Source organism: Macaca fascicularis, chromosome 8 (genome assembly GCF_037993035.2).
Source record: "Macaca fascicularis isolate 582-1 chromosome 8, T2T-MFA8v1.1".
NCBI lineage: Eukaryota > Metazoa > Chordata > Mammalia > Primates > Cercopithecidae > Macaca > Macaca fascicularis.
The window spans coordinates 107,267,397-107,411,575 of NC_088382.1; the positions used below are offsets into that span (position 1 = coordinate 107,267,397).

A 144,179-nucleotide genomic window follows, 5' to 3' on the forward strand; every position below is an offset into this window, starting at 1 on the left:
CTTCCCTCCCATTTATCCCACTTCTTACTGCCACTACTTATTGCCATTCATTGTCAGCCTTTCTCTTCATTACCACCAGCACTGCATGAATTTAGGTACTTGGGGTACCTCACATCTTAGACCACTGAGATAGCCTTCTTTGCACCCACTTTCCAATGCCACATTCACTAATTCATTCATTCAATACATATTTACATGAATAGGCACTGCAGTAAGTGCTATGAGTACCATGTTATACAAGTCAGACACCCTTCCTGCCCCAGTGGAGCATATGATCTAGCAAGGGATGCTGGCAAACTAGTTTTATTACATACTTGTCCTCAAAGACTATAGAATAGTCCTGAATCTTATCCTATGTTATTAACTGAAGTGTATCCTCCCATCCACAAATTCATACTTTGAAGTCCTAACCCCACAATGTGACCGTATTTAGAGATACAGAGTCTTTAAGCTTAAATGAGTTCATAAGGGTGGGTCACTAATCTGACACCACTGATGTCCTCACAGGAAAAGGAAGAGACCCCAGGGAACTCTCTGTCTCTCTTTCTCTCCAAGGACACACAGAGGAAAGGCCACGTGAGGACATGGCAAGAAGGCAGCCATCTGCAAGCCAAGGAGACAGGCTAGGAGAAACTAATCCTGGAGGCATCTTGATCTTGGACTTCCAGCCTCCAAAACTGTGAGAAAATCAGTGTCTGCTGTTTAAGCCAAACAGTCTGTGGTATTGCAGGTTATGGCGGCCCAAGTTAATACATCCTGTTACTTTTGTTCACACCAGACTTAGGTACTATTCTCTATTACCATCCCTCAGCTCCTGTTAAGTAAAATTCTCCAAAGGCTTTTTCTTCTTTCTTCTTCCCCTTCTCCCTCTTCTTCTTCCTCTTTTTTTTTTTTTTTTTTTTTTTTTGAGACAGGGTCTGGCTCTGTCACCCAGGCTGGAGTGCAGTGGCACAATCTTGGCTCACTGCTGCCTTGACCTCCCAGACTAAAGCAATTCTACCACCTAAGCTTCCCAAGTAAGCTGGGACCACAGGTGCATGCCACTACCACGCCCAACTAAATTTTTTATTTGTTGTAGAGGCGGGGTTTCGCACATGTTGCCTAGGCTGGTCTCGAACTCCTGGGCTTAAGTGATCCTCCCGCCTCAGCCTCCCAAATATGCTGGGATTCCAGGCATGAGCCACTGTATCAACCTTTTTTTTTTTTTTTTTTTTTTTTTTTTTGAGACAGGGCCTCACTCCATAGCCTAGGCTGGAGTGCAGTGGTGCGATCTCAGCTCACTGTAGCCTTGATTTCCCAGGGGCTCAGGTGATCCTCCCACCTCTACCTCCCCAGTAGCTAGGACTACAGGTGCACACCACCACGCCTGGCTAATTTTTTGTATTTTTTGTAAAGACAGAGTCTCCCTATGTTGCCCAGGCTGGTCTCGAACTTCCGGATTCAAGTGATCTGCCCTCCTTGGCCTCCCAAAGTGTTGGGATTACAGGTGTGAGCCACCGCATCCAGTCAAGAGGGAGTGTTCTCATTTTAGTTGTAGACAAAGTACACACTCCCTGCACTTTGGGAAGCTGAGGAGGGAGAATTGCTGGAGGCCAGGCATTTGAGACCAGCCTGGGAAACATAGCAAGACTTCGTTTCTACAAAAAATGTTAAAAACTAGCCAGTCGTCGTGGTGCACACCTATAGTCCCAGCTACTCAGGAGGCTACACCAGAAGGATCACTGGAGCCCAGGAGGTCAAGGCTGCAGTGAGCTGTGATGGGCACCATTGCACTCCAGCCTAGGTAAGACCCAGAGTGAGATCCTGTCTCTAAAAAAATAGAAAAAGGTGGGAAATGTGAGGTATAAAGGCCGTGGTCCACAGCAATTCTGAAATGCAACACAGCAAATATTGGAAGTTCTTTGATTAGATTTCAATGTGTGGAAAAATTTTCTGTGGATCTTGGCTCCACCCTCTATGCTCCTGGTTCTGCCTTCTAAGTTTCCCTTCCTTTTTCATGAAAGGTGAAAAGTTTGATGCTCAGTGGTTTTCTTAGGCTGCTTCCTGCTAATAGAACTTTGGAAGTCCAATGACTTCATCTGCTACTCTTTCTGTCCCTTTCAGTCCAAACTGGCAGTGTTTTTGGTGATACAATTTTCTTAAAAATTTTGTAGGCCTTCTGTGAATTTCATTGGCGTTCACTCCATTGAATAAAAGCTACATCCAAAAATCTCATCTAGGTAAGATCTTTTTCTACCTTGGGCTCCTGTTGATTTTGCTGAGGAACAATGTCCTTAAACTTCCTAGAAGACCTATGGTTTCACTGAAAAGTTCCTTGAGTAACACTCTTAGTCTCTTTCAAGGGCCTTTTATGTAACTGAATACTGATTCGTTCAGTTTTCTGAGATTTTAACAAAAGGCTACATAGTCACACCTCCAACATTTCCTCTGCCATTTATTTTTCTTTTTCTTTTTTTCCTTTTTTTTTTTTCAGGGTCTCGCTCTGTTGCCCAGGCTGGAGGGCAGTGGTGAAATCATAGCTCATCATAGTAATCTCAAACTCCTGAGACTGAAATCAAGAGATCCTCCTGCCTTAGCCTCTCAAGTAACTGGGATTACAGATGCTCACTACCACACCCAGCTAATTTTTATTTTTTGTAGAGATGGAGCCTTGCTGTGTTGCCCAGGTTAGTCTAAAAACTTCTGGGCTCAAGCAATCCTCCCACCTCAGTCTCCCAAAATGCTGGGATTACAGGCATGAGTCACCATGCCCAGCCTCTCTGCCATTTTTCTTGACAGTGCTTGGAAGCCAATTCTTGTTCTAGCATATTCTCCTCTCTGAAGAGACTGAGAATTTTCAAAATCATCAAGTCCTAACTCCTTTTGTTTCATAGTTCTTTCCATTTATTTCTCTCCTCTCACATTTTACTATAAATATTAAGAAGAAATCCAGTGGGGCCTTCAACACTTTGCTTTGAAATATCCATTCCTACATAACCAAACCCATGACTTACACGTTCTGCATTCCACATAATTGCAGGAAACATTTGACTACATTTTCCACCATTATATAACAAAGATATATCCCTTTCTCCAGTTTCTAAAAACGTGCTCCTCATTTCCTTTTGAACTTGGGAGTATTTTTAAAATCCATAAAGTCCTTTAGAGTCTTTTTTTTTTTTTGAGATGGAGTCTCGCTCTATCGCCCAGGCTGGAGTGCAGTGGCACGATCTTGGCTCACTGCAAGCTCTGCCTCCTGGGTTCACGCCATTCTCCTGCCTCAGCCTCCCGAGTAGCTGGGACTACAAGCACCCCTTTAAAGTCTTTAAAGTTTCTACTAACAGTATATTCAAGCAATTTGGATTTTACCATGCTCCTCAAAATTATTCCAGCTTCTTACTATTCCTTGGTTTCAAAGCTACTTCCACGTATTTTGGTATTTTTTATAGCAGCATGGCACTCCCAGGTACCACAATACCAAAATCGGTTCTCTCTCACTAGGTAACAATGTTATCACAAATTTAGTGGCTTAAAACAAATACACATTTATTATCTCATAGTTTTTGTGGGTCAGGAATATGGGAACAGCTGTGCCTGCTCCTTTGTTTTCAGGTCTCTCAAAAAGAGTTAGCCAGGACTCGGGAGTCATTTGATGACCAACCAGGGAGTGATCCGTTTCCAAACGCATGAGGTTGCCAGCGGGGTTCAGTTCTTTCTGGGTCAGTAGGCTGAGGGTCTTGCTTCCTTGCTGGCTGCTGGTAGGAGGTCACCCTCAGTTCTTGCTATATGGGCTTCTTCTGATGGATATTTACTTCACCAAAGCCAGCAAGGGAAAGAGAAAATAGTCTACTAACAAGATAGGAGCACCAATTTTATGTAACATAATGATGCAAGTGACATCCCATCTCATTTTGCCATATTTTATTGGTTACAGCAAACCACAGGTTCCTCACATATGCATGGGGACAAGATTACACACATTATTCACGTTAACATTAATCATCAATATAAACTATTCTTTCAAATATATTTTGAGCACCTACCAGGTGCTAGGCATTATGCTAAGTATAGGATATGGTACGAAGGCGAGCAAAAACAGACACAGTTCCTGTTCTCATGAAAATTCTAGTCAGAAGGAGAGAGAAAATAATTACATGAATAAATGTGAAATTATGATTTTGACAAATACTATGAAAGTTTATGGTACTATGAAAATCCGTAAGATGAGGAAATGACCTGATGTAGTGGTTGGGCACAGCTTCTGGGAGAAAATGACATTTCATTTGAGATATAAAAAAATGAGCCAGAACTAACTAGAAAAAGCAAGGAAATAAATACCATGCATTCAGAAGATCATGTAGGTACTGCAAGGGGCAGTACCTATAGAGAGCATCAAATTATTGAGGGATGAAAAGCTGGAGCAAGGAAACCAAGAGGTACCCCCAACTCTGATTACCACTTTGGGGTCTGCACCCATATATCCACCTGCTTATTTGTCCTTCTCAAAATCAATGTGTAGAAAACCAACCTTGGCTTGAAAAGTTAGTTCTTTCCCAACATTCCCTACTTCAGTGAATGGCACCAACATTTGTAAAACTGGAAGTGAGAAACCTAGGAGTCATTCTTGAGAGTTCCCTCTTCTTCACTCCCTCACCAAATACTATGTGCTTTACTACTAGTTACACGACCGGTGTCTCATAATCCAGACATACCATGTTCTCTCCTGTCCCCAGGCCTTTGCTTTTGCTGGTCCCGTGCTTGGAAATCCCTCTCCATCCTCACCCCCTTCTCTTCTTAGCAATATCCTAATTCATCCTTCAAGACGTAACCCAAACATTTAGTGTTCTACTACATCTATGCGTAAATAATAACCTCTCTCCTCAGTGATATAAAACACTTTTCAAATACCTCATCACCCCTGTTACAGGTTGGTTGTCTGGGAAGCAGACTTTCAGGCAGATCGGCAAGCAGGAAAACATTAGGCAGTGCTCCTGGAACCAATGCCAGTAGAAGGAGAAGGAAGTAGGACTGGGCAGAGGGAGAGCTGAGTTGAGATGTACCAAGAGTCCTCAGCCAAACAGTGCTCTGGGCTGGGATGGTCCTTGGATCTTTCCAAATTGAGTCAAGAAGGCCAGGACTTTAAATCCTCCTTCCCAGGATGATCAGTCCATTGGATGTGGGTTATCCCTGGAAAGAGGCATGACTTTGGCTGAAGAAGTTTTCTTCAGTAATCTACCCTAAAGTATGACAGCTTAGGAATGTCTTCTAGATGTTTCTTAGAGTTGGAGAATAAGTCCTTCATTCCCGAAGAGGGATCCAGGAGATGCACTGCAGCATCCACTACAATCCCCAGGCTCAAATCAATTTACTAGAAACACACTCCCTTGTATTAAGGAAGGCTCCATTGTCCTCACTAGGTATTTTTTCGGTGTGTGTGTGTGTGTGTTTTTGTTTTGTTTTGTCTTGTTGTTTTTTTGTTTTTCTGTTTTTGAGACTAGATCTCGCTGTGTTGCCTGGGCTATTCACAGTGGCTATTCATAGGTGCGATCATAGCATATTATGACCTTGAACTCCTGGACTCAACCATTCCTCCTGCCTCAACTTCCCAAAGAAGCCTAATTAGTTTTTGAGATTTTTGCTTCCTTAAAGCAAAGAGTTGGGATTTAATAGAAATCTGGTAAAGGAATTACAGAATAAATGACCCAAGGAGACTGATTAACCAAAAACACAGGACCTTACTTGAAAAAAAAAAGAGTAAACCTGGCACAGGGGCTCATACCCGTAATCCCAGCACTTTGGGAGGCCAAGGCAGGTGGATCTCTTGAGACCAGGAGTTGGAGACCAGCCTGGCCGACATGGTGAAACCCCATCTCCACTAAAAATACAAAAATTAGCTGGGTGTCATGGCTCATGCCTATAATCCCAGCTACTCAGGAGGCTGAAGCAGGAGAATTGCTTGAACCCGGAGATGGAGGCTGCAGTGAACTGAGATTGTGCCATTGCACTCCAGCCTGGGCAAGAGTGAGACTCCATTGAAAGAAAGAAAGAAAGAGAGAGAGAAAGAGAGAGAGAGGAAGGAAGGAAGGAAGGAAGGAAGGAAGGAAGGAAGGAAGGAAGGAAGGAAGGAAGGAAGGAAGGAAGGAAGGAAGGAAGGAAGGAAAGGAGGGAGGGAGGGAGGGAGGGGAAAGAAAAAGGAAAGAAAGAAAGAAAGAAAGAAAGGAGGGAGGGAGGGAAGAAAGAAAGAGAGAGAAGAAAAAGAAAAAGCAGTGCAAAACAGAGTGCAAATATCCTTTTTTTTTTCTCCGCAGACCAGGTCTCACTCTGTCTCCTAGGCTGGAGTGCAGTGGCAAGATCTCAGTTCACTGCACCCTCAACTTCCCTGGGCTCAGGTGATCCTCCCACCTCAGCCTCCCAAGCAGCTGGGACAACAGGAGTGTGCCACCATGCCCAGCTAATTTTTCTATTTTTTATAGAGACTGGGTTTTGCCATGTTCAGGCTGGCCTTGAACTCCTCCGCTCAAGCAATCTGCCTGCCTCAGCCTCCCAAAGTGCTGGGATTACAGGCTTGAGCCACCACACCCACCTGTCATTTAATTTTTGTCACTTAAATTTAATTACAAAGTATTTTAGGCATACAAAAAGTAGAGATAAGGAGTACCCGTGTTTTCATAACTCTTAACCTAGTTTAAGAGCTACAGCATTATATATTTGTAGCTCCCTTGTATAGTTTTCACTTATCCCATTTCTCTCCCACTCTTCCTAGAAATAATCACTATCTCAAACTTTGTGCTCATTATTCCCATGCACGGTTTTATATTCTTACCACACATGTATTCTACTGAATGAGTGTACCATTCAGCAGTGATAACTTTCACTTTTGTTATCACTTTCACAGCCTCCATGCTTCCCCCAGCCCCCACCCTGATGTTCCCTTGAGGTACAGTTGATAAAATCTAGTTTTCAGTTCCATACAGATTCTTAGCTTATCTTCTGATCTCTTAAAGGAAACATCTTGGCCCTTGCAGCAACACAAACTAGCTTAGGATTCTGAGCATACTTCTGCAGGCAGTTTAATTATTTACTAATTCTTCCTTTATTCTGAGAATAACCCTTTCCGGACTGTGTCTTAAAATTCTTGGCACATTTAACTATAGTTCCATGCTTTACCATAAAATCATACTCCTAGGTGTGTAACTCTGTGATCCGGTAGTTTATAATGGCAAGAATCTACATTTTGAAGACCCAAGCCATTATTTTTCTTTCACCAGCCATCACAAAAGCTATTTCTGCAACCAGGAAGAGGGATCTCACCAGAACCCAACCAGGCTGCCACGTAACTTGAGACTACCAGCTCCAGAACTGTGAGGAAAAAAAACTTCTCTTGTTTAAGTCACCCAGTATGTGGTATTTTGTCATGGCAGCCCTAGCAAACTAACATGCACACTAATCCCAATAATTGACTGCACAGTATACTGAAAAAGAAGAGTGATCAAAGGTCAAGAGCAGTGGGAGGTCTGAGCTCCTGTTTGGGCTCTGTCACTCAGCACTCAGACTCTAGGGTATAACACTTGACCCTTTGAAGCTCCCTTTTCCTCATCTATAAAATGAAGGGCATTAGGTAGCACTTCATGTCCCTTAAAATTTTCAAACTGAAAGTATTTAATTCACAAATTGTGAGCTATGGCTCAGGCAATTATAGCACCACTGCTGCATCTCAGGAAGTAATCATGGATATTCACCGAGATTTAGTTACAAACATATTCATGACAGAACTGCATTTAATGGCAAAAAACAAAAAATCCTGTCAATAACCTAACTATACAATATAGTATGTTAAATCAGAGACAGACAGTATCTTGCCATTATAAATGATACTTTAAGTGAACATTGTACAAACCCATTAAAAAACGTTTTTGTGGCCGGGCACAGTGGCTCATGCCTGTAATCCCAGCACTCTGAGAGGCCCAGGCGAGCGGATCACCTGAAGTCAGAAGTTCAAGACCAGCCTGGTCATGGTGAAACCCCGTCTCTACTAAAAATACAAAAAAAATCAGCCGGGTACGGTGGTGCGCATCTGTAATCCCAGCTACTCAGGAGGCTGAGGCAGGAGAATAGCTTGAACCTGGGAGGCGGAGGTTGCAGTTAGCCAAGATTGTGCCATTGTGTTCCAGCCTGGGTAACAAGAGCAAAACTCCATTTCAAAAAAAAAAAAGTTTTTGTTAATGACCATCAAGGATATAGTGTTGAGAAACTTGTTCTTTAAAATCATAGTTTGGCAAAAACTTTGAAATCTCAGCAGTGAAAATGGAACATCTCACTCTTGTAGGATCTGAGCTCTATGAGTCATTTTATTTTTTAATTTTTGGGGCTACATAGTAGATGTATATATTATAGAGTACATGAGACATTTTGATATAGGCATACAATTCATAATAGTCACATCAAGGTAAACGGAGTATCCATCACTTCAGCATTTATCCTTTGTGTTACAACCCAATTATATTTTTATTTTTAAATGTACAATAAATTATTGCTGACTATAGACACGCTGTTGTGCTATCAAATACTAAATCTTCACTCTAACTATATGTGACTTTTTAAAATCTTTTTTGAACTGCTTTATTCAAGTATAATAGACACGAATTAAACAATACTTTATATATTCGATAAATTTTGAAATATATACCTGTAAAACCATTACCACAATCAAAATAACGCACGTATCCATCACACCCAAGGGTTTCCTGGTACCGCTTGGTAATCCCTCCCTCTCTCCCATTTCTCCTTCCTCCCACCACCCTCCACCCCCATACCCAAGAAATCACTGATTTGCTTTGTCACTACAGATTAGTTTGCATTTTCAAGTTTTATGCCAACGGAATCATACACCATGTACTCTTTTATCTGGCTTCTTTCACTCAGCATAATCCATGTTGTTACATGTATTCATAGTTCATTCCTTTTTATTTCTGAGCGGTATTCCACTGTATGGGTCACTCCCAGAAAAGGCAGTCCTTATTTCCAACCAGGTGCAGAGCTTCAGGTAAAGGGTTTCAGACACAACAGCTTAACTTTGTCATTTACAAGGAATTAGAATTCTCACTCTATTTAGGCCAGACTTGATATTAACTTCTTTACATACTGCATCACTTTGATTTGAGGGGTTTTGTTTTGTTTTGTTTTTGAGACAGAATCTCCTTCTGTCGCCCAGGCTGGAGTGCAGTGGCACGATCTCAGCTCACTGCAGCCCCCGCCTTCCGGGTTCAAGTGATTTTCATGCCTCAGCCACCTGAGTAGCTGGGATTACAGGCGTGTGCCACCACGCCCAGCATTTTTTGCATTTTTACAAGAGACAGAGTTTTGCCATGTTGCCCAGACTGGTCTCGAACTCCTGGCCTCAGGTGATCCACCTACCTTGGCCTTCCAAAGTGCTGGGATTACAGGTGTGAGCCACCATGCTCGGCCTGCTTTGAGTCTTTCAAGGCATTGCTTCATTTAAATTTTACCCAAACTCCAACCTATTGCAAATGAATAAACCTAACATTTTGGGACTACAGGTATGTTCCTGGTGGGCTTTATCACTTCCAATAAATACTCATGGCTACCTTAAGTGCAAAAAAGTGAAAATATATGACCTTATTTTTGCTTTTAAAATATATATTTTTGTTTGTTTTCTATTGTTAAGATTAAAGGACAGAAAAAAAGGTGATTGATTTTACTGAATCAATACTCGGTAGGCTGCCAAAGGGACTGACGAACCCCACTACTATTATTGTTTTATATTTATATATATACACACACACACACACACACGCACATATATATATATATATTTTTTTTTTTTTTTTTTTTTTTGGAGACAGATTCTCCCTGTCACCCAGGTTGGAGTGCAGTGGCGCGATCTTGGCTCACTGCAACCTCCACCTCCCAGGTTCAAGCGATTCTCCTGCCTCAGCCTCCCAAGTAGCTGGGATAACAGGCAGGTGTGACCACGCCTGCCTAATTTTTGTATTTTTTTGTAGAGACAGGATTTTGCTATGTTGGTCAGGCTGGTCTCAGACTCTGAGCTCAAGCAATCCGTCTGCCTCGGCCTCCCAAAGTGCTGGGATTACAGGCGTGAGCCACCGCCCCTGCCATTATTGTAATAGTTTAATTCGAAAATTCACAGGTGGACCGGGAGCAGTGGCTCAAGCCTGTAATCCCAGCACTTCGGGAGGCCGACGCACGCGGATCACAAGGTCAGGGCGACTGCAGCCTGGGCCACAGAGCGAGACTCCGTCTAAAAAAAAAAAATTAAAATTCACAGATGTTCATCTAGAATGGGCAGAATTGTCAGTGGAACTTCCTAGGAAAATCATGACCCTTCACATCTCTAGAACCAAAACACATGTAGAATTATAAATCTTATTTCACAAATATAAATAGAATTTGGAAACTTCTACAGTTAAAGCAGATCCCAATAACATTTTCTAAGTTTTTGGCCTCCTAATTTAATTTAGTCTTTAATTATAAGTCTTGGCAGGTGTAGTATACTTTTATTATTTATTATTTACAAAACTCCCACACATGAATCACAATATGCATTACTACACTGTTGCAAAATAGGTGAAGACATATTTTTGGTATTCGGTGGTTATTAATATTACCCGTTGTATTCCTTGAGAAAGCCTGTACTTAGTTCACTTAAGACAGTTGCTTACACGCTAATTATCATTTACCGATGAAATACAGAGTTTCCTTATAGCAAAATATAATCTTAAAACTCTAAGGCAGCCTTCAAACATTCTCCTTATAATTAAAATCTGAAGGCCGGGTATGGTGGCTCACGCCTGTAATCCCAGCACTTTGGGAGGCCGAGGAGGGCAGATCACCAGGTCAGGAGATCGACACCATCCTGGCTAACACGGTGAAACCCCGTCGCTACTAAAAATACAAAAAATTAGCCTGGCGTGGTGGCGGGCGCCTGTAGTCCCAGCTACTCAGGAGGCTGAGGCAGGAGGATGGCGTGAACCCGGGAGGCGGAGCTTGCAGTAAGCGAACTTAGTGCCATTGCACTCCAGCCTGGGCGACAAAGCGAGACTCCCGTCTCAAAACAAAAAAAGGCAGTTCCTTTCCTTCCATAGCTGCATCCCAGAGATGGTCAACATAGCATATAAAAATGGAATTTTTGGAAATTCCTTTTGCAGTATTGTAGAAAAGCTTAAAATAAAACGTAACGGGAAAGCTCCCTCCATAAGTAAATACAATCTAATGTGCTTCCTCTTATGTGTTATTAAAGCTCCAAATTAGTAGGAAAAGAATAGTGCCGCCCACTGGCGTTCCAACTTTTGAATTCTGGGGACTAACAACACTGAGAGCAAGAGTGAATGAGCCAAACGACGCAAACGTGCCCTCGCCAGGCTGGCAACTGGCAGGCATGCAGTGTATTAGTTGCCCTGGGGAGAAACACTCTGGAGAGAAATACCCAATTTGTGAATTAAACCTAGGTCCCGGAAGAAGAGTGTTCGGCGTCAGACTCCACCGAGCTCATTCTGGAAGGATCCAGCTGACTGGCGCCCCAGGGAGAAAATGCGATTCCACCTCAACAACACTCCAGAAAAAGGCATGAAGAGCCCTACACCTGCCAGGGCGACATTGACCTAGACCCGGTGACCCCGTTCCTAGCGCTGCAACCCTCCCCCCTCCCCCTTCTTCACGAAGCCCCTCCCCTGTACTCATTCGTCGCGCCACGTCTCCTAACAGCGCCACCAGCCACCCCGCGGAGGCGTCCGCTAATTAACCCCTCCCAGCCTCTGGTCGATAGTCACGGGTCCTCAACGCCGCGTCTTAACCAGGCCCGAACCCACCACAGCCAACCTTCCGGGCCGCGCCTTTGCCCCACCCGACCCCGCCCGCCCCCACGTGACGCCCACGCCCCGCCCACTGGCGCCACGTGACCCACGGTAGGCCCCGCGCGCGGCGTGGATCGCGGCCCAAGCCGCCATTGTTCCGCCGAGGGAGGACAGCGGGGCCTGGCGCTGGCGCCTAGACGCCGCTTAGCGGCCGCCACTGGAGACACTCCCTCCCGCCTCCCGGGTCTCCTGGCGGCGGCGGAGTGAGGCTGACCGCGGGGAACCTGGGAGACCCCTCCGCCCTCCCCGCGGTGGCAGCGGCCGATCCCCGGCTCCAGCGCGAGGGACGGCCGCGATGCGCTCGGCCTGAGGCTACCCGGCCCGGCCCTTCCTCGCTTCCCTTGACTATTCCACGGCGTCTCCGCGCCCCGGCGTCATCCTGCGAGTCCCTCTGACGGGAGGGAAGATGGCTGCACGGAGCTGGCAGGACGAGCTGGCCCAGCAGGCCGAGGAGGGCTCGGCCCGGCTGCGGGAAATGCTCTCGGTCGGCCTAGGCTTTCTGCGCACCGAGCTGGGCCTCGACCTGGGGCTGGAGCCGAAACGGTACCCTGGCTGGGTGATCCTGGTGGGCACGGGCGCGCTCGGGCTGCTGCTGCTGTTTCTGCTGGGCTACGGCTGGGCCGCGGCTTGCGCCGGCGCCCGCAAAAAGCGGAGGAGCCCGCCCCGCAAGCGGGAGGAGGCGGCGGCTGCGCCGGCTGCGGCCCCCGACGACCTGGCCTTGCTGAAGAATCTCCGGAGCGAGGAACAGAAGAAGAAAAACCGGAAGAAACTGTCCGAGAAGCCCAAAGTGAGTATGGGATGAGCGGCGGTAGAGAACGGGCGAAGGGCGGGCGCGGAGACCCTCGAGCTGGGGGGAGGCCGCGCCCCAGCCGTGAAGGGAAAAGAGTGCTTAGTCCAAAGCCGAGAGGCAGCTCTCCCAAGTGGAGCAGGCGGTGATTAGGGGGTCATGTTATTTGGGGAGTGGGGGAAACTCAGGAAGTATAGGATGGGTGGGGAAGCCCAGTTTCGAGGAAAGAAGTTAGGAGGTCTGAGGGGTCCATTCAGATAGGCGCCCAGAGGTCAAGCCATCTTTGGGAACCTTGACTGCTAGAATAGCACAGCATCCTTCCTTGAGGCCTGCAGAGGAGGCTGCATGTGGAGCGTCATGGGACCTTAAGGTGGTGTTGGGAAGTTGTGGAAAGCCTGCGCTCGGAAGACAGATGTCTGTCTCAAGTCACATTGAGACAGTAGCCAGTGGAGGAAGTACGGTGACCTAGAAATTCTGAGGCTTACACAGGATTAAAGGTGTCCAGGTCTAGACGCGCTTCCATTTTAGTTGGGACTGTTAAAGGGAAATGGTTGCCCACTCTTGTTCTGGCACATGTGGCCAACAGAGGCCGGAACGGGAGCAAGGCAAGAAGGGGTCGGTTACCTAATACGCTTTGAGGTGTATGGTCCTATGAGAAAGAGCTAAGGCGAGTTCAACGAACGAGTCTGTTGCACACTCTGTGGTGTGGTAGATTTGTGAAACAGAGTAAAGGGAGATGACAGGGCAGAATGGTGAAAGCCGAGAGAGGAATTCAGGCACCGATTTGCTGGGCCACGTGTGGAAGTCGCAGAGGGCATCACATCTGTCTTAGGCCTTCGTGTTGTAAGTTTACATTCTTTATTGCCATTCCCATGGTTCTCCCATTATATCTTTAATAGTTTTATGTATTTTTAAAAATATTTTACATTTGAGCAAATTGAAACTATGAGAGTATGCAGTTAGAAACAGCACCTAACCTATTTTTATATCCACCGAATTAAGTTCTTCGCCTTTTCAGTACAGTTCAGTACGCCAGTACGGAGGCCCTACTATGTGAAATTTGCACTCTGGTGTTTGGAGGGCAGTGCAAGGTATACACATAGAGTCAATCTGGGAGACATATTCATAGCTAATTAGAATTTTGCATAGACTGATAGGTGTTAAAGAGGTTTGAACTGAGTGTTAGGTTTGGAGGGTAGGAGACATTTCACTGGAGGGCTTGAGGAAAGTTGTTGGAGGAAATGGGGTTTGAGTTCAAACTAACAAGAGTTTTGTTGGTAACAAACTCTAATCTCTAGATTATAGATGTGACAGGTCACAGTTAGTGCATTATGAGGCCTGGATAAGCCTTCACGTTTTGCCTACTGATTGAGAAAGATGCAAGATACATATGAAACCTGGAAAAGGCACAACTTTGTCAATGTAAATACTACCATACGTTAGGAGAGGAGAAAATAGAACTGGTTTGGAACATAAATAATTTAAACATTTGTGGAGACTATCAAGAATTACCAATTATCAAAGTAATGTTATGGTGAAAATAGAGAACCTTGCTCCAAGGTAAGGAAAGGTGATCTTGAAAGAAACACATTGAACACAAACCCATGTGGATGAAGCGCATTGTGAAAATTTCAAAACCCTATTTGGGACATCTAGAATTTCAGATAAACTTGAGTTGAGAGAGATGGGTGCTCCAAGAACCCATCCGAAGTGCATTATAACACTCAAATGACTCATCTGAAGGAATACAGACTCCAGTGAATGCTTATACAGTACTGTGAAGAATGCTCGGTAGACTTAGGACTTACCCCTTCCTTTTCATTCGAGTTAAGGAAGTGGGGAGTAAATAAGTAAACCTAGCGTTAGCTTTGAGGAGTGGAGAATGGGAAGACTGTATGGCTGAATGTTAATTGGGTGAGAAAATATCCTTATTTACCAAATACTGAAGATGTATTCGAGAAGTTTAACATTTACAAAATTGGGACTTCAAGCTTTTGTGACTGAAACCCACAGTAAGAAATACATTTTACATTACATACATAAAACTGTTCTGTTTTTCTTTAATGTTCATGACCCACTAAATTCATTTCACATTTGACTGTGAGGCATGACCCACAGTTAGAAAAATGGCAGCTTTACAGGGCAAAGAAGTACAAGCTGCCATTTATTTAGGACTCTTTAGATACCTTTAACTGAGCTAAGTATTGAAGAAAAGCAAGATACTACTTACAAATTGAAGGTGGTAAAAAGGAATACAATATTGGCATATCTCTCTGTGGCGGGGATACAAATGTAAAAGCTCGGTTTCTCCCCAGGGAGCTTTTTGTTTCAGTTGTGGAAAAATATATACTTAAGTTAATGATACAACTAGATGTGAACCCAGGTGGGCATGAAAGGCCTTATCACAGAAGCTGACTTTGAAAGTGGGTAGAAGTGCCCAGGAATTCGAGAACGACCTGGGCAATATAGTGAGACCTCATCTCTACAAAAAATTTTAAAAATTATCCCAGTGCGGTGGTGCGCACATGTAGTCCCAGCTATTCTGGAGGCTGAGGTTGGAGGATTGCTTGAGCCAGGAGGTGGAGGCTGCAGTGAGCCAATTTGAGGCCCTGTCTAAAAACGGGGGGAAGGGAAGGCAGTAAGAGCAAGATAATGTGAGAGGCCTGAGAAACAATAAAAGCTCAGGATTGAAAGAAGACAACTCTGTCAGCCTGACAGGAATGGGAAACTCTAAAATTGAGTAAGGCATTTCACCTTGCTCTATTCAGTGTATCTTGTTTACAAATTGAAAATCTTAGTTGAGTTAAAACACTGCAGGATTCTTCAAAGTGTTATCCTTGGCTACTTGGATTGAGAGTCACCTTGAATGCTTGTGGAAATGCTTGGGCCAGGCGCAGTGGCTTATGCTTGTAATCCCAGCACTTTGGGAGGCACTGGTGGGAGGATCACTTGAGCCCAGGAGTTTGATGCTGTAGTGAGCTATGATCAGGTGACTGCACTCCATCCTGGGGAACACAGCAAGACTCTGTCTTTTAAAAGAAAAAAAAAAAAAAGCTTGTAGATTCCTGATCTCTGATCTTTTCATTCCATTATTTTTAGGTTTTTCTTAAATCATTCCAAATTTTGCTGCTCCTGTTTTCAAATTTTTCATTTGTAAAGTAAATAGTGGCTAAATCTGTATTTACCTCAACCTGTTTATAAGCAATTTCTGAAATTATTTTATCAATTTGTTTTTTATCCCCTAATAAAATCATGCCATAGATCTTTTAGGGTATGAATTACAGTTTGTTCCCTAATTGAAAGTGGGGGAGGGGGGCACTTTTTACTTGCCTCAGTTCTTGGCATTTTTTCTTTTCCGCCCTACCCCATTCTTGGCATGTTTGGAAATAATTATATGTATTTTTCATGACATCTACCTCAAAGTCTGTATTGAATGGACACTCAATAAGTATTTTTTCACTTGATTTTTAATCTGAGTAATGACTTAGATTGAAGTGAAGTCTGCGAAAACTGGTCTGTAACAATTGGCTTTGAATTCCGGAAGCACATAATTAGGATTAATATCAAAGAAAATTGTCTCTTTTTTTTTTTTTTTTTTGAGACGGTCTTGCTCTATTGCCCATGCTGGAGTGCAGTGGTGGTTATAGCTCTCATAGCTCACTACAGCCTCAAACTCCTGGCCTCAAGCCATCCTCCCCTTGGCCTCCCAAAATGTTGGGATTACAGGCATGAACAACCAGCTCAAAAATTTATTTTAGGGAACAAGTTATTTGCATATTAGTGTAGGAATGTTCATAAAGATTTGCTATAGTGTAATTTCCATATCTCTAAGCTCAATGAATAAAATAATAATTCCTTTTGTTTGCTACCAGATAGCCTTGCACAATGCTTGGGACTAAAAAAAAAAAAATTGTTGAATGCATAATATAGTAAGATATCCAACAAAAGTATTTATACATCGTATTCCTATTTTTCATGACTGGTAAGTACCTATGTGAGCCCCTTTTTCTCTTTAAAGTGGAAAATGGCTGTTTGCCTCATCTGGCTATAATTTTGTGAGGTGAAGGACTGCCTATTTGATGACCCCATAAGATTATAATATTGTATTTTTACTATACCTTTTCTGTGTTTAGATACACAAACACCATTGTGTTACAGTTGCGACAGTATTCAGTACAGCAACATGCTGTACAGGTTTATAGCCTAGGTTTGTGTCAGTATACTGTGTGATGTTTGCACAAAGATGCATTTATCAGAATGTATTCTCCTCATTAAGCAATGTATGACTGTATTCTAATAGTATGCAGTGGTTTTTGTAGTCATTACTTCTGTTCCAGTTTCACTGCCACTGCCCTACTTTAGGACTTTATTACCTTTTGCTTAGACTATTCTAACATCTGGTTTTCCTGCTTCCAGTTTCTTTTTTGCCGATCTTTTCTACCCACTCATGCGAGTTGAGTCTTTTGAAGCCTAACCCTGATCATGTGACTTTGATGTTCACATCGTTTCAGTAGTTTCCCCATCACCTGCTGAACAAAATCCAAAATTCATGACATGGCACTCAAGTCTCTTCATGATCTAACCCTACCTTAGGCTTGTCTCTCACCGTTACTCCTAAGACGAAATAATTCTGCTTGGCTAGATTTCTGTGTCTCTTTATTATTATTTTCATTTTTGTTGTTGTTGTTTTTATTGTTGTTGTTTTTGGAGACAAGAGTCTTCACTTTGTCCCAGGCTGGAGTGCAGTGGTGTGAACACAGCTCACTGCAGCCTCCACTTCCCGGGCTCAAGCAGTCCTCCCGCCTCACCCCCTCAAGTAGTTGGGATTACAGATGCACGATACCACACCTGGTTATTTTTGTATTTTTTGTAGGGATGGAGTTTCACCATGTTGCCCAGGCATGGTCTCAAACTCCTGAGCTCAGGCAGTCCACCTGCCTTAGCCTCCCAAAGTACTGGGATTACAGGCATGAGCCATGGCCCCTGGACATTGTTTTTATCTATTAAAAGGCCCTTCTTTCTATCTGTCTACCAATTTTTTTTTTTTTCTTTTTTTTGAGATGCAGTCTCACTGTGTCACCCAGGCTGGAGTGCAGTGGTGCGATCTTGGCTCACTGCAAACTCCGCCTCCCAGGTTCTCACCATTCTCTTGCTTCAGCCTCCTGAGTAGCTGGGACTACAGGTGCCCGCCACCACACACCCAACTAATTTTTTGTATTTTTAGTGTAGATAGGGTTTCACCATGTTAGCCAGGATGGTCTCGATTTCCTGACCTCGTGATTTACCCACCTCGGCCTCCCAAAGTGCTGGGATTACAGGCATGAGCCACTGCGCCTGGCCAATTTCTTTTCTTATTTTTGTTTTTAAATTTCTTTTCAAGACAGCGTCTGGCTGTGTCAACCAGGCTGGAGTGCAGTGGCATAATCTTGGCTCACTGCAACCTCACCCTCCCAGGTTCAGGTTGACTCTCCCACTTCAGCCTCCTGAGCAGCTGGGACTAGACGCACACCACCATGCCCAGCTAATTTTTTTATTTTTTGTAGAGATGGGGTTTTGCCATGTTGCCTAGACTGGTCTTGAACTGCTGAGCTCAAGTACTCCGCCTGCCTAGGCCTCCCAAAGTGCTGGGATTGCAAGCGTTAGCCGCTGTGCCCAGCCTGTCTCTACCAATTTCCACCTGTTCTTCAAGGCCCAGCTGTAGTGCTGGTTCAACTGTAAAGCCTTCCCTAGCTCCTCAGCTAGAGTTATATATTGTAACACCTAGCATAATGTTTCGTGTTTAGTGGAAACTATGGAATTGCCTTTTTAAAAAAAATTTTTTTTTTTTATTTTTTGAGCTTGGGTCTCACTCTGTCACCCAGGCTGGAGTGCAGTGGCATGATCTTGGCTCACTGCAACCTCTGCCTTGCAGGCTCAAGTAATCCTTCCTCCTCAGCCTCCGGAGTAGCTGGGATCACAGGCACGCACCACCACACCTGGCTATGCCATATTTTTTGGATTCGAATGGTCTAATATCGCCATTTCATGTGGTTCTGTCTAATAATCATTCTGCAAGTATCTGAGTGTCTGCCCATTACCCATATTAGGAGCACAAAACGCATTACTAGTGGTCACACACATAAAAGGTATGTTGTAAATAGTACTGGAACAGATCAGTGTAGTTGATTTTCTTTATCTGCAGAAATTCTGTAAAGTTCCCACTGAATTAGCAAGTACTAAACTAGTGCTTCTAGGGAAAATGCAAAATTAGGTCCAAGCCTCTGGTCACAATATTTTCACCAATAGCATATACAATACATAGTCTTGTTTTATATGTGTTTCTGTCTACAGACATTTAATTTAGTTGATTCACATAATTGAACTCATGGCCAACAGCACTAGAACTCATGCCTGAACAAAGCTTATCTAATTCATTATTTTCTTTGTAAGGTATATCACAGCCTTCTTATGCTTAAGAATGCTAGGCAGCACTTCAGCACTACAGTTGGGGACCATTTTAAACACCAAAATCACTAACGAAAAGCACCAAAAAAATGCAAAATATGTGGCACTAAATAGTCCTCAGAAAGGATCCTTATTTACAGTGATGAGAGCTGAAATAAGAAGGTGGAATCTTGACCTCAGCTGGGAAGGTGCCTGCAGAGTGACTTTGCAGCTCTGTGCATGTGCATGTCCACAGATGACCGTGAAAGTACCTCAAGCATTGATTTTGGAGTTACAAATAAATTTTAGTGAAAGGGTAAATTCACTAATACAGAATCCATTAATAATGGGGAACAACTGTATATTAGTCTCTATCTATATCTACACTGTTCTGTCATCTCCAGAACCTCATGTCTACATGTATGCTTGATTTCTCTGATTGGGAGTCTGATATGTATCTCAAACTTTTTAAAAATTATCTCAAACTTTTAACATCTCCAAAACAGAACCTGTTATTTCTTGCCTTCTCCCAGTCTCCCCCATTTCTGTAAGTGGTAAAATACTCTACCATCCATTCAGTTATTCAAGCCAAAAATAGAAGAATCATCCTTGATTCTAATCTTTTTCTCACCTCGTATCTTCCTCACCTTATATCTAACCCATCAGCAAAGTACCATAAATTTTATCTCTAAAATATATATTCAATCTGACTACTTTTTCTAGTGTCACCTTAGCTCCCCTAACCTGCAGCGGTAGCCTTCTTTTTACTGCATCCAGTCCTTTCTCAATGCACTAGTAATGAGATTTTTCAAAGCAAATCACCATGCTGCCTAAAACCAGCACTTAGTAACTTTTGCGTTTAAAATCCAAACCTCTTTCCATGGCCTGTATGGCCCAGCACCTGCTTGTCTTTTTAAGCTGAATTTGAGTGAGTTTCCTGTCATTTGCTATTCGGTTCTTCAGACTCTTTCACAACCCAGCGTCTTTACATGAGCTATTATTAACACTTTTGTAACAATCTTTCCCTCAGCCTTTAGTTTTCACCTTAAAAGTCACCTTCCACGAAAATCTTTTCCTGATCACCCTATTTGAAATTTAGACATCCCTTTCTATTTTCTGTCTCAACCCCTTAGATGTTTCCTTCATAGTGGTTATCACAGTTTGTACATTATTTGTTTACTTACCCATTTACTTTTTTGGGTTCTCTCCCTCCCCAGATTGTAAACCAGTGGCAAACTGCTTGGCATGTAAGTGCCTTTGGTAATTATCTGTTGAACTGAAAGCTGAATGAAGTGGCTAAAATAACGTCTCAGTTAATTGGATAATCTGTCATTGAGCTAAATAAATTTGTCTCTTAATATATTCCCAATAGAATTGTGTTTTTTTATTCTTAGGTAATGGTTTTGCTGGTAATAATAAAAACAAATTGTATCACTTGCCACCTATAGAGTTTTCTTTTTTCCTTTAAGTCACTCTTTGTCAGTTTTAATTCTTAATAGAATAATCAGCCAGACACGGTGGCTTACACCTGTAATCCCGGCACTTTGGGAGGCCGAGGCAGGCGGATCACCAGGTCAGGAGATTGAGACCATCCTGGCCAACATGGTGAAACCCCATCTCTACTAAAATCTACTAAAAATACAAAACTTAGCCAGGCGTGGTGGTGTGCACCTATAGTCCCAGCTACTCAGGAGGCTGAGGCACGGGAATCACTTGAACCCGGGAGGCGGAGGTTGCAGTGAGCCAAGATCGCGCCACTGTACTCTAGCCTAGCGACAGAGTGAGACTCCATCTCAAAAAAGAAAAAAAAAAGAAAAAAAGAATAATCATTTGCTCAAAAAATTCCAAATGATAGGTAAAACAAATATTCATGATTTTACAGAAGAGAAATCTTGAGATTCAGAAAAATTAACTGACTTATTCAAGGTCATAGAGCAAAGGAGTTTCAAAGGCAAAACAGTATCCTAATTTCTAGTCTAAGAACTTTGTTATTTCCACTATACCTCTCTGGTTTCGATGGCATGTTCCAGGATATTAAATTGTGTTCAGAGAACAAATTCAATTTTCCCAGTGAGTTATAGCTTTATTGCTTTTAAAATTTCAAGTCAGAAGTTTCTGCTGAAAATTATTATGACCTTACAAAAGCTCCAGAATTTTGGCTCCATTTGTTTGCTTATGTGACAGGATTTTTTCATCTTTTCTTTTCATTCTGCCAGAGGCCTAACAGAAAAGACCTTTTACAGTTCTGACAGAAAAGACCTTTAGTAGTTGTGCCCATCTTAGATACCAAGAACAACAGTAAACCCTATGAACATTAATTTTAGTTGTGCTTTGGCGTTATTGGTTAGTGTACTATTCGCAAGGCTGTAAAAGCCTTGAGAGTATTTTTAAATCATTATTCAAGCAAAATTCAGAGACGTAAGTGAGGAATTGGTGTTATTTCATCAGTTTAAAAATGCACTTTTTTTTCTCTCCAGCTATATTAGTAGTTTTCAAACTGTTCCATGGAATGCCAGGCTTCCCAGAAGGCATCCATCAGAATCTCTTAGACGTCTTTCTTCTAAGAAAGAATTATACAGACGTGTATTTAGTGTTTCACTTGTAGTCCTTATCATACCCATCAGATGTAAAATATTGAAAACCAATGCTTGTATTTAGTTTTTCAGAAATCATCTTTGGCATGTCTTGACCATGTGATAGTTATTATCATCTCTCCATCATCTCATAAAGGTAACCCTGAGCATCCCTGCTTCAGTCAACAAGGAGACAGTTTGGAATCCTGAGTTGAAATTTTGGCTGTTTAGAAAGCACAAGGATCTTTACCACTAAAGGAAATATTTCAGTATATAGTGAGGTTTTGCAAATTTGAACCATAGGTTATATTTGTAAGATTGTTCTCTCAGTTATTAAGAGTTTGAAATTGGGATTGAACTGTGTCTAAAGCTATGGTTTATGTGTATGTTTAGTTTATGTAGTTGATATGTGCATAACATTTGGCAGGGGAAAAAGTTTTTACTTTCAAACAAACTGACAAGAAATTGTTCCATCTTGAATTGTGTAAGAATATTTCACAACTAAAACAAACTTACCAAAACTAGGTCTTGTCCATTAAATGAGATAATACATGTAATGTGTCTAGGAAGTACTTGGAAATTATTATTGTTAGACTATCTTATATTCTAACCTATCAGCTACAATGATGCCTCTGCTGAATTTCCTAATTTCTTGCCTTTTATCTTTTTTTTTAAATTATACTTTAAGTTCTGGGATACATGTGCAGAATGTGCAGGTTTGTTACATAGGTATACGTGTGCCATGGTGATTTGCTGCACCCGTCAACCTGTCATCTAGGTTTTAAGCCCCACATGCATTAGGTATTTGTCTTAATGCTCTCTTGCCTCTTATCTTTTTTATGATGAGGATGATATATATATACTATGCCTCCTGTATGCTCAGTATCACTTTTAGCCAGTAAAATTGAGATTCTGGCCACGCACAGTTGCTCACACCTGTAATCTCAGCATTTTAGGAGGCCAAGGCAGGCAGATTGCTTGAGCTCAGGAGTTTGACACTAGCCTGGGCAACATGGCAAAACCCTGTCTCTACAAAAAATTAACTGGGCATGGTAGTGTGCTCCTATAGTCCCAGCCACTTGGGAGGCTGAGGTGGGAAGATGGCTTGAGCCTGGGAAGCGGAGGTCGCAGTGAGCCCAGCCGAGATCACGTACCACTGCACTCCAGCCTGGGTAACGGAGCCAGATCCTGTCTCAAAAAAAAAAAAAAAAAAAAAAAATGACTTTCCAGTGTTTGTCCAGGGTGAAACACATTTGGGATCTCTATCCTGGTCTCTCAGCTTGCTTTCAAAACCCGTACTCTTGAGAGTGTGAGGAAGAGTATACCTTTTGTTTTGTACTTTACTGTGTGTTATTGTATACCTCTCTTCCTTTACTAGGTTCTAAGCTTGAGCGCAGGCATTGAGCCTTACTTGTCTTTGTTTCAAGGTGCTAGGGTTCTACTCTCACTCTACTGAGTGAGTATTATATAATTTTCTTAGAAAACAGCAGCTTTTTAAAAAGAAAGATAGCATTACAATGCTTCTAGAGCAAGCCTGGACTATTTTAAACCTCTGAGATAATATATTTGCTTATTATTTTTAATCCATTAACTTCCCAAAAGAATTTGCATCTGGAGCATTGGACTTGATGGATGCCTGTCCAGGCCCTTTTGACCACCAGGACTTAACATTTATCTGAGCTTGTTAATATAAAATATGGCCCAAATGCTTGAATGTGGGAATAAAGGACATAGGCCATCATAGCTTTGGAGAGAAAAGGATATTAGAACAGAAGATGGGCCAGGTGCAGTGGCTTATATCTGTAATCCTAGCACTTGGGGAGGCCAAAGTGGGAGGATTGCTTGAGCCCAGGAGTTCAAGACCAGCCTGGGCAATATAGCAAGACCTCATCTCTACCAAAAATTTAAGAAAAATTTTAAAAAGAAGGGAAAAACTGTTTCTGGAGAAGTATGCTTTCCCATGCTCTGTCATTTGGTGTAATTCTAACAAGAAATTTGTAAGACAAAATACATATTTTTCTCATATTTACAAATGATGAAATCAAGGGTTAAGTGAAGGAAAATGCGTAAAATCACAGTAATTAAATATGGAAGCCTTAATCCCAGGTTTGTCAGACTCCAAAGCCCATGGTCTTCTCATATTCCATTTTTTGGAGGAAGTTGGTAGACTGCCCTTCTAGTTTCTAAACCTAAGAAGTGTCTAGGTCATTTGAATAATGATCTTTACATGTTGTGGCTAGAAATATAGTTTACATAACTAAGGGTTCTATGTGATTTCATTTTAGCAGTCAATGTACCTTATATATGCTTACCTCAGATACAGGTTCTTTTGCAAGTTGGAATCAGTTTTAACAAGTGAAGAGTGCTGAAATGAAATCTGTTATTAAGCATACTTTTTTTTTTTTTTTTTTTTTGAGACAGAGACTCATTCTGTCGCCAGGCTGGAGTGTAGTGGCACGATCTCGGCTCACTGCAGCCTTAGCGTCCCAGGTTCAAGTGATTCTCCTGCCTCAGCCTTCTGAGTCTGGGACTACAGGCGTGTGCCACCACGCCCAGCTAATTTTTGTCTTTTTAGTAGAGACGGGGTTTCACCATGTTGGCCAGGGTGGTCTCAATCTCTTGACCTCGTGATCCGCCCGCCTTGGCCTCCCAAAGTGCTGGGATTACAGGCGTGAGCCACCGCACCCGGCCTGTTAAGCATACTTCTTATTCAGAACTTTAAAACTCCTTGAGGCAGAAACTCTTTTCATATGTCCTTGTTCCTACAGTCCTTAGCCTAATGCCTGGTACTTGAGTACCAGGAATTGAGGTCAGGTGCGGTGCCTCACACCTGTAATCCCAGCACTTTGGGAGGCTGGGACAGGCGGGTCACTTGAGGCCAGGAGTTCTAGACCAGCCTGGGCAGCATGGCGGAATCTGCTCTCTACCAGAAATACAAAAATTAGCCAAGCATGATGGCATGTGCCTAATGCTGAGACATGGGAATCACTTGAACCCAGGAGGTAGAGGCTGCAGTGAGCCAAGGTCATGCCACTACACTCCAGCCTGGGCGACAGAGCAAGACTGTGTCTCAAAAAAAAAAAAAAAATTATGGAATTGTATAAAATTAATAAATTGAAGATTAACTAGCATGAACAATTTTATATCCTTGAAATCAAGAATCATGAAATAAGTTCCTTCTCTTCTGCTATGTGGCCCCCTCTTCCACTCCATTTTCCTGTTATATATAGATAGCCTCATTCCGATTTACTACCACCCCTGCCAGCACATACTGGCTCTTTCATGTATGAAACTGTTCTTTCATGCATGCGTTTTGAAAAAAGATCCAGGTGTGGGGGGTCAAAGAAAATTATAACAATAAGATAAACATGGTGATGTCTACAAGGAGTTTATCCATCTAAAAAAATGATTCTATCATTTTTCTGTTACTGGTTGATTTTCAACAAGTTTGAAAGACATCTTTAGTCTAATTTAAGACATAGATTGTAAGCTATATATGAAATTAACTTTGATTGGCTCTGGTGGGGAAGACCTTAAAGTTCTTGAGAGAACTTTAAACTGGGTTACAATGAGAGGCTCATGTAATTGCTAATCTGTAGAAAGCCACCATATAAAAGTTCCATGATCAGAGAAAACTACTTTTTTTTGTTTTTTATTTTTTTTCTTTTGTTGAGACAGGGTCTCACTTTGTTGCCCAGGCTAGAGTGCCATGGTTCAGTCACAGCTCACTGCAGCCTTGACCTGCCAGGCTGAAGTGATCCTCCTATCTCAGTCCCCCGAGTAGCTGGGACTACGGGGGCATGCCACCACACCTGGCTAATTTTTTCAATTATTTTTTGTAGAGAAAGAGTCTCTGTGTTACCCAGGCTGGTCTCGAACTTCTGAGCTCTTGCTAATCCTCTTGCCTTGGCCTCCAGAAGTGCGAGAATTACAGCCATGAGCCACTGTACCTGACCAACAGTACTTTTATATAAAACCCATATTGACAATCACAAGGGTAGAAACATTGGATTTGAAGTTTTGGTTTGTAATTAGTTACTATTCATGTAAGTAGAGGTATATAATATGCTCCCATTTAGGGATTTGCTAATTTAAATATGATTAGTGATTTTCCAGGGCAAGGCCTTCTCAACCAGCTGTTGGCAAAATAAAAGGACACACTGGCTCTGCTGTATGAAGGAGAACCACCTTAGTGTATTCTTTTTTCCAGCAACCCAAGAATTACATTGACTTTACTTTTGGGATAGGAGGCTTATTGTTTCATGGCATCAGGCATGTGTGAGAAGTTGCTGATGACTTCTGGAATCCCAGTAATGATGAAAGCTATATAAATTCTAAGAGTTTAGTAGAAAATTGGGAGATCTACACAGGTCAGAGAGAACAGCTGCAGTTAGAGCTATTATGTAGGTTGATGTTGCAAAGAAGGAACTAAAATTGGCACAGATAGGAATGTGTGAGCACCTTTGGCTTGCTGATCATTTCAGAGCCTATGGAAATGGGAACTGAGTGTTCCTGAATCTATGGGAATGCAGTTGGTCACTTTCAGACTTTGTGGTGTTTGAAAGAAAAGAATGTTTCATATTTCATTTGGGAGGCTACATCAATATCGTTTGCAATTGGTCTCAAATAAATGGCATTGAACTTGTTGGTGAGTTTTTAAGACAGTTTTTGACCGCATAATTTCTTATCTTCCTAGTATTTAGTAAATAAATCCCAATGACTCAGTGTCATTTAAATGAGTGAAATGGAGGTGGTATATGGCAGTATATAAGTGATTATGATGGAGAGTTTCCTGAAGGGATTAGTTAAATGAAGTTTAGCCGATGTAAGTTTTGTGAGTTGCCAGTTGAAGAGATGGGAGACTATGGAATTGAAGCTGCAAGATTGTTCAGTTGGTATAAGTCTTACATGGAAAAGTGTGGCCACAGGAAAGTCAGAAAAGGCAAGTTTGGCCAGAGAAGATAGTGTGAACTAAAAGTAGCGTATAAGAATAAGACGATGATATTAGAAAGTAAAATTAAACGAAGTTTTGTATTCCTAATGTAGATACGGCCCTAAGTCCGCATTTCATTCTGAGGTTTCTTACCTTTGCGCACATATACATAAATACACAGAAGAGAGATTAGAAGAGGCAACATTAGAAGTGGCAAGACAGCATAGAAGAAAGCAAGCCAAATCAAGGGTGAGAAAACCTGGTTTTAGCATTAACTGTCTGACTTTAACAAGTTGATTCAGACCCAGCAGATTAAATTTGGGTTAATTAGGAATTTAACCAGCTAAAAGACAGCTTTTGTTTTGATTTTCTGCCACAGATCTTTGTAAAGCCTACAAATTGGATTTGAGAATATGAATGGTCTCCTTTTCCAACTTTGTAGCCCTGATCATTGTTAACAATTGCATGTTAAGTCATATTATAGAAATTTTGAACACTTTGTATTGTTTTCTTGAGTATAGCTCTGCCGTAATGAGTAGGTAGCTGGTAAAAGTGTGTTCTGCAAAAACTGAAAATAAAGCCATTGAAACAAGTATATTGACTGACTTACGTGTTGAATTTGAGGGGCCTGCACAAGTGAAAAAATGTAGGATCCAGAAAGACAGTTAGAGTACAGATACCTCGGCCCCATTCTCCCAACTTCTCAGTCTGGTGATGGGGCTCAGAAATTATTATTTAAAAAGTAAAAAAAGAGGCTGGGCACGGTGGCTCACGCCTGTAATCCCATCACTCTGAGAGGCCGAGGCGGGTGGATCACCTGAGGTCAGGAGTTCAAGAACGACCAGCCTGACCAACATGGTGAAACCCCGTCTCTACTAAAAATACAAAAATTAGCCGGACGTGGTGGCTTGCGCCTGTAATCCCAGCTACTTGGGAGGCTGAGGTAGGAGAATCGCTTGAACCTGGGAGGCAGAGGTTGCAGTGAGCCGAGATTGCACCTTTGCACTCCAGCCTGGGCAACAAGAGCGAAACTCCGTCTCAAAAAAAAAAGTAAAAAAAGAATGATTCTGGTTAAAAGCCAGATTTGGAAATCACAGACTTGAGTCTACTCATGAGCATCTCTAAGTGCTATCTGTCATTTTATTTTAGGAATGTTAGGAAAGCTTCTGTATCCTTTTTTAGGCTGTGGTAATGGGTTGGAAAGCTTCTTACTCCCAGAACAGTAGAGCCATGAAATTACTGAATTAGAGGTTCCGTTAGAGATTGCCTAACATTCATTTGTTTATGTATCATCTATGGCTGCTTTTATGCTACAATGGAGGAATTATGTAGTTGCAACAAAGACATATGGGCCAAAAAAATAAAAATAAAGAACAAAGGCATATGGCCCTTAAAACCTAAAATAGTTGCTATTTTGTTTTGTTTTTGCTGAGGACTGTTGATGACAATCAGTAAAATATTTTTTTTTCTGAACTTTATTTTGCCATACAGCCTGATTATGTTTGTAAATAAAATATTTTCTATTTGGCTGTTTACAGAACAAGTTTGCTGACTTTCGAGTAGATCATACCTGTCACTTTATAAGCCTCAGAGACGAGTGAAATATTCCGAGATTACACAGTTAATTGGTGGTCAAATTGCAAACAGTTTCATTCTCCTTTTAACTGTCTCCATTCCATTATTTTTGTTACAGGGACCGATACCTTGGTGAGATAAGAAAATTTGTGGTACAGAATTTTGCTTACGAATGTTACATATATATATGTGAAAACATTAGGGACAATAATCTACCAACTCTTAGATAACATTGGTGTACAAAAACTTTTTAAATTTAGGTACAGAGGTAGGATTTGATTGTAGTATATATGGTTTCCTGCATATAAATCTTTGCATCGATCTGCTAAGCAGTTGGATAATATGATACTTTTTGTTGCCTGTGCAGCCAAATGGGCGGACTGTTGAATTGGCTGAGGGTGAAGCTGTTCGAACACCTCAAAGTGTAACAGCAAAGCAGCCACCAGAGATTGACAAGAAAAATGAAAAGGTAAGTTTGGGAGCATATGAAATTATATGCAAGGCTCTTAATAGAATGACATAAAAGGATGATGCTTTTCTGTTTCATAAGATTGTATGTATACCCCTCATTTAAAGAAAACTCTGAAAAGCTGAATTAACCATAGTGGATGGGTGGTAAAAGTTTAACTGAGTTGTTTTTGTTTTTTTAAAGGAAAGTTGTATCACCAAATATTTTAAACATTGCTCTGGCAATACTAAATATTCATTATGTCAAAAACAATTCATTCACAACTTGAACATCTTGTGTAAGTTTCCAGATACATAACATATGTATCCTTTATTCAAAAACAGAACTGTGGAATTGTGTTACCTTTGTTAATAGGGCACATCTAGCATGAAAACCTTAGCACAATTGTTCAGTGGTGTTTAGTGTTGAAATAGATTTCTGTTGTGTTGGAAACATAATTGCTTACTAGACATAGATTAACTTCATTTAACAAAAGAAAATGTGGGCCTGGTGCTATATCTCATGCTTGTAATCCTAGCACTTTGGTAGGCCGAAGCGGGTAGATTGCTTGAGCCCGTGAGTTTGAGACCAGCCTGGGCAACATGGCGAAACTTTGTCATTACAGAAAATATGAAAATTAGCCAGGCATGGTGGTACATACCTGTAGTCCTAGCTACTCAGCAGGCTGAGGTGGGAGGATCAGTTTCAGAGAGCCAAGATTGTGCTAATCCACTCCAGCCTGGGCACCCGAGACCCTGTCTCAAAAAGAAAAAAGATGTAGCTATAGATTTCATTTGGATGTGAAATTTTCCAAGTAAGGCAATCTATCATACCACGTAAATGGTACATTCCTGGGATTTTATTAATTTTCCAGTTGCTTGGTGTCAGAACTGACTCATTTTTACTTAATCTAGCTTGGAAGTAGGCAAAATGAATAAGAAGTTCTTAACAGTAGTTCCTTCTACTGTGAGAAAAAGACTTTTCATTCAGTTCCCTTTTGTACATTGAATTACCCTCCCTTTCCTTTTTTTTTTTTTTTTAAATGTAGAGACAGGGGTCTCACTGTGTTGCCCACACAACATAGTCTTGAACTGCTAAGCTCAAGTGATCCTTCTGCCTCGGCCTCCCAAAATGCTGGGATTACAGGCATGAGGCACCACATCCAGCGCCCCTCCCTCCTTTTTAAAAAAATCCTGTCTATGCATAGCTCCTTTTCAGGAAAAAAAAAAAAAAAAAAATGAGACAGTCACCAATAGGTAAGCGGTTTCTAGGAACCACAGTGCAGCAACTGTAGCTTCTTGGAATAGTGGTATGAAATGGTTACTACCGGCTGGGTGCAGTGGCTCACGCCTGTAATCCCAGCACTTTGGGAGCCCGAGGTGGGCGGATCACCTGAGGTCCGGAGTTTGAGACCAGCCTAGCCAACATGATGAAACCCCGTCTCTGCAAAAACAACAAAAATTAGCTGGGTGTGGTGGCACATGCCTGTAATCCCAGCTACTCGGGATGCTGAGGTAGGGGAATGGCTTGAATCCGAGAGATGGAGCTTGCAATGAGCAGGGATTGTGCCACTGCACACCAGCCAGGGCGACAGAGCGAGACTCTGTCCCCAAAAAAAAAAGAAAAAGAAAGACATGGTTGCTACAGTTTATTAATGCTTCCGATTTCAAAATGTCTTTGAAGAAGTGGTTTAGCCACCAAGACAACTGCCGGCAGAATGGCTTAAAATGAAGGATAGTTTTGGGAAATAATTAAATTTATGTCTGACTTTGTGTTTGGCAGAAAAGTAATGACTTGTGTTAACAAGTAAGCATGTAACGTAAGGAGTGTGAGTTTATAGAGTGACTAGCTGATATGCCCAATATAGATTTACACATCTCTGACCTAGTGTTTTCTTTTTTCTGGGCTTTCTCTCTATTAGTGAATAATGTATACTGAAAATTTTGTAGTTGCAATAATTAAGAAACTACCATTAACTTCTTAGTGATTAATTTATATAAATTGAATGTGACAGGGTATAAAATCACAGCTTAAAGTTTATAATCATTACTTTGAAATGTCTTGTGGTGGGAAATAATTATAATAGTTGACATTTACTTACTTAAGTATAATCTGGCAGGCACCATGCAAGGTGAGGTATGTTTGTATGTATAAATATATTTACATATCTAGTAGGGACAGCTTTTTGAGTACTTACTAGATATACTTTTAAGACTTTATAGTTGTTAAAAAATAATCTATAGATATTTCCTTATTTTCACAAGGGCTCTGAGGTGATGGTACTATATCCATCTTACAAATGAGAAACCTGAGGCTTATGTTATCTGAGCTATTGAAAGTATAGTCAGTTCTAACCCAGATCTATCTGACTTCAAAGTCTTTACTTTTTACTGCCTTATATTATTTCTAATGCTCTCAGAAACTCTGCCAGGCAGATAGTTATAGCCCCATTTTACAGATAAGGGCTCAAGTGCCTAGAGAAATTTTGTGATTTAATTAATTTGATACAGTTGGCCGGGCACAATGGCTCAAGCCTGTAATCCCAGCATTTTGGGAGGCTGAGTCGGGCAGATCACCTGAGGTCAGGAGTTTGAGACCAGCCTGGTCAACATGGTGAAGCCCTGTCTCTGTTGAAAATACAAAAATTAGCCAGGCATGGTGGCATGTGCCTCTAGTCCCAACTACTCAGGGGGCTGAGGCAGAAGAATCACTTGAACACAGGAGGTGGAGGTTGTAGGGAGCTGAGATCATGCCATTGCACTCCAGCCTGGGCGAGAGAGTAAGATTCCGTCTCAAAAAAAAAAAAAAAAAAAAAAATGGATGCAATTTCTGGACGAGGATCTGAACCCAGCTTATTCTGATTCCAAAAAGTTCTTTTTGTCATTTAGCAGTGCCACCTCAGTTGCTGTTGCTTTTTCAGTACAAAGTTTCTACCTTTGGTTTCTTGCCTATGCTATTTAACTTTTCAAATAATAATAAATGCTACAGCTCATGGCTGGTGTTCTGTTTTTGCCATCCAGTTTTGCATTTCGAATTTGTGCTTTTTAACTTGGTTAGGTCTAGGTAACTCAGTTGATTTTTTATGGTATTGCCCTATGTGTGTATTGCACTTTGTGTTTTAAATAGGTGGTGTTTTTTAGACTTATTTTCTTTCTTCCTTTCCTTTCCTTTCCTTTCCTTTCCTTTCCTTTCTTTTCCTGCCTTTCTTCCTTTCCTTTCTTTCTTTTTTTTCTTTCCTTTCTTTGTTCTGTCATTCTTGTTGCCCAGGCTGGAGTGCAGTGGCACAATCTCAGCTCACTGCAACCTCTGCCTCCCAGCTCAAGCAATTCTCCTGCCTCAGCCTCCTGAGCAGCTGGGATTACAGGCACGCACCACCACGCCCAGCTATTTTTTGTATTTTTAGTAGACACGGGGTTTCACCACGTTGACCAGGCTGGTCACAAACTCCTGACCTCAGGTGATCCGCCCACCTCGGCCTCCCAAAGTGCTAGGATTACAGGCATGAGCCATTGCACCCGGCCTACCTTTCCTTACAAAGAAATACATCTTAGATCTTATACACCTTAATATATATTATCATATTTTTGTTTTTGCTCTCTGAGCCATATCTTGGGCACTTTGAGAAGTACAATTTTTGTCTGTAGAGTAGTTGTACTCTTAAGCTGTGATATTGATTACCTTGCCGTATCACTTGAGTAAGCCTTGTAGATAAAAGTTTGCCTAGAAACTGTATATGACAAGATCTTAGGTCTGTAAAGCAGGTTAAACTGCCATAGTTTTCTAGGTCTTTATTTGGGTTTGAAGGTCAGTGTTTCATTAGAACTAGTCTCTAGTAGAGTACACGTAGGACCATTAGCCAGACTGAATGCATTGTGCTAATAGATGCTAAAGGTAATAAAAATGTAAGATGTACTTACCCTCAGATTACAGTCTAGTTAAGGAAAGGCAAGCAAAGAGAAGATATCTAGTAATACAAGGCATTAAGTGCTGCGTGTTCAGGGGAGAAAGGTTATCCTACTTGGGTAGCCAGAGAAGATTGACTTAATTAATCTCTGTAAGTATAGGAATGATATTTCAGTAAGTAGGCATGGGGAGACAAGTTTTAGAAGGGAAGAGAAACAAATGAACACAACCTGACATTATTTAGATTAAACAAATGGACATATTCAGACATAAGGGGAAGCCTTAGTCAAGTTTGACTGGTCAAGATAGGGTAGGCATATGATAAAAACTTAGAAATATTCAACTGGCAGCAACATTGATGATTAATGAATCAGTTTTGCGTCTCTGATTGTAAAAAAGTCTTAATGTAGAAATGTAAAGATTGCTAGTGAGAGAAACAACGGAAACAAAATGTGTGAACTTTCGTCACCACCAAATTGTTAGGATGAAGTCAGTGATATCCACTGAACCCTGATATCATTTGTTACAAGTATTAATAAGGTCTTACATTTTTATGATGCTACACAATATACAAAATATTTGTACAAAACATTTTCACATCTCTTAATCCTGATGAACAACTCTGAGGACATTATCATTTCTTTTACGTAGCTCAATAAAGAGTTTTGTGAATTGTCCAGGATCACATAGCTGATAAGTAACACTCCTTCAATTTCTCTAAGGCAGCAATTTTTGAAGCATGGTCAATGAACCCCTAGAAAGGGGCCCTAGGGGCAAAACTATTTTCATAATAATTAAGACATTATTTGCCTTTTTAACTATGTTGATGCTTGCACTGATGGTACAAAAGCAATAATGGGTAAAACTGCTGGCTCCTTATCATGAACCAAGACAGTGGCACCAAACTTCCACTTATTGTATTCTTGTTTTGGTTTGTTTTTGAGACAGCACTCTGTCGCCCAGATTGGAGTGCAGTGGCACGATCTCACTCACTGCAGCCTCCGCCTCCCAGGTTCAAGCAATTCTCCTGCCACAGTTTCCTGAGTAGCTGGAATTACAGGTGCCCGCCACTACCCCCGGCTAATTCTTGTATTTTTAGTAGAGACGGGGTTTCACCATATTGGTCTTGAACCCCTGACCTCAGGTGATCCATCTGCCTCTGCCTCCCAAAGTGCTGGGATTATAGGTGTGAGCCACCACGCCCTGCCATTTTGTTTTGTTTGAAGAGACTCTCACTCTGTTACCCAGCCTGGAGTGCAGTGGCACAGTCATGCTCACTGCAGCCTCAACCTCCCAGGCTTAAGCAATCCTTCTGTCTCATCTTCCCAAGTAGCTGGGACTGCAGATGCACACTACCATGTGCCCAGCGAATTTTTTGTAGAGACAGCATGCCTCCCAGGTTCAAGCAATTCTCCTGACTCAGCCTCCCGAGTAGCTGGGATTACAGGCGCCCACCATCACGCCCACCTAATTTTTGTATTTTTAGTAGAGATGGGATTTCACCATGTTGGCCAGGCTGGTCTCGAACTCCTGACCTCAAAAGGTCTGCCTGCCTCAGCCTCCCAAAGTGCTAGGATTACAGGCATGAGCCACCACGCCTGGCCGTAGATCTTCCAAAATGTTAAAACATTCCATTAAACAACATATATTTTTTAAAATTACATTTGTTAATATACCAACTAACGTCACCAGAAATTCCTTACGTACCGGTAGGTTGTCAAGCTCATGGTAGCAGACACAAATTTTCCAAATTTCATTTTTTTTTTCTTTAATATAGAGACAGGATCTCGCTATGTTGCCCAGGCTGGTCTTGAACTTATGGGCTCAAGCAATCCTTTTGCCTTGGCCTCCCAAAGTGATGGAATTACAGGTGTGAGCTACTGCACCAGCAAATTTTTCAGATTTCTAATTTTCACTTGCCAACAAAGTCATGTTATCATTTGCAACGAGTACTGTCCGCTTCCTTTAAGTGACAAGATAGCCTTGTTCATTTTTGAGAAAATGTCTGCAAATACACAAGTCTGAATAATCACGGCTTGTCTATCAGTCATTCTTTCAAGCCAAAAAGGAATATTATGAGTAAGTGGCTAATTTGGCACACAAGCCATTGCATAAGTGTTTTTCCTCAAGACAATCATCAATCTTCATTTTGCAGCATACTTTATGCATATATTCCATTTCATCACACAGAATAATTAAAAAGCCTGTGTTTAAGAATTGAGATTTAATGAAGTTAATAATAATTTTTGCTGCTTCATTAAGGACACGCAAGTGCAACTAGCATTTTTTTTTTTAAACTGTTGAGTAGATGGCAGTAAAGAATACAATGATATGCCTGTGATCCAGCACTCTGGGAGGCCAAGGCAGGTGGATTGCTTTGAGCTCGGGAGTTCAAGAGCAGCCTGGGCAACATAGTGACAGAGTGAGACTCTGTCTCAAAAAAATAAAAATAAAAATAAAAATAAATGCCTGAAACTGGATAATTTATAAAGAAAAGAGGGTTCAATTGTCTCACGGTACCACAGGCTATACAGGAAGCATAGCAGCATCTGCTTCTCAGGAGGCCTCTAGGAGCAACCCATGGTAGAAGGCAAAGCATGAGCTCTCTCTGTTGCCCAGGCTGGAGTGCAGTGGTGCGATCTCAGCTCACTGCAACCTCCACCGCCTGGGTTCAAGCGATTCTCCTGCCTCAGCCTCCCGAGTAGCTGGGATTACAGGTGCCCACCACCACGCCTGGCTAATTTTTTTATGTTTCTAGTAGAGACAGGGTTTCACCATGTTGGCCAGGCTGGTCTTGAGCTCCTGACTTCAGGTGATCCTCGTGTCTCGGCCTCCCGAAGTGTTGGGATTACAGGCGTGAGCCATAGCGCCCAGTGGGGGATAACATTTCAATATGAGATTTGGGTGGGGACACAGATCCAAACCATATTGTGCCTCAGTCAAAATAATGTGTCACAGTAAATTGAATACAAACACAGATATGTGAATCCAGCTGTCTTAAGGTAGACATTAAAGATATTTGCAAAATATAAAATCTGCCACTCTTCTCGCAGAAATGTTTTGTTTTGAAAAAGATATAGGTATCATTACATAACGTATAATTTATGATTATTTTGTTATAAATTAATATATCTAAACAATTTATTAAATTTGTGTGATAAATATAACCCACGTAAACAAAGGCTCTTGGCCAGGCACAGTGGCTCAGACCTGTAATCCCAGCACTTTAGGAGGCGAAGGTAGGAATTCAAGACTAGCCTGGCCAACATGGAGAAACCCCGTCTCTACTAAAAATACAAAAACTAGCTGGGCCTGGTGGTACGTGCCTGTAGTCCCAACTACTTGGGCGGCTGAGGCACGAGAATCACTTGAACCCAGGAGGCAGAGGTTGCAGTGAGCCAAGATCATGCCGCTGCCCTCCAGCCTGGGTGGTAGAGCAAGACCCCATCTCAAATAATGATAATAATAATAATGGCTCTTTGACATCCTTAATACATTTTAAGAATCTAAAAGAGTATCATGTGACCCAGAGGTTTAAGAATTGCTCTGGGAGAGATCAGTGTCTAGAAAGTAAAATACAAAATAATTTTGAGGCAACATGCGTTTAAACAAGTATAGGCTAGAACAGCTCTTAGCAAAACAGAATTATCTGCATGCCCAGAGAGTTTATATACATGTGTATTTTCCTTCCATAATGCATCTTAGAAACTATAGTTTAAAACCATAGGTTGGCAAACCATGGCCAAATCTAGTGCTCTGCCTGTTTTTGTAAATAAAGTTTTATGGGAACACAGCCACACTTACTTATTTATCATTAGCAGTTTTTTACTATAGCAGTGGAGTTGGATAATTTCAACAGAGCGGCCTTATGATCTGCAAAGCCTAAAATATTTACTGTCTGGCTCTTTTTTTCCCCCTTCCTGAACCTATTAAACTCCCATTGTAGTCCTTTGGAGTCTTTAAATGTTTTATATGAGTGCTTTGATATGTTCTCTGAGCCTTGGACTATTAACCTTTTGGGTTCTCTTGTGCCACAGAATTTATAGCTTCATCATTTCTTGGGTTCCCACCCAAGGAATTAGTTTTCAAGGTTCCCTTTAAGGTAAACAAAACTGTTTTTCTGTAAAAGAGAATACCATACCAGGAAAACCATATTTATCCCTCTAGACTTTTATGTCTAAACTACAAATAGCAGAACAGAGACCAGAACCAGGATTTCTGCCCCAGTCAGTCATTTTCCCACTATACCATGGCTTTACCTCACACAGGAAGTGGCAAGAGAGGATTGAAAAACAGTGAAATGGCAAATTTGGTTTTAAACATGCTTAGATTGAGGCGAGAGTGGGATCCTCATACTGGAATTAATTTGTTTGTCGGGAATGTAAGAACTGTATCTGGGGAAAAGTTCAAAGCTAGATAAAAGGAGTTCTTAAGAGAGGTTTCTTGTAAATGTCTTAAGATTGTGAGTTTAGCCATGCTGCTTGTGCCATGTACCATGTCTTAAGAGCCCACACCAGACATATTTAAATAATTTAATGACTTGGATGGTGGATCATGTATACAAAGATAATAGCTCAGAGGTTTTAATTGAGTGGAGGAACCGAGTAAGAGTTAGGTAGACAGGGCTATATGTAATTCAGTCTAATTTTAGGCTCTTTCATTGGTTACTCATAAATTAACTGAATATCTTCTATGTGCAAGGTACTACTATAGGCGTTAGAAATACAACAGTTGATAAAACAAGAGCCACTACTCTCGTGAAACTTAGTCGGGAAAACAACTAAAAATATAAGCATATTCTCTACTATCTGGTAATAAGTGCTATGAAAGAAAACAATTAGGTCAGGCATGGTGGCTCACATCTATAATCCCAGCACTTCAGGAGGCCAAGGAGGGAGGATCTCTTGAGGCCAGGAGTTCAAGACAGAGCCTGGGCAACATAGTGAGACCCCACCTGAACAAAAATTTTTTTTAAATTTAGGCCGGGCACGTTGGTTCACACCTGTAATCCCAGCACTTTACGAGGCCAAGGTGGGTGGATCACCTGACGTCAGGAGTTCGAGACCAGCCTGGCCAACATGCTGAAACTCCGTCTCTACTAAAAATATAGAAAATTAGTGGGGCGTGGTGACTGGCACCTGTAATCCCAGCTACTTGGGAGGCTGAGGCAGGGGAATCATTTCAACCCAGGAGGCGGAGGTTGCAGTGAGCTGAGATCGCGCCATTGCACTCCAGCCTGGGCAACAAGAGCAAAACTCTGTCTCAGGGTGGGGGGAGAAATTGGCCAGGTGCAGTGGCTCACACCTGTAATGCCAGCACCCTGGAAGGCCGTGGCAGGCAGATAGCTTGAACTCAGGAGTTCAAGACCAGCTTGGGCAACATGGCAAAACCCCAGATCTACAAAAAAATGTAAAAATTAGCCAGGCATGGTGGTGCATACCTGTATTCCCAGCTACTTGGGAGGCTGAGGTGGGAGCATTGCTTGAGCCGAAGAGATGGAGGTTGCAGTGAACCAAGATCACACCATGGCACTCCAGCCTGGTCGACAGAGTGAAACCCTATCTCAAAAATCAGTTAATTAAAAAAAATTTTTAATTAGCGAGGCATGGTGGCATGCCCCTGTAGTCCTAGCTACCCCAGGAGGCTGAGGTGGGAGGATCACTTGAGCCCCAGAGTTTGGGACTGTAGCAAGCTGTAATCAAGTCACTGCACTCCAGCCTGAAAAACAGAGACCCTGTCTCTGAAAAGAACAAAAATGAGGGAAAAAAAAAAAAAACAGGGTAAGGAGATAGAGATAAAGTGCAAGTTGTGGGCACTTCCCTGCACCTGCAGTTCTCCTACTACTTCCATTTAGGAAAATAGCAGTAGTACCAAGTGGAATAACCTTGAATCTCCTTTAAGTTAAACCCCACCAAAAGAGGGGAATCAATTACAGACTTTTCTATTTTTTTTTTTTTTTTTTTTTTTGAGACGGAGTCTCGCTGTGTCGCCCAGGCTGGAGTGCAGTGGCCGCATCTCAGCTCACTGCAAGCTCCGCCTCCCGGGTCTATGCCATTCTCCTGCCTCAGCCTCCCGAGTAGCTGGGACTACAGGCGCCCGCCACCTCACCCGGCTAGTTTTTTGTATTTTTTAGTAGAGACGGGGTTTCACCGTATTTAGCCAGGCTAGTCTCGATCTCCTGACCTTGTGATCCGCCCGTCTCGGCCTCCCAAAGTGCTGGGATTACAGGCTTGAGCCACCGCGCCCGGCCGACTTTTCTACTTTTAAGGAGATTTGTGACAGTTTTCACACTCTCATCCTGATATTGTGTGACAAGGTTATTAAGATGGAGAACTACTGGTATAGGCAAAATAGCGAAATATAACTAGTATGCTTCTTGGATAATCCATGTTTTCCCATTTAACCATACCCAATTTGTATATATATTTGGGACAAGTGAGAAAAATAATAACAAAATGTGAAGCAATATAAAATAGGAACTTGCCATATTTGGCCAGAAAGTGGATGAAATTGACTCTAAAGCAATTTTAATTTCATCAAGTACATTTTTAAAAACATTGTTACAATTACAAAAATGAAAGAATATTGACACAATGGAAGCAGAAAAAACAAAAATCTCAAAAAATAGAACACTTTTTTCCTTGAGTTAATTAAAAACCTTATACACCAGTCAGTAGTCTGCAGACCAAAACATCACAGTAAAAAATACTCAGCATTCTTTTTTTTTTTTTTTTTTTTTTTAAAGACAGAGTCTTGCTGTGTCACCCAGGCTGAAGTGCAGTGGCATGACCAAGGTTCACTGCAACCTTGCCCACCCGGGCTCAAGTGATTCTCCAACCTCAGCTTCCCAAGTAGCTGGGACTACAGGCATGCACCACCACGCCCAACTAATTTTTTATTTTTTGTAGAGATGGGGTCTCACCGTGTTGCCCAGGCTGGTCTAGAGCTCCTGGGCTCAAGTGATCCACCCACCTCAGCCCTCCCAAATTGTTGAGATTACAGGTGTGAGCTGTTGTGCCCAGCCAGCATTCCCGTTTATTCATGCTTTTGTTCCTTTATCACTTCTGGCGTTACCACCAAAATCTTTAGATGTTTATAGGGCTATAAATATTAAAGATGTCAGTTCGCCAAATTTTTAGGGACCAGTACTTCCAGAATAGAGAATTAATAAATTGAATAAGAATTACACTCAGGGCTGGGCACAGTGGCTCATGCCTGTAATCCCAGCACTTTGGGAGGCTGAGGCAGGTGGATCACCTGAGGTCAGGAGTTTGAGACCAGCCTGACCAACATGGCGAAACCCAGTCTCTACTGAAAATACAAATATTAGCTGAGTGTGGTGGCGTGCACCTGTAGTCTCAGGTACTCAGGAGGCTGAGGCACAAGAATCGCTTGAACCTAGGAGGTGGAGGTTGCAGTGAGCCTAGATCGTGCCACTACACTCCAGCCTGGGTGACACAGCAAGACACTGTCTCAAAAAAAAAAAAAAAATTACATTCAGGGCCAGGCAAAGGTGGCTCATGTCTGTAATACCAGCACTTGGGAGGCTGAGGTGGGCAAATTGCTTGAGCTCAGGATTTCGAAACCAGCCTGGACAACATGGCAAAGCCCTGTCTCTTCAAAAAGTACAAAAATTAGCCTGTTGTATTAGCATATGCCTATAGTCCCAGCTCCTTGGCAGGTTGAGGTGGGAGGATGCTTAAGCCCAGGAGGTGGAGGTTGCAACGAGCTGAGATCATGCCACTGCACTCCAGCCTGGGTAACAGAGCCAGACCCTGTCTACAAAAAAAACAGAATTACATTTAGAACCTGGCTACATATCTTGTATAAATGGCTAATTGCAATTGCAAACAGGTTATCTTTTTTTTTTTTTTTTTGAGAGACAGAGTCTCACTCTGTTGCCCAGGCTAAGTGCAGTGGTGCAATCATGGCTTACAGCATTCTCAGTCTTACGGGCTCAGATATCCTCCCACCTCAGCCACCCAAATAGCTGGGACTACAGGCATGCACCACCATGCCTGGTTAATTTTTGTATTTTTTGTAAAGACAGGGTCTCACTGTATTGCCCAGGCTGTTCTTGAACTCCTGGATGCATGTGTTCCTCCCACCTGTCTCCCAAAGTGCTGGGATTACTGTCTTGAGCCACTGCACCTAGCTACAGAAAGTGGTTTTTTTTTATTTATTTATTTTTACCGTTATGGTTTGTCTCTGGCATGCAAAAAGTATCTTAGTGATAAGGATGGTGTCACTTAAAATTTGTACAGTAGCCGCCTTGTGATAGTTTTCATACTGCGCAAATAATAAATTACACTCTTAAATTGGTCTTTTTGGCATGAATTGTATGCTATGCCATTCTTTGTACTTTGCAATTCTCCGTCAAAATCTGCTAAGGGGGCAGTTAGCCGTTTGAATAGATCTACTCTTACTGTCAGCATGTACTTTTTGCCACTCTAATAAGTGATATCACTTATTGTTTGGGTATTGGCTAATATTAGAAATACTCAGCTGGGTGTGGTGGCTCACATCCCAGCACTTTAGGGGAGGCCAAAGCGGGTGGATTGCTTGAGCCTAGGAGTTTGAGACCAGCCTGGGCAACATGGTGAAACCTTGTCTCTACAAAAAATACAAAAATTGGCCAGGTGCAGTGACTCACACCTGTAATCCCAGCGCTTTGGGAGGCCAAGGTGGACAGATCACAAGGTCAGGAGATCGAGACCATCCTGGCTAACATGGTGAAATCCTGTCTCTACTAAAAAATACATAAAATTAGCTGGGCTTGGTGGCACATGCCTATAGTCCCAGCTACTCAGGAGGCTGAGACAGGAGTATCGCTTGAACCTGTGAGGTGGAGGTTGCAATGAGCTGAGATTGCGCCATTGCACTCCAACCTGGGTGACAGAGTGAGACTCCGTCTCAAAAAAAAAAAAAAAGAAAAGAAAAGAAAATATAAAAATTAGCCAGGTGTGATGGGACATGCCTGTAGTCCCAGCTACATGGGAAGCTGATGTAGGAGGATCACTTGAGCCCAGGAGGTCTAGGCTGCAGTGAGCCTTGATCACACCGCTGCACTCCAGCCCGGGCGACAACGAAAGCCTGTCTCAAAAAAACAAAAAAAGAAAGTGGACACTGTTATTTCTAGTAAGAACTCTATCAGCCACATCACCGTTAAGTTATGATGATTTCATCGGATGTTGTATAAGTTGGTCCAAATAGCGAAATCATCAAGAAGGGGTTTTGAAATAAAAGTATATTTCTACTTTTGGTACTTAAAATAAAAACTTTGCCTAATTATACCATGCCTTGAAATTTAAGCTAATGATATTCTGAAACTATTTTAATTTAGCAAGATATCTAAGCATTCAGAATGTAAAAACTGGCATTTCTAGTTTTTTTTAAGATGTTTATGCATTCTTCTGTATGACAAAATTTTACTGAATTTAATTATAAATGACTGGATGCATTTCTTGGGGGTTTCTTATTTAAATAGAGAAAGAAGTACTATGGGGAAACACTTGTTCCTTCTGATGTGGTAATTAGCAAAAAACAGTATTACAACCAACCAAAATGCATTCATTCCTTAGCATATACTGTTTGATGCCACATAAAAACGTTGCTAATGATACTAAATAAATTAGTACCGGAGCAAATTACTCAGCCTGGTAGGGATAATGTACAGATGTTTCTAACATTAAAGCTTGGGGGAACTTGCTAGATTCTATTTCAGTAATGAAACACATGAAGGACCACTTTTGTGAGCAACTGAAGAGAGATCCGCAAAGATATATTCTCAACAGTAAATCACTTATTTAACTTTTTTAAATGTTTGTGGAAAAACTAAACAGAAACCACTGATGGAGGGATGGCTTTGACTGGAATTAAACAGAGGGATGGCTTTGACTCGAATTAAACAAAAAAATAAATGGGGAGTTAGGAAGAGATAACACCATGTGTGAAATTTATTTACTACGTTATTTCTCGGAAACTATGACGACAAAAGAGATTAATGCCAGATTGCAAATTGGAGGACCTTCAAATTACAGTAAGGGTGAAGGTGATAATCATCTTTAATGATGCAAAGATTTTACAAAGAGGATTCATTGACTCTATTTTTTTTTTTTTTTTTGAGATGGAGTCTCGCTCTGTCACCCAGGCTGGAGTGCAGTGGCCGGATCTCAGCTCACTGCAAGCTCCGCCTCCCGGGTTCACGCCATTCTCCTGCCTCAGCCTCTGGAGTAGCTGGGACTACAGGCGCCCGCCACCTCGCCCGGCTAGTTTTTTTGTATTTTTTAGTAGAGACGGGGTTTCACCAGGTTAGCCAGGATGGTCTCGATCTCCTGACCTTGTGATCCGCCCATCTCGGCCTCCCAAAGTGCTGGGATTACAGGCGTGAGCCACCGCGCCCGGCCTCATTGACTCTATTCTAGCAAAATACTTTGATAAAGCTGAGCAACTTTTAAAAATGAGTCATACATTTTTCTCCTTTCTTCCTCTTTCTTTCTTTCTCTTTTCTTTCCTTTCTTTGACATAGGTTTTCACTCTGTTGCCCAGGCTAGAGTGCAGTGGCGCAGTCATGTCTCACTGCAGCCTGGAACTTCTGAGCTCAAGAGATCCTTTCCCCTTAGCCTCCTGAGTAGCTCCCCCACACCATTTTTTTTTTTTCTTTTTCTTTCTTTTTTTTTCTTTTTTTTTTTTGTTTTGGAGAGACAGAATTGCTTAGTCACCCAGGCTGGTCTCAAACTCCTGGCCTCAAACAATCCTCCCACCTTGGCCTCCCAATATTTTGGGATTACAGGCATGAGCAACCTTGACTGGCCTATTTTTCTTTTATGAAAAATGAAGTGTTCCAAGTCTGTTGAATCTTTTCTATAAAGACAAATGGTTGTCTGCTTACCAGATACTTTTACAAAGAATTTATACTGAATCTGCCCCTTCACGGTTAAGGAAAGCTTGCTTAACAAGATGTCAGAAAATAGCCAATTTTTGGAAGAAGCTCATGCAGTGAAGAGTGTATGCTGACAAATTTACATCATTGCGTGATTTTGTTATTAAAGAGCATTTGTATGTTAGATGTGAAAATCCTCATATCTGCCCAGCTTGGAAGCAATTTTCTAACAGAAAAATAGCCAACAGCCCAGATTCTAGAGTACGAGTACATGAGATCCAATTCCAGTTCTGACACTTGACTAATGATGTGATTTGGGGGTTGGTTAGTAATCACTTGTGCCTCTGTTTTCTCATCTACAAAATGGAGAGAATAACATTTACCTAGGGTTACTTTGAGAATTTAAATGGAACTATGTAAGTGATAACTATAAACCAGATGTAAAATTTTGTCTTTTTAGTGAATTCACTTGTTAAAAATAAAAAAAAAAAATTATCTCACCCTTGGTAATAACAAGAACAAATGATAATAATAATAATAATAATAATAATAATAAAGTAGAAAAGTACCAAAAAATGTAGAACTTTCTGATTCAAGTAGAAACAATGTATTGATGTTAAAGATTAAAATTTACTGGCTGAATTTTCACAAAAACCTTTGCATACTTGGAGAATTAGATGGAAAAATTAGTGTCATATTTCAGTAAGCATGGCCAATCGTGTCTTCCATTTTGATCTTCTTACTTTTTCAGATATAACAATATTTAATACCAAATATGAAAATGAATGGATTTAGATGATATTCAGAAGAATAAAGCATGTTCATTCATATTGCTATAACTAAAAATAGTTATGTTTTACAACTGTATACACTATCAGTGTAGTAGAATGTGTATAAAATTTATAAATAAACATTTTGGGGTATATGCTCTATTTTTTCCCATAGAAGTATAAGAATAACAAGCTTATTTAACCCACTGTTACAAGAGTGATAGCAGACGCCTTTATCTGGCATATTTAGGTATTTAAGCGAGTTACCATATATTCCATATATTGATTAGCAATTGGGTATTGGCACTGCTTATTTGAATATTTTGAGTAACTCCTGATAAGATCTTAGAATTTTTGGAACTTACTTATCATAATTTCCTAAGGAATTGTCAATCTATCTTATTTAGTATATATCTTTAGCAGTTTTAGAAAATTGTAATGGTGGATCTAATGATTATTTATCAAAGCTTTTTCATCATCTAGATTTGTTTGTTTGAGACAAGGTCTTGCTCTGTCGCCCAGGCTGGAGTGCAGTGGTGCAACCCTGGCTCACTGCAACCTCGACATCCTGGGCTCAAGTGATCCTCCCACCTCAGTCTTCCAAGTAGCTAGGACTGCAGGTGTGTACCACCATGCCCAGCTAATTTTTTATTTTTTGTAGAGACAAGAATTTTGCCGTGTTGCCCAGGCTGGTCTCAAACTCCTGGCCTCAAGCAGTCGGCCCACCTCAGCCCCTCCAAAGTGCTGGAATTACAAGCACATACCATCACACCCAGCTCATCATCTAGATTTAAAAGAATGAAGCCATTTACTGTTCCAGGTGCAAATATTGTTTGTAGTCCCAATGGATATGTATTCATTGTCATTTAACTCATTCCTCCTTTAGGAGTGTTATGGTGTGTGTATGTATACATGCACATACATGTGCATACATGCGTATACATGTACTTAACATATAACATAGACCAAGATATTTATCCAATGGGGCTGTGTTATAGCCCACTTTGTTGTTAACATCTGTATTATACATATGAGATAGAAAGAAGAATAATATGAAATTTTAATGAAAGCTAATAGGAAAATTTACATACAGATTTTTTGAGATGACTCCTGATACATTGAATGATGTCTGTTTTGAATAATTTTGTAGGTTTTGGGTTAAAGGTCGTTTGCTTCACACAGCATCTGAGCCCCTACTAATTTCAGGTGCTAGGCAGGCTTCCTCAGAAGCGTATTTCAATCAGTGCCGAGCATGCAGCATTCAAATAAAGGGAAGTAGGGATTCTGTTGAGAATATAATATATCTCTTATTCTCTTGCTTTTAAGAAGCTTGTATTATTATTGGAAAACTGGGAACACTTGAACACATGGAAAGGTATAGCCATATTGGAAATGTCCCAAGGAAGTTTGTGACAAATGGCCAAATCTTTGTCAGTTTTAAATGTTTTGAAATGCAAGATTATGTGTACTTAGGGGAAAGGAAAAGGGGGACAGTGGTAGAGATAAAGCAAATGGAGTGGAACTTGAGCTGGATAAAAAAAAAAAAATGAGTACAGGCCATTTCAGGCATTGAACATCAGTAGGGGAGCAGATGTTTCAGGTGCAAAGAAAATTATCCCAGCACTCTGTCTGTAGCGCTTTGTTCTGAGAAAAAATCCACAGTCAATCCAGCTTGGTCAAAAACAGGAGTGTTCAAAAAGATACCAGTCTTGGAATCAAATGCTCATGTGTATGAATAAAGGAATACAAGGTTGAGATCAATTTGTGGAAGACGTCATATGTCATATAAGAAAGTTAGACATTATAAAAGGTAGGAAATATCTGTAGTGTGCGTTTTTTTTTTAAGAATGAAAACTAATTGGATTGATAAGATACATTGGGAAGGAAACTCTTGAAGATAAGAATTTTTTCTTTTTCCTTTTTTTTTTTTTTTTTTTTGAGATGGAGTCTCTCACTCTGTCACCCAGATTGGAGTGCAGTGGTGCAATCTTGGTTCACTGCAACCTCCGCCTCCCGGGTTCAAGTGATTGTTCTGCCTCAGCCTCCTGAGTAGCTGTGATTACAGGCATGCGACACCACGCCCAGATAATTTTTGTAAAATAACAAAAGGAACTAAGATGTTTGCTTCATTAGTATGGCCAGGTCAAATAGCAGTATATATCACATATTTATTTTAAAGCTTTTCATAGGATATTATTTTATTTAATCTTATCAGGACAGGTGTTATTGTTAATTACTTTTTTTTTTTTTTTTTTTTTGAGATGGAGTCTTGCCTTGTCGCCCAGTCTGGAGTGCAGTGGCGCCATCTTGGCTCACTGCAACCTCTGCCTCCCGGGTTCAAGCGATTCTCCTGCCTCAGCCTCCTGAGTAGCTGGGATTACAGGCACCTGCCACCCACCATGCCCAGCTAATTTTTGTATTTTTAGTAGAGACGAGGTTTCACCATGTTGGCCAGGCTGGTCTTGAATTCCTGACCTCCCGTGATCTGCCCACCTCGGCCTCCCAAAGTGCTGGGATTACAGACGTGAGCCACTGCACCCGGCCTATTGTTAATTACTTTTAGAGGCAATAGTAAAATCAAATAATATTTAAGCCTAATCTACGATAATCTTTTTTCTACAGATTTTTAGTTACAAATCCCCAGATATTTCTGTGTAAACATAATCTCTGTGATTTCTTCAAAGTCTCCCTTCTTTAAAAAAAATGTATTTATATATACTACTTTGTAGTTAACAGAGTCTTTTCACTTTTTGTTTTAATTCTTAAAATAACCTTATGTGAGGTTAGTAGGAATTTTTGTCCATATTTACAGTTGGGGAAAAGGGTTTGGAATGATTTAGCCCAAAGCCGCATAGCTAATGTATGATTAAATTTGTATTTAGAGTTAAATGTAGGGAGACTAAATAAGAGGTTATTTGTGAGGGTAAACTGGATCAGAACTGGACTTCAGTCCTAGTTTCACTGCTTTACCGTGTAATGCTCTTAGACACTTTTTTTTTTTTTTTTTTGAGATGGAGTCTCTGTCACCCAGGCTAGAGTGCAGTGGCACAATCTCAGCTCACTGCAATCTCCACCTCCTGGGTTCCAGTGATTCTCATGCCTCAGCCTCCCTAGTAGCTGGGACTACAGGCGCCTGCCACCACATCTGGCTAATTTTTGTATTTTTAGTAGAGACGGGATTTCACCATGTTAGCCAGGATGGTCTCGATGTCCTGACCTCATTATCTGCCCGCCTCAGCCTCCCGAAGTGCTGGGGTTACAGGTGTGAGCCACCGCGCCCAGCCTCTTAGACACTCTTCTTTGTCTTTTGTTTGTTTGTTTTTTGGGGTTTTTTTGAGACAGGATCTCACCTTGTTACCCAAGCTAGAATACAGTGACATGATCACAGCTCACTGCAGCCTCAACCTCCCAGGCTTGAGTGATCCTCCCACCTCAGCCTCCCAAGTAGCTGGAACCACAGGTGCATGCCACCACCCCCACTGATTTTTTTAACAGATAGAATCTCCCTGTGTGTTGCCCTGGCTGGTCTCATACTCCTGAGCTCAAGTGGTCCTCCCACCTCAACCTTCCAAATTGCTGGGATTACAGGTGTGAGCCACCACACTCAGCAATATTAAACACTTTTTATGGCGTCATTTTCTATCTGTAAAATGGGAATACCTACTTCAGTTCCTGTGGACCTGCACTGTCCAATATGGTAGCCACTTGCCACATGTCGATATTGAGCATTTAAAATGTGACTAGTCTGGCTGGGCGCGGTGGCTCACACCTGTAATCTCAGCCCTTTGGGAGGCCAAGGCAGGTGGATCACCTGAGGTCGGGAGTTTGAGACCACTCTGACCAACGTGGAAAAACCCTGTCTCTACTAAAAATACAAAATTAGCCGGGCAGGGTAGCGCATGCCCTGTAATCCCAACTTTTCAGGAGGCTGAGGCAGGAGAATTGCTTCAACCCAGGAGGCAGAGGTTGCAGTGAACTGAGATCGTGCCATTGCACTCCAGCCTGGGCAACAAGAGTGAAACTCTGTCTCAAAAAATAATAATAATAAAAAGCAACTAGTCCAAATTGAGATAGCCGTTAAATGTAAAATACATACCAGATTTCGAAGACTTACTTTGTTTTCTTTTACATACTGTCTTATTGTGTTTCTTTTTTAATATGAGTTCCATGTTGAAATGACAGTATTATAGATGCGTTGTGTTAAATATTAAAATTGTCACCTATTTTAACTTAAAAATGTGTCTACTAGAAATTTTTAAAAATATATATGTGGTTTGCATTATGCTTCTGTTGGCCAGCACTGCTCTAGACCAAGGATAGCAAACTCTGACACCCCAAATCCAGCCAGATGCCTGTTTTTGTAAATAGAATTTTATTGGAACATAGTCACACCCATTTGTTTATAAATTGTATGTGGCTACTTTCATGCTATATGAGCAGAGTTGTGTGGTTGCTCCAAAACTCTATTACGGCCTGCAAAGCCTAACATATTTACTGTTTGGTCCTTTGCAGAAAAAGTTTGCTGCCTCTGCTCAACTGTAATTGACAGACGTTCAATATGTTATCTTTACTTAAGAGTGGCTATGGTAAAGACAAAGACGGAAGGTAGAATCATGGTTGCCAGTGAGAAAAGAGAAGCTGGGAGTAAACACTAATCATTACAGAGTTTCTTTTTTGGGATTAAATAAAAATTTTGAGGCTGGGAGCAGTGGCTCACGCCTATAATCCCAACACTTTGGGAGGCCAAGGGAGATAACTGAAGGTCAGGAGTTCGAGACCAGCCTGACCGACATGGTGAAAGCCTGTCTGTATTAAAAATACAAAAATTAGCTAGGTGTGATGGTGGGCACCTGTAATCCCAGCTATTCGGGAGGCTGAGGCAGGAGAATTGTTTGAACCTGGGAGGCAGAGGTTGCAGTGAGCTGAGATCACGGCACTGCAGTACAGCCTGGGTGACAGAGCGAGACTCCATCTCAAAAAAAATAAATAATTTTGATAGTTGTGCAACTTCAGATATACTAAAAACCACTGAATTGTGCACCTTTAAAAGGGTGAATATTACGGTATGTGGATGATATCTCCACATATCTTTTTTTCTTAAGTAGATGTGAGTCTAGTTTGGTACATGTAATAAAGCAGTATATTAAATATACATACTGTAATAAAACAGTATATTAAACATACATGTTAATGATGAGAACATGCAATGAAACGAACAAACGCAAATCAATTATGAGGTCAGTAAAAAAAATTAGTTTTTTAATGTAATCTTTTGTCAAAGACAATTTTTAATCACTTTCAAGAGATCATGTCACTTGAGAATATATGCAGGTTTTTTATTGGTAGGAAAAGCAATTTTCTGTCATTGCTTACTCACTTGCTCAAATTCATTTACTGCCTCTTAAGATAGTGTGCAGTACTTTGGGAGGCCAAGGCGGGCAGAGCACAAGGTTAGGAGTTCGAGACCAGCCTGGCCAACATGGTGAAGCCCTGTCTCTACTAAAAATACAAAAATTAGCCAGGTGTGGTGGCGGGCACCTGTAATCCCAGCTACTCCAGAGACTGAGGCAGGAGAATTGCTTGAACCCGGGAGGCGGAGGTTACGGTGAGCTGAGATCGCACCACTGCACTCCAACCTAGGTGATAGAGCAAGACTCCGTCTCGGGGGGAAAAAAAAAAAAAAGAGCGTGCAGTAATACATAAACATAGCTGATGTCAATAAATAGCTAAATAAGTGAATACAAAGTATAAAAATACTATTGTATAAACATTAATTCTCTTTTGGAAGCACTTATCTAAATACAGAAATTATGGCTTATTTCGTTTTTAGCAAGCTTTTGAAAGGATAAAACAATATTAGCAGAAGGGAATTGGAAGATCATTCGAAAACAGCCATAGCTTGTCTGTGTATAGGTATTTTATCTATTATTAAACATCTATATACAAATCCTAGGTATTTTAACATTGCTTTGAAACTGACAAAATAGTACCTGCTATGTACAATTGACCCATTAATTTGTTATACATAGGATATAGCAACAATCTGCTTTATGCAATCCAAAAACAATAATCATCACATAATTTTTCATCTGAACATGTTGCAATAGGTTTTAATTTTATTGCTTCGATATTCGACACCATATTACAGTACCTTATTTATGATGTAACTTACATTAGCATGATGTGGAAGGGCACAGACTTTGGAGCCAGACAGACCTAGTTCCTATTATGACTTAGTTTACTAACATTGTGATGTGGTACAATTTAGTTAATATTTAACATCTCTGAGTTTTCATTTCCTCATCTCTAAAATGGGGCTAATACCTTCTCCAGCAAGTTTCTTTTAAGGAATACATAAGGAAATGAGTACAGAATACTTAACACATAGTAACCACTCACTCAATGGTAACCTCATATGATTATTATTGCCACTTAATATGTTAAGTTTTTTAAATCGAACATTAAATTTTTTTTAGTTGTCAGCATCATACATTTCATTATGTATTTTACTGACTCCTTATCAAAAACATAATGAAATATTAAGTAACATTCTATTTTACTTTCAGTCAAAGAAAAATAAGAAGAAATCAAAGTCAGATGCTAAAGCAGTGCAAAACAGTTCACGCCATGATGGAAAGGAAGTTGATGAAGGTACTTGAGCAAGGGAAAGGACTGTAGAAAATTTTTTAATCCTTTTTTTATCAAAGTGTATTATATAAAAACTGCATTTGTTTTACTTTATTTTGTATTTAGCTCTTTTTTTATTACTGTAGACCTTAATATATAGAGCTGTGACACTGTTAGGAAACACTTTTGTTAAGGATCCAGTAGTGCTTTTTCTGAAGAGAACTGCCTTGAAATTTAAAGTCAAGCTCAGTATTTTGAGCAATTAAAAAGTCATTCATCTTGTCTTTGTCTACTGGAATTATGGTTTCTTTGTTTGTTTTCTCCCCATGGTTCTTAAATATACCATTCCTGAAAGACTTTGTACAAAATTCGCTAGAAGTCATTTATTATCATCACCTAATAAACCCATGTATTAGTGATTATATATAATACTCTCCTATCACTTCTACCTAGCAAGATAAAAAAAGATAGACAAGATGACTTATATATATCACTTTTTCTAAACCATAGATGACAGATTTGATAAAAATTACCAGAATAAATAATAGCAGTTGCCTAAAACAACATAATGAAATTAGAACACATTCTTAGGATGAGTTAATATAATCAACACTCTTGGTTTTAGCTTAACATCTAAATTTATCATGATATTTTATGTGCTCCACCCCATTTTCTCCCCCAAAACTACAACTTTTTTGTCTTCCCCTTACTGAATAACATTTTTTTTCTGGGGCTGTGTCAGGAGCCTGGGAAACTAAAATTAGTCACAGAGAGAAACGACAGCAACGTAAACGTGATAAGGTGCTGACTGATTCTGGTTCATTGGATTCAACTATCCCTGGGATAGAAAATACCATCACAGTTACCACCGAGCAACTTACAACCGCATCATTTCCTGTTGGTTCCAAGAAGAATAAAGGTATATTAGTGGAACATAAGACAGTGGTACATCAAATCAAACTCCTTTTATTCGGATGTACAAAATATCATTATGTCAAAATCTGACTATTTTGAATGCTAACATCATTGTGCTGATATACCCTTCTTCATGAGAGTATTGTGAACCGTGTATCGGTTTACCGAATACCAGCAGTGTTACTTGTTACATATTGCCTAATGAATGGCCTATTAAATTAAAATTTGCCTTTCTGCCTTGAGTCATATGAGAAAATGATGTTGCCACTTTTCTAGTGTGTATCACTTTGCCCCAACTCTCTTGCATCTCCGTTCCTTAGAGTGGATAAGACATTTATTAAATGAAATGATTTATCACCATTTTGCATGTTGAGAGCTTTCATTCCAAGATGAATCATGCATGTTCTGGTTAGTACAGGTTGTGTCTGGATTTCTTATCACCCCAGCTTTTTGAGAATATCATAGATGTTTGATAGAGCTAGACCACAGCTTCAAAGATTGAGCTAATGTTCTTTCTCTCAAGTATTAATATTTCATATGTTCATACTATCCAATACTGGTGGCTTCTTGGTAGCCCGCTCTTTACATTACCATCATTTTTACCCTGGAGACACCAGCCTGCAAAGTGATACTGTTCAATTTGCTTGGAAGCATTGGCGTATCTTCCTTGTCTTTTTGTTAATGACCTTCCCACCTCCCCACACCTCAGTTGTTTCCAGACCATTTTCTTAGCCTTGTTACCTTTTATTTTTTGCTTGATAACTTGGTGGAATTTATTGCCATGGTACAGCAATGACTTCTACTTACCCATTTTCACTGTTACATATTAGCTATGCTTTAGTATTTTTGTTGATTCTTTTTCACTGTCTTGTGCATGCCATCCTTGCTAGCACAATCCTATGTCATGCTGGTTTTTTTAAACATTGTGATCATTATGCTTTTTAGTGTCAAAGAAATAGTATTTTTGTGTTATAATGTGTATTCTCACCTCTTGCCATATTTCCTAAGTCCTGGTCCCAAATACTGGCAAAATTCTTCATAAGTTGATGTGTTTGCTTCCAGGATTGTTGAAAAGGCAGCTGGTGTTGTTGAGAGGTGGCAAAGTTGAATCCAATTACAGAGCCCAATACTCCAGTTCCTACTTAAAATAATCTTGATAACCGTTATAGAATAGCAAACTCTGTCTGTCCATAAGCAGTTTTCCAGGTTCTTTATTGGCATTTTAGTTGACTAAGAATATGGTAACCAGAAAACTCAATTCCTTACCAACAGGGAACTTGACTTTTTTCCAGTGGAAGAATTTAGCACTTGAAGGAGCAATTTATAATAGATAATAAGTAAAAATTAATTTTTGTGTTACTCCTAATTTAATGTGCATAGTGGCCTATTTAGTATTAAATAAATTTTATTTCTATTTTAACCAGGTGATTCTCATCTAAATGTTCAAGTTAGCAACTTTAAATCTGGAAAAGGAGATTCTACACTTCAGGGTGAGAGAAATTACATATAACTTAAATTGAAGGCCCGTCAAAATAGAAATTTATATACATACCTCTTTCCTCACATGAATGACACAGAAGGAAAGAAAAAAGTCTTAAAATGATTTTTAATTAATAAAGTAACATAATCACAGTCCAGAGATTTTGGAAAATAAATAAAAAGAAAAATCACTCCCACTTCTAACAATCTTTGGTATGTTCTAGTCTTTTTTCCCCCATATATAAAAACATTCTGTAGTCGCTTATATGCAATTTTGAATCTTGTTTATATCACTACTAAGTCAGTAGAGAAGAAAGATTTTTGTTGGGCTTGGGTTTAATATAGCATGTATCGGATAAAATACTTGATGCTTGTATGTTTAAAAAAGAAAAAAAGCCTTAGTTCCTATAATGTTTTAACTGCTTCCTTGACAGTTCAAATATTTCACAATGAATGGACTATAGCCTAAAGTTTTTCATTGTTTTATAAATAGAAAATGTTTTATTTACTCATTTATGATAAAGATTGAATTAAGTAGAGTATTACGCCTGACCTGAAAACAAAAGTGTTGTAGTAAAATAAATTTGGAAATGAAAAAAGCACCTTCTCATTTCAGGCTTTTTTTTTTTTTTTGGAGATGGAATTTTGCCCTTGTTTCCCGGGCTGGAGTGTAATGGCATGGTCTTGGCTCACTGCAGTCTCCACCTCCCGGGTGCAAGCGATTCTCTTGCCTCAACCTCCTGAGTAGCTGGGATTGCAGGCACCAGCCACCATACCTGGCTAATTTTTGTATTTTTTAGGAGAGATGGAGTTTCACCATGTTGGCCAGGCTGGTCTCGAACTCCTGACCTCAGGCAGTCCACACACCTCAGCCTCCCAATGTGCTGGGATTATAGGCATCAGGCTTTTTTTTTTTTTTTTTTTTTGGAGACAGAATTTTGCTTGTTGCCCAGGCTGGAGTGCAGAGGCACTATCTCAGCTCACTGCAACCTCCGCCTCCTGGATTCAAACAATTCTGCCTCAGCCTCGTGAGTAGCTGGGATTACAGGCACTTGCCACCACGCCTGGCTAATTTTTGTGTTTTTAGTACAGGCAGGGTTTCACCACGTTGGCCAGGCTAGTCTCAAACTCCTGACCTCAGGTCATCCGCCTGCCCCCAGCCTCCCAAAGTGCTGGGATTACAGGCATGAGCCACCGCGCCCAGCCTCATTTCAGGCTTTTCAGTGCTTGTTCTTAGCACTGTCAGCTTCCTTCCTGCTCATGGTTCTCAACCCTGGCTACACATTAGTTATCCAGGAAGCTTTAAAAAACAACGCGTACACACATATATGTAAAAAGAAACATGTACTTACCTGTACACACACTTATGTGTATTCGTGTATGTGTACATACCTACACTATACATACATAATGATATGTGGGCTCCACCACAAAGATTCTGATTTTAATTGGTCTGGGCTGAGGCTCCAGAGTCTATTGTTAATTAATTTTTCGGTTAATATTAATGTGCAGCCAGGTTTTAGAATCATTGCTTGATACATAATGTAATATACATAAATAATTAAGGAAAGAACATGTAACTAAGGAGATGTCTTCATATTCTTAGTGGGTGAGTATTCAGAATATGTGTCATTTTCCTGTTTGCTCTGTTGTACTTCCTTCGAGCAAGTCATTCTGCTGTTGACAACTTTGTTAGTATATATGTTATGTTCAAGCCTCCTGTTTTTAAATTAAAAAGGCAATCCTTGGTGATCAAAGGATACTAGGGGAAGTGAGTGATAAATATAAGTCAAGCAATCATAGAAATGTGAAAATATCCCAGTTTTAAGAAGTCATGTACCTGTTTTTTAATCTTCATTCTCTTTTCTTTAAGTTTCTTCAGGATTGAATGAAAACCTCACTGTCAATGGAGGAGGCTGGAATGAAAAGTCTGTAAAACTCTCCTCACAGATCAGTGCAGGTGAGGAGAAGTGGAACTCCGTTCCACCTGCTTCTGCAGGAAAGAGGAAAACTGAGCCATCTGCCTGGAGTCAAGACACTGGAGATGCTAATGCAAACGGAAAAGACTGGGGAAGGAGTTGGAGTGACCGTTCAATATTTTCTGGCATTGGTAAGAAGTGTTAGAAAAATTTAAGTTTATTTAAAATTACTAATCTTGTACATTGTTAATTTTTCAGAAATAGGAAAAAATCCTATGAATAGAAAAATAAGTACTGCTCTGCAGAAATAATAGTAATAATTAACTCATCTCACATCCTTTTTGTAGAGGAAGGTGGGAACTAAATAAGTAAATAACATTTATCATTTACTCTTTGCATAGTGCTTTCACATACTTTATCACATTTGATTATCAACGTAGCTAACTGGTGTAATTATATATTCTTAGTGATGGGATACATGTAATGTGTGAGTAGACTTTTTGATTAATTTCAGCAATTCTGTTGAGTCTAAATAAAAATAGTAAATGGAAATATAGTTGATAACATCCACTTACAGAGTATTTTACAGTCTGCAAAGTGCCCATTGATAATTAAATTTTCCTCTGGATTTTAATATAAAGACCAATAGTTGAGAAGCTTATTTCTGTTGAGAGCCATTAAGTTAAAAGCAAGTTAATTTTCGTGTGTGTGTGTGTGTGTGTGTCTGTCTGTGTGTGTATTATAGAAAAGAAATCTACATTACACGTGGGAAACTGCAAAATGATAAGGAAGATCCCACAGTTATCACTGTGCCACCTAGTGACAACCACTGTTGTTTATATTCCTTCTCCCTCCCTTTCTCCTGTCCGCAACTGTGTATAGTGTTTTTTGCTGTTGCTGTTTTTTGTTTGTTTGTTTTTTTAATGGAGTCTCGCTCCGTCTCCCAGGCTGGAGTGCAGTCGTGCGATCTCAGCTCACTGCAACCTCCACCTCCCGGGTTCAAGCGATTCTACTACCTCAGCCATGGGATTACAGACATGCATCACCATACCTGACTAATTTTTCTATTTCTAGTAGGGACGGGGTTTTGCCATGTTGGCCAGGCTGATCTTGAACTCCTGACCTCAGGCGATCTGCCAGCCTCAGCCTCCCAAAGTGCTGGGATTACAGGCGTGAGCCATTGCGCCCGGCCTATAGTTTTGCTTTAGTATTTTTGTTTTTGATGTAACTCAAATTGAATGTGCGTGTTTATGTCTCCCCTAGTCCCCACTTAACATTGTAACATGAACATTTTCCTTACTTTTTGTAAGTATATTTAATGGCCCTATAATGTTAGCATAATTTACTTAACTATTCCCATATTATTCAAGAAGTATTTTATTTTTTTTTATTTGAGATGGAGTCTCACTTTGTCGCTGCCACACTAGAGTGCAATGGCGTGATCTTGGCTCACACCACCCTCTGCCTCCTGGGTTCAAGCAATTCTGCTGCCTCAGCCTCCCAAGTAACTGGGATTACAGGCATACGCCACCACACCAAGATAATTTTTTTTTGTATTTTTAGTAGAGATGGGGTTTCACCATGTTGCCCAGGCTGGTTTCAAACTCCTGACCTCAAGTGATCCGCCCACCTCGCCTCCTAAAGTGTTAGGATTATAGGCGTGAGCCACCACGCCCAGCCAATTTTCCTTTTTTTAACCCGTTGTAGATAATGTTTTACTGAACATATGTGTTTGGGATTTTTTTGTTGTTGTTTTTAAGATGGAGTCTCACTCTGTTACCTAGGCTGGAGTGCAGTGGCATGATTTCAGCTCACTACAACCTCTGCCTCCTGAGTTTCAGCATTTGCATTTCTCGTGCCTCAGCCACCCGAGTCTCTGCCTCCTGAGTTTCAGCATTTGCATTTCTCGTGCCTCAGCCACCCAAGTAGCTGGGATTACAGGCGCACACCACCACATCCGGCTAATTTTTGTGTTTTTTTTTTTAGTGGAGATGGGGTTTCACCATGTTGGCCAGACTGGTCTCCAACTCTTGACCTCAAGTTATCTTCCTGCCCCAGCCTCCCAAAGTGTTGGGATTATAGGTGTGAGCCACCATACCTGGCCATGTTTGGCAGTTATTTCTTAAGGACAGAGTCTTGTGAGTGATACTGGATTAAAGGGAATATGAATGTTTGTGATGCTCTACTACATAGTGCCTAAGTATTTTCTAAGAGAGTTGTTCTAATTTATACTCAAAGCATCAGTGTAAGTGCCCATTTATCATATACTTACCAAGGTTGGGGATTTTTTTTTTTTTTTTTGGCCTTTTCTAATTTGATAAGCAAAAAGTACATAAATTATTTTGGTTAACTTTTTAGAATCACTAATGAGATTGAAATTTTTCCATAACTTTCTTGGTCATTTATTTTTTTGTTTGTTTTTTTGTTTGAAACCGAGTCTTACTCTGTCGCCCAGGCTGGAGTGCAGCACAATCTCAGCTCACTGCAACCTCCATCTCTCAGGTTCAAGTGGTTCTCCTGCCTCAGCGTCCTGAGTAGCCGGGATTACAGAGGCCTGTCACCACAACCGGCTAATTTTTGTACTTTTGGTAGAGACAGGGCTTCACCATGTTGGCCAGGCTGTTCTCGAACTCCTGACCTCATGATCCGCCCATCTTGGCCTCCCGAAGTGCTGGGATGACAGGCGTGAGCCACCATGCCCGGCCCTTTCTTGGTCATCTTTCTTTCTTTTATGAATTGTCTGTTCGTGTCATTTTCCCATTTGTCTAATGAACTCTTTGTGTTTTTTTTGTTTTGTTTTGTTTTTAATTTTTTGAGACAGGGTCTCACTCTGTTGTCCAGGCTGGAGTGCAGTGGTGTGATTATTGCTCACTGCAGCCTCGACTTCCAGGGCTCAAATGATCTTGCCGCCTCAGCCTCCTTAGTAGCTGGGACCACAGGTATGTGCCACCACACCTGGCTAATTTTGGTATTTTTTGTAGAGATGCAGTTTTGCCATATTGCCCTGGCCGGTCTCAAACTCTTGGGCTCAAGTGATCCACCTGCCTTGGCTTCTCAAAGTGCTGGGATTACAGATGTGGGCCACCACATCTGCCTACTGTTTTATTTTTTAAATCTAGTTATACTTTCTTGTACATTAAACATACAATTTTTTCTCTCGTGCTTATTGCAGATATTTTTATCCCTTCCAATTTGAGGGAGCAATAGACACTAGAAACTTTTTAGTATGTAAGTAGAAAAATATTTCTTTTTTTTTTTTTTTGGAGATGGAGTTTCGCTCTTGTTGCCTAGGCTGGAGTGCAATGGCGCAATCTTGACTCACCGCAACCTCTGCCTTCCAGGTTCAAGCAATTCTCCTGCCTCAGCCTCCTGAGTAGCTGGGATTACAGGCATGCTTCACCACGCCTGGCTACTTTTGTATTTTTAGAAGAGACGAGGTTTCTCCATGTTGGTCAGGCTAGTCTCAAACTCCTAGCCCCAGGTAATCAACCTGCCTCGGCCTCCCAAAGTGTTGGGATTACAGGCGTGAGCCGCCAACCCCAGCCCCTCTCTTTTAAAGCTAATACCCTTAAAAATCAAACTCTAGATCATTTAATTACATTGTTTATAAGTTTGCTCTCCCTTCCTCCCCATTATATTGAAAAATTGTGTAGAAGTATCAAAACTTGTTTGAAAGAGATATTCCCTTGCCTGGGTGTGGTGGCTCATGTCTGTAATCCTGGCACTTTGCAGGGCTGAGGCGGGGAGATCACCTGAGCCCAGGAGTTCAAGACCAGCCTGGGGGGCATGGTGAAACTTTATCTCTACTAGAATACAAAAAATTTGCTGGGCATGGTGGCACGTGCCTGTAATCCCACCTACTCGGGAGGCTGAGACAGGACAGTTGCTTAAACCCGGGAGGCGGAGGTTGCAGTGAGCCAAGGTCTTGCCACTGCACTCCAGCCTGGGCAACAGAGTAAGACTCCATCTCAAAAAGAAAAAAAAAGAGACCTTCCCAAAATTCCCACTCTCATTTTCAGCAAAGAAGAAAGCATTAATTTCTATGCTGTGAAGCATCCTTTCATATTTGGTAAAAGAAATGGTTGAATTTTATGGAGTAATGTTAGGAACTATGTGACCTTTTGGGATATTTACAATCTGCAATTTTTTTTTTCTTTTAGATAGAGGCTTGCTCTGTCACCCAGTCTGGAGTGCACGATCTTGGCACGATCTTGGCTCACTGCAACCTCCGCCTCAGTAACTGGGATTACAGGCATGTGCCACCATGCCCAGCTAATTTTTGTATTTTTAGTAGAGAGGGGGTCTCACCATGTTGGCCAGGCTGGTCTTGAACTCCTGACCTCGTAATGGGCCCACCTCGGCCCCAGAAAATGCTGGGATTACAGGCGTGAGCCACTCCGCCCAGCCTACAATTTACTTATAAAAACTATATAGCATTTCATAATTAGGACATAAATTAGATGGTATTTGCTTAATGTTGTTACAGATAATATTAAAAAGCAAATTAAGAGTTCCTTCCTAGATAGACTAGGACCTTTATTGAAATTGAAAGGGAACTATATTCAATTAGGTTTGTAATGGGTCACTGAAAAGAGACAGATGTGACTCATCTCATGGAGGTTTACGTTCTTCAAAATAAGAAAGAAATGTCTTGAAAATATTGAGGCTAGTTATTTAACCTGTATGAACCTCATACTTATGTAATTGTGAGGATTTGTTGTAATGAAAGTCAAGTACCAAGTTCAGTGCTATCCCAAAGTAGCTGCTTAATTATGATAGATAATAATGCAGCTTGGTACAGTGGAAAAGAGCATAGGCTTTGGGAATTGACTTCAGTTGCATTCGTGGCTCCTCTGTTTTCTAGCTATCAACAAGTCACATAATTGCTCCAAAACTCCCTAGCAAAGTTGCTGTAAGGATTAGAAGTGGTTGGTGTAAGGAGCCCAGCTACATAATAAATATTCAGTAAATAGTAGCTATTGCTATATTAAGTGATTCTCATTTCTAAGGTTATCTTTAAATATTCTCATAGTTTTAAATCTTTACATATCTTTCAAATCTGATTGCAAATTGAAGGTTCCAAGTGATGTTTTTTATTTTAACAGCTGCTTGGTCTAGTGTGGATAGGGGAATGAATACCTCTGAACAGAATTCTGCTTCTTTTGCATCTCTCACACTTAACTCTGCTGTTTCTGGTATGTGAAAACAGTCTTTTGTTCAGCTAACAAAAACATTTGTTTAATTTTAGTGCTTGTTATTTGAAGAGCTAATCAACATCAAGTACTGCTATCAGTATAAACAGCAGGTATTATAAAGTGGCAGAGGCCTTTACAACAAGAAGAGAAGACCTAAAGTCTTATGTGCAAATGGCTTAATTCCTCTCTCTAGGGGAGTAAGGATTCTGTAGCTTGAGATCACTGACAGTGCATTGGCACACAGACAACACATGCAAGGCCTTCCCTTCAGGTTCATATTCTTCTCTTGCTAAGGTAGCGCTACCATACTTTTAGTTAAAATTTGACATTTTACTTCTGTTCACTGTTACTCATCATGAGTTTAAAACTAACCCTTTCAGGTTATAGATTCCCACATAATAACTCTTAAGTATCTGTTGATTTATAAAATACATGATTACTAATAAACTACTGTTAATTCTGCATTACTTAAATGGATATATGTTTTGTTAATCATATAGAAGCTATATGTATTTAACAAGTATTACATAAATATGGGAGGCCAGGTGTGGTGGCTCACATCTGTAATCCCAGCACATAGGGAGGCTAAGGTGGGAAGATAACTTGAGCCTAGGAGTTCAAGACCAGCCTGGGCAACTACATCACTACATAATTTTTTTAAAAAAATTAGCCAGGCATGATGGTGTTTGCCTGTCGTCCCAGCTACTCAGGAGGCTGTGGTGGGAGGATCGCATCGGTCCGGGAGGTTGAAGCTACATTGAGCAATGAGTCGTGAGTGCTCCATTGCACTTCAGACTGGGTGACAGACTCTGTCTTAAAACATATATGTGTGTGTGTGTGTGTGTGTGTGTGTGTGTGTGTGTGTGTGTGTGTGTATAAAAGTTATGGGAGACATTGTTTAGTTTGGAATTCGTGGACCCAGTTTACTAATTTTGTAGTTCCACAGTGTCTGGAATCACTAACCTAGAAAGGGGATCAGCAAACTTTTTGTATGAAGGGACAGATGGTAAACATTTTAGGCATTGTGGGCCATGCAGCCTCTGTTGCAGTTACTCAACCCTGCCGTTGTAACAGGAAAGCAACCTGAGACAGTAAGCAAATGACTGTCTGGTTCTAAAATATTATTCTTTTGAATTATTATTATTATTGTTTTTTCTTTTGAGACGGAGTCTCGCTCTGTCGCCAGGCTGGAGTGCAGTGGCGCAATCTCAGCTCACTGCAACCTCCGCCTCCCTGGTTCAAACAATTCTCCTGCCTCAGCCTCCCAAGTATCTGGTACTACAGGCACATACCACCATACCCAGCTAATTTTTTGTATTTTTAGTAGAGACAGGGTTTTAACGTGTTAGCCAGGATGGTCTCCATCTCTTGTCCTCATGATCTGCCTACCTCAGCCTCCCAAAGTGCTGGGATTACAGACATGAGCCACCGCGCCTGGCCTGATTTTTTTTTTCATCATTTAAAAATGTAAGAACTATTCTTGGCTCATGGGCCATATTAAAAACCTGATGGTTGGATTTGGTCTGTGGGTCATAGTTTGCTAAACTCTGATCTCATAGACCACATTTCAGTTCCAGAGGTACAAGTTTATTGCTTCCTCATTTGATGACTCTGTACAACACACATGCTATTCCCTTCATATATGCAGAGAAAGCAATGTGGGCTGCTAAAGGAATAGCACCAGTGTTACAGTACTGCTTCTAAGCAGATAATATATTTATTACATGTGAATTTTATAGGGTTACTCTGTTGGTTAAAGTTTACATTAAAATATACATGTTAAACATATATATAGAGAGAGAGTATATATCAAGCGGATAATATATTAGTGGAATGCTGCTGGTAAGATCATCTGTAACCAAGAAGAAATTTATAAATTAGTAAGGACTGTGGTAGGAGGACGTGATTGTGTGTAACACTTTTATACTAATCAAGTATCTTTTCTTCCTAACCCTTTCTTTATATAGTGGCTCTGAATCCAAAATACATATCAGAGTCATCTAAGGACTCCAGTACACAAGTAAATTCCGATTCAAAAGGGGGGGGTGTGTGTGTGTGTACGCGCGTGCACGTGCGCACCTAATGGAGAACTACTGCTTTACATTTACATCCTAAAATGAATTTATATCTATAAAGCAAGGGATTTGACCTGGCATCAGTGGACTCATATGTCCCCAAAACTACATGCAAAATTTTGTGTTAAGCTCTGGACAGTAGACTACCACAGCTTTCATCAGGTCCTAAAAGACTGTGTGAACCCACTCTCACCCAACCTACTCCCCTCACCTGAGAAAAAACAAAAACAGACAAAACTTATGAAATAATATTTTGTTTTCTTTAAATGCACTTGAACTTAGTCTCTAGACCTCCTGCAACTCTTCTTGTCTCTTTGGCTTCTCTCTGCCTCACCTCTCTAGATAACCACCTATTTTTTTAATGTTTCTTAGCCAAAACATTCTAGCTAACGCAGACGTTTTCTAGTTCCCTCTTTCAGGGTTCTAAGGATACATAGCCCTGAAACATCCAGGACTAAAATGATCAATGGCAGAGATTTCTATTGTGTTTTATTTTCCATTAAGAAGAAGGAAAAAACAACTTTTTTTGACTTCTTGAAATTTGTAGGCAGGGCACAGTGGCTCATGCCTGTAATCCCAGCACTTTGGGAGGCCGAAGAGGATCCCTGGAGGCCAGGAGTTCAGGACCAGCCTGGGCAACACGGGGAGACCCTATCTCTACAAAAAAAAATTAAAAAATAAGCCAGGAAACCAGGCATGGTGGCTTATGCCTATATTCCCAGCACTTTGGGAGGCCAAGGCAGGAGGATCACTTAAGCCTAGGAGTTCAAGACCAGCCTAGGCAATGTGGTAAAACCCCATCTCTACAAAAAATACAAAAATTAGCTGGGTATGGTAATGTGTGCCTGTAGTCACAGCTACTTGGGAGGCTGAGGTAGGTGGATTGCTTGAGCTGAGGAGGCAGAGATTGCAGTGAGCCAAGACTGTGCCACTACACTCCAGCCTGGGCAACAAAGCGGGACTCTGTCTCAAAAAAAGAAAAAATTAAAAAAGCCCAGCATGGTGGTACAAGCCTGTGGTTGCAGCTGCCTGGGATGCTGAAGTAGGAGGATCTCTTGAGCCTGCGAGGTTGAGGCTGCAGTGAGCCATGATCATGCCACTGCACTTCAGCCTGAGTGACAGAGTAAGATCCTGTCTTAAAAAAAAAAAAAAGAAAGAAAATTGTAGGTAACGAGTTGATGTGTAATACAAAACACAAAATCTAATGGATTGGTGCTAGGGAAAACATAAATTTCTGATCATTGAATTTGATCAAGTGATTATCATAGTTAATCTAAAATTACCCTCAATTCTACTTTTCCTTTTAACTTAACTCTTTTTCTAATGTCTGAATTTTTCCTTTTAGGAGAAATTTTTAAAATAAAGTCTCCGTGTCAAAGTATAGAACTATTGTTATGAAACACCATTAGGAAATTCCATTTTTAATTTTATTGCATTCGTTTTTCATTTAAGGGTCTACTGCTGAGCCAGTTTCTCAGTCTACCACTTCTGATTATCAGTGGGATGTTAGCCGTAATCAACCCTATATCGATGATGAATGGTCTGGGTTAAGTATGTCCTTTTAAAAATTATCAGTTATTTTTTTCAGAATTTTCTTTCTAGCACCCTGAATTCATGCTTTATGTTTTAATTTTAATTCTAATTTCTCACCTTTAAAGGTCATAATATAATTTAATACCAAATGTACTACTTGAAACCTGATTATTGAATACCTGTAGAATTAAAACTGAATTTTCATAATTGAGGCAATATTTAAACCTAAAGTTTTCTTCTGGTTGCTCTGTAATATTTCTAGTTTTTAAATTTTTTGTTTTAAATGAATGTCTGTTTCTCCTCCTAGGTAGTATAATAGACTGACTTCAATATACAGGAATGGCTTTGTATTTGTGAAGTGTACACACATTTTTGTGCTGGTGGAAAACTACTTTCCTAACCCAGTTGCCAACAGAAGTTTAGTTAAAGGAAAACTCATTTTAGAAAGGAAGAATATGGTTTGTATGTTCAGAAAGTTCATGCCGTCTTCATTTAAAAAAAACAAAAATACGAGGTTTTTCCCTCACAAACCTAAATCTCAAAATTTACTTTCTCTGAATTTTTATTTCACATCCTTTTTTACTATTTACTGTTTTCTACTGTTAGCACTTATATGTTCCCTGTGGGGTTTTCCACCATTTTTAAGCATATGTTTTGCTTCTCCAAGTAGAGTTAAGAACCCTCTGAAAATAGGGACTAGTACTGTTATATACACTCAGGACCTAGTGAAAGCCTTTATACATAGGTGCTCGGTAGTAATAAGAATGACAATAAAAACACTGTACTGTGTGCCAGGCACTGGTTTTAGTCTTTTGGATTTTATCATCTCATTTAATGCTTAAAACATTTCTGTGTGGTAGGTTTTATTTGTTTCCACACTTTCCAGATGAAAAAAACTGTGACAAGGGAAAGTTTAGCTTTCCCCAGGCCACACAGTTAGTTAAATGGAGGAAGGTGGTATTCATACCTTGCTAGTCTGGCTCCAGAGTTCATGTTCTTAACCACTCTCTGGTACAACCTTGGTGATGATAGTAATCATCAAGGTAAGCTTGCGACACGTGGTTAAAGCACAGTTTTTACAGATTAAGGGAGATGAGGGGAGAAAGATCAGGGAGGACCATATTGTAAAGTGCCATGCCTTGAATTGCTGGCTAAAGATTAGGGAGCTGGGAGTTTTCAGTACTAGCTTAGACAGTAGATATGAATTTTAGTCCTGACTCTAAAATGTAGTACCTCATATGGTTTGGGCTTTGTCACTTATCTGGGAGCTGTAAAATCGAGCACATAACGTGTCATATCTGTTTTCATAGGTTGTTATGAGGTTTTAATGAGGTAATGGGTGAACATGAAAGCTCTGTAAATTACAGTCATCTCTCACTATCCATGGGGGGTTGATTCCAGGACCCCCCTCAGGTTCCAAAATCCCCAGATGCTGAAGTCTCCTATGATAAAATGGCATAGTATTTGCATATAACCTACATATATCTTCCCATATATTTTAAATTATCTCTTGATTACTTGTAGTACCTAATATGGTGTAAATAGTTGTTATACTGTATAGTTTAGGGAATAATGACAAGAAAAGAAAGTCTGTACATATTCAGTACAGGCACAGTTCATTCTTTTTTTTCCTGTGGATACGCAGGGCTGACTGTGTATGAAGTATTTAAATCCAAGGTTTTACAAGGATGTGAAAGCACTATTTTTGGGAGAAAAAAAAAAACGTGTATTTGTGCTTTGGAAGAATTATCAGCTACATGCAGAATAGAATTGAGGAGTGGTTATAACAATGATAGGAGTGACTATAGAAAAAGCAGAAAGGTATCTTGGGCTGCTGTGGGTTGAGGCAGAGGAAAATTGAGTGGACAGGTCTCCAGGCTTTCCTGTCTGGACAGAATAGACCCACTTTTTATTTTATCCATATTAAGATACTTTGAATATGAAAAACATGATTGGCTGCTAAAATAAAAGATTTTTAAAACATGTATCCACAGGATTCTGTACTTAATCAAAGTAATATGTATCAGAAACACCATCTTCCTCAAGTTTGTTATGCTGTATTGGCAGTCTTTTTAAGTCCAGAGTTTTTCTTCAACGTTTTCTCTGTAAACTTTATTTTCTGTGTCACCATCTTTAATTCTGCTCTATTATTGGTGCTCAGTGAATTTAATTATTACTTCTGAATTTCCAAAATGAATGATTTAGTATTTGAGATTACTAATCCACAAAGTATATTATGTTAGATTTACATTTACAGTATGATACAATTAATATATTGACCCTCCAGTTTGAAGACATACATTAATCCATTACTATCTTAACCATAAAGGAACAGCATTATTGTAACCCATGTAAAAAGTCAGATGTTGAATAGAACTTTTTCTTGGCACACAGGAGTGAATGAATTCACTGCAGCATAATGGAGTGGTTGAGAGCATGAGCTTTCAGGACAGACTACCTGGGTTTCAATCTTAACTTCCTTGCCTTTGCCCTTACGCAGGTTACGTGATTATTCTATGCCTCAATTTCCTCATCTGTAAAAATAGTAATTCCTCCCCAACAGTACGGCTGAGAAGATTAAATGAGTTAATACATATAAAGCACTTAGAACACTGCCTCACATATAATAAATATAATAAATATCCAGTAAGTGCTGCTGTTTCTGCTGTTGGTGTCCTTCTGGTGGCAAAATAAGTCTACCCAATGTGGTTAACTAACCCAATGAGGTTAACACTGGAGAATGTCTTTCTAACATGATTGTTTTCTTTTATTAAAAAGTTATTAAAGTTTACGTTGAATTAAGTTCTGACAAGAAACAGCTGACAACCAAATAAAGACCAGCAATGAGATGCTTAAACCTAAAACATTATTCCATAAGCGAATTAAATGGAGAGACAAATTCCTTACCCTTTTGAAAAAAAAAACCAGTATGGCTCTTTGAAAAGACATTGGCAGACTAATGGGAAACTTTAGAGATGAGAGATTATAATTGAAGCAAACTATACTGTGAATCATTTTTAAGGGAACTATGTCTAAGAAGTTTTTTAGTATATTAGGCCTATGAATCTTAAGAATTAGTTACTCAGGCCGGTGCCATGGCTCACACTTGTAATCCCAGCACTTTGGGAAGCCAAGGTGCAAGGATGTCTTGCGTCCATGCATTCAAGGCAACATAGTGAGACCCCATCTCTACAAAAAAAAATTAGCTGGGCGTGGTTCACATGCCTGTAGTCCCAGCTACTCAGGAGTCTGAAGTGGGAGGATCACTTGAGCCTGAGAAGTCTAGGCTACAGTGTGCCATGATCTTGCCACTGCACTCCAGCCTGGGCAATAGAGCGAGACCCTGTCAAAAAAATACTTTTACTAAGCATTTTACTTGATTTTTATTTTTCACCTCCGCCTCCCACCACATGTATTAAGAAGATGGGTGAAATGTTGGTATATTGCCCACTCAGTTGCCTAAACTTTTTTCTACTTAATAGTTTCTTTTCTGGCAAGAAGTCTTAGAGACATGGCTTATGGACAGCAGTTTTCAAAATCTGGGTTTCTTATCTGTGAGAGTTAAGCAAAACCAATGATAGCTTTGGTATGTGAACCTCCTAAATGTATTATTAATGAATGCTTAGTATAAGATGAGTAGCTGGTTCTAGACATCTACTAGATTGAATTGAAGTTTATCTTACATATGAAGTATGTCTTACTGAGAGGTTCATCAGAATTGTGAGAAATAAATTTTTAGCTGTACATGCCTTATAGATTAGAAACTGGTTTTAATATCATCAGTGGTAATAAAAACAATAGCTACCACTTATTGAGTGCTCACTGCATTGCCATGAATTGCTTTACATGTATCTCATATAATCCTCTCAGCGATCCTATGAAGTTGATAATAGAGCCCATTAAGAAACTTAACCAAAATCATCTTGTTATTAAGTGGTAGAACAATATTCAAATGTACATTTGTTTGATGTGAAGGCCCATGCTCTTCGCCTCTGTGTTACTATGTAATACTCCAGATACTTGCTCATGGTGGTGAATTTAGAAATACAGGAAGGAACTTCCTTTTTTGTAACACATTTCACACTTGTAATCACCTGTTCCATGTTTTTCGTCCACTAGACTATAAATTCTTATGTTGTCTCTCCCTGTCCTCCACTAGCTTAGCTCTTCTCTGTTTCCACAGCCCTCATGGCAGAATCTATCACTCTGTATTTAATTGTTTGTTAAGCTTACCTATCTTCACCCCTGAATAGACAGACTACAAGCTGCATGTGCAGAGGGATTCTATTTTACTTATTTTTATATCTCTAATACCTACCTAGCTCAAGTTCAAGCACATAGTAAGTGCTTAATAAGGATTGAATAGATGTAATTTCACTATTAAAATATATTTATTATTCCAACCTGGGCAATATAGTGACACCCCATCTCTACAAAAAATTTAAAAATTAGCCAGGCATGGTGGCACACGGCTATGGTCCCAGCTGCTCAGGAGGCTGAGGCAGGGGGATCACTTGAGCCCCAGGAGGTTAAGGCTGCAGTGAACTATGATTATACCACTCCAGTCCAGCCTGGGTGACAGAATAAGACCCTGTCTCTTAAACTAAGACAATATATATATATAATATATATAATGTTTTATTTTCTTCTGTCTCTTCCTCATATAAATTTGAGATCATACTGTGTAGACAGTTTTGTCTATGGTTTTTTTTTTTCTGTGAGCATTTTCCCAGATTGTTATATATTCTTCCAAAACGTGGGTTTTAAAACCTTCATAAGAATGTATTATACCTCCCTGTTAAAAACAATAATAGAGTTCACCTGGAAAAATAAGAATAGCAAAAAGTAAATAAGAGTACTAAATAAAAGTAATGCAAACAAATTTGTCCTTCTAGATACAAAAATATATTGCAGAGTTATGTATAGCACTGTCCCAGGAATAGATCAGTGGAATAGAATAGAAATTCTAGAAACAGACTGAAATGCATATAAAAGAATTGAGTAAGGTCGGGCACGGTGGCTCATGCCTGTAATCCCCAGCAGTTTGGGAGGCCGAGGCAGGTGGATCATGAGGTTAGGAGTTCGAGACCAGCCTGACCAACATGGTGAAACCCTGTTTCTACTAAAAATACAAAAATTAGCAGGGTGTGGTGATGCACACCTGTAATCCCAGCTACTCAGGAGGCTGAGGCAGGAGAATTGCTTGAACCCAGGAGGCAGAGGTTGCAGTGAGCCAAGATTGTGACACTGCACTCCAGCCTGGGTGGCAGAGTGAGACTCCATCTCAAAAAAAAAAAAAAAAAAGAAAAGAATTGAGCATTGCTGGGTGCGGTGGTTCACGCCCATAATCCCAGCACTTTGGGAGGCAAGTCGGGCAGATCACGAGGTCAAGAGTTCGAGAGTTCGAGACCAGCCTGGCCAACATTGTGAAACCCTGTTTCTACTAAGAATACGAAAATTAGCCCGGGTGTGGTGGCGCATGCCTGTAATCCCAGATACTTGGGAGGCTGAGGCAGGAGAATCGCTTGAACCTGGGAGGTGGAGGTTCCAGTGAGCCGAGATCATGCCACTGCACTCCAGCCTGGGCGACAGAGCAAGACTCCATCTCGGGGAAAAAAGAAAGAAAGAATTGAGTATTTAATAAAAGTAGCATTAGGTATTAGTGGGAAGTGACTGGATTTTTCAGTTAAGCATTGTTGGGACAACTTGTTAACCACTTAGAAATAAAGCTTAACCTTTGTCATCTTAAACCATTGTAAATGAAACCTGACTATAAGTAGATTTACAGGAACATATATAGGAGTATATAATGTGCAGAGAGAGAAGGGAAGAATTAACTTTGAAAGCTACTTATTTAACCTGGGTAAAAGCAAAGACTGGTTTTTCCTTTTAGAATAAGTCATTGATAGCTTCCTCAAGGAGTTAAAAATTTAGTGCCTCCTATAGTGAAAGAAAGGGATCTAGAAGTCTAGAATAAAATTTATTTTTGATAATAAATGATGAGTGAAGCCCTGAAAGTTACTCAAATGCTTTTGAAATAATTGGATAAAAAACATATTGAATGATCTGAAAAATATAAGAAAGTATAGGTTAAGTATTAAAAGGAGGAGGGAAAAATAAGAGATTGAATATTGTCATGACTTGGTGAATTTGAAGAACCTAATTTTGAAAAGCTCATAAGGATAGGAGAGGTGTAGTATAAAATGACAGGTAGGGATTATAACTTTGGTACTACTGTTAAGAATTAATTCCACGGCCGGGCGCGGTGGCTCAAGCCTGTAATCCCAGCACTTTGGGAGGCCGAGACGGGCGGATCACGAGGTCAGGAGATCGAGACCATCCTGGCTAACACGGTGAAACCCCGTCTCTACTAAAAAATACAAAAAACTAGCCGGGCGAGGTGGCGGGCGCCTGTAGTCCCAGCTACTGGGGAGGCTGAGGCAGGAGAATGGCGGAAACCCGGGAGGCGGAGCTTGCAGTGAGCTGAGATCCGGCCACTGCACTCCAGCCCGGGCGACAGAGCGAGACCCCGTCTCAAAAAAAAAAAAAAAAAAAAAAAAAGAATTAATTCCAAACCCTAGAAAATAAATCAATTACAAAAATGTTGTAATAATCAGGGGAGAAAACAACCAGGTCCTAGACCAAGTTAAAAATGGATAGAGAAAAGAAATTCAGGAGACTGATGATAAAGGAATCAGAGAGAGTGGAATCAAATGGCTAATAAATTTTCTGGAATTTCTTAGAAATTCCATTTAACCATATGATATGCTTAGCAAAAATTGAATAAAGATTGTTACCATCATGTTACTTTTTTTTTCTGGCTCTTAAAATGTGTTTGGAAGACAGAACAATAACTTAAAATTACAGCTTAGTTGAACATAAGGAATTTTTAGTTTTTGCCTTTTAACTTATGGCAAAAATGATAGACACCTAATTCACACTGTTAAATTTTAGATGGTCTGTCTTCTGCTGATCCCAACTCTGATTGGAATGCACCAGCAGAAGAGTGGGGCAATTGGGTAGACGAAGAAAGAGCTTCACTTCTAAAGTCCCAGGAACCAATTCCTGATGATCAAAAGGTGAGTATAAGAGATTCCTGGGTGTTTATTTGTTAATGGAAGAGACAGGCTGGGCATGGTGGCTCACACTTACAATCCCAGCACTTTGGGAGGTGCTGTGGGAGGATTGCTTGAGCCTGGGAGTTCAAGGCCAACCTGGGCAACATAGTGAGACCCCATCTCTATTTATAAAATAAAGCAACCGAAGGAGAATTCTGGGTCACAGAGGCTGACACAGTTGAGAGGGTCAGGGAAGCAATAATCAACAGCATCAGAAACAGCAAACCCAAGTTTGGATAGGAATGGAGGAGAGATAGTGGATAATAGCAACATGTGGTATCAGGAATGGTTTTGCTGGGATTGGGGGGGTTGTATTTTAAGATAGGGGAGATTTTGGTATAGGATCAGCAGGGTTTTTTTGTTTTTTGTTTTTTTTGAGACAGAGTTTCGCTCTTGTTACCCAGGCTGGGGTGCAATGGCATGATCTAGGCTCACTGCAACCTCCGCCTCCTGGGTTCAAGCAATTCTCCTGCCTCAGCCTCCCAAGCAGCTGGGATTACAGGCGCCTGCCACCACGCCCAGCTAATTTTTGTATTTTTAGTAGAGATGGGGTTTCTACATGTATGTCAGGCTGGTCTCGAACTCCTCACCTCAGGTGTTCCACCCACCTCGGCCTCCCAAAGTGCTGGGATTACAGGTGTGAGCCACCGCGCCCAGCCAGCAGTCTTTTTTCTTTCTTTTTTTCTTTCTTTTTTTTTGAGACATTCTCATTCTGCCGCCCAGGCTGGAGTGCAGTGGCATGATCTCAGCTCACTGCAACCTCTGCGTCCCATATTCAAACAGTTTTCCTACCTCAGCCTCCTGAGTAGTTGGGATTACAAATTAGCCTGCCACTATGCCTGGCTAATTTTTGTATATTTAGTAGAGCCACCATGCCAGGCCTTTTTTTTTTTTTTTTTTTTTTTTTTTTTTTTTGGAGATGGAGTTTCGCCCTGTCTCCCGGGCTAGAGTGCAGTGGCACGATCTCGGCTCGCTGCAACCTCCACCTCCCAGGTTCAAGTGATTCTCCCTCCTCAGCCTCCTGAGTGGCCGGGATTGCAGGCATGCATCACTACGCCCAGCTAATTTTTGTATTTTTAGTAGAGACAGGTTTTTGCCATGTTAGCCAGGCTGGTCTCAAACTCCTGACCTCAAGTGATCCGCCACCTCGGCCTCCCAAAGTGCTGGGATTTACAGGCATGAGCCACTGCACCCAGCCAGGATTGGTCTTTAAAACAGGATATAGGCCGGGCATGGTGGCTCCCACTTTGGGAGGCCAAGGTGGGTGGATCACAAGGTCAGGAGTATAAGACCAGCCTGGCCAAGATGGTGAAACCCCGTCTCTACTAAAAATACAAAAATTAGCTGGGCATGGTGGCGGGCACCTGTAATCCCCTCTATTCATGAGGCTGAGGCAAAGAATTGCTTAAACCCGGGAGGCAGAGGTTGCATTGAGCCAAGGTTGCGCCACTGCACTCCAGCCTGGACGACAGAGCGAGACTCCATTTCAAAAAAAACAGATATAATACTAATGGTAGAAGGAGGGGTAAATAAATGTAGAGGGGGACAGGTAACAGGCAATATGAAAGTCAACAGCGGAGAAAGGGGTTTTAGATTGGACCTACAAAATGACTTCTTAGTACAATATCTTAATGTATAGTACCTTAATACATAGTAATCATTCAGATGTTTGTTGAACATTTAACACAATAGAACCCATGAATGGAGTAAAGACTTTATCATACATCATAGGAATTCTTTTTCTGAATATATTCAGAAATTACCTTTTACATTTCTAAGCAAAAGTGAGCTGTCATCAAAATGTTCATCAGTTGGGGAATGGAAAGATGTGATATGTTTATACAATGGCATATTAGAAGTTAAAAATGAGGCCAGGCACAGTGGCTAATGCCTATAATCCCTACACTTTGGGAGGCCAAGGTGGGCGGATCACGAGGTCAGGAGATCGAGACCATCCTGGCTAACACAGTGAAACCCCGTCTCTACTAAAAACACAAAAAATTAGCCAGTTGTGGTGGCAGGCGCCTGTAGTCCCAGCTACTCTGGAGGCTGAGGCGGGAGAATGGTGTGAACCCGGGAGGTAGAGCTTGCAGTGAGCCGAGATTGCGCCACTGTACTCCAGCCTGGGCGACAGAGACAGACTCCGTCTCAAAAAAAAAAAAAAAAAAGTTAAAAATGAACTAAAGCTACATTATTAGCATTACGAATGGAATTTCAACATACTGAATGATGAGCAAGTTATTAAAAGATAGAATATGTCATTTATAAATTTTTATATGTGGATACAAATAAATTTATAGAAAAATTGATTGGATAGACACAGAAATTGTTCACAATTTTGGTTACCACTGGGAAGGGAGTGTGAAAATGGGATTGGGAAGTGGTATAAAGGAATTTGAAATTTATCAGTAATGTCCTTTTTATTTAAAGATTTAAAATACATTTATCAAAATCTCAACTCTTTCATGGGACTTAAAAGATGTAGAGCTGATTTCAGCATCTTCCCATTAACAAAAATAGTATTTTGCCATGGGGAACTACATTTCTTTCATGGTTGGATTATAACGAAGTGGTAAGCTGACTGAAGAAAGTTCTTGTGACCTGAGTATCATTCATGGCATGGATCTGTTCATATGGCATTTTAATCATTACAAGACCTTGAAACAGCTTGTGGTGAAAACTTCTAGGGACATTTCTGCACAACTGGTAGCCAGCCAGCCTAGACTGAAAATCTCTTAGCTAAGTTTATGCCAGATTTTGTTTTGTTTTTCCATCTGCTTGTAATTTCTGTAAGCTATTTGGTAGTTTGTGAGACCACCAAAATCATTATAGTGACTATAGTGCTGAGCAGAGAAATGGCAGCTACTTAGAATCATCTCTTCCTGTAAAGATAGTCTAGGAATCTAGGTTGTCATTTGTGAGAATAAACAAACAGCATTTTTCCGTAGAAAGTTAAACTACAGTGCTTACTTCAGCAGCACATACACTAAAATTGAGGCCAGGTGCAGTGGCTCACACCTGTAATCCCAGTACTTTGGGAGGCCAAAGTGGGCAGATCACCCGAGGTCAGGAGTTTGAGACCAGCCTGGCTAACATGGTGAAACCCTGTCTCTACTAAAAATACAAAAAAAAATTAGCTGGACATGGCGGTGTGCACCTGTAATCCCAGCTACTCAGGAGACTGAGGCACAAGACTCACTTGAACTGGGAGGCAGAGGTTGCAGTGAGCCACTTCACTCCAGCCTGAGCAACAGAGTGAGACTATCTCAAAAAATAAAAAATAAAAGAATAAGGCCGGGCACAGTGTCTCATGCCTGTAATCCCAGCACTTTAGGAGGCCAAGGTGGGTGGATCACCTGAGGTCAGGAGTTCAAGACCAGCCTGACCAACAAGGTGAAACCCTGCCTCTACTAAAAATAGAAAAATTAGCTGGGCATGGTGGTGTGCACCTGTAATCCCAGCTACTTGGGAGACTGAGGCAGGGGAATTGCTTGAACCCGGGAGGTGGAGGTTGCAGTGAGCCAAGATGGCACCATTGCACTCCATCCTGGGCAACAGAGCAAGACTCCATCTCCAAAAAATAAATAGAAAGATAAGATACAAAGAAGATTGGCATGGCCTCTGCATCATTATGAATATTAACATAACAGTGCTAACTTGATAGGTATTTTTTTGTCCTGCAGAATGCTATTTTCAATGACATGACTTCTCAAATTCAGTTATTTAAATTAAACCTTTTATTTTGAGATAATTGTAGATTCAAATGCAGTTACAAGAAATAATACAAGCCGGGCGCGGTGGCTCAAGCCTGTAATCCCAGCACTTTGGGAGGCCGAGACGGGCAGATCACGAGGTCAGGAGATCGAGACCATCCTGGCTAACCCGGTGAAACCCCGTCTCTACTAAAATATACAAAAAAAACTGGCCGGGCGAGGTGGCGGGTGCCTGTAGCCCCAGCTACTCGGGAGGCCGAGGCAGGAGAATGGCGTAAACCTGGGAGGCGGAGCTTGCAGTGAGCGGAGATCTGGCCACTGCACTCCAGTCTGGGTGACAGAGCGAGACTCCGTCTCAAAAAAAAAAAGAAAGAAAGAAAGAATACAGGCCAGGCACGGTGGCTCACGCCTGTAATCCCAGCACTTCGGAAGACCAAGCTAGGAGGATCACTTGAGCCCACATGTTTGAGACTAGCCTGTACAACATAGCAAGACCCTATCTCTAATATTTAAAAAAAAAAAAAAAAAAACAGAAAAATCAGCCTATAGTCCCAGCTCCTCAAGTGGCTAAGGCAAGAGGATCAGGAGGTCAAGGCTGTGCAGTGAGCCTTGATTGCACCACTGTACTCCAGCCTGGGCAACGGAGCAAGACGCTGTCTTGAAAAAAAAAAAAACCAAACCAGACAGGAATGAAACAGAGTGATCCCCTGTACCCCTTCTATCCAGTTTTCTCCAGTAGTAACATGTTAAAAAACCATAATACTGTACAGTCATGCAGTAGCCATCCCCACCGCTCCCCACCTCCACTTATACACAGGGGATACATTCCAAGACTCCCAGTGGATGCCTGAAACCAGTGTCAAACCCTACGTATACTATGCTTTTTCCTATACATACCTCTGATAAAGTTTAATTTGTAAATTAGTAAAAGATTAACAACAGTAATCATAAAATAAAACAGTTATAAAATTTACTGTAATAGATGTTTGTGAATGTGGTCTCTCTCACTTTCTGTCTCTTTCAAAGTACTTTAATATCAGACTGAGGTTGACCTCAGGTAACTGAAACTGCAGAAAGAAAAACTGCGAATAAGAGGGAACTGCCTTTTCACAAGTGGCATGTTTACATTGATGCAATCAAGATACAGAACATTTATCATTTCAAGAATGTTTTATTAATGGAATTATATATTATATAGAGAGAGAGAGGGAGACACACACACACACACACACACACACACACACACACACACACACGTATGTATATATCCTTTTGCTATGGTTTTTTGTTTGTTGGTTTGATTGAGATGGAGTCTTGCTCTGTTACCCAGGCTGGAGTGCAGTGAAATGATCTCGGCTCACTGCAGCCTCCGCCTCCTGGGTTCAAGCAGTTCTCCCATCTCAGCCTCCCGAGTAGCTGGGATTACAGGTGCATGCCATCAGGCCCAGCTAATTTTTTTATTTTTAGTAGAGACAGGGTTTCACCATAGCGGTCAGGCTGCTCTTGAACTCCTGACCTCAGGGGATCCACCCACCCTGGCCTCCCAAAGTGCTGGGATTACAGGCTTCAGCCACTGCTCCTGGCCTTTGTATGTTTTTTTGTTTGTTTGTTTTGTTTTCACTCAACATAATTCTCTGGAGATTCATCCAGGTTGTTGTATGTATCGGTAGTTGTACCTTTTTACTGCTGAGTGATATTCCATGGTCTGGATGTACCTCAGTTTCTTTAACCATTTACCTATTGAAGGACATATGGGTCCTTTCCAGTTTGAGACTATTATGAATAAAGCTGCTAAATATGTAGGCTTTCAGAAGTCTCTGTCTAAACATAAGTTTTCATTTCTCTAGGATGAATGCCCAAGAGTACAATCTCTGGGTATTATGATAGTTGCATATTTTAGTATTTTAAGAAACTGGTTTTTCTGTATCCTCACCTAAATTTGCAGTTGTCACTGTTTTTTATTTTAGCAGTTCTAATAGGTGTATAGTGATAACTCATTGTGGTTTTAATATGCATTTGCCTAATAGCAAATGGAGTTGAACTTTTTTCCATGTGTTTTTTTGCCATCTGTATATGGTCTTGGGTGAAAGAACATTTGTCTGTTCATGTCTTTTGCTTATTTTCTAAGGGGATTTTTTTTTTTTAATTTGAGTGTTCCTTATATTGTATGGATACTAGTTCCATGGGTGGAACTATATGGCTTGCAAATATATTCCCCCATTGTGTAGCTTGTTATTTCATTCTCTTAACAGGGTCAGATAAATTTTAATGCAAATTGCACTACATTTGAACTTCAAAATAGAATTACCTATTCAGTGAGTTTTTAAAACACTAAAGTTTACACAGCTCTCTATGTTGCAGTGAGTGATGGGTGACATAGACACACTGAGAGAATGAGGTTCCATGTATTTTGTTATTTTTTAAGTAGGTAGTTCTTGATCCATTTTATTACTTATTACTAGTTTTTATTTAGATTTTGGGAAACGAAGACTGTACCTAATGAATGAAATTATTTCATAATAATTTTCTAAATAATGGAAATATAACCATTTGGTTCTCTTTAATATTTTTGCTTTTAACCTAAGGTCTCAGATGATGATAAAGAAAAGGGAGAGGGAGCTCTTCCAACTGGGAAATCCAAAAAGAAAAAAAAGAAAAAGAAGAAGCAAGGTGAAGATAACTCTCACGCACAGGTAAAATGTCAAAACAACAAGGATTCATTAAGCGCCTCCTGCTTAAAATGTGAAAAGATGAGGTACAGATGCTAAGAATATATAGAGATAAAAGACAGTATGAGACATCATGTTTATTTGGAAAGTCATGGAATGTTTTACATATTCAATTCATCTTATTGTAATAAATGTTATTGCTCAAAAAATTCATGTTAAAGGTGTTGCTAAAGTCAAAAATAATTAAAATTCCAAATTATTCATGCATTTTTTAATTATATAATGGTGAAATGGGAAAAGATATACAGTATTTTACACATGCAAAAATTCCTTTTGAGTAACCGGAAAGTAACATTTAGCACACATAGAAAAACCATGTGTATAACAAGTGGAGTCTTTCACTTGACTTTGAGTTTGCTGGTTATTTCACTTAGTAGTATCCTTTCCTTCTTTTTTGACAGCTATCCAACAGACATTTTCTCTTTCCATCACTCATACATTTTCTTTTTTTTCTTTTTCTTTGATCTCTCCTATCTGGGGGGAAAAAAGTAAATTATACTAAAAATGAAGTCAGAGATGAAATTTTAACCGGGCACAATGGCTGACACCTGTAATCCCAGCACATTGGAAGGCCAAGGTGGGAGGTTTGCTTCAGTCCAGGAGTTTGAGACCAGCCTGGGCAACATGGCAAAACCCTGTCTCTACAAAAATTAGCCAGGCATGGTGGCATACGCTTGTAGCCCCAACTACTCAGGAAGCTGAGGTGAGAGGATCACTTGCGCCCGGGAGGCAGAACTTGCAGTGAGCCAAAATCACACTATTGTACTCCAGCCTGGGTCACAGAGCAAGACCCTGTCTCAAAAAAAAAAAGTATTTAATTTCAAATGTATCAGATTATTAGAAACATATTAGTTTTTTTTAAAGCACTAATACTGTTACATTATAACTTCTTAAAATATTTGTAGGCCGGGCGCGGTGGCTCAAGCCTGTAATCCCAGCACTTTGGGAGGCCGAGATGGGCGGATCACGAGGTCAGGAGTTCGAGACCATCCTGGCTAACACGGTGAAACCCCGTCTCTACTAAAAAATACAAAAAAATAGCCGGGCGAGGTGGCGGGCGCCTGTAGTCCCGGCTACTCGGGAGGCTGAGGCAGGAGAATGGCGTAAAAACCCGGGAGGCAGAGCTTGCAGTGAGCTGAGATCCGGCCACTGCACTCCAGCCTGGGCGACACAGCGAGACTCCGTCTCAAAAAAAAAAAAAATTTGTATTCCTTACTATAACTGTAATTAATTGTTCAAATGTAGGAGACAGGGAGCCGCAATTTCTAGGGATAGACCACATAGTAGTTTTTCCTACTTACTGTTCTATTTGTTTATCTTTTTTTTTTTTTTTAATTTATTTTTTGAGACAGAGTCTGGTTCTGTTGCCCAGGCTGGAGTACAGTAGTGCGATCTCAGCTCACTGCAGCCTCTGCCTCCCGGGTTCAAGCGATTCTCTTGCCTCAGCTTCCCAAGTAGCTAGGATTACAGGCACATGCCACCACGCCTGACTAATTTTTGTATTTTTAGTAGAGACAGGCTTTCGCCATGTTAGCCAGGCTGGTCTCAGGTGATCTGGCCTCAAGTGATCCGCTCAACTCGGCCTCCCAAAGTGCTGGAATTATAGGCATGAACCACCGCGCCCAGCCTTATTTATTTTTGAGACAGAGTCTCACTGTGTCGCCCCAGCTGGAGTGCAGTGGCACAGTATCACCTCACTGTAACCTCCGCCTCCCAGGTTCAAGTGATTCTCCTGCCTCAGCCTTCCAAGTAGCTGGGATTACAGGCATGAGCCACCACACCCAGCTAATTTTTGTATTTTTAGTAGAGAGGGGATTTCACCATGTTGGCCAAGCTGGTCTGGTCTCAAGTGATATGGCTTCAAGTGATCTTCCCACCTCAGCCTCCCAAAGTGCTGGGATTACAGGTGTGAGCCACCAAGCCCAGCCACTTACTGTTTTTGGAAGAAGTTTCTACATGGCTTTTTAAAGAAATATGTATTCAGTTATTTTTTATTGTGGGAAATACAAGCCCTCATAAATGATACAAGCTTATTATCAACACTTACTTTTTCAGTAGTAAAAATGGATGGGCATTAAAGTTGTAACATAGCTAAGATCAATGGATATGAACAAACTAAAACTATATGATAGGTATGCGGTTCTTGTTAGCTGGAGCTGGGAGATGAGAAATGTTACATCTATCCTTTGTTAGTAGTACTACCTGAAAACCATTTTAGCCAAGTTCTTCTTGAGTTTCTTTGACTTAGAGTATTTACTAATGATAATTTTGTGGATTGTGGATTAGTTGAGTTCCTTTTAAAAGAAATTTTGTAGGATGTATTCTGAAATGTTTCATGTATTGGCAAAGGTCATTAACATGAACGTTTCTTTGGTATTCTGATTATCCTTTTTAAAATGTTGGCTGTGTTTTTAAAAATATAATGAATGAGTATTCTAGGTTTAGAATCAGATCTATATTCTGAATCTTGTTCTGTCATTCTTTTTTACCTTGCACAAGTTACATAACTGCATAAGTTGTTTGGAGAATTAGATATCCATGAAGTTCTATGCTGAGTACATAGCACATATATCCTACTAATAAAAGGTTATGACTGGGTGCAGTGGCTCATGCCTATAACCCCAGCACTTTGGGAGGCCGAGGCGGGCAGATCACCTGAGGTCAGGAATTCAATACCAGCCTGACCAACATGGAGAAACCCCGCCTCTACTACAAATACAGAATTAACCGGGGGTGGTTGCATGCGCCTGTAGTCCCAGCTACTCGGGGGGCTGAGGCAGGTGAATCACTTGAACCCAGGAGGCAGAGGTTGCAGTGAGCCAAGATTGCGCCATTGCACTCCAGCCTGGGCAACAAGAGTGAAACTCCATCTTAAAAAAAAAAAGACTGGGTGCCGTGGCTCACGCCTGTAATCCCAGCACTTTGGGAGGCCAGGGCAAGTGGATCACAGGGTCAGGAGTTCGAGACCATCCTGGCCAACATGGTGAAACCCCATCTCTACTAAAAATACAAAAATTAGCCATGTGTGGTAGCTGGCGCCTGTAGTCCCAGCTACTTGTGAAGCTGAGGCAGGAGAATCGCAGGTTGCAGTGAGCTGAGATTGTGCCACTACACTCCAGCCTGGGCAACAGAGTGAGACTCTGTCTCAAAAAAAAAAAAAAAAAAAAGTTATATTGTTGTTTCTTTTTGTTTTGTTTTGTTTGTTTTTTGAGACATTCCATTCTGTTGCCAGGCTGGAATACAGTGACTTCATCACAGCTCACTGCAGCCTCGACCTCCTGGACTCAAGGGACCCTCTTGCTTTCTTGCTTCAACCTCCCAAGTAACTAGGACTACAGGCAGGCACCACCATGCCCAGCTAATTTTTTTTTTATTTTGTTGTAGAGACAGCATTTCCCTGTGTTACACAGGCTATCCCAGACTCCTGGGCTCAAACAGTCCTCCTGCCTTGGCTCCTTGACAAAGTGCTGGGATTGCAGATGCAAGCTACCACACCAGACCCAAAGTCCTTTTTGGTGTTCATGCGTGGCTGATGGGGTCTTTCACTGTTGAATTCAACTTAGGATGGAAATAAATTGATGTCTTCTGACTTTGTAAGACTGCAAAACTTTGAAAAACTTTGTGAGATTACAGACTTCACACACATACTTCCAAAGCTATCTGCTCAGCCTAAATATATAGAAAATTTTGACTATCTAAACCCACTACTATACTGAATAAATATCATAGAATAGAATATTAGTGTTAGAAGAACATTAAGATCATCTTAGCCATTTGTTAAAAAGAACTTCCATTTTATATGGATGCATTTGCCAAAGAAAAATACAGGAGTGTTTCTATTAAATATATTCTAGTTCATGTTTACTTTACATACCTAAGCATATAATGTGCTCTAGAATTATTTTGCTGAAACTTCGTGAAAGTTTGAAAATCTAAGAATGGAAATCTTGCTGCCTTGATGTCTTGTGGTGTTTGGCATGTGCCCTCCCGTCTCCTGATTAATCAGAGTGGCATGAGGCCCACGCCACCCAAACCTTTCACTTTCCAAAGGGCTAGCCGTCCTCCACCCTGTACCATAGTGTCTTGGCCTGTCTGCATTTGTTAGTGGTGATATTCTTTATGTATAATAAATTTTTATACCCCTCAAAAAATGGAAATCTTAAAGCTTATATGAGTTTTTAGATAGGGTAAATTTTACCTTACAGTTGAGGAAACTGAGGTTTGGGGAAACTAAGTGACTTGTCCCTGAGATGTTTGTTTGTTTTTGAGACAAGATCTCTCACTCTGTCACCCAGGCTGGAGTGCAGTGGCGCGATCTTGGCTCACTGCAACCTTCACCTCCCAGGTTCAATCTATTATCTTGCATCAGCCTCCCAAGTAGCTGGGATTACAGGCATGTACCACCATTACTGGATAATTTTTGTATTTTTAGTAGAAACAGGGTTTCACCACGTTGGCCAGGCTGGTCTTCAACTCCTGACCTCAAGTGATCCGCCCACCTTGGCCTCCCAAAGTGCTGGGATTACAGGCATGAGCCACCACGCCCAGCCTAATTTTTGTATTTTTAGTAGAGATAGAGTTTTACCATGTTGCCCAGGCTGGAGTGCAGTGACGAGATCTTGTCTCACTGCAACCTCCGCCTCCCAGGTTCAAGCAGTTCTCATGCCTCAGCCTCCCAAATAGCTGGGATTACAGACATGCGCCACCACACCCAGCTAATTTTTGTATTTTTAGTAGAGACAGGGTTTCACCATGTTGGCCAGGCTGGTCTTGAACTCCTGACCTCAGGTGATCTGCCTGCCTCAGCCTCCCAAAGTGCTGGGATTACAGGCGTGAGCCACTGCGCCCAGCTGTCCCCGAGATTTTGTAGCTAGATTGTGGCATGGCCAAAATAGGAATTTCCTGTCTATGCCCTTTCTACTGTGTAAGCTTAATTTATCTTGAAAATTAACTTATGTATAAACATTTTATTCCTTGAAATTGTTAAGTGAAGTGTTTTTGTGGTTTTTTTTGGGACGGAGTTTCCCCCTGTTGACCAGGCTGGAATGCAGTGGTGCGATCTCGGCTCACTGCAACCTTCACTTCCCGGGCTCGAGCAATTCTTGTGCCTCTTCCTAAGTATCTGGGATTAAAGGAATGCACCACCATGCTTGGCTAATTTTTGTGTTTTTGTAGTTTTGGGGGGTTTTTTGTGTTTTTTTGAGACAGAGTCACCCAGCCTGGAGTACAGTGGTGTGATCACAGTTCACTGCAGCCTCGATCTCTCAGGCTCAAGTAGTCCTCCCTCCTCAGCCTCCTAAGTAACTGGGACTACATGTGCACACCACCACATGTGACTAATTTTTGTATTTTTGTAGAAATGGTTTCACCATGTTGCCCAGGCTGGTCTTGAATTCCTGAGCTCAAGCAATTCACCCACCTCCGCCTCCCAAAGTGCTGGGATTACAGCCATACACCACCATAGATTTTAATTAATGAAGAATGAATGATTTATATAATCTAATAGATTGTTTTTCTCTATAGGACACAGAAGAATTAGAAAAAGAGATTAGAGAAGAGCTTCCAGTGAATACCTCTAAAACCCGTCCAAAACAGGAGAAAGCTTTTTCCTTGAAGACCATAAGCACTAGTGATCCAGCCGAAGTACTCATCAAAAATAGCCAGGTAATTTTTAAGAATAATAAAGTTGCCGGGCACAGTGGCTCACACCTGTAATCCCAGCACTTTGAGAGGCCAAGGCAGGCAGATCATGAGGTCAGGAGTTCGAGACCAGCCTGGCCAACATAGCAAAACCCTGTCTCTACTAAAAATACAAAAAATTAGCTGGGCGTGGTGGCGGGAGCCTGTAATCCCAGTTACTTGGGAGGCTGAGGCAGGAGAATCGCTTGAACTCAGGAGGTGAAAGTTGCTGTGAGCCGAGATCGTGCCATTGCACTACAGCCTGGGCAACAGTGCAAGACTCCATCTTTTAAAAAAAAAAAAAAAAAGTAACAAAGTTTTGGCCGGGCACAGTGGCTCATGCCTGTAATCCCAGCACTTTGGGAGGCCGAGGTGGTCAGATCACCTGAGGTCAGGAGTTCGAGACCAGCCTGACTAACATGGTGAAACCCCGTGTCTACTAAAAACACAAAAATTAACCAGGTGTGGTGGCGGGTGCCTGTAACCCCAGCTACTTAGGAGGCTGAGGCAGGAGAATCGCTTGAACCTGAGAGGCAGAGGTTGCAGTGAACCAAGATCATGCCACTGCACTCTGGCTTGGGCAACAGAGCGAGACACTGTCTCAAAATAAATAAATAAATAAAGCATAATAAAGTTTTGTTGACTCAAGTATTTTATCATAAATAATGTTTTAAGCACTGTGCTAACCATTTAAAATATAATGACTAATTTAGTCTTCGAAACAATCCCAAGAGAAAGGTAAGATGCATTTTATAAATGAAGCTAGAGAAGTTGAATAACTTGCCCAGAGTCACATAACTATCAGTAGTGAAATCAAGAACCACTGTACTGTATTTTCTCCTGCTAAATATCTAGGCATACAAGGGATAGATAGCTTAGAGAAAATACGATTGGTTTCATTTTCCCCCAATATATGTATATAATACCACTATGATTCAGCCTCCCAAAATGGAACATTTGTTTAAAACTTGGTCATAGGCTTTTGAAAGATGTGCCTTCTATGGAAGCTATCTGTATGGTAGAAGGGACCATTTTATAAAAGGCCTATGTTGGCGACACAAAATCTGATTTCTAATTGGGTAAATTAATTACACCATATTAAAATAAATTTAGGGCTGGGTACAGTGGCTTACGCCTGTAATCCCAGCACTTTGGGAGGCCAAGGTGGGTGGATCACAAGGTCAGGAGTTCGAGACCAGCCTGGCCAATATGGTGAAACCCCGTCTCTACTAAAAATACAAAAATTGGCTGGGCGTGGTGGCAGGCACTTGTAGTCCCAGCTACCTGAGAGGCTGAGGCAGGAGAACTCCTTGAACCCGGGAGGCGGAGGTTACAGTGAGCCAAGATCGCGCCACCGCACTCCAGCCTGGGCAACAGAGTGAGACGCCATCTCAAAAATATATATATATATTAAATTCTACTAGAGTTGCCTGGTTTATTTGCGCTTTTTTTTTTTTTTTTTTTTTTTCACCTTTTTGTGGAGAACAGGGTCTCGCTATATTGCCTAGGCAGGTCTTGAGCTCCTGGGCTCAAGCTGTCCTCCCACCTCTGCCTCCCTAAGAGCTGGGGTTACAGGCATGAGCCACCGTGCCCGGCACCTGGTTTATTATTCAGAAAAAATGTATTGAGAACCTACTGCGTACCATACTCTATTTGAAGTGCGGGGATACAGCAGATAACAAAACAGACCAAAAACCACCTGCCCTTGGGAGCTTACATATTTAGTGGAACAGCTTTAGACAAGAAACTTGAGTTACTGCTAGAAAAGTGAATTTGTAGCCGGGCGCGGTGGCTCAAGCCTGTAATCCCAGCACTTTGGGAGGCCGAGACGGGCGGATCACGAGGTCAGGAGATCGAGACCATCCTGGGTAACACAGTGAAACCCTGTCTCTACTAAAAATACAAAAACTTAGCCGGGCGAGGTGGCAGGCGCCTGTAGTCCCAGCTACTCAGGAGGCTGTGGCAGGAGAATGGCGTGAACCCGGGAGGCGGAGCTTGCAGTGAGCTGAGATCCGGCCACTGCACTCCAGCCTGGGTGACAGAGCGAGACTCCGTCTCAAAAAAAAAAAAAAAAAAAAAAAGAAAAGTGAATTTGTAACTGTCTTGTACTAAAACAGTTTTAATAATACTCCTTATTTAGAGTTGATGCTTTTATTTCCCTATGCGTATTTTGAGATAAAACGATGCAGTCTTGGGAGATTTGTTTGTTTGTTTGTTTGTTTGTTTGTTGTTTTTTCTAACAGAGTCTTGCTCTGTCACCCAGGCTAGAGTACAGTGGCACAGTTTTAGCTCACTGCAGCCTCTACCTCCCAGGTTCAAGTGATCCGCCTGTCTCAGCCTCCCGAGTAGCTGGGACTACAGGTGCACACCACCACACCCAGCTAATTTTTGTATTTTTTATAGAGACAGGGTCTCACCATGTTTCTCAGGCTGATCTGAAACTCCTGGACTCAAGCAGTCCTCCCACCTCAGCCTCCCAAAGTGCTGGGATTACAGGTGTGAGCCACCACACCTGGGCTACAGTCTCAATATAATAAATGGCAAAGGCCGGGCGTGGTGGCTCATGCCTGTAATCCCAGCACTTTGGGAGGCTGAGGCAGGCGGATCATGAGATTAGGAGTTTGAGACCAGCCTGACAGATACGTGAAACCCTGTCTCTACTGAAAATACAAAAAGTAGCCAGGTGTGGTGGCACACACCTGTAATCCCAGCTACTCAGGAGGCTGAGGCAGGACAATCGCTTGAACCTGGGAGGCGGAGGTTGCAGTGAGCCAAGATCACGCCACTATACTCTAGCCTGGGTGACAAAGAGACTCCATCTCATGAATAAATAAGGAACTAGGTGCAGTGGCTCACGCCTGTAATCCCAACACTTTGGGAGGCCAAGGCAGGAGGATTGCTTGAGTCCAGGAGTTAGAGACCAGCCTGGGCAACATGGCTAGACTCAGTATTTACAGAAAGCACAAAAATTAGCTGGTTGTCATGGTGTGTGCTTGTAATCCCAGCTACTCAGGAGACTGAGTGGGAAGACCACTTGAGCCCAGGAAGTTGAGGCTGCAATAAGCTGTAATTGCGCCACTGCACTCCAGCCTGGGTGACAAAGTGAGGCCTTGTAAATATATATGTATATATATTTGTGTGTGTGTGTGTAATAAATAGCAAAGGGTCTATTTGACTTTTTTTTTTTTTTTTTTTTTTTTGGAGACAGAGTCTTGCTCTATTGCCCAGGCTGGATTACAGTGACGCACTCCGCAATCTCGGCGCACTGCAACCTCTACCTCCCAGGTTCAGGCGATTTTCCTGCCTCAGCCTCATGAGTAGCTGGGATTACAGGCGCACGCCACCACCCCTGGCTAATTTTTGTATTTTCAGTAGAGACGGGTTTTCACCATGTTGGCCAGGCTGGTCTCGAACTCCTGACCTCAAGTGATCAGCCTGCCTCAGCCTCCCAAAGTGCTGGGATTACAGGCATGAACCAGCGCACCTGGCCTCTGTTCAACATTTTTATATTAAATCATTTTCAGAAGCCATTTTATGAAGAATATTTGATCCGTTCTGTGACTTAATGTAGATAAGTGAGAATAGAGGGGAAAAGGAGATTAAAAATAAGTAATAATAAAACTTCTGGATATGAAATAAATACAGGGAACACTAAGAAAGGTAAAGAGACTAGGCAACATAAATACAACTTCAGAGCCGGCCACGGTGGCTCATGCCTTGTAATCCCAGCACTTTGGGAGGTCCGGATGGGTAGGTCATTTGCACTCAGAAGTTCGAGACCAGCCTGGGCAGCATGGTGAAACCCCCCCTCTCTACCAAAAATACAAAAAAATTGCCGGATGTGGTGGTGTGCACCTGTGGTCCCAGGTACTTGGGGGACTGAGATGGGAGGATCTTGTGAGCCCAGGAGGCAGAGGTTGCAGGGAATGAAGATCACGCCACTGCACTCCAGCCTCGGTGACAGAGTGAGATCCTGTCTCTCTCTCACACACACACACACACACACACACACAAATACAACTTCAGATACCTGGAATAGGAAGAAAGAATCCTAGTAATTACTTGGGCTCACACCATTTCCTCTTGTATCCTTATCCCATTTTGCTTTCTCGAATCTATGGGGCCTGGAAGAATAGGGTCTAGAGAAGCATTACTTACCCTTCTTTCTATGTTCGGGATAATGATCACAGATAGAGCTAATAGGTGAAATGATCTTCTCATCTCTCACATCCTGAAGGCACTCCAGATTACTGACGTTTTTATCATTACCAGGTCCTGATCATTTATTAATGGATATGCCTCAGTGAGGCAAATAAGTTAGTTTACCTCTTTTCTGCTTCCAGGCTGTAGAGAAGTAAGGCTCAAGAATCTAGGCTCTACCTTAAGCATTCTAATTTCACTACCAGACTGGATAAAACACTGAAAATTTGGACCTGAGTGTTACCGATTGCTTGAATCAGTAGGACCAGTAACCACAGTGTGCTCGTAGGAAACAGAAGCTGTTGCTGCTGCTATTTGAGAAATTCTTACCTGTTGGGAAGGAGATTAGGGGTTGTCATCTACTGGTAGTTCAGAAGTTAGCTATTTTCCTTCTGTTTTTCACAAAAATTTTTGAAGCATTCTGAGTTGGTGGAAATGGACAACAAGCATTGAATCACCAACAAGTATAAAATCAGCCAGTCTCAGTGGTTCACATCTATAATCCCAGCTACTCCGGAGGTTGAAGTGGGAGGATCGCTTGAACCCAGAGGTCAAGGCTGCAGTGAACTGTTTGGTGCCTCTGCCCTCTAGGCTAGGCCACAGAGCGATACTGTGTCTCAAAAAAGAAAAGTATAAAATCATCTTATTTATAATGAAACATGAGAATATAAAAGTTAGGCCAGGCGTGGTGGCTCACACCTATAATCCCAGCACTTTGGGAGGCTGAGGCAGGCGGATCACGAAGTCAGGAGATCGAGACCATCCTGGCTAACACGGTAAAACCTTGTCTCTACTAAAAATCAAAAAAAAAGTTAGCTGGGCATGGTGGCGGGCATCTGTAGTCCCAGCTACTCGGGAGGCTGAGGCAGGAGAATTGCTTGAACCTGGGAGGCAGAGGTTGCAGTGAGCCTGGATTGTGCCACTGCACTCCAGCCTGGGCGACAGAGCGAGACTCCACCTCAAAAAAAAGTTAATGAAAATGAAATTATTCATTTCTATTTGAAATTCGGTAGACATTTTGTAATTTCATACCTTCATTTTTATCTCAACATATATTCATAAATGTCATGGGTGATGATTGATTTGGCCGTATCACTAGAGGGCAGGTATGAGTTACATTGCTTATCTGGAAACCATATTAGTATTGAATTGCTGCTAAACAACCTCTTAGTATTACTGTGATATTTAAACTTTATTTGAAAATTTCACCAAAAAACCTGAGATGATTTTTTCCTAAAATAGCCTATCAAGACTCTTCCACCTGCTACTTCTACCGAGCCATCTGTTATCTTATCAAAAAGTGATTCTGACAAGAGCTCCTCCCAAGTGCCGCCAACTCTACAAGAGACAGATAAATCCAAGTCAAATACCAAGCAAAATAGTGTGCCTCCTTCACAGAGTAAGTAATCCTCATTTTTTGTTCCTTTGTACTGTTTACATTTTTCATGTGTTAAGATTCTGATCTTAAAAGTCTAATGGATTAATAAGAGTAGCCCTTTCTTCCTTTGAAAATGCTGAATTTTTTGGACGTTTGTGTACTTAAGTTGTGAAGGCCAAGCTGTTAAAATAACTGAAGGAGGCTGGGTGCTGTGGTTCACACCTGTAATCCCGGCACTTTGGGAGGCCAAGGCAGGCGGATCATTTGAGGTCAGAAGTTCAAGACCAGCCTAGCCAACATGGTGAAACCAAGTCTCTACTAAAAATATAAAAATTAGCTGGGTGTACTGGCCGCACATCTGTTATCCCAGCTACTGGGGAGGCTGAGGCAGGAGAATCGCTTGAACCCAGGAGACAGAGGTTGTAGTGAGCCAAGATTGCACCATTGCACTCCAGCCTGGGTGACAGAGCGAGACTCAATAAATAAATAAATGATCAACCTATCTATCTATCTATCTGCCTCTGAAGGAGAGAATACATTGTTGAGAAGAGAGAGAGAGAACTTTCGTGCCTGCCTGCTTGTCTATCTGGTCCCTCTCCCTTTTTCTCTGCACATGTTCTTGAGGCTACAAATTATTCTATGCTTTTTTTCCTCCTTTACTCTCTTCAGCTACCTTTAGTATCCATTTTACCCATTTTTCTCTTTTATTAGTTAGGTTGAGCTGTATTAAATAACAGTTTTTTTAGGTCAAAACTGGTTGAGTATCAGCAATTCCATATTGTTCAACCTAATAATACCATTGAAAAGAAAGGAGGGAGGAAGACATAGAATAACTTAAAATATATAATAAGGGCTTGAAAACTTAAACATAAAATTTGAGTATTTTAAAAGATTTTCATAGTTACTACTTTTATATTATTGAGATGTAACAATATTTACTATCCTAATTTTTTTCTTCATTTTCCCCCCTTTTTCTTTTTAGCCAAGTCTGAAACTAGCTGGGAATCTCCCAAACAAATAAAAAAGAAGAAAAAAGCCAGACGAGAAACGTGAAATTTTTTTTCCTGAATTGGACATGTGTTTGCAAACACTGTCTTGAAGATTATGCTGTTTATGCAATAATTTGTGAACATGTACAGAGTTTTATATAAATTTAAACCAATTTTTAAAACAAAACTGCGGACACAACCACCATAAAAATGGAATCAAAAGAAAGTTAATTTATGAAATTAAGAGGTCAGCAGAATATACTCAGTGATGGAAGACACTTGGGAAAGTCTTTTTAATTGAACAAGAACGATCTTAATTTAAGAATATTATCTTGGTTTTACAGCAGTGCCCTGTTTACAACAGATTGTGCCCTATCTCATCTGCAGCCGAGGAATAAAGGATTCTGATTAGAAAGAGGGTTGCCTACAAATTAGTAAGCAATTCCTTGGATCTTATGCACAGAACTTGTACCATTTGAATCTGTTTTATGCTTAAATCAAAGTGCTTTGATCAAATACATAACCTGCCATATCTTTACATATTTGTTGGTAGCAATTTGTATTAAAGAAATCACAAGTGCAAATAAAAAGTCATTTATCATTTGTTTAACTAAACTGTCATGGTTTAGTTTACAATTTTTAAAAGTTCTTAAAATACCGAAAATGCAGTTGACACTTGTATGGCTTATGAAGTTATTTTTGATAGTCTTACATTACTTGAATTGTTCAAAGTACAGTATATTTTAAATTAAGAAAAGTGAACTATATGTATTTGTTTTATACATTTAAGGCTTAGACTCATAAATAATGCTATTGTTTATGATTTGAAAACTTTCAGGCAAAATCCAATTTACATTTTTCCTTTCCCTAGCAATTACTTTTTTCCAGCTTCAACACTTCTTAGTTACTAATACTTTTTTGACTTTAAAAATGAAATCATTCACAAACTTTTGGTATATGATGGAGAATGAAAAACTAGAGTCAGACAGCTTTAATTGACATTGTCAAGACCTCCAGTTATCAGGAATACATTTTTTTACTGCCTTAACCTGTAGTGCGTAGAATATGCATCAATTTCTTGAAGGGGATTCATGTTTTTATAAGAATTTTCATGTAATTATTGCAATTGTGGTCAAATAAGGAACGTTTCCTGCTTGAAATTATATTGATTTAAATGATGTGTGAAATGTTTCACCATTTTCAGGCACTGTGTAATTCTATTGTAATAAACTGGCAGGTATCTTTGTAACTATAAATAGTGCATGCTCAGCCATGTACACTGTAAATAGCCTTTACCAAACGTGTTTGACAAGGACCATAATTAACATCACTTAGTGAATTGTGATAAAGAAAAACAAGCCATGATTTATTCGATGTGATTGGCTTAATTGTTTTTATGTGGCGCCAAGAATGAACCTGTTTAACAGCTGTAACCAATGGTACTGATCTGTCCATCCAATGTTGTCATTATATTTGATTGTGGTTCAATAGTATTGCATTGTCAGACTAGGAAAGCTAAACAAACAAAATGGTTTTAGTTTTGCTGAAGACTGGCCTTATTAATGGACAGCTTTCCTAACAAGAGATTATTAACTTTTATCAGGTGTTAACATCTGTTTCAGGAACATGGCAGTATGTTTACATGTCAGAAGTTTTGTTTAATTCTATGGTATTTCTAAATTGACTTGTTTAAATAAATTCAGCAAATGGATAGCATTGTTTTTTATTTGCTTCAATATGGGGGTAGGTAATAGCTAAAGTGCCAAGGATGGATTTCTTCAAATGACTTTATTCTGTTAGCTTTACATAGGTGTTGGAGGATTCCGAAGGTGTCAGCACTTTGTAAAGGTACCACAAAGGAGAATTTGATAGGGAATCTAATTTTAGAATGTGCCAAATGGTCTGTGCTCAACAATATAATTGAACTCTCTCAACTCTACCTCACCATTTCTTTATCTTAAAATTCTGTTGGCTATGTCAAACGTTGGACTTTATTTTTTCAGCCTAGTATCTCCCCATTCTACCACCTATGCCAGATGTTAAAGACACCAGATGTTTTGAGGAGAAAGGTGTTGTGGAGATGCAGAGATGCACTGCTAACTTGAGGTGGATCCAGTATAGAGATACCTCTATGTATTCTTTCTGGCTCAAGAGCTAGGACTTGGGTTTTGTTTTAAGAGATGGCAGCTGACTGGGTGCAATGGCTCACATCTGTAGTCCCAGCACTTTGGGAGGCCAAGGCAGGTGGATCACGAGGTCAGGAGTTCAAGACTAGCCTGGCCAAGAGGGTGAAACCCCATCTCTACTAAAAATACAAAAAAAATTAGCTGGGCATGGTGGTGGGCCCCTGTAATCCCAGCTATTCAGGAGGCTAAGGCAGAGAATCATTTGAACTCAAGAGGCAGAGGTTGCAAAGCCAAGATCGTGCCCCACTGCACTCCAGCCTGGGCAACAGAGCAAGACTCCGTCTCAAAAAAGATGGCAGCTATATAAACGATAAAATTAATTACATTCTCTTTCACATGCATGAGGTGCAAACTCTGTCACAAAGTATTTTAATTACCCTTTACCTTGTTTCATAGATCTTTATGTGACATAAAAACTGTTTCTGGGCCAGGCGCAGTGGTTCACGCCTGTAATCCTAACACTTTGGGAGGCCGAGGCAGGTGGATCACCTGAGGTCAGGAGTTTGAGACTAGCCTGGCCAATATGGTGAAACCCCATCTCTAATAAAAATGCAAAAATTAGATGGGCATGGTAGCGGGTGCCTGTAATCCCACCTACTCGGGAGGCTGAGGCAGAGAATCGCTTGAATCCAGGGCGGTGGTGGAGGTTGCAGTGAGCCGAGATCGTGCCACTGCACTCCAGCATAAAAGACAGCGAGACTCGGTCTCAAGAAAAAAAAAAAAAAAAAAAAAAAAACAGTTTCTGGCACCTGAACAGGAACTAGTTTCCATCATCAACTCAGAAAGCACTAAAATCTAGGTGGTGATTCAGGGAGGAGCAGGGGAAGAGAGCCTATTCTATGGCGGCATGAATAAGATGCTTCCAGAACTAGTAGGGAAGTAAGTAACCTCTTCAGGCTTTATCAGGACTGGAGGGGAACCTTGCTCATGTTAGCAAGCAAGGTGTCCTAGAGAAGCCACTCAAAAGGCTCCCTAATCCAGCCTGTCTCCACATACATACTGAAAATTCTTCCCTACTCTGAGGCAGGGTGTAGTGGTTTAGGGGTTTCTCCAGACTGGAATCCTACCTATCTGCACCCACAATTGAGCAAAACAACAGTTGAGAGAGTCCAAAAAAAAAAAAGTATTAAAATGTGATTGATGTAATTTACCATGTTTACTTTGTGCATGCATTTTATTGGGGAGGGGAAGTCAGAATAATTCACCCAAATCTAATGGTCTTATTTCATAGGCTAATCTGGTTTATATTTGCATTACAGATACTGGAGGGCAATATTTAACTACAGAGTTTAGTTTTTCTTAATTAAAAACAGTCCTCTATTAATATAGTGTGAAATATCTTTCAAAATGTAGAGTTTAGGTTTAAGATGTCTACTAGATATCTTACGATTTTCCTGTAAACTCATTGCACAAACTGGAATTACTTTCCAAAAGACTTAGGGAATGCAAATATGTTATTTGTAAGATGCATTGAGTATTGTAAATAAAACAAACCGTTTTTGATTTGTTTAAATTGCTCGTTACAGTTCTCTTGTGGGAAGGGACTTCGTCAGTCATTTTGCATCTTAAGCTAGTCTAAACTTTTTGTTGTTGTTTTCCTAAAACCATAGGTGCAAGCTTTACCACTGGGAAGTCATATTGAATTAAGCACTTTAGAAAATGTCACTGTTTGTGGCACACAATGTTCTCTACAGAAAACTTCTTCTATCTTATGTCATTTTAGCAGATGTAACTGCCTGCCACCAGGTGCAATATATCATTTGCATCAGCCTTTCAGTTAAGGAAATTAAAACTTGGCATTATGCGTTAGTTTATATGTATGAGTTTGGCTGTATCCCCAAACAATAATTGCTTGTACAAGATAGAAGTTTGTCTCTCAGCTGGGCATGGTGACTCATGACTGTAATCTAAGCTCTTTGAGAGGCTGACACAGGAGGATTGCTTGAGCCCAGGAGTTTGAAACCAGCCTGAGCAATATAGTGAGACCCTGATCTCGACAAAAAAAAAAAAAAAAAAAAGATTGTTTCTCTTTCATATAAAAGTTTGGGAAGGCAATCCAGAGCCCATATGACATTATGCAGGGTCAGGGATCCAGGTTTTTTATATTGTTCCTCCCCATTCTCAACCTGTGGTGGTGTGTTTTGTTTTGTTTTGTTTTTTCTCCTTTTAATGAGATAGGGTCTCACTCTGTTGCCCAGGCTGGAGTGCAGTGGCACAGTTCTAGCTCACTTCAGCCTGGAACTCCTGGACTCAAGCTATATTCTCCCACTTTAGCCTCAGCCTCCAGAGTACCTGGGACTACAGGTACACACCACCATGCCTGGCTAAAAATTTTTTTTCTTTTTTTTTGGTAGAGATGAGGTCATTGCTATGTTGCCCAGGCTGGCCTTGAACTCCTGGGCTTAAGTGACCCTCCTGCCTTGGCCTCCCAAAGTGCTAGGATTACAGGTGTGAGCCACCGCATCTGGCCAACATGTGGCTTTCAATTCTTACTTGAAGACAGCTGCTCTAGCTAGAAACTTCCTGTCAGCATTTGAGCCAGCTAGTAGAGGGCATTACCACCCCCACCCCCAAGAACACTTCCTAGAAGTTACACACAATACATAAACTTAAATTTCAAACAGTTGCTTGGTCCTACTAGCCATGAGGCTGAATGGGACGTCGTATTCTGTCTGGGTTGTCATGGGCCAAATTGATATTTTGGGATTCTGTTACTAAGGAAGAAGAGAATTGGATAATGGGCACCTCTAACAGTGTCTGTCAGAGTTGACATACATTGTGTATCTCCTGCACCAAAGCATTTTTGAGGTCAAGTGTTCTTCCGGCTGAGCAGAAATTTGGAAGGCTGTTGAGTGCTACTTAGTGTAGCAGCTGATAATGTTCCAACTTCTATATGATGGTTGTTTTTGTTTTTGTTTTTGTTTCTAGAGACAGGGTCTCACTGTTGCCCAGGCTGGTCTCCAATTCCTGGCAGTCCTTCCGCCTCAGCCTCCTAAATGCTGGGATTGCAGGCATGACCCACTGTGCCCAGTCTATATATAATAGATTTTAGAAGAAATTTCTGCCACTCAATGACTGCTTTAAATTCTAGAGACAGAGCGGCTGAGAGAAGCTTAGTAGCCTGCCTGCGCATACTGTAAGTACAGATTATATAACAAGTTGAAAGAGAATCACCCTGGTATATAATCTTTTAAAACATGAAAAAGGCATTACCATTGTTCTGGTCTAAGTACTCTTAACAGGACAATGATTTCTAACCCTAGCATCAAGACATGTATATAGTGTGTTGTAAGATGTTTGCCAGCTAATAGTTACAGTACTGAAGTTTGTGAATAAGTTAACTGAGAAAACTTTAAGCAGGTTCAAGGTTATCCCATGATAGTAGCATTCTTATTTGTACATATGTGCTTTCCCTTTTTATTTGTATCAAGGCATTTAAAAGGAATATATGTAACATGTACCTAAGTTTTAAAGCATAATAAAATGAACACGTCTGAAAACACCATTCTGCTCAAGAAATAGAACATTACTTAAGAAATAGAGTGTTACAAGGGGATATTGGGAACCAGCTTGACTTGTAACAGGATTAGAGGGGGAAAGGCTTGGGTGAAAATTACTGTTCTCAAGTGCCTCCCCTGGCACAGGTCCTTTTTGGTACCATCAGAGGCTTACAGTCCCAGGAAACATCTAGCCTGATCTCAGAAAGGTTTCATGGCAACTTCATTGCCACTCCTCCCTCAAGACATTTCACTGATATGTTGGTAAGTTGTTTTAGTAAGTACACACGGGCACGATGACTATGAATGTGAATGGTGCCCCATGCTGTATAGTGCACAACTCTACATGGCAGCCTTTCCCTGAGGAAGGGGGATAGATCACAAGACAGATGGCATCTCTAGACAGCTTTGCCCCACTCTGAAAAGCAGCAAGTGCCCCACGGGCACTTAGAGTGAGGGTTCCTGTGAGGTTTGTTGTGGGGCTGGAGACTCTTGACAGACACTAAAGGAGGTCTTTGGTAAACAGCAAGAGCTATTAGTGACAGGATAGTGAGATTACCAGTAATTTCTTTTTTTTTTTTTTTTTTTTTTTTTTTTTTTTTTTTGAGACGGAGTCTCGCTCTGCCACCCAGGCTGGAGTGCAGTGGCCGGATCTCAGCTCACTGCAAGCTCCACCTCCCGGGTTCACGCCATTCTCCTGCCTCAGCCTCCCGAGTAGTTGGGACTACAGGCGCCCGCCACCGCGCCCGGCTAGTTTTTTTGTATTTTTTTTTTTAGTAGAGACGGTGTTTCACCGTGTTAGCCAGGATGGTCTCGATCTCCTGACCTCGTGATCCGCCCGTTTCGGCCTCCCAAAGTGCTGGGATTACAGGCTTGAGCCACTGCGCCCGGCCCTTTTTTTTTTTTTTTTTTGAGACAAAGTCTCGCTCTGTTGCTCAGGTGCTCAGGCTGGGGTGCAGTGGCATGATCTCAGTTCACTGCAACGTCTGTCTCCCGGGTTCAAGCGCTCTTCCTGCCTTAGCCTCCGAGTAGCTGGGATTACAGGCACACGCCACCACGCTTGGGTAATTTTTTGTATTTTTAGTAGAGAAGGGGTTTCACCATGTTGGCCAGGCTGGTCTCAAACTCCTGACCTCAAGTGATCCACCCACCTCTGCCTCCCAAAGTGCTGGGATTACAGGCATGAGCTACTGGGTCCAGCCCATTTTTTTAACAGACAGAAACTTCCTCTGTGTACCAGGCTGGAGTACAGTGGCACAATCATGGCTCACTGCAGCCTCAAACTCCTGGACTCAAGCAATCCTGCCTCAGCCTCCTGAGTAGCTGGGACTACAAGCACTCACCACCACACCTGGATAATTTTATTTTTTATAGAGACGGGGTCTTGCTTTGTTGCCCAGGCTGGTCCCAAACTTCTGGGCTCAAGCAATCCACCCACCTTGGCCTCACAAACTGCTGAGATTAACAGGCATAAGCCACTGTGCCCAGCCTGAAATTTTTAAAAATACCTCAAAGATGATGAAAATAAATAATTTAGGCCAGGTGTGGTGGCTCACACCTGCAATCCTAGCACTTTGGGAGACCAAGGCGGGAGGATCACCTGAGGTCAGGAGTTCAAGACCAGCCTGGCCAACATAGTATAACCCCATCTCTACTAAAATACAAAAATTAGCCAGGCGTAATGGCAGGTGCCTGTAATCCCAGCTACTTGGGAGGCTGAGACGGGAGAACCGCTTGAACCTGGGAGACAATGATTGCAGTGAGCCAAGGTGGTGCCACTGCACTCCAGCCTGGATGGCTGAGAGAGACTTCGTCTCAAATAATCTGAGAAAGATCAAATAAGGAAAAAATAAGGGCAGTGGTGGGAAGGAGCAGAGGGCTAGTCTTAAGAATAAAATATTAGAATAAAATATAAAACAGCTTGCATCAATAAGTATTCTTTGTTGTAAAACCCAGAATCGGCCAGGTGCGGTGGCTCAAGCCTGTAATCCCAGCACTTTGGGAGGCCGAGACGGGCAGATCACGAGGTCAGGAGATCGAGACCATCCTGGCTAACATGGTGAAACCCCGTCTCTACTAAAAAAAAAATACAAAAACCTAGCCGGGCGAGGTGGCGGGCGCCTGTAGTCCCGGCTACTCGGGAGGCTAAGGCAGGAGAATGGCGTAAACCCGGGAGGCGGAGCTTGCAGTGAGCTGAGATCCAGCCACTGCACTCCAGCCTGGGCGACAGAGCGAGACTCCGTCTCAAAAAAAAAAAAAAAAACAACCCAGAATCTGCTCTGGCAAGTTCAAGCTGAAAAGGAATCTAGAAGGACCAGAGATCCAGGCCCTTTCACCATCAAGAATAACACCTAAGACCAAGTGCGGTGATTCACTCCCATAATCCCAGCACTTTGGCAGGCCCAGGCAGGTGGGTCACCTGAGGTCAGGAGTTCAAGATCAGCCTGGCCAACATGGTGAAACCACATCTCTACTAAAAATACAAAAATTAGCCAGGTGTCTGGCATATGCCTGTAATCCCAGCTGCTCAGGAGCTGAGGCAGGAGAATCACTTGAACCCAGGAGGTGGAGGTCGCAGTGAGCCGAGATCATGCCATTGCACTCCAGCCTGGGAGACAGTGCGAAACTCCATCTCAAAAAAAAAAAAAAAAAAAAGAGCAAGAATAACACCTAGCCATTTTCGAGTCTGCTCTAGCAAAAACAATCCACCCATCAGCTCCTGAGGATGCTTGGAACTGAACGCCAGCACCTCCACTCTACTGCTGCTGATGATAATGAATAGTTGATGCCACTCCACCATGCTTGCCAAACTAGATTCTGTCAGGCATACACCCTGTCCTTGCTCCTTTCTTAGTGTTCCTCAGAGGCTGGGTCATACCCATGTCTGTGTCAAGCAGCGAGGGAGACTGAGAATGAATTTGGGGAACTCCAAATGGAAAGAATATTCAAGATATATTCATTGAGTTGGGCACAGTGGCTCATGCCTGTAATCCCAGCACTTTGGGAGGCCGAAGTGGACTGATCATGAGGTTAAGAGAGGGAGACCATCCTGGCCAACATAGTGAAACCCCATCTCTACTAAAAATACAAAAATTAGCTGGGTGTGGTGGCACACGCCTGTAATCCCAGCTACGCGGGAGGCTGAGGCAGGAAAATCACTTGAACCCGGGAGCGTGGAGGTTGCAGTGAGCCGAGATCACGCCACTGCACTCCAGCCTGGCAACAGAGTGAGACTCCATCTCAAAAAATAAAAAAAATAGCCAGGCGCGGTGGCTCAAGCCTGTAATCCCAGCACTTTGGGAGGCCGAGACGGGCGGATCACGAGGTCAGGAGATTGAGACCATCCTGGCTAACACGGTGAAACCCCGTCTCTACTAAAAAATACAAAAAACTAGCCGGGCGAGGTGGCGGGCGCCTGTAGTCCCCGCTACTCGGGAGGCTGAGGCAGGAGAATGGCGTAAACCCGGGAGGCGGAGCTTGCAGTGAGCTGAGATCTGGCCACTGCACTCCAGCCTGGACGACAGAGCCAGACTCCGTCTCAAAAAAAATAAATAAATAAATAAAAATAAAAATTAAAAATTAAAATAAAAAAGATATTTATTGAACAGTTAAAACCCAATTAACGTGCACTCTACCAGTGGAATTAATAAATTCTTAACAAAGGGATAGTCAAATTGGTCAGGAGAACCAGAGTATGGAATCCAGAAATAGAAAAGAATTTTGTATACAACTTTAGTGTTTTAGTGGAAAAGTAATTGAACTAATTAGTGACTTAATAGATGGTACTGGCACTACTTATTTGGAAGAAAATAAATCTGGGACCTTATCACACATATTAGAAAAAAAAACTTTAAAGATAATACAGAAAGCTATACGTATAACCTAGGGATCAGGAAGATATATATTTTGTTGTAACATTTAAGCTCCCTTAAACTTTAAGGAGACAGATTCTTAACTAAGACTGGAAACCAGAAGCTATAAAAGAAAAGATGGGGGCAGGCACGGTGACTTACACCTGTAATCCCAGCACTTTGGGAGGCCTTGGCAGGCGACTCACGAGGTCAGGAGTTCAAGACCAGCCTGGCCAACATGGTGAAACTCCGCCTCTATTAAAAAGACAAAAAAATTAGCTGGGCATAGTGGCAGGAGGAGGAGGAGGAGGAAGAGGTGAAGGAGAAAGCAGGAGAAACCTTAAGGAGAAATCTGAAACCACCACAAGGTGGCGACTTGAACATGGGCCATTCTCTCCACCCCCCCATCCCCTTACTACCATTTTTCAAACAAGGAAAATGTAAGCTAGCAATTGAGCACCAATTTGAGTTGCACAGCTGACAAGGGGCAGAAACTAGAAGCCACGTCCCCTGTCCCCGAGTTCAGAGCTCTTCTCACTCTCCCAATCGCTGCATGGCCACATGCAGATGCCCCTGCATAGGTACCTGTGATAGGGTACTTGTGAATATTTGCCTATGTTTTTCTCTCTGAGGATTGCTTTCTCTCTACCTCCTTGTACCTCTATGTCTCTTTGTCTCTCTCTGTTTATTGCTGTCCTTCGGTGTGTCTTTCCCTTTCTGTTATTCTAATCTCTGTCTCCATTTCCCCAGCCCCCAAATTCATGTTCTCTTTTCTCTCCCTCCCTATTTCCTCTCCTAGTGACTGGACTAAACATGCATCTGAAATATAATACTCAAAGAATGCTTTTAAGTTGTTTACTAAAATAGAATGATTTTATTTGTTGTATTTAAATAAATTACTTCTGATTTGTAAATAATAATTGCACAGAGCTAGTGTAAGTTTCCATTATATTATGTCATAGATTATATTACACTTCTATCCAAACAACAACTCAGTGAGGTGTTACTATTATTCTCATTTTACAGATGAGGAAACCACGAAGTTAAGTAGCTTCCCAGGGTTGAGGAAGCTAACACACTACGGAGTATATCAATTTTTTTTGTTGTTGTTGTTTGTTTGTTTTTTTGAGACTGTCTCGCTCTGTTACCCAGGCTGGAGTGCAGTGGCATGATCTCAGCTCACTGCAAGCTCTGCCTCCCAGGTTCAAGCAATTCTCATGTCTCAGCCTCCCAAGTAGCTGGGACAAAAGGCGTCTGCCACCATGCCTGGTTAATTTTTGTATTTTTTGATAGAGATGGGGTTTTGCCATGCTGGCCAGGCTGGTCTCCAACTTCTGACCTCAAGTTCTCCACCCACTCGGACTCCTAATGTGCTGGGGTTACAGGGATCAGCCACCACGTCCAGACCTCATTTTGTGTTTAAAAGAAATTAGGGCCGGGTGCGGTGGCTCATACCTGTAATCCCAGCACTTTGGGAGGCTGAAGCGGGCGGATCACCTGAGGGTCTGGAGTTCCAGACCAGCCTGACCAACATGGAGAAGCCCCATCTCTACTAAAAATGCAAAAAATTAACCGGGCGTGGTGGCACATGGCTGTAATCACAGCTACTCGGGAGGCTGAGGCAGGAGAATCGTCTGAACCCGGGAGATGGAGGTTGCAGTGAGCTGAGATCACGCCACTGCACTTCAGCCTGTGCAACAAGAGCGAGACTCTGTCTCAAAAAATAATAATAATAAATTAATTAGTTAGTTAATTAACTTACTTTTGCTTAATTTAGCCCCAATAAACTCTTTCCTTGCTACCATGGATCAGAGCTTCATCAATTAAAAAATAAAAAGAGTTCTGCACTATTACCAGGCTAGACACTGGCAATCATTCAGGTAGGAGATACTCTGGACTAAAGCTCACGAATTTACTTTAAGAGCAAAATAAGAAGGGAGACAGAGGCCGGGCGCAGTGGTTCATGCCTGTAATCCCAGCACTTTGGGAGGCCAAGGCTGGCAGATCACGAGGTCAGGAGTTGGAGACTAGCCTGGCCAATGTGGTGAAACCTCGTCTCTACTAAAACTACAAAAATTAGTACTGCACTCTAGCCTGGGCGACAGAGTGAGTCTCTGTCTCAAAAAAAAAAAAAAAAGAAAAGAAAGAGAGAGATGGGAGATAGAATTTACACAGATCAATGGGTTGAGATTAGTAACACTCTAAAAATGCACAGTGAAGGACAGTTCAGAGTCAAACTATATCAAATATGACTATCTTCAGGTCTCTTATTATCATTTAACTTAATCCTTTGAGTTGGCAATGCATCCATGTGCTTCAAAATTCAAAATCTACCAAACAGAATACAATAAATATGTCTTCCTCTCTTTTTTTCTTTTTCAAATGTTTCTTTTTTTTTTTTGAGATGAAATCTTGCTCTTGTCCCCCAGGCTGGAGTGCAATGGCTCAATCTCAGCTCACTGTAACCTCCGCCTCCCGGGTTCAAGTGACTCTCCTGCCTCAGCCTCCCCAGTAGCTGGGATTACAGGCACCTGCCACCACGCCCGGCTAATTTTTGTATTTTTAGTAGAGATGGGGTTTCACCATGTTGGACAGGCTGGTCTCGAACTCCTGACCTCAGGAGATCCACCCACCTCGGCCTCCCAAAGTGTTGGGCTTACAGGCATGAGCCACCACGCCTGGCCCCATCACTCCATTTTATCACAACATTGTGCCTCATTAAATGAATATACTGTAATTTACTTAACCAGTTCCCTATTGGTGAACATTTAGGTTTACACAAATTTTCTGCATTACAAGCAATACCACACTGAATAATGATCCTCCTGTTAGTTTTCTTCATGTATGAGTATAGCCGAAGTCCTCAGTCGTAGACTTGCTAAGTCAAATGATATGAGCATTTGTAAATTTGATAAATATTACCAAATTGCCTGAGAGTTTGCACCACATACAGGAATGTCTGAGCTCTCACACCATAGCCCATACAGGTTGTTATCAAACTTCATCTTTGTCAGTGATGAAGTCAGTATTTCTCTCATTATAAGCAAGTCCAAGTATCTTTTCCTATGTTTGAGTCATTTACATTTCTGTATGTTCATATACTTTGCTGTTTTTCTATTTGTTGATCCTTTCTTATCAATTTTTTCTCTATTAAGGAAATTATGTTTTTTGTTATGAATTATTGCTATTTTTCTAGGTTTGTTTTGGCCTTCACTTTATTATTTTTGTTTGTTTGTTTGAGACGGAGTCTCGTCTTGTCGCCCAGGTTGGGGTGCAGTGGTCCAATGTCAGCTCACTGCAACCTCTGCCTCTAGGGTTCAAGAGATTCTCCTGCCTCAGTCTCCCAAGTAGCTGGGATTACAGGTGCCCGCCACCATGCCCAGCTAAATTTTGTATTTTTTAGTAGAGATGAGGTTTCGCCATCTTGGCCAGGCTGGTCTCGAACTCCTAATCTCAAGTGATCCACCTGCCTCAGCCTCCCAAAGTTCTGGGATTACAGGCACGAACCACTGTGTCAGCCTACTTTATTTAGGATAGTTTTTTTGGTTTTTTGTTGTTGTTGTTTTTCTCTTGTTTTGTTTTGTTTTACAGATGAGGTCTTACACTGCCACCCAGGCTGGAGTGCAGTGGCACAAACAAGGCTCACTGCAGCCTCAACCTCCTGGGCTTAATTGATCCTCCCACCTCAGCCTACTGAGATCCTGGGACCACAAGTGCACGCCACAACACTTGGCTAATTTTTTATTTTTTGTAGAGATGGTGCCCAGGTTGGTCTCAAACTCCTGGCCTCAAGCAATCCTCCTACCTCCCAAAGAGCTGAGATTGTAGGTGTGAACCAGCAGGCCCAGCAAATTTATAATTTAATTGTATTCCATTGCATTGCATTGCATTGCATTGTATTGTATTTAAATCGAATTTTTTAAAAAAATTATTTTCTCTTGGCCGGGCACAGTGGCTCACACCTGTAATTCCAGAACTTTGGGAAGCCAAGGCGGGTGGATCACTTGAGGTCAGGAGTTCGAGATCAGCCTGACCAACATGGCGAAACCCGGTCTCTACTAAAAATACAAAATTAGCTGGGTATGGTGATGGGCACCTGTAATCCCAGCTACTCTGGAGGCTGAGGCACGAGAATTGCTTGAACCCAAGAGACAGAGGTTTCAGTGAGCCAAGATTGAGCCATTGCACTCCAGCCTGGGCCACAAGAGCGAAACTCCATCTCAAAAAAAAAAAATATATATATATATATTTTTCTCTTTCCTCTTACTTTCTAGCCATTCTTTAAATATAATAAATCTAGCCTGGGCGTGGTGACTCACACCTGAAATCCCAGCATTTTGGGAGGCCAAAGCAGATGGATCACCTGAAGTCAGGAGTTCAAGACCAGCCTGACCAAAATGGAGAAACTCTCCGTCTCTACTAAAAATATAAAAATTAGCCGGGATTGGTGGCACATGCCTGAAACCCCAGCTACTCAGGAGGCTGAGGCAGGAGAATCACTTGAACCCAGGAGGTGGAGTTTGAGGTGAGCCAAGATGGCACCATTGCACTCCAGTACAGGCAACAAGAGTGAAGCTCTGTCTCTAAATAAATAAATAAAATCTAAATTTGTTTATTTATTTATTTATTTATTTATTTAATTATTCACTGGAGACAGAGAATCACTCTGTCACCCAGGCTGGAGTGCAATGGCGCAATCTCAGCTCACTGCAAGTTCCACCTCCTGGGTTCACGCCATTCTCCTGCCTCAGCCTCCTGAGTGGCTGGAACTACAGGCGCCCGCCACCAGGCCTGGCTAATTTTTTTTTCTTTTTTTTTTTTTTAAATGCATTTTTTAATTTTATTTTATTTTATTTTGAGACGGAGTCTCACTCTGTCGCCCAGGCTGGAGTGCAGTGGCCGGATCTCAGCTCACTGCAAGCTCCGCCTCCCGGGTTCACGCCATTCTCCTGCCTCAGCCTCCCGAGTAGCTGGGACTACAGGTGCCCGCCACCTCGCCCGGCTAGTTTTTTGTATTTTTTAGTAGAGACGGAGTTTCACCCTGTTAGCCAGGATGGTCTCGATCTCCTGACCTCGTGATCCACACATCTCGGCTTCCCAAAGTGCTGGGATTACAGGCTTGAGCCACCGCACCCGGCCTCTTTTTTTTTTTTTTTTTTTTTTTAGGCGGAGTTTCGCTCTTGTTGCCCAGGCTGGAGTGCAATGGCGCGATCTCGGCTCACTGCAACCTCCACCTCCCGGGTTCAAGCGAATTCCTGCCACAGGCTCCCGAGGAGCTGGGATTACAGGCGTGCACCACCACGCCCGGCTAATTTTGTATTTTTAGTCAAGATGGAGTTTCACCATGTTGGTCAGGCTGGTCTTGAACTCTTGACCTCAGGTGATCCGCCTGCCTCAGCCTCCCAAAGTGCTGGGATTATAGGCGTGAGCCACCGCGCCCAGCACACCTGGCTAATTTTTTGTAGTTTTACTAGAGACGGGGTTTCACCGTGTTACCCAGGATGGTCTGGATCTCCTAACCTCGTGGTCCGCCCACCTCGGCCTCCCAAAGTGCTGGGATTACAGGCATGAGCCACTGCAAACGGCCTAATTTTTTTTTTTTTTTTTTTTTTGAGACGGAATCTCAGTTTGTCGCCCAGGTTGAAGTGATCTTGGCTCACTGCAACTTCTGACTCCCGGATTCAAGAGATTCTCCTGCCTCAGCCTCCCAAATAGCTGGGATTACCGGTATGTGCCACCGTGTCCAGCTAATTTTGTATTTTTAGTAGAGACGGGGTTTCTCCACATTGGTCAGGCTGGTCTGAAACTCCCGACCTCAGGTGATCCGCCCACCTCGGCCTCCCAAAGTGCTGGGATTACAGGCGTGAGCCACTGTGCCCCGCCCAGTAAATCTAAATTTAAAGAGCCACACAGGCAATCACTTTCAGATCCAACTCAAATACCATCTCCTCCTGGACTCTTCCCTTGATCTCCAGTCTTCATTCCTAACTCTTCAACATGCACACCCACACAGACATACACACACTCAGAGGCTCCTGCCTCTCTACACAGCCCTGCCTGCATCTACACCTCTCCAAAGATATCTATTGTACTCCATAGTAGGGCAGTAATGCTGCCCTACTTTGCTCAGTGTACTCTGTAAATTCCTTAAGGCAGGGTCCGCCATCTTTCCGCAGCACCACAGTGCTCTGCAGTGCCTTTCGACCAGTGGGAATGGAAGAGCTGTTTGTTGGGTTTTAAGTGTGACGGCAATATTTGTTAATGTCCAAACAGAAATTGGCCTATGTGCAAATTTTCAGATATACATGTAAATTTGGCACTTGCTTTGGCATAGAACTCAATTCTGAGCTTAACAAATAAGAAAGTTAATTGAAAGTTCATTTTTAGAATGTATTGAGAATTTACCTAGGTTACTTTCATTTTATGCTACACCAGCCCTCACACTGATTTCTAGAGGATACTGATGCCAAATTGTTTTCTGGATAACAGAAGCGATTTTAAAGTTTTTTGGGCTGGGCGTGGTGCTCATGCCTGTGATCCCCAGCACTTTGGGAGGCTGAGGTGAGCACATCACTTGAGACCAGGAGTTCAAGGCCAGCCAGGGCAACATGTGGAACCCCGTCTCCACAATGAATACAAAAAATTAGCCTGGTGTGGTAATGCGCACGGGTAGTCCCTAGCTGCTCGGAGGGCCTGAGGCTGGTGGGATCACCTGAGCCCTAGGAGGTGGAGGCTGCAGTGAGCGGTGATCTCACCGCTGCACTCCAGCCTGGGCAATAGAGTGAGACCTTCTCAAAAAAAAAAAAACAAGCCAAAAAAAAAAAAAACCAAAAAACTTTCTGGAAGCTTGCAGTCCTATTTTGCAATGTTTGCCATTTTCCAGCAGGAGCCAGTGAAAACTTTTCTTTGCTCTATAATGATCTATCAAGTATAAAGAACTGCTTGCCTTGTAGTATCTTCAACTAAAAGCAAAGCCTTTTTTTTTTTTTTTTTTTTCCTTGAGACAGAGTCTCCCTCTTGTTGCTCAGGCTGGAGTGCAATGGTGTGATCTTGGCTCACTGCAACCTCTGCCTCCCGGGTTCAAGCGATTCTCCTGCCTCAGTCCCCTGAGTAACTGGGATTACAGGCGCCCACCAACACACCTGGCTAATTTTTAGTATTTTTAGTAGAGACGGAGTTTCACCATGTTGGTCAGGCTGGTCTCAAACTCCTGACCTCAACTGATCCACCCACCTCGGCCTCCTAAAGTGTTGGGATTACAGGCGTGAGCCACTGCGCCTGGCCTTTTTTTTTTTTTTTTTTTTAAAAAGAGTCTCTCTCTCTCTCTGTCACCCAGGCTGTAGTGCAGTAGTGTGATTTTGGCTCACTGTGACCTCTACTTCCTGGATTCAAGCAATTCTCCTGCCTCAGCCTCCCAAGTAGCTCAGATTACAGGTGCCCACCAAGCCCAGCTAAGTTTTATGTATTTAGTAGAGACGGGGTTTCACCATGTTGGTCGAGCTGGTCTCGAACTCCTGACCTCAAGTGATCTGCCCACCTCAGCCTCCCAAAGTGCTGGGATTACAGATGTGAGCCACCGTGGCCAGCCAAAGCAAAGCCTTTTTGAAAAAATAAACTTTTTTTGGCCAGAAGCGGTGGCTCACGCCTGTAATACCAGCACTTTGGGAGGCTGAGGCGGGCAGATCACCTAAGTTCAGGAGTTTGAGACCAGCCTGACCAACATGGAGAAACCCTGTCTCCACTAAAAATACAAAATTAGCCAGGCGTGGTGGTGGGCACCTAAAATCCCAGCTACTCAGGAGGCTGAGGCAGGAGAATCACATGAACCCGGGAGATGGAGGTTGCAGTGAGCCGAGACCGTATCGTTGCACTCCAGCCTGGGCAACAAGAGCAAAACTCCATCTCGAAAAAAAAAAAAAGTTAAAAAGTAAACGTTTTTTGGGCTGGGCACGGTGGCTCATGCCTGTAATCTCAGCACTTTGGGAGGCCGAGGCGGGTGGATTACCTGAGGTCAGCAGTTCGAGACCAGCCTGACCAATGCAGTGAAACCCTGTCTCTACTAAAAGTACAAAAAAAAATTAACCGGGCATGGTGGTGCATGCCTCTAATCCTAGCTACTCAGGAGGCTGCAGCAGGATAATTGCTTTAACCCGCGAGATGAAGGTTGCTGTGAGCTGAGATCATGCCACTGCACTCCAGCCTGGGCAAGAGAGGGAGACTCCATCTCAAAAAAATAATAATAATAAACTTTTTGTCAGGGAGGGATGGGGAGATGTTACTACAAAGATGCAAACTTTCAGCTAAACGGAAAAGAGTAAGTTTAAGAGATCTGTTGTATAACATGGTGACAATGGCTAATAACAATATATTGTATTATTTTTATTATTATTAGTTGAGACAGTGTCTTGCTCTGTCACCCAGGTTGGAGTGCAGTTGCATGATTACTGCTCACTGCAGCCTCGACCTCCTGGGCTCAAGTGATCCTCCCACCTCAGCCTCCCAAGCAGCTGGGACCACAGGCACATGCCACCATGCCTGACTAATTTAATTTTTGTAGGCCAGGCATGGTGGCTCACACCTGTAATCCCAACACTTTTGGAGGCCGAGATGGGTGGATCACAAGGTCAGGAGTTTGAGACCAGCCTGGCCAACATGGTAAAACCCCGTCTCTACTAAAGATAAAAAAAATTAGCTGGCATGGTGGCACATGCCTGTAATCCCAGCTACTCAGGAGGCTGAGGCAGGAGAATCGCTTGAACCCAGGAGGTGGAGGTTGCAGTGAGCCGAGATCATATCATGCCATTGCACTCCAGCCTGGGTGACAGGGTAAGACTCTGTCTCAAAAAAAAAAAAAAAAAATTTGTAAAGACAGGGTCTCCCCATGTTGCCCAGGCTGATCTTAAATTCCTGGGCTCAGGCAATCCTCCTCCCTCAGCCTCCCAAAGTGTTGGAATTACAGGCATGAGCCACTGCATTCAGCTAATATATTGTGTTTTTGAAAATTACAGGTCGGGCACAGTGGCTCACACCTGTAATCCCAACATTTTGGGAGGCCAAGGCAGGCAGATCACCTGAGACCAGCCTGGCAACATAGGGAGACCTCGTCTCTACAAAAATACAAAAATTAGCCAGGCATGGTGGCACAAGCCTGTAGTCCCAACTACTGGGAGGTTGAGGTGGGAGCATCACCTGAGCCTGACAAGCTGAGGCTGCAGTGAGCCATGATCGAACCACTGCACTCCAGCCCAGGCATCAGAATGAGACCTTGTCTCCAAAAAAATAATAAGTATTAAAAAAAAAAAAAAAAAAGGCCACTGGGGAAAGGTACTTACTGATAGTGCCATGAGTAAGGGGTTGATTCTATGCCTATGAACCTCAGTTTTTTTAATGAACAGCTATCATTTATGGAATATCTATAGTAGATGTTTTATAAGTATTATCTGAGATGCTCACAAAAGCTCAGGAAGTTAAGTTTTAGCCCCATGTCATAGTCCCAAATCCCAGAGAGGCTGCGCAGCCGGAAAGTGGCAAGAAATAGAACCAGGCCGGGCGCGGTGGCTCACGCCTGTAATCCCAGCACTTTGGGAGGCCGAGATGGGCGGATCACGAGGTCAGGAGATCGAGACCATCCTGGCTAACACGGTGAAACCCCGTCTCTACTAAAAAAATACAAAAAACTAGCCGGGCGAGGTGGCTGGCGCCTGTAGTCCCAGCTACTCGGGAGGCTGAGGCAGGAGAATGGCATGAACCCGGGAGGCGGAGCTTGCAGTGAGCTGAGATCCGGCCACCGCACTCCAGCCTGGGTGACAGAGCGAGACTCCATCTCAAAAAAAAAAAAAAAAAAAAGAAATAGAACCAGGGTCCCAGTCATCTTCGTAACTCAACATTTTTCAACCCTGTATTCCATGACACATTTTTGGGCATTCTTATTACTTGTCTCAAACGGTGCTCCAGAGTCAAAGAATTCCAGTGAACCTTTTCCTCTCGCATGAGTTTACCATTCACATCAGCAAATTTGCATTTTAGAGAAGCCCTGCATCAAAGAAAAGCATTTATTTCATTTAGTTGTTTCCAAATATATTTGGATTTGGAACTATCTGTTCAAGGGATGCCTAGTAGCATCCTGGAAACTTGTACAGATGTTGAGTTTTCCCCTTGCTCTGCAACTGAGGCCTTCAGCTGAGGAAAAAGGGGACATTAAGTACCCCACATTCTAAAGAGAAATACCACCACCAGGCATCATCTTGGTCCATGCCCTCACATCTTGTCAATTCCCGACCCCTACCCAGAAAGACTGGGCTGGGGAGATGGGAAGGGAGTCACAAGAGTAGAATGTTGTTGGCCATGCATGGTGGCTCATGTCTGTAATCCCAGCACTTTGGGGGGCCAAGGTGGGCAGATTACTTGAGCTCAAGAGTTTGAGACCTGCCTGGGAAACAAGGTGAAACCCCATCTCTACTAAAAATACAAAAAATTAGCCGGGCATGGTGGTGCGTGCCTGTAGTCCCAGCTACTCAGAAGGCTGAGGCGGAAGGATCGCTTGAGTCTGAGCAGCGGAGATTGCACCGAGGAGACTGGACTCCAGCCTAGGCGACAGAGTGAGACACTGTCACAAAACAAAACAAAAAAACCCTTCACAGCAACATCTATGTTACAGGAAACGGGGTCCAGATCCAGACTCCAAGAGAAGGTTTTTGGATTTCGCGCAAGAAATTCAGGGCAAGTCCATAGAGTAAAGTGAAAGCAAGTTATTAGGAAAGTAAAGGAATAAAGAATTGGCTGGGCGCAGTGGCTCACGCTTGTAATCCCAGCACTTTGGGAGGCCAAGGTGGGCAGATCACCTGAGGTTGGGAGTTCGAGACCAGTCTGACCAACATGGAGAAACCTCATCTCTACTAAAAATACAAAATTAGCCGGGTATGGTGGCACATGCCTGTAATCCCAGCTACTCGGGAGGCTGAGGCAGGAGAATCGCTTGAAACTGGGAGGCGGAGGTTTCCGTGAGCCGAGATCACGCCATTGCACTCCAGCCTGGGCAACAAGAGCAAAACTCTGTCTCTAAATAAATAAATAAATAAATACGACTACTCCACAGACAAAGCAGCCCCGGCTGCTGGTTGCCCATTTTTATGGTTATTTCTTGATATGTTAAACAAGGGGTGGATGATTCATGCCTCCCCTTTCTAGACCATATATGGTAACTTCCTGACGTTGCCATGGCATTTGTAAACTATCATGGTGCAGTGAGGACGACCAGAGGTCACTCTCTTGGCCATCTTGGTTTTGGTGGGTTTGGGCCGGCTTCTTTACCGCAACCTGTTTTATCAGCAAGGTCTTTATGACCTGTATTTTGTGCCAACTTCCTGTCTCATCCTGTGACTTAGAATGCCTTAACCATCTGGGAATGCAGCCCAGTAGGTCTCAGTCTCATTTTACCCAGATGGAGTTGCTCTGGTTCACGTGCCTCTGACATCTAGACTGATGTTTGACCGAACCTGAGTCCCACAGCCTGGCCAAGTCGACACATGAAATTAGCCATCACAACCTCCAAGAAGAAAAAAACCTTCAAGTTAGAAAAAAGACTCTCCCGCCTGGGTATCCTAACACATCAGAGAAACGAGTACAGAAGCACAGGAGTCGCCATGGTGGATCCCAGGGCTCCCTCCTAACCCTCCCCACACACATGCTCTAAGACGGAATAGGGAGAAAAAGGAAGGGCAGAGCAAGCGCCAACAAGCCTGGCCAATGCTGGGGGAGGGTTTACTCGGGAGTTATAAACGGGACTGGACTTCTCTTTCTTTCTTTATTTTATTTTATTTTATTTTATTTACATTTCCCATTAACTTTCCATAATTAACAGTCCAGTCCAAGCCCGGGAGCAGGGTCTCATGCCTGTAATCCCAGCACTTTGGAAGACCAAGGTGGATGGATCACTTGAGCTCAGGAATTTGAGAACAGCCTGGGCAACATGAGGAGACTCCATCTCTAAAAAAAAGTACAAAAATTAGCCTGGTGGCTGGGCCCGGTGGCTCACGCCTGTAATCCCAGCACTTTGGGAGGCCAAGGAGGGTGGATCATGAGGTCAGGAGTTCAAGACCAGCCTGACCAAGATGATGAAACCCCGACTCTACTAAAAACACAAAAACTAGCTGGGCGTGGTGGTGGGCGCCTGTAATCCCAGCTACTCGGGAGACTGAGGCAGGAGAATTGCTTGAACCTGGGGGCAAAGGTTGCAATGAGCCGAGATCGTGCCACTGCACTCCAGCCTGGGCGACAGAGTGAGACTGTCTCAAAAAAAAAAAAAAAAAAATTAGCCTGGTGTGGTGGTGTGCCCCTGCAGTCCCAGCTACTTGGGAGGCTGAGGTGAGAGGATCACCTGAGTCTAGGATGTCGAGATTGCAATGAGCCATGATTGTGCCACTGCACTCCAGCCTGGGCAGTAGAGTGAGACCCTGTCTCAAAAAAAAAAAAAAAAAAGTAGGTTTTTTTTGGTTCACAGTTCTGCAGGTTGTACAAGAAGCATGGCACCAGTCTCTGCTCAGCTTCTGGTGAGGGCCTGAGCCTACTTCCACTCATGGGGGAAGGTGAAGGGGAGCCAGCATGTGTAGAGACTGCCTGGCAAAAGAGAAGGCAAGAGAGAGCGGCGGGGGAGGCACCAGGCTCTTTTCCACAGCCAGCTCTCGTGGGAACCAGTAACAGCGAAAACCCACCCACCCACATCCAGGGTGTTAATCTAGTCAAGAGGGATCCGGAAAACTAAATAAATAAAAGGAAAAAAAAATAAACGAAAAAAAGAGGAATCTGCTCCCAAGAGCCAAACACCTCCCATTAGACCCCACCTCCAACTGGGGATCAAATTTCAACATGCGGTTGTGCGGGGACAAACTACAGCACCAGAAGAAAAGGCCCGGCACGGCTTATGCCTGTAATCCCAGCACTTTCGGAGGCCGAGGCGGATGGATCACCTAAGCCTAGCAGTTGGAGACTAGCCTGGCCAACATAAATACAAAATTTAGCCGGGTGTGGTGGCGTGAGCCTGTAATTCCAGCTACCTGGGAGGCTGAGGGAGAATCCCTTGAACCCCAGAGGCGGAGGTTGCGGTGAGCCGAGATGGCACCACTGTGCTCCAGCCTGGGCAACAGAGCAAGATTCCGTCTCAAAACAAACAAACAAACAAAAAACTGTGTGTGATTAAAAAATAGAAAAATATTATTTTTATTCCTATCTCTAATTGGAAATGAACTTTTTTTTTTTTTTTTTTTTTTTTGAGATGGAGTATCTCTCTGTCGCCCAGGCTGGAGTGCAGTGGCGTGAGATCCGGACTCACTGCAACCTCCGTCTCCCGGGTTCAAGATATTCTCTGCCTCAGCCTCCTGTAGCTGGAATGATTATGGGCGTCTGCTACCACACCTGGCTAATTTTTAAATTTTTGTTTTGTTTTGCTTTTTGAAATGGAGTCTCACTCTGTCCCCCAAGCTAGAGTGCAGTGGCACAATCTCGGCTCACTGCAACCTCCTCCTCCTGGGTTCAAGCAATTCCCTGCCTCAGTCTCCCAAGAAGCTGGGATTACAGGGGCCCGCCATACGCCCGGCTAATTTTTGTATTTTCAGTAGAGATGGGGTTTCACCTTCTTGGCCAGGCTGGTCTAGAACTCCTGACTTTGTGATCCACCCGCCTCGGCCTCCCAAAGTGCTGGGATTACAGGCGTGAGCCATCGTGCCCGGCCTGGAAATGAACTTATTTTCTCAGATATCAAGCTTAGGGAAATATGTCTTTTGAAGGATCTTTACAGAAATTCATGATGGTAGCTGGGGTTTTCATGTTACACTAGACCTTTCATGCTGTGAGCGTGGGCCTAGGAAAGATAACTCTACCTGATGCTGTGTGTCTCAGCTGGCTCTGAAAGCCTCTTTTGCATAAATTTTTACAACATGCAAAGTTCAAAGGAAAGTAGTACAGAATATTACAAAGCTACATTCCCGGAAGGGGAATTAGAATTCATATCCAACATTTATTACCCAGTTGTTCATTTCTTTGGGGCTATAAAACTTAAAAGGGAAGAATGGCCAAGTGACATTTTTAAAGAGGAAATTGGGATGGTAATGAGGACATTTAAAATTGCTCACTCTGTCCTTATTTCAACCAGTGTCTCAATTGAGATTTATTGAATACTTACTGTAAAAAGCACAAAATTAAAACCCCTCTGAAGGAAAAAGGAAGATGAACCCAGCAAGGCTTAGATCTGCTGCCAGGAATTTATTCCAAACATAGTACTGTATAAAATAGCCTGCCTTTTGAGTTTACCACTGTATCTCTGGCACCCATAACTAGCCTGATTTAGGTACTCAAAAAATGTTTATTTGGCCGGGTCCAGATGGCTCACACCTGTAATCCCAGCACTTTGGGAGGCCGAGGCCGGCAGATCACTTGAAGTCAGGAGTTCAGCATCAGCCTGACCAACGTGGTGAAATCCCATCTCTACTAAAAATACAAAAATTAGCCAGGTGTGGTGGTGCATGCCTGTAATCTCAGCTACTCGGGAAGCTGAGGCAAGAGAATTGCTTAAACTACCAGGAGGCGGAGGTTGCAGTGAGCTGAGATTGCGCCATTGCATTCCAGCCTAGGCAACAAGAGCAAAACTCTGTCTCAAAAAGAAAAAAAAAAAAAAATTATTTAATGAGAACATAGGCCAGGCATGGTGGCTCATGCCTGCAATCCCAGCATTTTGGGAAGCCAAGGCAGGCAGATTACCTGAGGTCAGGAGTTCGAGACCAGCCTGGCCAACATGGTGAAACCCTTTCTCTACTAAAAATACAAAAATTAGCCGGGCATGGTGGCACACACCTGTAATCTCAGCTACTCGAGAGGCTGAGGCAGGAGAATTGCTTGAACCCAGGAGATGGAGGTTGCAGTGAGCTGAGATCGTGCCACTGCCTTCCAGCCTGGGTGACAGAGCAAGACTCTATCTTAAAAAAAAAAAAAAGAGAGAACATAAATAAATAGATCCATGCCAAATGTGTTGCCCATTTTATAAAGAAGGTGTGCTTGACCTGTCACGGTGGCTCACACCCGCAATCTCAGCAGTTTGGGAGGCCAAGGTGGGAGGATCTCTTGAGGCCAGGAGTTTGAGACCAGCCTGGGCAGTAGAGTGAGACCTTGGCTCTACAAAAAACAAAAATATATATATTCTTTAGTATATGGTTTATTTATTTATTTGAGACAGAGTTTCACTCTGTTACCCAGGCTGGAGTACAGCGGCGCGATCTTGGCTCACCTCAACCTCTGCTTCCCGGGTTCAAGCAATTCTCCTGCCTCAGCCTCCCGAGTAGCTGGGATTACAGGCATGTGCCACCACGCCCAGCTAATTTTGTATTTTTAGTAGAGACAGGGTTTCTCCATGTTGGTCAGGCTGGTCTCTAACTCCTGACCTCAGGTAATCCGCCTGTCTCAGCCTCCCAAAGTGCTGGGATTACAAGTGTGAGCCACTACACCCGGCCAGTATATTCTATTATTTTCAAGACAGGGTCTTGCTCTGTCTCCCAGGCTGGAGTGCTGTGGCGAAATCACCAATCACTGCAGCCTCCACTTCCCCAGCTCAAGCAACTCTCCCACCTCAGCCTCCTGAGTAGTTGGTACTACAAGCATGCGCCACCATGCCTGGCTACGTTTTGTACTTTTTGTAGAGATGGGGTCTTCTTGTGTTGCCCAGACTGGTCTTGAACTCCTAGGCTCATGTGATCCTTCTGCCTTGGACTCCCGAAGTGCTGGAATTACAGGTACCAGGCACCACATCCAACCTACAATTTATTTATTTATTTATTTTTAATTAGTGGAAGGTGGTGGCACAAGCCTATAGTCCCAGCTACTTGGGAGGCTGAGGTGAGAGTATTGCTTGAGCCCAGGAGGTTGATGCTACAATGAGCTGAGATCATGCCACTGCACTCTAGCCTGGACAACAGAGCAAGACCTTGCCTCAAGAAAAAAAAAAAGAGATGTGCTTGACCTAACATGTTGTGTTGCCTCTGTTTCTAAATTGAAGGCCAAAAAGCTACCCTTTTCCACTATTGAGTACCTGCTGTGTTCAAGCTACTGTGTTAGGTGCAGAGATACAACAGTCCACAAGGAAACATGACAAACCAATCTTTTTACTGACTTGCTCTTAGAGGGGTAAGAAGGTAACTCTGGGGAAAGAGGATAAATGCCGGGATAAAGAAGGTAGGATGCCAAGATAGTGAACTTTAGGGCCACCACAAGGGAACCCTGACTTACTCGCGTTAATATTGAAGGCTGCTAGCCTCTTCTAGAGCCACTTGGGAGGAGGAGCCTAGTTATGGCTGGATGCTGCAGAGTTGGGATGACAGTCATATGGGAAGGGCTCTAACTCCTTTGCTTGTGATGTGGAGGTGACAGTGGATGCAGTCAGCCTGGACCATGAGGTGACACACAGAACAGAAGTCTGTGCTTGGGCCAGGTGCGGTGGCTCAGGCCTATAATCCCAACACTTTGGGAGGCCGAGGTGGGCAGATCACCTGAGGTCAGGAGTTCAAGACCAGCCTGGGCAACATGGTGAAACTCTCACTTTTTTTTTTTTTTTTTTTAGACAGAGTTTCACTCTTGTTGCCCAGGCTGGAGTGCAGTGGCACTATCTCGGCTCACTGCAATCTCCCCCTCCTGGGTTCAAGCGATTCTCCTGCGTCAGCCTCCCAAGTAGCTGGGATTACAGGTGCCTGCCATCACCCAGCTAATTTTTTGTATTTTTAGTACAGATGGGGTTTCATCATGTTGGCCAGGTTGGTCTCGAACTCCTGACCTCAGGTGATCCACCCGCCTCAGCCTCCCAAAGTGCTGGGATTACAAGCATGAGCCACCACACCCGGCCTCTCTATTCTTTAAAATAAAATAAATAAAATTTTAAAAAAGAAGAAGAAGGAAGAAGAAAGAAGGAAGGAGAAGAAGGAGGAGGTCTGTGCCCAGATATGAAAGAAGAAGAAAAGGAGCCAGGACCGTCATGACTGTGAAGCTGTCATACCACGCTGGACTCTCTGTTTCCACATTGATTTAACATGAGAAATTCAGTTTCTGTCTTGTTGCTTCTCTGTTATGAGTAGTCAAAAATTTCCATAAGGGATACAAGCACCTAACTCAAGGGAAGTTAGAGAAGACTTGGTAAAGGACTTCACATCAAAGGTGAGGAGACCTTGGCAGACAAATCAAAGAGGCAGAGCAGAGTGTACAGGTTAGAGGGACCAGCGTGAGCACAGGAGGCCTGGGGATGGGAAGTGTGCCAGGTCTGGAATTCGCTGCAGTGGCTCCCTGCAGTGCCGTTGGCTGGGGAAAGTCAGGCAGCGTGGGAGGAGGAGGAGGATGCTGAGTGATGAAGCCAGGAAGGACAGCAGGGGCTGAATCAGAAGGAAGACCATGTCTGCCAGGCATGGTGGCTCACACCTGTAATCCCAGCAGTTTGGGAGGCTGAGGTGAGTGGATCACCTGAAGTCAGGAGTTTGAGACCAGCCTGGCCAACATGGTGAAACCCTGTCTCTACTAAAAATACAAAAGTAGCCGGGCATGGTGGCACATGCCTGTAATCCCACCTACTTGGGAGGCAGAGGTTGCAGTGAGCCAAGATCGTGCCATTGCACCCCAGCTTGAGAGACAAGACCCATATACCCAGTTAAGAGACTTGGCTTGAATGGTGCTAGGGGGCTGTCAAAGGATTTCTAGCAAGGTTTCTGACTGTTCTGTGGAGAACAGTTGAGGGGAAGCCTAGATGAGTGCAGGAGACCAGGGGAGAGGCCACATAGGGTGACCAACTTGTCCCGGTTTGCCTAGAACTTTCTTGGTTTTGTTACAGGAAAGGGGTCCCGATCCAGACCCCAAGAGAGGGTTCTTGGATCTCTCGCAAGAAAGAAGTCAGGATGCCGGGCGCGGTGGCTCACGCCTGTAATCCCAGCACTTTGGGAGGCCGAGGCGGGCGGATCACAAGGTCAGGAGATCGAAACCACGGTGAAACCCTGTCTCTACTAAAAATACAAAAAATTAGCCGGGCGCGGTTGTGGGCGCCTGTAGTCCCAGCTACTCGGGAGGCTGAGGCAGGAGAATGGCGTGAACCCGGGAGGCGGAGCTTGCAGTGGGCCGAGATCGCGCCACTGCACTCCAGCCTGGGCAACAGAGGGAGACTCCGTCTCAAAAAAAAAAAAAAAAAAAGAAAGAAGTCAGGACAAGTCTGCAGTGCAAAGTAAAAGCAAGTTTATTAAGAGAGTAAAGTAGGCTGGGTGCGGTGGCTCACGCCTGTAATCACAGCACTTTAGGAGGCTGAGACGAGTGGATCACCTGAGGTCAGGAGTTCGAGACCAGCCTGACCAACATGGTGAACCCCCATCTCTACTAAAAATACAAAAATTAGCACAGTGTGGTGGCACGCACCTGTAATCCTAGCTATTCAGGAGGCTGAGGCAGAAGAATTGCTTGAACCTGGGAGGTGGAGGTTGCAGTGAGCTGAGATGGCACCATGGCACTCCAGCCTGGGCAACAGAGCAAGACTCCCTCTCAAAACAAAAACAAACAAAAAAGAGAGTAATGTAGTGAAAGTACAGCTATTCCATAGACAGAGTAGGGCGTTCCTAAAAGGAGGAACGCATCCACCCGAGGTACAATACTTGTTTTGTTATTGCTGTTGTTGTTTTGTTTGTTTTGTTTTGTTTTGAGATGGAGTCTTGCTCTGTTGCCCAGGTTGGAGTGCAGTGCCGAGATCTCAGCTCACTGCAACATCCGCCTCCCAGCTTCAAGTGATTCTCCTGCCTCAGCCTCCTAAATAGCTGGGATTACAGGCATGGGCCATCATGCCCGACTAATTTTTAATTTTTATTTTTTATTTTTTATTTTTATTTATTTTTTTTTTTTGAGACGGAGTCTCACTCTGTCGCCCAGGCTGGAGTGCAGTGGCCGGATCTCAGCTCACTGCAAGCTCCGCCTCCCGGGTTCACGCCATTCTCCTGCCTCAGCCTCCCAAGTAGCTGGGACTACAGGCGCCCGCCACCTTGCCCGGCTAGTTTTTTGTACTTTTTAGTAGAGACGGGGTTTCACCGTATTAACCAGGATGGTCTCGATCTCCTGACTTCGTGATCCGCCCGTCTCGGCCTCCCAAAGTGCTGGGATTACAGGCTTGAGCCACCGCGCCCGGCCTGGTTTTATATTTTTAGTAGAGATGCAGTTTCACCATGTTGGCCAGGCTGGTCTCGAACTCCTGACCTCAGGTGATCCGCCTGCCTCAGCCTCCCAAAGAGCTGGGATTACAGGTGTGAGCCACTGTGTCTGGCCTATTATTATCTTTATTTTATTTATTTATTTTGAGACATAGTCTTGCTTTGTCGCCCAGGCTGGAGTACAATGGCAAAATCTCGGCTCACTACAACTTCCACCTCCCGGGTTCAAGCGATTCTCCTGCCTCAGCCTCCTGAGTAGTTGGGATTACAGGTTTCTGCCACCATGCCTGGCTAATTTTTGTATTTTTAGTAGAGATGGGGTTTTACCACGTTGGTCAGGCTGGTCTGGAACTCCTGACCAGCTATTATTATCTTTAAAGCAAAATTAGGAATGCCTTTATTCTCCAGATATCAGGATATCTGGACACTTCCACCAGTCTGGGTTTGTTTAGTAAACATCATTAATTTGTTCCCTTAACCATAAACATCTAGAGGCTAGGAATACCTAACTTTCTGGGAATGCAGCCCAGCAAGTTCCTGCCTCTTTTTCCTAGCCCTCATTCAAGACGGAGTCCCTCTGGTTCCAACCCCTCTGACAGTTTTACCATTGGAAGGTCTGAATTCCAGGACACCTCACCCCACCCTGTCCCAGGCTAACCAGGATGGTTGGTCACCTAAGGCTTCTGCAGTATTCCAGGTGAGACACGCATACTACTTGCCTGCTATTGCTCAGAGCTCTCTCGCTCAGAAATCACACCAGAGAAGCCCTTTGTGAGCAGGAGACCCAGGAGGTCAAAACTGCAGGACCACTGAATTCCAGGAGCGGAACAGATCTTGACAGTCAAGTCAAGGCTTGGCGTGGTAGCTTACACCTGTAATTCCAGCACTTTGGGAGGACAAGGTGGGAGGATCGCTTGAGTCCAAGAGTTCAAGACCAGTCTGGGCAACATGGCAAAACCCTGTCTATACAAACAATACAAAAAAAATTTTTTTTGCTGGGCCTATATGGGGTGGTGTGCAGCTGTAGTCCCAGCTACTCAGGAGGCTGAGGCAGGAGGATCAATTGAGCCCAGGAAGTCTAGGCTGCAGTGAGCCCTGATCCCGCCCCTGCATTCCAGCCTAGGCTACAGAACAAGACTGTCTGGAAAAAAAAAAAAAAAAAAAAGGAGCTGAAGGTCTAAGAAATTATTTTTCTCTTCCCAACACTTTGGGAGGCTGAGATGGGCAGATCACCTGAGGTCAGAAGTTCGCGACTAGCCTGGTCAACATGGCAAAAATCCATCTCTGCTAAAACTACAAAATTGGTCAGGCACGATGGCTCATGCCTGTAATCCCAGCACTTTGGAAGGCCGAGGTGGGCAGATAACCTGAGGTCGAGAGTTCAAACCAGCCTGATCAACATGGAGAAACCCTGTTTTTACTAAAAATAAAAAATTAGCCGGGTGTTGTGGCACATGCCCATAATCCCAGCTACTCAGGATGCTGAGGCAGGAGAATAACTTGAACCCGGGAGGCAGAGGTTGCGGTGAGCCGAGATCACGCCATTGCACTCCAGCCTGGGCAATAAGAGCAAAACTCTGTCTCAAAAAGATAAATAAAATAAAATAAAAGTACAAAATTAGCCAGGCATGATGCACACCTGTAATCCTAGCTACTCAGGAGGCTGAGGCAGGAGAATCACTTGAACCCAGGAGGTGGAGGTTGCAATGAGCCAAGATTTCACCATTTAGTTCAGCCTAGGCAAAAAGAGCGAAACTCCAACTCAAAAAAAAAAAAAAAAAAAAGAAAGCTATATGTGGTGTGGCTCAAGCCAGTAATCCCAGCTCTTTGGGAGGCCAAGACAGAGGATTGCTTATGCTCAGGAGTTAAAGACCAGCCTGGACAATATTGCTACTTAAAAGGGGGTCCAGATCCTGACCCCAAGAGAAGGTTTTTGAATCTCACACAAGAAAGAATTCAAGGTGAATCCATAAAGCGAAGGATAGTTTATTAGGAAAGTAAAGGAATAAAAGAATGGCTACTCCTTAGGCAGAGCAGCCCTGAGGGTTGTTGGTTGCTCATTTTCATGGTTATTTTTTATTTATTTATTTATTTTGAGCTGGAGTCTTGCTCCGTTGCCCAGGCCAGAGTGCAATGGCACCATCTGGGCTCACCGAAACCTCCGCCTCCCAGGTTCAAGCGATTCTCATGCCTCAGTCTCCAGAGTAGCTGGGACTATGGGCACACACCACCATGCCTGGCTAATTTTTTTTGTATTTTTAGGAGAGATGGGGTTTCACTATGTTGGCCAAGCTGGGCTCAAACTCCTGACCTCCTGATCTACCCACCTCGGCCTCTCAAAGTGCTGGGATTACAGGCGTGAGCCACCGCACCCGGCCCAGGTTATTACTTTATTGTATTCTAAACAAGAATGGATTATTTATGCGTCCCCTTTTTAGACCATATAGCATAACTTCCTGATGTTGCAATCGCATTTGTAAATTGTCATGGTTGTCGTGGGAGTAATAGCAGTGAAGATGACCAGCGTTTACTCTTGCCATCTTGGTTTTGGTGGGTTTAACCAGCTTCTTTACTGCAAACTGTTTTATCAGCAAGGTCTTTATGACCTGTATCTTGTGCCAATCTCCTATCTAATCCCGTGGCTTACAATGCCTAGTTGTCTGGGAATGCAGCCCAGTAGGTCTCTGCCTTATTTTACTCAGCCCCTATTCAAGATGGAGTTGCTCTGGTTCAAATGCCTCTGACAATATGATGAAGTCCCATCTCTACTAAAAATGCAAAAATTAGCTGGGCACGGTGGTACACACCTATAGTCCCAGCTCAGCTACTTGGGAGGTGGAGGTGAGCAGATCACTTGAGTCCTAGTGGTGAGGGTTGCAGTTAGCCAAGGTTATGCCACTGCACTCCAGCTGCCTAAGCAACAGAGCCAGATAATGTCTCAAAAAAAAAAAAAGAAAAAGATAGATGTGCATATATAAGCTTCCAAACACTTAAGAGTTCTGTTTGGCTTCAGCTGTTGTCTCTCTGGGTCTCATCTCATACTTTTTTTTGGTTTGTTTTTTGGTTTTTGTTTTTTTTTTTTTTGAGACAGTGTCTCACTCTGTAGCCCAGGCTGGAGTGCAGTGGTATAATCTTGGGGCGCTGCAACCTCTGCCTCCTGGGTTCAAGCGATTCTCCTGCTTCAGCCTCTCGAGTAGCTGGGACTACAGGTGCACGCCACCATGTGCTTCGGCTAATTTAGTAGAGACGGGGTTTCACCATGTTGGCCAGGTTGGTCTCAAACTCCTGACCTCAGGTGATCTGCCCTCCTCAGCCTCCCAGAGTGCTGGTTTTAGAGCATGAGCTGCTGCGCCTGGCCTCATCTCATACATTGTAACCCTTCTCTGGAGTTGCCTGGACTACTTGAGGTAAGGTGTGTCAAGGTGACTAGTTTTTAATTATTATTTATTACAAGTTTTGTTTGTTTGTTTGTTTTTGAGATGGAGTCTGGATCTGTCACCCAGGCTGGAGTGCAGTGGCATGATCTCGGCTGACTGCAACCTCTGCCTCCTGGGTTCAGGCAATTCTCCTGCCTCAACCTCCCGAGTACCTGGGACTATAGGTGCACGCCACCATGCCTGGCTCATTTTTTGTATTTTAGTAGAGATGGGGTTTCACCGTATTGCCCAGGCTGGTCTCAAACTCTTGAGAGCAGGCAATCTGCCCACCTCAGCCTCCCAAAGTGCTAGGATTACAGGCATGAGCCACCGCACCCAGCCTATTTATTACAAGTTTTATATGTTCCCTGAAATCCAGAAGAAAAGTAACCACCATAATGATCTGATAATTATAGCATAGGAAATAAATGGTTTAAGGTCACAGAATCTAGGAGGTTTTACTATCCAGCAAAATGTTTTCTGGGAATAACAATGTTGTACTCTCAAGTAACTAAGTGTATTAACCACAGCTCAGAATAAATGTTTGAAATAAGACTGCACTAAGACTTCAAGATAAACTGTTTTCAAATTGTGTGGCTAGAAATGGAATAGATAAGGAGAGGGGTAGTTTATTTAATATGAGACAGATGATATTTAGGAATTTTATTTCAATCATCACTCAGTTGGCCAAACTCTGAAAGTATCTTATAGAAGGAACTCGGTATAAAAGATCCTAACTCAGTTTTAATCATCTCAGCAACAGCTGCCCAATAGATCACTTCCAGGTGTTGGCATTTTGAAATCACAGAATCAATGAACAAATTACCAAGTAGTTATTTGATTTTTTTTTTTTTTGAGATGGAGTCTCGCTCTGTTGTCCAGGCTGGGGTGCAGAGGCCTGATCTTGGCTCATTGCAACCTTCGTCTTCTGGGTTCAAGCGATTCTCATGCCTCAGCCTTTCAAGTAGCTGGGATTACAGGCATGTGTCACCATGCCTGGCTAATTTTTGTATTTTTGGTAGAGATGGGGTTTCGCCATGTTGCCCAGGTTAGTCTTGAACTTTTACAAGTATAATGACTGTCTCCAAGGTCATTTACATTCCCAAGAGAACTATTTACAATTTAATCTCTGTTCTGGATCTAGTCATTCTCTCTAGTAATCATTTATTGCCTCCTCAATAAAATTTATCTTGTTCTCCATCCCATAACCTGTTTTTTGTTTTTCTGAGATGGAGTCTCCCTCTGTCGCCCAAGCTGGAGTGCAGTGGAGCAATCTTGGCTCACTGCAATCTCTACCTCCTGGGTTCAAGTGATTCTCCTTCCTCAGCCCCCCAAGTAGCTGGGATTACAGGTGTGTGAAACCATGCTGGGCTAATTTTTGTATTTTTAGTAGAGATGGGGTTTCTCCATCTTGGCCAGGCTGGTCTCAAACTCCTGACTTCAAGTGATCTGCCTGCCTCGACCTCCCAAAGTGCTGGAATTACAGGCATGAGTCACCATGCCTAGCCCCATAACCTGTTTTACCAGGATCCAAGTCCCCATTATTTCTGTAACCTCAAGATGATATATAAGCATGTGTACCTTATTGGGAAGCTGTGTCTTCATTCTAAAATCTCCTGTGTTCGGTGCTGCTGCTTGTGATGGTGACAGGAGACAGACAAATTCCTAGGCAGACAGAGACAGATCCCCAATGAAACTCAACGTTCAAACTAAGGACAGTCTAAAGTCTGAAAACCAAATTGCTGCTTCCAGATCCAGTCCATGACCAGAGTGAGAACTCACCCATTCTCCCTAGATTGGTTCCTTCTTGATTATGCCCTTTAACCAATTGGCCGTTGCTTTTTTCCAAGGCCTCAACGGACCAATCAGCACACACTCCCCCATTCTAAGCCCATAAATGCCCCAGACTCAGCCTCACAGATGGTTACCCACTTCAGGTCTCCTCTCTTTGTCAAGAGCTTTTTTGTTGTTCAATAAATTCTACTCTGTCTTGCTCACCCTCCAGTGTCTGCATACCTCAATCTTCTGTTTCTTTCTTTTTTTATTTTTGAGATAGAGTCTCACTCTGTTACCCAGGCTGGAGTGCAGTGGTGTGATCTCAGCTCACTGCAACCTCCAACCCCCAGGTTCAAGCAATTCTCCTGCCTTAACCACCTGAGTAGCTGGAACTACAGGCATGCACCACCATGCCCAGCTAATTTTTGTATTTTTTTTTTTTTTTTTTTTTGAGACAGAGTCTCGCTTAGTCGCCCAGGCTGGAGTGCAATGGCGCGATCTCGGCTCGCTGCAAGCTCCGCCTCCCGGGTTCACGCCATTCTCCTGCCTCAGCCTCCCGAGTAGCTGGGACTACAGGCGCCCGCCGCCTCGCCCGGCTAATTTTTTGCATTTTTAGTAGAGACGGGGTTTCACCGTGTTAGCCAGGATGGTCTCGATCTCCTGACCTCATGATCCGCCCACCTCGGCCTCCCAAAGTGCTGGGATTATAGGCGTGAGCCACCGCGCCTGGCTAATTTTTGTATTTTTAGTAGAGATGGGACTGGTCTCAAACTCCTGACCTCAGATGATCTGCCTGCCTCGGCCTCCCAAAATTCTGGGATTATAGGCATCAGCCACCATACCTAGCCCCTCATTCCGCTTGATCATGGGACAAGAACCTGGAACCCACCAAACAGTGGGAGTGAAGAGAGCAGTAATATACCTCTCTCACTTGCCAAACCACAGAAGTGAAAAAGTTGCTGGGCGCAACTCCCTTCTGCTCACCTTCTGCTCACCGAGCTGTGGGTGGTGGGAATAAAAGGGCTTGTAACACCCTCTCCTGCTTGCCGATCTACAGGAGTGAAAAAGCCACTGGACACCACTCCCTCCTGCTCTCCTAACAATACGAAGAAAAAAGCCACAACATTTGATTAGTTTAAAAAAACTATTTGTTATTTAATTTTATTTATTTTGTGTGTGGGTTAATTTTTTTTTTTTTTTTTTTTTTTGAGACTGAGTTTCACTTTTGTTGCCCAGGCTGGAGTACAGTGGTGCAATCTCAGCTCACTGCAACCTCTGCCTCCCAGGTTTAAGTGATTCTCCTGCCTCAGCCTCCTGAGTAGCTGGGATTACAGGCATGCACCACCATGCCCAGCTAATCTTTTGTATTTTTAGGAGTGACGGGGTTTCACTATGTTGGTCAGGCTGGTCTGGAACTCTGACCTCAGGTGATTCACCTGCCTCGGCCTGTCAAAGTGCTGGGATTATAGGTGTGCGCCACTGTGCCTGGCTGGAAAAAAATTGTTAATAAAAAAAAAGACTCCCATGTATATACATTAATAAATTGGTATGCCTTTTCTCCTATTAATCAATCTGCCTCATGTCGTGAGTTTTCTGATCCTTTAGGATGCCAAGAACCTATGGCCCCCATACACCTACTGTACTCCATTAACGGGGATTTCTTTTTTTTTTTTTTTGAGACGGAGTCTCACTCTATCACGCAGGCTGGAGTGCAGTGGCACGATCTCAGCTCATTGCAAGCTCCGCCTCCCAGGTTCGTGCCATTCTCCTGCCTCAGCCTCCCGAGTAGGTGGGACTACAGGTGCCCGCCACCATGCCTGGCTAATTTTTTGTATTTTTTTTAGTAGAGACGGGGTTTCACTGTGTTAGCCAGGATGGTCTTGATCTCCTGACCTCGTGATCCTCCTGCCTCGGCCTCCCAAAGTGCTGGGATTGCAGGCAGGAGCCACTACGCCTGGTCCATTAACAGGAATTTCTAAACTTTCAGGGGTTTTTTGGTTATGAAAAAGAGAAAGTGGATGCTTGCAAGAGGGGTGTTTATGGTCTGAGGGGGAAGAGGCAGACATCATTTTCACCCACATTTCAAGCACGTGGCCTTACTGAACTGTAAAAGAAACCTGGGAAATAAGGTCTACATGTGTGCAGAGGGAAAGGGAAATGGTTTGTAGAATTCTTATTCAGTCTACATTCAGTAGAGCACCTGCACATGCTAAATAGTCTGTAAATGTTTGTTGGGTGTTTGTCCAGTCTGAAGTCCCAGAGCCAATGCTAGAACTTCCCACAGCACTGTGCTGTCTGCTTCTCCACCAGCCTAAGCATGTAACACTCATCTGCTTAAACCATCAGAGGAGGGCTGGGCACGGTGGCTCACACCTGTAATCCCAGCACTTTGGGAGGCTGAGGCAGGCGGATCACAAGGTCAAGAGTTTGAGACCAGCCTGGCCAACATAATAAAACCCCGTTTCTACTAAAAATACAAAAATTATCCAGGCATGGTGGCACGTGCCCATAGTCCCAGCTACTTGGGAGGCTGAGACAGGAGAATCAATTGAACCCAGGAGGCGGAGATTGTAGTGAGCCAAGATCATGCCAGTAAACTCCAGCCTGGGCGACAAAGCAAGAATCCATCTCAAAATAAATAAATAAATAAATAAATAAAAATAAAAATGAAAAAACAATCAGAGGAGGCTGGGCGCGGTGGCTCACGCCTATAATCCCAGCACTTTGGGAGGCCAAGGCAGGCGAATCACTTGAGGTCAGGAGTTTGAGACCAGCCTGACCAACATGGTGAAACCCCGTCTCTACTAAAAATACAAAAATTAGCTGAGTATGGGGGTGCGCACCTGTAATTTCAGCTACTTGGGAGACTGAGGCAGGAGAATTGCTTGAATCTGGGAGGCAGAGGTTGCAGTGAGCCCAGGTTGTGCCACCACTACATTCCAGCTGGGCAACAGAGCCAGACTCCGTCATGGGAAAAAAAAAAAATCAGAAGACAAGGGGACCCAATGATAAACATCCAAATCATGCAAAGTCAATTAGTGAATATTACAGACTATACTTAATCTGCCAGTCCAATCAAGAAAGCAAGATGTAGAAGTTAGATCAGGGAGCAACCATAACCCTATAAAAAGTTGTAAGGAGGACAGAAGGTTAAGAGGAGGCTAAGTGAAAAACGAGAGAAGCCAGAGGGTGAGAGGAACACAATTCATGGAGATCTTGCTCCGTTTTGAAAGAAAAATTTGAGCTTCGTATTCCTACATTAATTTTCAAACTAGAGTTGATTTAAACTTGGATCAACAACATCTATTTAGGGGATATAAAACTAGTTTTTGTGACCTATTTTTGTTTTGTTTGTTTGAGACAGAGTCTCGCTCTGTTACCCAGGCTGGAGTGCACTGACATGATCTTGGCTCACTGCAACCTCCACCTCCCAAGTTCAAGTGATTCTTCTGCCTCAGCCTCCCAAGTAGCTGGGATTACAGGCGCCTGCCACCAGGCCCAGCTAATTTTTTGTTTGTTTGTTTGTTTTTTGAGATGGAGTCTTGCTCTGTGGCCAGGCTGGAGTGCAGTGGTGCCGTCTCAGCTCATTGCAACCTGCCTCCCAGGTTCAAGTGATTCCCCTGTCTCAGCCTCCTGAGTAGCTGGGATTACAGGCATGCACCATCATGCCTGGCTCATTTTTTGTATTTTAGTAGAGATGGGGTTTCACCCTATTGGCCAGGATGGTCTCGATCTCCTGACCTCATGATCCACCCACGTCGGCCTCCCAAAGTGCTGGGATTACAGGCGTGAGCCACCTTGCCTGGCCCAATTTTTGTATTTTTTTTCTTAGTAGAGACAGGGTTTCGGCTGGGTGCAGTGGCTCACGCCTGTAATCCCAACATTTTGGGAGGCTAAGGTAGGCAGATCACAAAGTCAGGAATTCCACCCTGGCCAACATGGTGAAATCCCATCTCTACTAAAAAAATACAAAAATTAGCTGGGCATAGTGGCACACATCTGCAATCCCAACTACTTTGGAGGCTGAGGCAGGAGAATCTTTTGAACCCAGGAGGCAGAAGTTGCAGTGAGCTGAGATCGTGCCACTGTACTCCAGCCTGGGCAACAGAGCAAGATTCTGTCTCAAAAAAAAAAAAAAAAAAAAGAAAGTAGAGACAGGGTTTCACCATGTTGGCCAAGCTAGCCTCGAGTGATCTGCCTTGACCTCAAGTGATCTGCCCACCTTGGTCTCCCAAAGTGCTGGGATTACAGGTATGAGCCACCGTGCCCAGCCAACACTCTGTTTTATCCAGTGTTATGCTTGCACAGTATTGGGAAACGGTATTATCTCAGCCCTGAAAGATTTAACATGGTCATGAAAAATCAGGCCAGAGAGAGCTTGGAGCCAACTAGAACTAATGTCTTCATTTTACACGTGAAAAATTGAGGCAAGAGAGGTGAAGCAACTTGCCCAAAGGTACACAGGTAATTAGTGGCAGAGCTACAGCTTTACATAGTATTACCTTCTAAAGCCAGTAAGGAAGACAGCCTTTGGAGGGGAGGACCAGCTCTCTATCAGTGCCAGGCCCATGGGCAACTATTGGAAGTGTGAGAAGAATGATCCTGAGGTGTTGCAGGTTGTGGCATGAAAAGGGAGTTGGGCAATCATGTGGAGCTTGGAGACTTCAGGAAGTCAGGATATGGTTCGTGACTGTATCCCATCACCATTACTTAGCTTTATGGTTGTCTGAAAGCAGGTTGCTGCCTGCTGGGATCACCTTGACAACCAGGAGCTTCCCTTGCAGGTGAAACTTGCCTAAGTACTTGGTAAGGTCTGCAGTGAAATTGAGGGCTCCAGGAAGGTGGTGAGGTGCAAGAGCACCTTCACTGCCTTCCTCTCCTTTTTTTTTTTTTTTTTTTTTTTGAGACAGAGTCTCACTTTGTCCCCCAGGCTGGAGTGGCGGTGTGATCTCGGCTCACTGCAACCTCCATCTCCCAGGTTCAAGCAATTCTCCTAACTCAGCCTCCCAAGTAGCTGGGATTACAGGCACCCACCACCATGCCTTGCTAGTTTCTTTCTTTCTTTCTTTCTTTTTTTGAGACAGAGTTTCACTCTTGTTGCCCAGGCTACAGTGCAATGGCACAATCCTGGCTCACTGCAACCTCTGCCTCCTGGGTTCAAGCGATTCTCCTGCCTCAGCCTCCCGAGTAGCTGGGATTGCAGGCATGCACCACCATACCCAGCTAATTTGTATTTTTAGTAGACGGGGTTTCTCCATGTTGGTCAGGCTGGTCTCAAACTCCTGACCTCAGGTGATCCACCCACCTCAGCCTCCCAAAGTGCTGGGATTACAGGCATGAGCCACCAGGCCTGGCCTAATTTTTTTTGGTATAGACGGGGTTTCGCCATGTTGGCCAGGCTGGTTTCAAACTCCTGACCTCAAGTGATCTGCCTGCCTCGGCCTCTCAAAGTGATAGGATTACAGGCGTGAGCCACCACAGCCGATTCTCTCCTCTCTCTCTGGGACTCTCTCTCTCTCTGGGACTAAATCATCCATGATCGTTGTTTGTGTGTGTTATTGTTGTTGTTTTTATTGTCTAAGGGAGGTTTTCTGTCTGTTTTTTGCATGGGTTCATTTAAATAACAACGAGAAACAACGCGTTTAAATTTTGTTTCCTTCTTGAAATGTGGGATTAGTTTAAGCATGTCCCAGGAGAAATATTCACAAGGGTATTTTAATCTAGTCAGTCATTTTAGATTAGAAGAAGCAATCCCTCCTTACTTGTGCCAAGTCCCTGGCTACACAGAGGATTTAACACATTCCCGGGATGTGCTTGAAACAAGGCTGAGGGCACTTTGTTTATGGAAATGTTTGGCAGCCTTTCCCGTTTTCCCCATGGGGAAAAATCTGCACTTTTAAAAATGAACTTGGCTGGGAGAGGATCACTTGAGCCCAGCAGTTTGAGGTTACAGTGAGCTGTGATTGCATCCTGCATTTCAGCCTAGGTGACAGAAAGAGAGCTTGTCTTAATTTGAAAACAAAAAAACCTTTTTTTAAATAAAGGGCTCATTGGCTCACACTTGTAATGCCAGCACTTTGGGATGCCGAGGTCAGAGGATTGCTTGAGCTCAGGAGTTCAAGACCAGCCTGGGTAACATGGTGAAATCCGTCTTAACAAAAAATACAAAAATTAGTCTGGCTTGGTGGCGCCCTTGTGGACGCAGCTACTTAGGAGGCTGAGGTGGGAGGAACACTTGAGTCCAGGAGGTTGAGGGTGCAGTGAGCCAAGATCATAGCACTGTACTCCAGACTCGATCTCAAAAACAAAAATGGAACTGGAACTATGTTAACACCCAGAGGTCTTTACTGATATAAATAAAGGATTGAATAAAAACTGAATCAATGGGGGTGAAGAGAGGAATCTCCCATGAAGAAAAATTCCAAATAATTAATGTAGATACTTTATCCTCAAGGAGGGGAAGCACAACTCCTCCCTCCTTAGGTGTGGGCTCCTCAAAGTCACTTCCTTCAAAGAGCACCGTATAGTAAGGGAGGATCAAAAGAGCATCTTTACAGTGGGGAAACCTGCTTGCCTTCAAAAACAGGTGAGGGCAGGGCACGGTGGCTCATGGTGGCCTATCATCCCAGCACTTATCATCCCACCACGTTGATATGGGTGGATCACTTGAGGCCAGGAGTTCAAGACCAGCCAGGCCAACATGGCAAAACCCTGTCTCTACTAAAAAAAATACAAAAATTAGCTGGGATGGTGGCACAAGCCTGTAATCCTAGCTACTTGCGAAGCTGAGGCAGGAGAATCGCTTGAACCTGGGAGCCAGAGGTTGCAGTGAGCCAAGATCACATCACTACACTCCAACATGGGTAACAGAGTGAGACTCCATCTCAAAAATAAATAAATAAATAAGTAATACAAACACACACACACAAAAAAATTAATCAGGCGTGGCCGGGCGCGGTGGCTCACGCCTGTTTTCTCAGCACTATGGGAGGCCGAGGCGGGTGGATCATGAGGTCAGGAGATTGAGACCATCCTGGCTAACACAGTGAAACCCTGTCTCTACTAAAAAAATACAAAAAAAAAATTAGCCAGGCATGGTGGTAGGCGCCTGTAGTCCCAGCTACTCGGGAGGCTGAGGCAGAAGAACGGCGTGAACCCGGGAGGCAGAGCTTGCAGTGAGCTGAGATTGCGTCACTGCACTCCAGCCTGGGCGACAGAGCAAGACTCAGTCTCAAAAAAAAAAAAAAAAAAAATTAACCAAGCATAATGGCATGCACCTGTGATCCCAACTACTCCAGTGGCTGAGGCAGGAGAATCACTTGAACCCAGGAGGCGGAGGTTGCAGTGAGCCAAGATTGTGCCACTACACTTCAACCTGGGCAACAGAGTGAGACTCCATCTCAACAACAACAACAACAAACCCAGAATGTAGCCATCAAATATTGTGCTGTCTTTCCCTCAATTCCCTCCTCTGACTGGCTGACATTTTCAATGATTGTCTGACATTTACATGTTGATATAACAAATTGTGATTGATTGATTGATTGATTGATTGATTGATTTTAAGTATGCTTCTCAGGCCAGGCGCAGTGGCTCATGCCCGAAATCTCAGCACCTTGGGAGGCCAAGGCAGGTGGATCACTTGAGCCCAGGAATTCGAGACCAGTCTGGGCAACATGGTGAAACCCTATCTCTACTAAAAATACAAAAACCAGAGTGGGCGAGGTGGCTCATGCCGGTAATCCCAGCACTTTGGGAGGCCCAGGTGGGCAGATCACTTGAGGCCAGAAGTTCAAGACCAGCCTGGCCAAACCCCATCTCTACTAAAACTATAAAAATTAACTAGGCCCGTGGTGGTGCACACCTGTAATCCAGCTACTCGGGAGGCTGAGGAATGAGAATTGCTTGAACCCAGGAGGCAGAGGTTGCAGTGAGCCTTCTGCCTGGTTGACAGAGCAAAACTCTACCTCAAAAAACAAAAAGCAATTAGTTGGACATGGTGGTGTATGCCTGTAGTCCCAGCTACTGGAGAGGCTAAGGCAGGAGGATTGCTTGAACCCAGGAGTTCAAGTCTGCAGTGAGCTATGATCATGATACTGAATTTTAGCAGGCGGGACAGAGTAAGACCTTGTCTCAAAAAGAAAAGGAAAACAATGTATTTTTTTCAAAGTGAGATTTTTATTTTGATGGCTTCTACCCTTTTCAAGGACTAATTTACTGAGTTGTAAAATGTAGACTTTTTAAAGGAGAGGAAGAGGATGAAGATGGATGTGCAGGAGCTTGAACTTTGTATCTGTAATGTTTTATTTCTTTAGAAAGAATGTGAACCAGGCTGGGCACAGTGGCTCACGCCTGTAATCTCAGCACTTTGGGAGGCTGAGGCGGGTAGATCACCTGAGGTCAGGAGTTCCAGACCAGTCTGGCCAACATGGTGAAACCCCACCTCTACTAAAAATACAAAAATTAGCTGCGCATGGTGACACGTGCCTGTAATCCCAGCTACTTGGGAGCCTGAGGCAGGAGAATCGCTTGAATCTGGGAGGTGGAGGTTGCAGTGAGCCCAGATCGAGTCATTGAATTCCAGCCTGGGTGACAAAGCAAGACTCCATTTCAAAAAAAAAAACAAAAAAAAAAACTATGCACCAAAAATGGCAAAATCTTAGGATGTGATGAAATCTGAGTAATGGAATAAAAAATATTGTTAATTATATTATTCTCAATATTTTTCAGAGGCACCACAGAGAGGGAGCCAGATTATTTGGTGAACTTGATTAGTAATGCAATCTACCACACAGTCTTTAAGAACATTACTCCTGCTGAATGAGAACTTTCATCTCTCAGCTGACAACCATTCTCATAGGAACCATCTCACCTGCTGATACTGCCGATTTCAGCAGCACTGCCCTCTTAAGGACTATTTGTACAAGCCTTTAAATATTTCATTGCATTTGAGCCCTTATTAATTTATAACCATGGATGGAAAATGGAAAATTAAAGTGCTGGTATGAGTCATAGTCATAAGAAACATAGGTCTCATAAACTTAAAACACATGAGACAATTCCTTGGACATGCTAGAGGCTGTATCTGTCTCAGTCAGAGTTCCCCAGGCAGTCTAAGCTAATGGACTCTGCTCGGTTGTGAAGGAAGCAAATTTAAAAACTTGTCTTAAAAAAAAATAAGTAAAAAAAAAAAAAAAAAAAAGGCTGGGCGCACTGGCTCACGCCTGTAATCCCAGCACTTTGGGAGGCCAAGGCAGGCAGATCACCTGAGGTCAGGAGCTCGAGACCAGCCTGGCCAACATGGTGAAACCCCGTCTCTACTTAAAATACAAAAATTAGCCAGGTGTTGTGGTATGCACCTGTAATCCCAGCTACTCAGGAGGCTCAGGCAGGAGAATCACTTGAACCTGGGAGGCAGAGGTTGCAGTGAGCCGAGGTGGCGCCATTGCACTACAGCCTGGGGGACAAGAGAAAGACTTCATCTTAAAAAAAAAAAAAAAGAGGCCGGGTGTGGTGGCTCATGTCTGTAATCCCAGCACTTTGGGAGGCTGAGGCGGGCGGATCACGAGGTCAGGAGATCGAGACTATCTTGGCTAACACAGTGAAATGAGCTGGGCATGGTGGTGGGCGTCTGTAGTGCCACCTACTCGGGAGGCTGAGGCAGGAGAATGGTGTGAACCTGGGAGGCGGAGCTTGCAGTGAGCTGAGATCGCGCCACTGCACCTCCAGCCTGGGCGGCAGAGCGAGACTCCGTCTCAAACAAAAAAAGAAAGAAAGAAAGAAGAAACTTGTAGTAGCCATGGTGCATGCCTGTTGTTCCAGCTACCCAGGAGCCTGAGGCAGGAGGATCACTTGAGCCCAGGAGGTGGAGGCTGCAGTGAACTGTGATCCCACCACTGCATTCCAGCCTGGGCAACAGAATAAGATCCTGTGTCAAAAAAACAAACAAACAAACAACAACAACAAAAAAAACAGACCGGGCACAGTGGCTTATGCCTGTAATCCCAGTACTTTGGGAGGCTGAGGCAGGTGGATCATCTGAGGTTGGGAGTTCAAGACCAGCCTGACCAACATGGAGAAACCCCGTCTCTACTAAAAATTAGCCGGCCGTGGTGGCATATGCCTGTAATCCCAGCCACTTGGGAGGCTGACGCAGGAGAATCACTTGAACCTAGGAGGTGGAGGTTGCGGTGAGCTGAGATTGCGCCATTGCACTCCAGCCTGGGTAACAAGAGCGAAACTCCATCTCAAAAAAGAAAAGAGGCCGGGCGCGGTGGCTCAAGCCTGTAATCCCAGCACTTTGGGAGGCCGAGGCGGGTGGATCACGAGGTCAGGAGATCGAGACTGTCCTGGCTAACATGGTGAAACCCCGTCTCTACTAAAAATACAAAAAACTAGCCGGGCGTGGTGGCGGGCGCCTGTAGTCTCAGCTACTTGGGAGGCTGAGGCGGGAGAATGGCGTGAACCCGGGAGGCGGAGCTTGCAGTGAGCGGAGATCACGCCACTGCACTCCAGCCTGGGAGACACAGCGAGACTCTGTCTCAAAAAAAAAAAAAAAAAAAAAAAAAGAAAAGAAACTTGCAGTACCCTAGGTGCGTGCCTGTTGTTCCAGCTACTCAGGAGCCTGAGGCAGGAGGATCACTTGAGCCCAGGAGGTGAAGGCTGCAGCGAGCCGTGATCACACCACTGCATTCCAGTTTGGGCAACAGAATAAGATCCTGTGTCAAAACAAAACAAAAAAAAACAGGTCAGGAACAGTGGCTCACGCCTATAATCCCAGCACTTTGGGAGGCCGAGGCGGGTGGATCACCTGAGGTCATGAGTTCAAGAACAGCCTGGCCAATATGATGAAACCTTATCTCTACTAAAAATACAAAAATTAGTCAGGCATGGTGGTGCGTGCCTGTAGTCCCAGTTACTCCTGGAGGCTGAGGCAGGAGAATCACTTGAACCTGGGAGATGGAGGTTGCAGTGAGCCGAGATCACCCTACTGCACTCCAGCTTGGGCAACAGAGCCAGACTCCATCTCAAAAAAAAAAATAAAAAAAAAGTTCAGGCCGGGCGCGGTGGCTCAAGCCTGTAATCCCAGCACTTTGGGAGGCCGAGACGGGAGGATCACGAGATCAGGAGATCGAGACCATCCTGGCTAACACGGTGAAACCCCGTCTCTACTAAAAAATACAAAAAACTAGCCGGGCGCGGTGGCGGGCGCCTGTAGTCCCCGCTACTTGGGAGGCTGAGGCAGGAGAATGGCGTGAACCCGGGAGGCGGAGCTTGCAGTGAGCTGAGATCCGGCCACTGCACTCCAGCCTGGGCGGCAGAGCCAGACTCCGTCTCAAAAAAAAAAAAAAAAAAAGGCCGGGCGCGGTGGCTCAAGCCTGTAATCCCAGCACTTTGGGAGGCCGAGACGGGCGGATCACGAGGTCAGGAGGTCGAGACCATCCTGGCTAACATGGTGAAACCCCGTCTCTACTAAAAATACAAAAAACTAGCCGGGCGAGGTGGCGGGTGCCTGTAGTCCCAGCTACTCCGGAGGCTGAGGCTGAGATCCGGCCACTGCACTCCAGCCCGGGCTACAGAGCAAGACTCCGTCTCAAAAAAAAAAAAAAAAAAAAGTTCAGATGTCATTAGAAAGATTTTTAAGCTCTCTGGGAACAGAAACTCTACAGTGTCAGCTTGTGGACATTCTGGTTTCATATTTATTTCTAGGAACACATTATGTAGCGGCTACCCATATTTAGCTGACTTTTTGTTTTTTTTAAAGACGGGATCAAGGCTGGAGTGCAGTGGCGCATTTGCGGCTCACTGCAGCCTTGACCTCCAGGGCTCAAGCAATTCTCTTGCCTCAGCCTCCTGAGTAGCTGGGCCTCCAGGAGTGCGACACTATGCTGGCTAACTTTTTTTTAATTTGTATTTTTTGTAGAAATGGGGTTCTTACTATATTGCCCAGGCAGGGCTCCAACTCCTGAGCTTAAGCGATCTGCCCGCCTGGGCCTCCGAAAGTGCTGGGATTACAGGCTCAAGCCACCACGCAGGCTGGGTATATTGTTTTCTGAGCCGCAACGCAGGCTTTAACACTCACAATAACACAGTGTGCTGTTGTCTTCCATCTTCTGGGCAGACTAAGGGGGCCCGTGGAACATGCTGACGGTGCAGTGGTCAAGCTGGTTTCCGCTGGGCATGCTCTGCCGAGGAGACTTGGGCTGCCTCAGGAGCTGCAGTGTCTTGGGCTGCTAGAAGCTGGGTGACTTGAGGATCTTCTTTTTCGCTGTGGCTGTGGATGCCTTTCAGCACTGCCTTCTTCGCCTTCAAGGCCTTTGCCTTACCCTGGGCTTTGGGAGGGGCAGGACCTTCCTTCTCCACCTTTGACACAATCTTCAGAAAAGCCTGAAGGGGTCTCCGTTGGTGAGACAGGACACAGTGATGCTGGGCTGGGTGAAAGGCAGAACTCTCTGTTACTTCTCCAAAGGAGAGAAGGCTGCCACACAGGGCCACACGGGAGTTGCACCAGGAAGAGTAACAGCAAGCTGAAAGTGTCTGAGGTGGCTTTTGTAATGCAAAGGAGGTTTTAGGGCTTCCTGGGGTTTGGGTATTTTGACAATTCTGTGACCAAACAAGAAAAGGCCATTCCTGAGCTGAAAAGTACCCGGGGTCTCTGGCCCTGAATCTGTGCATATTGTAACCCAGGCGTGATAAGGGAAGTAGTTGGGGTGAGGCCTTAGCAAACTGCCTGTGACAGGGAATTCCGAATTGTTAGCCATGGCTTCAAAACTCGGTCAAGATGACACTTGTAAAATATTTTATTACAGCAAACAATTCCCCGTATTGTATTGCCTCTTTTTGAAATATCTAGAATGGTTGTTTTCCTGACTGGACTGTGACCGATACAGATATATTTGATTGCATTCCAAATTTTAAACATTGATGCCATAAATTGATACCCTACCTTGTTTTAACCTGATTGACTCTCTCTTAACTGAGAGAGCCGGACAGACTCCATTTTGGTTTCTTCGCTTGCAGCCCCTTGTCACCCTCCCTAAAGGATATAACTGTTGCAAGCTGACTCCAAGCACATCCAGGAATGCGCTTATTTAAGATACTGAGGCAAGCTGTACCAGCAGCTCCTGGGACATGCCCTCGGTTGATGGTACCCAAAGCCCCTGCGTTTATTACTTTGTGATAATTTAAGCCCCTGAACTTGGGACTGTTTATTTTCCTGTAACTGTTTCTGTAACAATTCATCTTTTAACCTTTTGCCTGTTCTGCTTCTGTAAAAAAATTTCTTTAGCTAGACTTCCCGTCCCCTATTTAGGACAAGGTATAAAAAGAAATCTAGTCCCTTCTTCGGGACTGAGAGAATTTCGAGCTCTAGCCGTCTCTTGGTGGCCGGCAATAAAGGACTCCTGAGTTAGTCTCAGAGTGTGGCGTTCTCCCTATAACTCGCTTGGTTACAACAATAATATCACCATTAATCAGAATACTGTTTTTTGTTTGTTTTTACTGTTAGCTGCACAAATCTACCACTAATGACTGCATCTGCCCATCTTTGTCTCTTTTTTTTTTTTTTTTTTTTTTTTTTTTTTTTTTGAGACGGAGTCTCGCTCTGTCGCCCAGGCTGGAGTGCACTGGCCGGATCTCAGCTCACTGCAAGCTCCGCCTCCCGGGTTTACGCCATTCTCCTGCCTTAGCCTCCCGAGTAGCTGGGACTACAGGCGCCCGCCACCTCGCCCGGCTAAGTTTTTGTATTTTTTTTAGTAGAGACGGGGTTTCACCGTGTCAGCCAGGATGGTCTCGATCTCCTGACCTCGTGATCCGCCCGTCTTGGCCTCCCAAAGTGCTGGGATTACAGGCTTGAGCCACCGCGCCCGGCCCCTTTGTCTCTTATTGTCAGAGACGTTGGAGCCACAGTGGCTCCATCTTGAATAGGGGCTAGGTAAAATGAGGCTGAGAACTACTGGACTGCATTCCCTGGAGGCTAGGCATTCTAAGTCACTGGATGAGATAGAAGGTCAGGACAAGGTGCAGGTCATAAAGACCTTGCTAATAAAATAGGTTGCAGTAAAGAAGGCAGCCAAATCCAATCAAAACCAAGATGGCGACAAAAGTGACCTCTGATCATCCTCACTGCTCCTTATACGCTAATCATAATATATTAGCATGCTAAAAGACACTCCCACCAACACCATGACAGTTTACAAAGGCCATGGCAATGTCAGGAAGTTAACTTACATTGTCTAAAATGGTGGGGAGGAACCTTCAGTTCCGGGACTTGCCCACCCCCTTCCTGGAAAACTCATGAATAATCCACTTCTTGTTTAGCATATAATCAAGAAATAACTATAAGTATCCTTAGTGGAGCAGTCACGCCGCCACTCTGCCTATAGAGTAGCCATTCTTTATTCCTTTATTTCTTTATTTTATTCCTTTTTTTGGAGGGGGCGGAAACGGAGTCTCTCGTCGATCTCGGCTCACTGCAGCCTCTGCCTCCTGCGTTCAAGCGATTCTTCTGCCTCAGCCTCCTGAGTAGCTGGGATTACAGGCACATGCCACCACACCTGGCTACTTTTTTTTAGAGACTGGGTTTCATCATGTGAGCCAGGCTGTTCTCCAACTCCTGGCCTCAAGTGATCCGCCCACTTTGGCGTCCCAAGTGCTGGGGTTACAGGCATGAGCCACTGCACCTGGCCCTCCTTTACTTTCTTAATAAACTTGCTTTCACTTTACTTTATGAACTTGCCTTGAGTTATTTCTTGTGCGAGATCCAAAAACCCTCTCTTGGGTTCTGGATTTGGGACCCCTTTTTGGGAACATTGTTATTTTGAGTTTCTCGGAGGCAGGGATTTTGTCTTAATGTACTCTGTCTCACAACCCCAGTCCAGAACCTGGCCAAACCCCAAATGTGCTTTAATAAATATGTGATTAATTACATAGATCTCTGAGAACGTATCAATCATAATTCTTGACTTCCACCTTGGCTGCAATTCAGGACTGGAACCAGCTCCACATTCTGACCTTCACAGGCCTGACCCTGGACAAGAGCCAGATTCTTTAATGAATCATCTGGCATACTACTTATTTTCCTCCTCTCACTCCTATGAAACTCACAATTATCATGGCCTCCGGGAAGCAGTTCCAACCTGTGTTCTGACAAAAATGAGAGAGCTCACAAAATTTTCTTTTGTTTACCAGCCTGGGCAATATGGTGAAACCCTGTCTCTATCAAATAACTCACAAAAACTTGCCAGGCGTGGTGGCACGTGTTTGTAGTCCCAGATAGTCTGGAGGCTGAGGTGAGAGAATTACTTGAGCCCGGTAGGCAGAGGTTGTAGTGGGCTGTGATTGCACCGCTGTACTCCAACCTGGGCAACAGAGCCAGACCCTGTATCATATATATATTTATTTCTGTTTAGTTTTATTTTTAAGTTCTAACAGAGATATGAAGCCTATCTCCAGGGCCAACTTCATGGGCAGTGTGACCTGAGCAGTGGGACCTGGGCAAAGTGACCTAGACTTGTGACCTGAGCAGTGTGAGCTGGGCACTGGGACCTGGATAATCTGGATGTGTGACCTGGATGTGTGACCTGAGCTGTGTGATCTGGGTGGTGTGAACTGGGCAGTGTGACCTGGGTAGTGGGACCTGAGCAGTGGGACCTGGATAATCTGGATGTGTGACCTGGATGTGTGACCTGAGCTGTGTGATATGGGTGATGTGAGCTGGGCAGTGCGACCTGGGCAGAGTGACCTGAGCAGTGGGGCCTGGGCACTGTGACCTGGAAAATCTGGATGTGTGACCGGAGCAGTGAAACCTGAGCAGTGGGACCCTGGACAGTGGAACTTGCTAGAGACCTGTGCTTAGAAGGACTGCATGCTTCATTTAATGTCCTACTGTTGCCATCTTGAAATTCTTAATACTTTTTCAAAAATAGGCCTCAAAATTTCCTTTTGCACTGGATCCCACAAATTATGTGGCCAATCCTGCCTCTTTGGTATGTACCTTAAGCCTCCTGTGACGTGAATTTATCAAGTCATGTGGATTTTAGTTATGAAACCTCCAGTAGTTTCATAGCTCCCCACTTTCCTCAGGAAATATACTCCAAACAGGACTGGGTGCAGTAGCTCACGCCTGTAATCCCAGCACTTTGGGAGGCCAAGGCAGGCAGATCACAAGGTCAGGAGTTCGAGATCAGCCTGACCAACATGGTGAAACCCCATCTCTACTAAAAATTCAAAAATTAGCTGGACATGGTGGCACGCGCCTGTAATCCCAGCTACTCAGGAGGCTGAGGCAGAGAATTGCTTGAAGTCAGCGGGTGGAGGTTGCAGTGGAGCTGAGATCATGCCACTGCACTCCAGCCTGGGCAACAGAGTGAGACTCCATCTCAAAAAAAAAAGCTTTTTACCTTCTGTTACCTACCCCCACACACACTGACACCCCTGAAAGTTCCTTACCCTTACCTCTCTCAGCTCTGTCCCTTTTTCTTTCCAATGTGAACCCTCAGTTACTGTGCTCCTTGCTGTTTGTGACCCTGCAGGCCTGCCAGCTGCCCATCCCATGTGCGTCCTGTTTCCATCCTGCCCTGGGTAGTCCTCTGCTTCTCTTTACCTGGCCAATTTCACCTTATCCTGTAAGTGTGAACTTAGATGTCACCATTTCTGGGAGGCCCTCTCTGATCTACCCCAAACTAAGATATGGGCCGGGAGCGGTGGCTCACTCCTACAATCCCAGCACTTTGGGAGGCTGAGGTGAACAGATAGCCTGAGCCCAAGAGTTCAAGACAAGCCTGGGAAACATGGCGAAACCCTGGCTCTACAGAAAATACCAAATTAGTGGGGCATGGTGGCGCACACCTGTAATCTCAGCTACTCAGGAGGCTGATGTGGGAGAATCGCTTGAACCTGGGAGGCAGAGGTTGCAGTGAACCGAGATTGCACTACTGCACTCCAGCCTGGGTGACAGAGTAAGACTCTGTCTCAAACAAACAAACAAAAAAAAAACCACACACACACACACATTCAACAGCACCATGTGCATAGGTACATGAATTTCTTTTCTAACACATCTAGGTTTTCCTTTCCAGGAAAACTACCTACATGTAGCTCTGAATTTCTCAGCCTTTAGAGGGGTCCTGAGGTCTCTCTTGAGATAGACCCTTGCCTAGGTTATGGAGGTAGTTCAAATGAAACCTTCCCACCCCCAAAGGACTTTCCGGTCCAATCCAATTCCTGAGGCACGTGTCTCTTCCTTCACCTTTTGTGGTGTATTCACCCTTCGCAAGACCCAACTAAAATAAGAACTCCCCACAATTGTAATTAATCTCTTCCTGCTTTCCTAGTGGTTTGTTTTGTTTTGTTACTTTTTTATTTTTTTAGACGGAATTTTGCTCTTGTTGCCTATGCTGGAGTGCAATGGCGCGATCTCGGCTCACCGCAACCTCCGCCTACCTGTTCAAGTGATTCTCCTGCCTCAGCTTCCTGAATAGCTGGGATTACAGGCATGTGCCACCACGCCCAGCTAATTTTCTATTTTTAATAGAGACAGGGTTTCTCTATGTTGGTCAGGCTAGTCTCAAAGTCCCAACCTCAGCTGATCCACCCGCCTCGGCCTTCCAAAGTGCTGGGATTACGGGTGTGAGCCACCTCGCCCAGCCTTTTTTTGAAATGTTTTATTTTTAATGATATACATCATACATGCTGACTTACATCACAGTGACTTGTGCCACTAGGTTAGATGGTCCACTTTTTTTTTTTTTTTGAGATGGTCTCACTCTGTCATCCAGGCTGGAGTACAGTGGCGTGATCACAGCTCACTGTAACCTTGCCCTCCTGGGCTCAAGTGATCCTCCTGCCTTAGTCTCTTGAGTAGCTGGGGCCACAGGCATGTGCCACCATGCCTGGCTAATTTTTAAAATTTTTGTACAGACAGGGTTTGCTTTGTTGCCCAGGCTGGTCTTGAATTCCTGGGCTCAAGCAATCTTCTCATCTTGGCCCCTGAAAGTGCTGGGATTGTAGGTTTGAGCCACTGGGTCCAGCCTCAGTGGTCTGCTTTGAGAGCAGGAACAAAACGTTACTAATCTTTCCAGCCTTTATGTCTTTATGTTTTGTCCATAGTGGGCACTCAAATTAATATTGGGTAATTTGAATTTCTAACAGAGAGACTGAAATGCAATTGGCCATAGAGAAGAAGAGATTTGAAAGGGTGGCTTTATCTAGTGGAAAGAAAAAACGTTCACCAGCCGGGCACGGTGGCTCACGCCTGTAATCCTAGCACTTTGGGAGACCAAGGCGGGTGGATCACCTGAGATCAGGGGTTCGAGACCAACCTGGGCAACATGGTAAACTCCATCTCTACTAAAAATATAAAAATTAGCCAGATGTGGTGGCAGGCACCTGTAATCTCAGCTACTGGGGAGGCTGAGGCATGAGAATCACTTGAACCCAGGAGGTGGAGGCTGCAGTGAACCAAGATCACACCACTGCACTCCAGCCTGGACAACAGAATGAGACTCACTCTCAAAAACAGAAAACAAAAAAAAAAAGAAAAAGAAAAAGAAAAAACGTTCCCTAACAAATAGCTGGGAAATAGCTGAACTCAGAAGAAGGTGAAGGAGAGAGAAAAATTGGAGTATAAGAAAATGAGGGAGGCTGGGCGTGGTGACTTCAGACACTTTGGGAGGCTGAGGTGGGAGGATCACTTGAGGCCAGGAGTTCAAGACCAGCCTGGCCAACAGAGCAAAACTCCGTCTCTATATTTTTTTTGAAACAGAGTCTTGCTCTGTTGCCCAGGCTGGAGTGCAGTGGCATGATCTCGGCTCACTGCAACCTCCGGCTCCGAGTTTCCAGCAATTCTCCTGCCTCAGTCTCCCAAGTAGCTGGGATTACAGGCATACACTACTATGCCTGGCTAATTTTTTTTTTTTTTTTTTTTTTTTGGTGAAAGCTGCAAAACTTTATTGAGATAGTTTAAGTCAAATATCTAATATAAAACCAGTTTGCGTCATTTCAGCTTGTCTTCATTTAAACTTGTGGTTGTCCTTCACCTGTTTCTGGCATTTTACAGTGTTCTTCCTTGGGTATAATCTTCACCTTGAGGCCAGCACCCAAATCCAGATTTTTTTTTTTTTTTTTTTTTTTTTGAGACGGAGTCTGGCTCTGTCGTCCGGGCTGGAGTGCAGTGGCCGGATCTCAGATCACTGCAAGCTCCGCCTCCCGGATTTACGCCATTCTCCTGCCTCAGCCTCCCGAGTAGCTGGGACTACAGGCGCCCGCCACCTCGCCCGGCTAGTTTTTTGTATTTTTTAGTAGAGACGGGGTTTCACCGTGTTAGCCAGGATGGTCTCGATCTCCTGACCTCGTGATCCGCCCGTCTCGGCCTCCCAAAGTGCTGGGATTACAGGCTTGAGCCACCGCCAAATCCAGATTTAACCCCGGTCTTTGACTGACGCAGCTCTTGCAGATCACCTTCCATGTCACGCACTTGGATCTCAGCTCTATCCTGATCTTCTTCTGTCTCCTGAACAGGTGTAGGATCCCGACTTTCAGCTGCTGGTTGTTCTTCTTGGGCCTCTCCATTACTGGGCTCCTGGGATTGGCTCCGCTGTGTCTCAGTAGGAAAGAAAGAATCCAGACCTCAGGGACCGGAGTTGCCCACTCACAGGTCCGCGGCGTTCCCCACACTCTAATTTTTTTGTATTTTTAGTAGAGACGGTGTCTCCATGTTGGTCAGGCTGGTCTCAAACTCCCCACCTCAGGTGATCTGCCCACCTCAGCCTCCCAAAATGCTGGGATTACAGACGTGAGCCACTGCGCCTGGCCCCGTTTCTATGAAAAACACAATTAGCTGGGCCGTGGTGGCACACACTTGTAAGCCCAGCTACTCAGGAGGCTGAGGCTGAGGCTTGAAACCGGGAGATGGAGGCTGCAGTGAGCCGAGATCGCACCACTGCACTCCAGCCTGGGAGACACAGGGAGACCCTGTCTCAAAGAAAAAAAAAAAGAAAAGAAAAAAGACAAGCCTGGGTGACAAAGAGGCTGCAAGTCCTAAAGTCCTAAAAGTGAGAAGTGTTTAAAATCTGGTAAGGGGGCCGGGCGCGGTGGCTCAAGCCTGTAATCCCAGCACTTTGGGAGGCCGAGATGGGCGGATCACGAGGTCAGGAGACCGAGACCATCCTGGTTAACACGGTGAAACCCCGTCTCTACTAAAAAATACAAAAAACTAGCCGGCCGAGGTGGCGGACGCCTGTAGCCCCAGCTACTCGGGAGGCGGAGGCAGGAGAATGGCGTGAACCCGGGAGGCGGAGCTTGCAGTGAGCTGAGATCCGGCCACTGCACTCCAGCCTGGGTGACAGCACGAGACTCCGTCTCAAAAAATAAATAAATAAATAAATAAATAAATAAATAAATAAATAAATAAATAAAATCTGGTAAGGAAGGCCCCAGTGAAGAATGAAGGAGAAGGTGCGAGTGAACTGTAAGAAACCTTACCAAGGTTATGGGGGCTGTCATCCTTAGTTCTGGCAGAAAAGGAACAGTGTGGTGCCA

The 144,179-nt window shown here is 43.0% G+C and overlaps 2 protein-coding genes across 10 annotated transcripts; one reads left to right on the forward strand and one right to left on the reverse strand.

Annotated features, from left to right (window-relative positions):
* The first annotated feature begins 11,953 nt into the window (after nt 1-11,953).
* On the forward strand, nt 11,954-91,424 carry MTDH (metadherin). Of its 9 annotated transcripts, XM_073999163.1 has the most exons (13): nt 11,954-12,657; nt 28,529-28,630; nt 50,731-50,815; nt 51,534-51,710; nt 53,131-53,196; nt 55,059-55,295; nt 60,210-60,299; nt 63,827-63,925; nt 70,862-70,986; nt 77,324-77,431; nt 82,991-83,131; nt 88,589-88,745; nt 89,707-91,424. In XM_073999163.1, exons 1-13 carry the CDS (start codon nt 12,277-12,279, stop codon nt 89,775-89,777), a joined length of 1,839 nt encoding a protein of 612 aa, XP_073855264.1. In that variant the 5' UTR covers nt 11,954-12,276; the 3' UTR covers nt 89,778-91,424. The 9 variants fall into 9 exon arrangements, with proteins under 9 accessions (XP_073855264.1, XP_005563819.1, XP_015310545.1 ...); XM_005563762.4 differs by lacking the exon at nt 60,210-60,299; XM_015455059.3 differs by lacking the exons at nt 60,210-60,299; nt 82,991-83,131.
* A 51,176-nt stretch (nt 91,425-142,600) lies between these two features.
* Nucleotides 142,601-143,225, reverse strand: LOC102123333 (X antigen family member 1-like). The gene is made up of 2 exons (XM_065518687.1): nt 143,062-143,225; nt 142,601-142,752 (listed from the first exon to the last, which is right to left on the reverse strand). Exons 1-2 carry the CDS (start codon nt 143,208-143,210, stop codon nt 142,656-142,658), a joined length of 246 nt encoding a protein of 81 aa, XP_065374759.1. The 5' UTR covers nt 143,211-143,225; the 3' UTR covers nt 142,601-142,655.
* Between the last annotated feature and the right edge of the window lie 954 nt (nt 143,226-144,179).

Coding starts and splice junctions, on each gene's coding strand:
- MTDH (XM_073999163.1), top strand. CDS start 12,277: ATGGCTGCACGGAGCTGGCAGGACGAGCTGGCCCAGCAGGCCGAGGAG. Junction 63,926..70,861: donor TGATGAATGGTCTGGGTTAA/GTATGTCCTTTT, acceptor GTTAAATTTTAG/ATGGTCTGTCTTCTGCTGAT. Junction 70,987..77,323: donor CAATTCCTGATGATCAAAAG/GTGAGTATAAGA, acceptor TTTTAACCTAAG/GTCTCAGATGATGATAAAGA.
- LOC102123333 (XM_065518687.1), bottom strand. CDS start 143,210: ATGGAGAGGCCCAAGAAGAACAACCAGCAGCTGAAAGTCGGGATCCTA. Junction 142,753..143,061: donor GTCAGTCAAAGACCGGGGTT/AAATCTGGATTT, acceptor AAAAAAAAAAAA/AAATCTGGATTTGGGTGCTG.